This window comes from Hyla sarda, chromosome 3 (assembly GCF_029499605.1).
Source record: "Hyla sarda isolate aHylSar1 chromosome 3, aHylSar1.hap1, whole genome shotgun sequence".
NCBI lineage: Eukaryota > Metazoa > Chordata > Amphibia > Anura > Hylidae > Hyla > Hyla sarda.
This window is the reverse complement of record NC_079191.1, coordinates 160,527,141-160,671,319: the sequence shown is the minus strand read 5'-3', so window position 1 is coordinate 160,671,319 and position 144,179 is coordinate 160,527,141. Positions and strand designations below refer to the sequence as shown.

Sequence of the window (144,179 nt, the reverse complement as noted above, 5' to 3'; positions counted from 1 at the left end):
GAGAACGTCAGTTTTACATGAATTGTACGTAAAAACGAAAAGTTACAAAATTGCGGTTTTCTTTTGTAATTTTCCAACACAAATCATTTTTACCACACATTTACAATTAGCCACACAAAAAAAAAATCCCTTATGGATCTGTGGATGGTAAAATTAAAAAGTTATGAATCATAAAAATGAAATTGTCTGTGTTCATAAGGCCAAAATGGTTGCAGATTAACCAATAGAGGTTAAAGGGGTACTCCGGAACTAAACATCTTATCCCCTATCAAAAGGATAAGGGATAAGATGTTAAATTGCGGGAATCCCGGCGCTGACGTCACGATACTCCGGCCCCGTGATTGTGATTCATCAGACCCGGAGCGAAGTTTGCTCCGAAAGCTGATGATAGAGGGGCGCTGCATCGGCAGGATTCCCGCGATCTAACATCTTATCCCCTATCCTTTTGATAAGGGATAAGATATTTAGCGCCAGAGTACACCTTTAATCTGTAACAAGGAAATAAAATAAGTAGTCTGTGAAGGGGGATTGTACCTCCTCCCCCATTTATATACAATTGACTAAAATGTCATGTTTGTAATAGCAATATCATCATCCTTTACTGTACATAAGCAACCTAGATGAAATCCTGAAAAAACAGTCCCATACCATTATCCCTCCTAAATGAAATCTTACAGAAGGCAGTATGCATTTTGGTAGGTAGTGTTTTCCGTGTTGCAAAAGCCACTTACGTCTTCATGGTGGTCTTAGGCTTGTCTGCAGCTGCTAGACCATGAAAACCTACTTCAAGGAGCTCCTGACATAGACTTCTAGTGCTGCAGGTTAGAACCCCCATTCCCTCCTTAATGCTGTGTCTGCAATACACACTATTAGGATTACACCAGTTCAGCAATGGATGTAGCCATATTGTAGTGAATACTCTCCTCAGTGTAGCACCTTACCTGTGCATTGTACACACTTCTAGTGACATGTGATGTTTGTGTGCTCGGGTCACATGTGGCAGCCGTCAGATAGGGCTAGGACTGCACCTTTAAAGTACATATGGGTACTTGCCATATTTTCTGATAATCATTGGCCCATTGATGTCATACAGTCTGCTTGCCTCGCACACTATTAGTATCAACTTGCCAATTATTTTCATTTCTACCTTATCTAGGTTCAGGTTATCTCTCTTCACACCCACGTTGCAATGCAGGAACTGATTCATGCCTACTTCGGAAACATGGACTGCTGTTCACTACCAACCTTACAATGAGCTTTACTTTACAAGTGTGTATTATACGGAGTGAAAGAGGTCGGGACAGCAACTTATTGAAAAAAAGAACATAGACCACAAATTCACATTGTTACACTTATCTACTGCTGCAAAAGAAAATGTATACAAATCGTTTGAATTAAAATGTACATATCCACCGGCCTTTCATGGCTACCTCTTTTTATGTGTGGCAATTGTTGCAGTTTTAACCCAGCACCCTCATAGGGAGCTACCCAACAGCCCAACAATTCCTCATTGCCAATTGGTGCAGGCAAACCACAGTGCCCAGGTTACTGCAGCTCAGCAACCATTAAAGTAAATGGGAGATCAGCGACAGTAACCTGGCATGGCCACTACACAATGTATGAAACCTAAGCTCAATTTAGGTGCCACTGCTCTCCCAAACAGCTGCTCGGCAAGAATGTCAGGTGTCAGCACCCTTCTGATCAGCTGTTGGGATAGGTCACTGATTGATCTTGCCTAGAAAAACTTCATTAAGGGTGCGTTCACATGGGCGTATTTGTCAGCGGATCTGCAGCTGCGGATCCGCTGACAAAGGCCCCTAAAGTGCTGCCCTCTTTGTGCCTGCTAATAGCGGCAATCTGCCGCTGCCAGCAGCAGACACACTGTGAAGTGCGAGTCGCAGTGTATCCGCACATCCCGCACATCGCGGCCGCTCCCCCGGCTCCCTGAGCTACACAGAGTGCGGCCGCGATGTGTGCGAGTAAACTGCAGGGTAACTCACACATCCCAGTGTGTCTGCTGGTAGCGGCAGATTGCAGCACTTTAGGGGCCTTTGTCAGCGGATCCGCAGCTGCGGATCCGCTGACAAATACACCCGTGTGAACGCACCCTTAGGTAGCCATACACATTAGCAGTGCAACAAATTCCTTACAGGTCCTCTTTAACCCCTTTAGGACCACAGTTTTTTCCGTTTTTGCACTTTCATTTTTTCCTCCTCACCTTTTAAAAATCATAACCCTTTCAATTTTGCACCTAAAAATCCATATGATGGCTTATTTTTTGCGCCACCAATTCTACTTTGTAGTGACTACAGTCATTTTACCCAAAAATCTACGGCGAAACGGAAAAAAAATCATTGTGCGACGAAATTGAAGAAAAAACGCCATTTTGTAACTTTTGGGGGCTTCCGTTTCTGCGCAGTACATTTTTCGGTAAAAATGACACCTTATCTTTATTCTGTAGGTCCATATGATTAAAGTGATACCCTACTTGTATAGGTTTGATTTTGTCATACTTCTGGAAAAAATCATAACTTCATGCAGAAAAATGTATACGTTTAAAATTGTCCTCTTCTGACCCCTATAACTTTTTTATTTCTCCACATATAGGGCGGTTTGAGGGCTCATTTTTTGCTCCGTGATCTGAAGTTTTTAGCGGTACCATTTTTGTATTGATCGGACTTTTTTGATCGCTTTTATTCATTTTTTCATGATATAAAAAGCGACCAAAAATATGTTATACGTTATACGTCCTTGGTTGTTAAGGGGTTAAAGCCCCCAAAAGGGTGGTAATGTCACAGGTTAATATGTCATAGGATTGCGCACGGCAAGCAGTAGCGCTCCATTGTAGAAAATTATTATGAGACTATGAGATCACAAGGAGCCAAAGTTATTGCCTAAATGACATCACAAATGATAATGGCAAGTCCCCTGTAAGGTAACAGTACATGTAATTTTGTCGCAGAAGTAATGACATAACAGGATTGATGATATCATAACCGGCAATAACAGTGACTCTGATACGTCCTCTTTAAAGGGGTACTCCTGTGGAATTTATTTTTTATTTTTTTATCAACTGGTGCCAGAAAGTTAAACAGATTTGTAAATGATGTGTAGTATGTGTAGCTCACCTAGGATAGAGATAGTACTTGAGGTTAACGGTATAGCTAGAAAGTATATGTAATATAAATAAAAAATATTTATAAGTACCAGTCCTCTAAAGTACTGCAGATATAGGGTAGAAGAAAAGTAAATAGTAGAACAGATAGTATAGATGAATGTGAATGTACAGTTTATTATTAATTACAATTAATGTATGTCGTCACCTTTAGCAGGGCCCTTGCGTGGGGTGGACGGCAATACTAGTAGATAACAGTAGAATATAAAATAGTATTAAAATGTATTAAAAATGTTAAAAAATAATAAAGATAAAAATATCAATAATCAAAAAGTCCTCTATCTCATTTGCTTATTGCACTTAGTCCATTCAATGTATATAATGCATTGGACCCATAAATGATACAGTTCATATGATTGTATACTTTTGTATACTTCCTATGTTGAATTCATGAATGGTGCAGTTTATAGATACAGCTATTAGATGTTGGGGTATCTTAAAAGCGTAATAGTAGTAGTGGTAGATGCTGAGATGTCTTGGAAGCGTATTGTTAGTGTAACGCTTGTAATGAATATCGGTGCGCAGCACCACTCACCCTCCGCAGGATACACTTCTGCTTAGGCTGGCACGGCTGGTACGGCTGTCAGGACTGCGTCCTGTGCTGGGGACGGCTGCGTCCTGTGTGAGCGCGTCTGTATGATGGGTCAGTGGTTCTCCGACGGTTCGTGGGTCCCAGGCTGGCACGGCAGGCGTACGGCCTATGAAGATGATGTCCGAGACTCACGTAGGTAAGCCGGGGCTGTGAGGATGGGTCGGAGAGAGCGTTCCACGTGTGTGAACGCGGTACTAAGTGCGTGTGGGCTGCAGTGGTCTCCAAATAAAGGGCATCCAGCAGTTTCAAATGGTAAATCTCAAATGGCTATTTATAATAGTCTTTATGGTTGATGTGCAAAAGCGTATATATGGCAAGCTAAACGCGTTTCAATGTCACAGACATTTTCTTCAGTAGCTGTATGATATCTAATCTATAGGTTACGGTCTCGTTTTTTATAGTCTCTAGATGGTGATGTCACATTCATCTGAGATAGGGCAGAGGAAAAACATGGAAAAGAAAGCATGGAAAAGGGAAGACATAAAAGACATAGAAGAATATGAAGGGGTATAGATATTAGTATATTAATACATTGATTTGTTTTTATGATCTCAGCATTAGTAGATTTGTTGATAAATGTGTAGACACATTTGAATATAAATGTAAAAAATAAATGTGAATAAAAAACTGATGTTTTGAAATATAAACCAGTTTTCACATATCCATATATGTATATGTATGGTAAATATTAAATATATGGTATTTTTTTTTTTTTTCAACAGTATATTTTTATTAAGGTTTTCAAGATATGACATTGAAACAATGCATGAAACAAATATAAGCACATAGGACATCACATCTCAGGTGCAAAAATGCTACATCATAGAGTTTCCCAGCAGAGTATCATAGGTGAGGTAATATAAGAAAACACAGGGGTGAGAGTCATCAAGGTCGGACCCCAAACCCATCACAGGAAACAATCTCGAGAAGACTACTAGGGGTAGTACCATTAGGGAAACACTAGATAGGAGATGTGTCCTCGGCAACAAATGTATGACCATCTAAACTAATAATGGGGACTAGGAAGCTAAGGGGAGGGAGGGAAAAAGAGGAAATAGAATCTGTGTGTGGGATGAGGAAAAAGGGGGGGGGAGAGGGGAGAAGGAGAAGGGAAATAGATGGGAGGCGGGGGGGAAAGAGAACATACCTCGGCAGAGGGCGGGCACAGACGGACCCCAGGCGGCAGCTATTGGACATCTAATTTGTGAGCAACACGCCCGGGAAACGCGAAAGGGGAGTCTCCCGTGTTAGGAGTCAGTGTGAACAGACGCATATTCCGCAGAGGACAAGAAGGTGGTCCAGGGATTCCAGACTGCATAATGTTTCAATTGGAGTTGGCAGGAGTCAGCAATAAGCTCTTCCATAATATATGGTAAATTTATATGAAAAAATTAAATATAATAAAAAATATGGTAAATATACATAAATAAAATGATAGTGTATCTGTGCAAATCTCCTCCATAAAAACCTACATAAAAAATGTTTTGTGTACAAATTTTAGAAGTAATTTATGTAATTAAATACATATGTTTATGTGAAAAAATTAGTAATACCATTCAACAAAGATTACAAAAAAATAGAAACAATAATAAAAAATAACTGGCATTTCTTAAAAAATGATAAACTAATTGGCCGGGACATTCCTTTACACCTATCTATCGTATACAAGAAAGCTCCCAATTTAGGTATTCAAGTTGCCCTTACTATCAAAAAAATTATGCACTAACAATAAAAAAAAACTTCTACATGGCTACAAACAAAGGGGTTCTTTAGATGTGGATATTGTTCAGCATGTAAAATGACAAAATTCCCAAAAAAGATCACAGAAATAACATCAACGACTAACAAATATACACATCATATAACTGAATGCCTTACCTGCCACACCAAAGGAGTAATTTACTTGATCCAATGTACATGCGGCAAACAATACAATACAAAGAGACAATTAAAAATATGCATATCTGAACACATATACAACATCAAGAAAGGAATAAAAACACACCCCTTATTTTATATTTTATTGAGCACCATAAACAAAACCCATCTGAACTATTTTTTGCAGCCATCAAAATTATAAAGAAATGCTGGTGAGGAGGTGATTACATAACCAAAATGTCAAAAGCGGAATCGAGAAAGATTTTTGAATTTGACACCATCGCACCAAAAGGACTTAATTCAGACTTAATATCATCAATCAAGAACCTCAAAATAGCTCAAGACATCAGACACTCCTTGGCCTGCTTTATACTGCTTTTTATACTGATATTTTCATACTAACATTTTTTTATACCATCATATATGTGTATGCATATTTATGTGCACATACACATATGCATATCCGTATTCTTTCATAGTATATGTATTTTTTTCACATAAACATATGTATTTAATTATATAAATTACTTACCAGTATAAAATTTGTACACAAAAAATTTTTTATGGAGGTTTTTATGGAGGAGATTTGCACAGATACACTATCATTGTATTTATTTATATTTACCATATTTTTATTATATTTTATTTTTTCATATAAATTTACCATATATTCTATATTTACCATATATATACATATATGGATATGTGAAATCTGGTTTATATTTCACAACATCAGTTTTTTATTCACATTTATTTTTTACATTTATATTCAAATGTGTCCACACATTTATCAACAAATCTACTAATGCTGAGATCATAAAAACAAATCAATGTATTAATATACTAATATCTATACCCCTTCATATTCTTCTATGTCTTTTATGTCTTCCCTTTTCCATGCTTTCTTTTCCATGTTTTTCCTCTGCCCTATCTCAGATGAATGTGACATCACCATCTAGAGACTATAAAAAACAAGACCGTAACCTATAGATTAGATATCATACAGCTACTGAAGAAAATGTCCGTGACATTGAAACGCGTTTAGCTTGCCATATATACGCTTTTGCACATCAACCATAAAGACTATTATAAATAGCCATTTGAGATTTACCATTTGAAACAGCTGGATGCCCTTTATTTGGAGACCACTGCAGCCTGCACGCACTTAGTGCCGCGTTCACACACGTGGAACGCTCTCTCTGACCCATCCTCACAGCCCCGGCATACATACATGAGTCCCGGAAATCATCTTCATAGGCCGGACACCTGCCGTGCCAGCCTGGGACCCACGAACCGCCGGAGAACCACTAACCCATCATACAGACGCGCTCACACAGGACGCAGCCGTCCCCAGCACAGGACGCAGTCCTGACAGCCGTACCAGCCGTGCCAGCCTAAGCAGAAGTGTATCCTGCGGAGGGTGAGTGGTGCTGTGCACCGATCTTCATTACAAGCGTTACACTAACAATACGCTTCCAAGACATCCCAGCATCTACCACTACTACTATTACGCTTTTAAGATACCCCAACATCTAATAACTGTATCTATAAACTGCACCATTCATGAATTCAACATAGGAAGTATACAAAAGTATACAATCATATGAACTGTATCATTTATGGGTCCAATGCATTATATACACTGAATGGACTAAGTGCAATAAGCGAATGAGATAGAGGACTTTTTGATTATTGATATTTTTATCTTTATTATTTTTTTACATTTTTAATACATTTTAAATTCTACTGTTATCTACTAGTATTGCCGTCCACCCCACGCAAGGGCCCTGCTAAAGGTGACGACATACATTAATTGTAATTAATAATAAACTGTACATTCACATTCATCTATACTATCTGTTCTACTATTTACTTTTCTTCTACCCTATATCTGCAGTACTTTAGAGGACTGGTACTTATAAATATTTTTTATTTATATTACATATACTTTCTAGATTTGTAAATTACTTCTATTAAAAAAATCTTAATCCTACCAGTATTTATTAGCTGCTTATTACTTATTAGAGCAGGTGAAAATCCCCATAGCAAACATATGCTGCTCTGGACAGTTCCTAAAATGGACAGAGATGTCAGCAGAGAGCACTGTGTTCCAAAAGAAAACCATTTCCTCTGTAGCATACAGACCCTAAAAAGTACTGGAAAGATTAAGATTTTTTAATAGAAGTAATTTACAAATCTGTTAAAATTTCTGGCACCAGTTTATTTAAAAAAAAAAAAAAGAAAATGTTTTCCACGGGAGTACCCATTTAACCCCTTAAGGACGCAGGACGTAAATGTACGTCCTGGTGAGGTGGTACTTAACGCACCAGGACGTACATTTACGTCCTGTGCATAACCGCGGGCATCGGAGCGATGCCCGTGTCATGCGCTGCTGATCCCGGCTGCTGATCGCAGCCAGGGACCCGCCGGCAATGGCCGACGCCCGCGATCTCGCGGGCGTCCGCCATTAACCCCTCAGGTGCCGGGATCAATACAGATCCCGGCATCTGCGGCAGTGCGCGATTTCATTGAATGATCGGATCGCCCGCAGCGCTGTTGCGGGGATCCGATCATTCAGAGCGCCGCACGGAGGTCCCCTCTCCTTCCTCCGTCCGGCTCCCGGCTTCTCCTGCTCTGGTCTGTGATCGAGCAGACCAGAGCAGAAGATGACCGATAATACTGATCTGTTCTATGTCCTATACATAGAACAGATCAGTATTAGCAATCATGGTATTGCTATGAATAGTCCCCTATGGGGACTATTGAAGTGTAAAAAAAAATGTAAAAAATTTAAAAGTAAAAGTAAAAAAAAAGTGAAAAATCCCCTCCCCCAATAAAAAAGTAAAACGTCCGTTTTTTCCTATTTCACCCCCAAAAAGTGTAAAATATAGACATTTTTGGTATCGCCGCGTGCGTAAATGTCCGAACTATTAAAATAAAATGTTAATGATCCCGTACGGTGAACGGCGTGAACGAAAAAAAAAAAGTCCAAAATTTCTACTTTTTTAATACATTTTATAAAAAAAAAAAATTATAAAAAATGTATTAAACGTTTTTTATATGCAAATGTGGTATAAAAAAAAAGTACAGATCATGGCGCAAAAAATGAGCCCCCATACCGCCGCTTATACGGAAAAATAAAAAAGTTAGAGGTCATCAAATTAAAGGGATTATAAACGTACTAATTTGGTTAAAAAGTTTGTGATTTTTTTTAAGCGCAACAATAATATAAAAGTATATAATAATGGGTATCATTTTAATCGTATTGACCCTCAGAATAAAGAACACATGTCATTTTTACCATACATTGTACGGCGTGAAAACGAAACCTTCCAAAATTAGCAAAATTGCGTTTTTCGTTTTAATTTCCCCACAAAAATAGTGTTTTTTGGTTGCACCATACATTTTATGATATAATGAGTGATGTCATTACAAAGGACAACTGGTCGCGCAAAAAACAAGCCCTCATACTAGTCTGTGGATGAAAATATAAAAGAGTTATGATTTTTAGAAGGCGAGGAGGAAAAAATGAAAACGTAAAAATTAAATTGTCCTTAAGGCCAAAATGGGCTGAGTCCTTAAGGGGTTAAGGCCCAAGCATGTGTGGTGATGGCACAAATAATGACATCACAGGTCTGGGCATATAGGGTGACAATTTTATTAAGGAAAGCCAATGATAACTGGTAAACTCATCTACACCAAGAAAAATATTGTATGAAAAGAAGTCTGACTAGACAGGTAAGTGGGGGCACAAGTAGAAGGTAGGTAACAAAAGTATAAATAGATATATATATAAATAGATACATATATAGATAGATTCATAGATAGATGCTAGTTTGTTTTTTAAATGATATGAAATGCAATGCTGAACAATCAATTTAAAGAAGGTAAATATATAAGGCCTTGTAACACAGACTGTAAACATTTGCTGTACTTTTGTCACCTTGATAAATGAATGCTATTGTCCTTTAGACTCTAACACATATAGCTGATTTAACGCAAACTTCAAACCATAAAGATAGGGTTTATTTTGTTGGTTTCACAAAAAAGGTTTCGACTCAACCCACTTAATCTTAAAATAACAAAGGTGTGAGGACATACCTGCCAACCACAACAACTATACATTTCGCTTAACCCTTAATTCCCACGGTTGCTTTTTGCTGTCTTCTATGGATGCCATCAGTTGAAGGTTTTTTTTTTTCTTTGAAGAAAGCCAAACACATGGACCAGCATGTATCAATAGTGGCTTGTCAGGCTTATTTTGTCTTGCAGTTGTTATTTTGGAAATAATTATCTCATATAATGCCATTTTATATGTTGGTTCATTGCAACCAATCAGATCACTTCTTTCATTTTTCACAGTCCTCTTTAACCTCTTAAGGACCCATGACGTATGCATACGTCATGGTCTTTTCCTGGTCTCCGCCGCTCACCCGGCGGAGATCGGAAGCGGATCCCTGCTGAAATCCTTCAGCAGGGATCCAGGGCAAACGCCGAGGGGGGCCATGTAGGCCCCCCATGTCGGCAATCGCCGCAAATCGCAAGGGAAATCGCCCTTGCGATCTGCGGCGATACCCGGCTGATCGGGTCTCTGGGACCCGACGGCCCGGTAATTTTGCATGATCCCGGCTGTCACAGACAGCCAGGACCATGCTAAAGCATAGGAGCGAGGTGGCAAGCCTGCCACCTCCTCCAATCCCCTGCGATCCGTCGGTTAACTAACCGACCATTCGCAAGGGTGGGGGGGGCGGTTACTTCCTCCCGTCCTGCCCGGCCCCTGGAAGTCCGGAGAGGACGGGAGGAAGACCGGAGGATGCGGCGGGGGACGGGGGAGTGCTGGGGCCCGGCCCCGGTACTTACCTCGTCCCTGAAGACCCGGATCCCGGCGAGGAAAATGGCGGCGACAGGTGAGTAGATCTTCAGCCGCGGTCGGGCCCTTTACAGCAATGCACGTCGCTGTAAAGCGACATGCATTGCTGTATTGGGACCCTGTATACTACAACTCCCAGCATGCCCAGACAGCCTTTGGCATCTGGGCATGCTGGGAGTTGTAGTTTTGAAACATCTGGCCCTTCAGATGTTGCAGAACTACAACTCCCAGCATGCCTGGACAGTTTTGGCATACTGGGAGTTGTAGTTTTGCAACATCTGGAAGGGCACAGATTGGGAACCACTGTATTAGTGGTCTGCAAACTGTAGTCCTCCAGATGTTGCAAACTACAACTCCAAGCATGCTGGGAGTTGTAGTTCGGCAACATCTGGCTCTAAAGATGTTGCCGAACTACTACTTCCAGCATGCCTGAGAATGTTTGGGAGTTGTGGTTTTGCAACAACAGGAGGCACACTTGTTGGGAAACATTGTCTGTTTCCTAACTCAGTGTTTCCCAACCTGTGTGCCTCCAGCTGTTGCAAAACTATAACTACCAGCATGCACTGATACTGTGCATGCTGGGAGTTGTAGTTTTGCAACAGCTGGAGGTTCCCCCCCCCCTGTGAATGTACAGGGTACATTCACATGGGCAGGGGCTTACAGTGAGTATCAGGCTGCAAGTTTGCGATGCAGCAAATTTTGCGCGGCAGCTCAAACTCGCAGCAGGAAAATCGCTTTAACCCCCCGCCCGTGTGACTGTACCCTAAAAACACTACACTACACTAATACAAAATAAAATAAAAAGTAAAAAACACTACATATACACATACCCCTACACAGCCCCCTCCCCTCCCCAATAAAAATGAAAAACGTCTGGTACGCCACTGTTTTCAAAATGGAGCCTCCAGCTGTTGCAAAACAACAACTCCCAGTATTGCCGGACAGCCATCGACTGTCCAAGCATGCTGGGAGTTTTGCAACAGCTGGAGGCACCCTGTTTGGGAATCACTGGCGTAGAATACCCCTATGTCCACCCCTATGCAAATCCCTAATTCAGGCCTCAAATGCACATGGCGCTCTCACTTTGGAGCCCTGTCGTATTTCAAGGCAACAGTTTAGGGTCACATATGGGGTATCGCCATACTCGGGAGAAATTGCCTAACAAATTTTGGGGGGGCTTTTTCTCCTTTCACCCCTTATGAAAAGGTGAAGTTGGGGTCTACACCAGCATGTTAGTGTAAAAAAATTAATTTTTTACACTAACATGCTGGTGTTGCCCTATACTTTTCATTTTGACAAGAGGTAAAAGGGAAAAAAGCCCCCCAAAATTTGTAATGCAATTTCTACCGACTACGGAGATACCCCATAAGTGGGCATAAAGTCCTCTGGGGGCGCACAACAAGGCCCAGAAGGGAGAGTGCACCATGTACATTTGAGGTGATTTGCACAGGGGTGGCTGATTGTTACAGCGGTTTTGACAAACGCAAAAAAAAAAAAACCCACATGTGACCCCATTTCGGAAACTACACCCCTCACGGAATGTATTGAGGGGTGCAGTGAGAATTTACACCCCACTGGTGTCTGACAGATCTTTGGGACAGTGGGCTGCGCAAATTAAAAATTTTGTATAGCCCACTGTTCCAAAGATCTCACAGACACCAGTGGGGGGTAAATGCTCACTGTACCACTTGTTACGTTCCTCAAGGGGTCTAGTTTCCAAAATGGTATGGTATGTGGGTATTTTTTGCTGTCCTGGCACCATAGGGGCTTCCTAAATGCGATATGCCCCCGAGCAAAATTTGCTCTCAAAAAGCCTAATATGACTCCTTCTCTTCTGAGCATTGTAGTTCGCCCGTAGTGCGCTTCAGGTCAACTTATGGGGTACCTCCATACTCAGAAGAGATGGGGTTACAAATTTTTTGGGGGTATTTTCTGCTATTAACCCTTGCAAAAATGTGAAATTTGGGGGGGAAACACACATTTTATTGAAATATTTTTTACATTTTTTTACATATGCAAAAGTCGTGAAACACCTGTGGGGTATTAAGGCTCATTTTATTCCTTGTTAAATTCCTCAAGGGGTATAGTTTCCAAAATGGTATGCCATGTGGTTTTTTTTCCTGTTCTGGCACCATAGGGGCTTCCTAAAAGCAACATGCCCCCCAAAAACCATTTCAGAAAAACGTATGCTCCAAAATCCCCTTGTCGCTCCTTCCCTTCTGAGCCCTCTACTGCGCCCGCCGAACACTTTACATAGACATATGAGGTATGTGCTTACTCGAGAGCAATTGGGCTACAAATATCAGTATACATTTTCTCCTTTTACCCCTTGTAAAAATTCAAAAATTGGGTCTACAAGAACATGCGAGTGTAAAAAATGAAGATTGTGAATTTTCTCCTTCAATTTGCTGCTATTCCTGTGAAACACCTAAAGGGTTAAAATGCTGACTGAATGTCATTTTGAATACTTTGGGGGTGCAGTTTTTATAATGGGGTCATTTGTGGGGTATTTCTAAGATCAAGACCCTTCAAATTCACTTCAAACCTGAACTGGTCCCTGAAAAATTGTGATTTTGGAAATTTTGTGAAAAATTGGAAAATTGCTGCTGAACTTTGAAGCCCTCTGGTGTCTTCCAAAAGTAAAAACTCGTCAATTTTATGATGCAAATATAAAGTAGACATATTTTATATGTGAATAAAAAAAATTATATTTGGATTATCCATTTTCATTACAAGCAGAGAGCTTCAAAGTTAGAAAAATGCAACATTTTTCATCAAATTTTGGGATTTTTCACCAAGAAAGGATGCAAGTTACCAAAAAATTTTACCACTAAGTTAAAGTAGAATATGTCACGAAAAAACAATCTCGGAATCAGAATGATACCTATAAGCATTCCAGAGTTATTAATGTTTAAAGTGACAGTGGTCAGATGTGCAAAAAATGGCCGGGTCCTAAGGTGTAAAATGGCTGGGTCCTTAAGGGTTTAAAAATGAAAGAAGTGATCTGATTGGTTGCTTTGAGCAACTGCACCACTCTTCCTTTACGCAGGTTTTGATAAATCTCCCCAATAGTTTGTAAAGCTGTTCAGTTGATCCAGTTTTTTTCTACAGGTCTTGTTAGACATTTCTATTGATGAGGCCTAGTTTACATTAGCATTAAAATCCATAAAGTCAAAAATACGTAGCTAGTACTATTGAGTTTTATTCAAATACCTTGATTTCCTACACACAATCCAAACACAAAGTGCACGGTTCACTGGCTGCTATGGAACCGGCCCTATTATGTATGAATCTTGTAAGAAATCATAATCTCTGTACAGAGATACTTTACATGCTGGCAATATATAACAACAGGAAAGCAACCATATAATCAAATCATTTAAAGGGTTACTCCGCTCCCCAGTGTCTGGAATATTGAGTTCCTGAACGCTGTGTGTGGGCTTCCGTGTTACGTCACACTCCGTCATGTGACATCACATACCGCCCACTCAATGCAAGTCTATGGGACTTTCATTGATTGGGCAGGCCGTGACGTCACAAGGGGGTGGGCCTGAACACGGAAGCCCGCACACAGCGTCCAGGAACTCAATGTTCCGGTTTGAGGTGGAATTTTGCAGATGCTGGGAAGCGGAGTACCAGTCAGATCGAACAATTTTTTTTTTTATATATACATCACTCAGTACCTAATCCTGACCATGTAAATCTAATTTTTATATGTCTAGCACCTTTATTTTTTTTTTTTATTACACTTTTAATTTTGCTCACTAGTCTGAATTCCTCTCAATGGGAGGAGCGTGGCCTCACTGTGCAGGTCTCCGCCCCCTCCCTCAGTATGCTGTCTGCTCACATCTCCCCTAGCATTAGCAACTACAACTCCCAGCTTGTCCTCACTGACAGTAGCGGGACCCAAGCTGACAGTGGGAGGATTTTTCCTCCAGCTGTGAGCCCTGCGCTCATAGCTGTCAATCAAGGAAGTGTGTCCATGACATAGGTGATGACGCATGGACACACCAGGAATAGTATGTGTCCAATCGGTCTAGCTTCAAGGAGAACGCCGTCTCCACGTGGTGCAGAATACAAAAGGAAAATGGAGATCAGATAAAATCGAGGTAATATATTTCCCAAGATGCAACGCATTTCGCTGTGGGAAAGCAGCTTCATCAGGCAGGTATTTAATCGTTTCTAACGAAAGCAATTGCAAAACCTATTGGTTTTGCATGCTATACAACATATCAAAAGTTTTTGTATCTGACAGTGCCCATGTAAGTCTTTTAGGGGAAAAAATATAAAAACAAAAATAGAATAAAACGTTTGTGGTTTTATAATAATTATTATCACTGCAATATTATATTACTTAAAGAGTGCCTGTCATTAAGTGGTTCCCCTGTCCCTATTTATTTCCCCCACCCTGCTAACCACCCCCTGCCTTAATTTTTCTTGTTTTTTTAACCTTAATTTTCTCCCCAGTGTCAGCTCACTGTTAGTGTGCTCCAGCGGTCAGGAGGGGGCGTTCTCTGACGCACAACATCATTTGAAGCCATGTTGGGGAGAACATCCGCCCTCACTCTTTTATGCTTCGCTCGCATTATTAGAATGTTCTTGTTACATCGCTTCGGTGACAGGATATGTTTAAACTTCGTGTGCAATTTTGTCACGCAAAACTTGCCACATGACTCACATGATCAGATGGATTCCTGGAACTGCCATGCCGGAGGTCTCATAGACTTGCATGGGACCTCCAGCATGGATGTTCCACAAATCTGTTTGATCATGTGAGTCCTAGGGCAAGTCTTGGGTAATGAAATTGTCTGATAAGTTTAAACATATCCTATTGCCGAAATGTAACACTTTAAGCTGGCCATTCACATACTGCAAGACGTGTCAGCCCCACCGGCCTGCATCTAATGTGTATAGGAGCTTTCCAAATCTGGGAAATTGCTTCTTAATCTTTTGTGTTTAGAGAGATAAGTCTTACTTTACCTGTGCAAAGCCAACAGTAGCCAAGAAAACCACTTGGGTACAGCGACTTATTCACTTTCAATAAGGCTATGTTCACACGGTGGAATGTATGCATGGAAAATTTCTGTGTGGACATTCCACAGACGGTGGAGCACCGGCAAAACATACCAGCACTAGGACCGCTTGGTAATGTGCCGTCCCATAGACAGCAATGCATTTTCGAGTGGAATCCGCAAAAACGCTGAACAGATTCAATGTTTTTGCAAACGCCGGATTCAGGATTTCTGAGGCAGATGTTGCTGCCATGGAAATTCTGCCATGTGAACAGAGCAGCAGAATCCTATTGAAATCCATGGGACTCTACTGCTGCCTAATGTCCGTGTGATATATTCATGCGGAATTTCGCACAGACGTTCTGGCGTGTAAACATACCCTTAGGGTCCATTCACACGGCAGAATTTCCGCTGGTGGAATTCCACCCCAAAGTAAAGACCATAGACTTCTATGGGATTCCACACTCTCATTCACATTTCTGAATTTCCGATTGCGGAATTCCGCTAGTGAAATTCAGAAGTGTGAATGGGTGTGCGAAATCCCATAGAAGTCTATGGTCTTTAAAGGGGTATTCCAGGCAAAACCTTTTTTTATATATATCAACTGGCTCAGGAAAGTTAAACAGATTTGTTAATTACTTCTATTAAAAAATCTTAATCCTTCCAATAGTTATTAGCTTCTGAAATTTTCTGTCTAACTGCTCAATGATGATGTCAGAAAACAGCAACTGAACTTCAGAAGCTAATAACTATTGGAAGGATTAAGATTTTTTAATAGAAGTAATTTACAAATCAGATTAACTTTCCGGAGCCAGTTGATATATAAAAAAATGTTTTGGCCTGGAATACCCCTTTAATTTGAGGAGGAATTCCGCAAGCGGAAATTCTGCCGTGTGAATAGACCCTTAGGCACCCAGAACCTAACCAATACTAACAAATTTAAGAGTGACAACTAACATGGCTACAATTCCGCACTCTTATGAAGGAAACATGCTATAAGTTTGTTTTCTTCAGGTTTTCTTTTCATTTTGAGGGTCAGAAATCGAGAACACACTGCATTGTTTTATGAATTAAACATATGCGTCAATCAAATCATAATAGATTGCTAAATCTGATGCATAGAATAAATCGTAATTTGTGCATCAAGGAACATGGAAACATGGAAGCTATGATGCTAATGTGAACAGGACGGGTCAGTGCACTCTTGAACAGGACGGGTCAGTGCTGGTCGTGGATGCACCTATTATCTTAAAGGTATAGTAACAGGGTTATTTCCCAGTAGTCAGTGTTACCTAACCAGACTACAGCCTTTGTATTTAATCATGATTCGGACTTGTCGCACTCTGTATATAGTGTTGGAGTGCTCATGCATGTTGACCATTTCCTAGCAACAGCTACAACAATCTACTTGTTTGCACAAATAACAGTCACTATCAGTGAGTTGTGCAAAATGTGACAGAGCCTGTCAGAGAATTGGTTAAATAGGTAGACTGGAGTTTTCTGTTCTCAGTGAGCAGCTCCCATCCCTTGTGGTTTGGAAATCCAGAATTTGCTTCTTTTTGTGGCGCTGATGGATGGGGACACACGTGGCTATAGATAGGATGTCTTTGTGTTTTCTAAACACACCACAGTTCCTTTTCCCTGACTTTCCTTTTTTCTCACGGTCTCTGAAAAGGTGATATGTGTGGGACTGCCTGTGTACAGGTGCAGATCAGATACTGAGGAAGAAGAAAAAAACATTTCTTTCTTTCTTTCCTATTGTATCGTAAGTTTTTTTTTCTTCTCTTTTTTCAAAAGAGTTTGGAGTGTTTCTTAGTCAATGTTTCTTGAGTCAAATGACCAAGGCTTGCTGGCAGTCAGTGAGAACTAGAGTGTGAGAAAGTTAGTCATGCAGAGAATAAGAGAAATGATAAACACATAAGAAACATACTTGTTTGACAAAAGTAAGCTGGATTTCATGATCCGAATACATCCGGAGTGAAAAAAAATAAAAATAAAGCTAAATTAGGTTGCTAGAAAAAGCTGTAAACCAAGATGTAAAATCCACAAGAATGCCTAACAATGCAGTGAGGGTTTTAGAAAGAAAACAAGGTTGCAAATGGGATTGCAGTAGACTCTGTCCACAACATCTGGTCATACAGGTTTCATTAGATTGCTATACCCAAGCCTGTATTTGCTGCTTAGGCCCAAAAAAAAAAAAAAAACTAAGCATTAATCTTGTTTATGTAAAATCTTTATTAATTTCCTATTTTTAAAGTACAGTAATTATGCATAAAAGTCAAGGAGCAGAACACAGTGATAACAAAAAAGGGGAAAGGGCATGGTTAACAGCGCATGGCGGAGGTTGCATAGTATGAGAGGTCTGTATGCTACCCGCTTATTAAGCTGCACTAAACGACTGTTTTATTTTCAAACTCTGTCTACTTGTTTTCCTTAACCAGTCTACAACTGTATGGCACACGAGATGGCGAGGACAAAGAAAGCTAAAAGAAGAGTCCTCTCAAACTAACAGAGTTCTTCCATGTTGTGGAGTCGCAAGATGGTGTTGGTGGCATGCCTGCTGCTGGTACATACTACAGGAGTCTCATGGGAGTCACATTTGTTGAATCCCAGAGGCTGTTAAAGGGGTACTCCAGCCCTAGGACATCTTATCCCCTATCCAAAGGATAGGGGATAAGATGCCTGATCGCTGGGCTCCCACAGCTGGTGATGATAGCGGGGTGCTGCATGACAGATTGTGGGGGTCCCCTAGTGGCGTAACCCCCACCATCAGGCATCTTATCCCCTATCCTTTTGATAGGGGATAAGATGTCTTAGGGCCGGAGTACCCCTTTAATGCTGAGGATCTCAAGGACTTTCTTTTGGATCACTTTACCTTATTACTGGCAATTGCATGTCTAAAGTTTTTTCAAATGACAGTGGCCATTTAAGGGAATACTGTAGTGGAAAATAACTTATCTCCTATCCGAAGAATAGGGGATAAGTTATAGATCGCGGAGGGGTCCGACCACTGGGACCCCCCGCGATCTCCTGTATGGGGCCCCAACAGTCTGCAGGAAGGGGCATTTCCATCCCCAGCATGACGCAGCGGCCGAAACGCCACCCCCCCCCCCCATGTATCACATAGATACATTTATTTTCCACTACAGTATTCATTTAAACAAATTTTATCAAATGCATAAGGATGTTCTAGCCCCTCATCTTACTGACCTCATCAATGAAGTTGCTCAGACCATCGTTTTTCTCTGTGAAATGTTAGAGGCTGTGGTTGTCACTTTGCCTAAGCCTAATTAAATGTCTTAAAAGTATATATTTCAAAGATAGCATGTAAAACAGTATTGATGAAAGGTTGTCAATTGTTATCCTGCATATCACAAGATAAAGTTCTTTTCCTTTAGCAGATGGGTGAAGTTATCTCCATCAATTATTCCGGAGGGTTAAAACACACGTTCAGGTCTAGGCACAGTAAAAATCGGGATAAGACAGGAGACAGCCCCAGGTGATCTTTTTGCTCCACATCATTCTCTGTAGCAACATCACTAACACCAACGAACTCAACTTGTATACTCAAAGTGGGAAAAAGCACGCTAGAGACGCCACCGCCTGGGCTGTCTCCCGTCTTATCCCGATTTTTACTGCGCCTAGACCTGAACGTGTGTTTTAAACCTCCAAAATAAATGAAGGAGATAACTTTAACCATCAGCTAATGAAAAAGAACTTTGTCTTGGGATATGCAGGATTAACGACCTTTCATCAATACTGTTTTACATGCTACCTTTGCGATATGTACTAAATAATCATATACACTTACATATTAATGTAGAGTTGAAAACAGTATGATGGCGTAAAGTCTATGTAATCTTACAACACTCATTTTCTCAGACAGCAGACATAGCGTGCAGGCCGCAATATCATTGGCACTACACAGCATTGCACCGAGTTCAGGAAAACACATACAGTAAGGGCCTATAACTACTTGTTTAGAAGTTTGTAGTATCATTATCACATAGGTAGATTGCCTAGTATAAGTCCCATGTGGAGCTGAATTTAATAAAAACTTATACCATTTGCATAAAGGACACAACAAAAATTATAGTCATCAAACCCACATGTTTAAGAATGCTCAACTGTGTTTTGGAGAAACAATTACCACGGTAAACAAGTGGTTAAAAAGGAACAGTAAAAATCACATGAAAAATACTATTGGATGTATTTATGAAATTTTACATTTTGGCATAGATATGGAGTTTCAAATTTCTGTGCCAAAAAACTGTCAAAATAAAACCAAGCGGTATATGTAGAGAGTAGAGGAAGGAAAATAACTCGCGGCACTCGATGGTCATGCTTCTTTCTTTTATTCCACAGGAGGTAACTTCGCATGTCGGGAGGGGGTGAAAGTGAAACGGGACGACGAGCATTTGTTTCGCGGCTACAAGCCGCTTCTGCCGGTCCCTCCGGGACCGGCAGAAGCGGCTTGTAGCCGCGAAGCGAACGCTCGTCATCCCGTTTCACTTCCAACCCCTCCCGACATGTGAAGTTACCTCTTGTGGAATAAAAGAAAGAAGCATGACCATCGAGTGCCGCAAGTTATTTTCCTTCCTCTACTATCAAGTTTTAGCAGAACTTGTTTCTGCTCACTGAGCACCGTATTTGTCAAGCTCAGAGTGTGTTGTTACCATCATATCGAGGGTGGTTTCCAGCAAGGTGTGTGTGATTGTGATAGGTGCAGCAGTGCCGACTGCGCTTTCTTCTGACTTATAGGTATATGTAGAGAGACTTTTGCCATGTAAACCGATCGAATGAATGAAACAAAAAATGATCAGTTTGCATTGGTGAACACTATTCATATATGTCCTTATATGAAGTCATTATCATTGCTTCCTGCATTAAAACATGCACAGTTTGGTCCAGAAGTATTTGGCAAAGTTATCATTTGGCTTCTGTGCACCATCACAATGGCTTTCAAACAAAGCTGGCAATATATGACTGTAATAGAGACTTTCAGCTTACATAAAATTATTTAACAAAAATATAAATTATCCATATGGGAATTACAGGCATTTTGCATAGTCCCTCCATTTTCAGAGAAAAACTAATATAATTCTAAATATAAGGAATATTTGTAATACCTGAATAAAAATATGTTGAAATCCATGTCTGCCTGAAATATCTCATGGACATCACCAAAGCAGAGTTCCCTCCCTTGAGACACTTTGCCAGGACACTAATACAGTATCCTTCAGTTGCTGCTTCTTTGTGGGTTTGTTTTTATCATTTCTTCAGTAAGTGAAAAGCATGCTCAGGCTGCATTCACATCTCGTTTCCGTATCCGGTTTCAGTGTACAAACCGTATGGAACCGTATTGCAAACCGTTTGTACAGACATGTCATAGAAAACCGTATGCCAACAGTAGCATCCAGTTGTGTATGTTTTGCACCATTTACGGTTTTATATGTTTTTTTCCCGTACACAAAACCGTAGTCTACTACAGTTTTCTGTCCAGGTGAAAAACAGGATAAAACCCGTATACATGTTTTTTTTTTTTTAACCTCTTCAGGACATAGGGCGTATGGATACGCCCTGCATCCCGAGTCCTTAAGGACCGAGGGCGTATCCATACACCCGTGGGAATTCCGGCCCCCACCACTAGCCGGTTGGGGACCGGAGCTGGATGCCTGCTGAAATCGTTCAGCAGGCATCCCGGCATATCACCCAGGGGGGTCATTATGTCCCCCCATGTCGGCGATCGCCGCAGATCGCTGGACAATTCAATCCAGCGATCTGCGGCGATTCCGGGTCAATCGGGTCTCCAGTGACCCGATGACCCGGAATTACTGGCTGTTCGGGGCCGTCTCTGACGGCCCCGAACAGCCAGAGCCTGCAGGGGTGAGGTGGCACTGGTGCCACCTCACGATCGCCCTGATTCGTCGGCCGGATTACCGGCCGACCAATCAGGGCGCCTGCTGCGGGTGTCACTCCCGCACCCGCTCCGCCCCTCTTCCTGAGGACGTGAGCGGGTGCGGGATGTGCACCCCTGGTGCTGGGGACCCCGATCCCCGGCGTTAATGTTGGGATCGGGGCCCCAGGAGCAGCGGCGGCGGCGGGACTGACCTGCAGCGTCTGGATCGTTGGAGGTGAGTGACAGCCTCCTGCTGTTGCTTAGCAACAGCTCCCAGCATGCAAAAAGGGCATGCTGGGAGCTGTAGTTATGCAACAGCAGGAGGCAGACCACCACAACTCCCAGCATTCCCTTATGGGCATGCTGGGACTTATGGTTTTGCAACAGCTGGAGGCACATTCTTTCTATGGAAAAGTGTACCTTCAGCTGTTGTATAACTACAACTCCCAGCTTGCACAAACAGCTAAAGTGCATGCTGGGAGTTGTAGTGGTGCATCTGCTGGTTGCATAACTACAACTCCCAGCATGCCCGTTGGCTGTCGGTGACTGCTGAGAGTTGTAGTTTTGCAACAGCTGAAGGCACACTGGTTGTGAAACTCAGAGTTTTTTTTTTGTCTAACCCAGTGTTTCACGACCGGTGTGCCTCCAGCTGTTGCAAACTACAACTCTCAGCAGTCACCGTACACCATGCACCGTACATGCTGGGAGTTGTAGTTTTGCAACAGCTGGAGGCACACTGGTTGTGAAACACTGAGTTAGGTCACAAACTCAGTGATACATAACCAGTGTGCCTACAGTTGTTGCAAAACTGCAACTCTCAGCAGTCACCGACAGCCAACGGGCATGCTGGGAGTTGTAGTTATGCAACAGCTGGATGTTCCCCCCCCCCCCAATGTGAACGTACAGGGTACACTCACATGGGCGGAGGATTACAGTAAGTATCTGGCTGCAAATTTGAGCTGCCGCAAACTTTCTGCTGCAGCTCAAATTGCCAGCGAGAAACTACTGTGAACCCCCGCCCGTGCGACTGTACCCTAAAAAACATACTACACTTCACTAACACAAAAAATAAAATAAAAAGTAAAAAACACTACATATACACATACCCCTACACAGCCCCCCTCCCCTCCCCAATAAAAATGAAAAACGTCTGGTACGCCACTGTTTCCAGAACGGAGCCTCCAGCTGTTGCAAAACAACTCCCAGTATTGTCGGACAGCCGTTGACTGTCCAGGCATGCTGGGAGTTTTGCAACAGCTGGAGGCACCCTGTTTGGGAATCACTGGCGTAGAATTCCCCTATGTCCACCCCTATGCAAGTCCCTAATTTAGGCCTCAAATGCGCATGGTGCTCTCACTTTGGAGCCCTGTCGTATTTCAAGGCAACAGTTAAGGGTCACATATGGGGTATCACCGTACTCGGGAGAAATTGTGTTACAAATTTTGGGGGGTATTTTCTGCTTTTACCCTTTTTAAAAATGTAAAATTTTTGGGAAAACAAGCATTTTAGGTTAAAAAAAAAATTTTTTTTTACATATGCAAAAGTCGTCAAACACCTGTGGGGTATAAAGGTTCACTTAACCCCTTGTTACGTTCCCCGAGGGGTCTAGTTTCCAAAATGATATGCCATGTGTTTTTTTTTTTTGCTGTCCTGGCACCATAGGGGCTTCCTAAATGCGGCATGCCCCCAGAGCAAAATTTGCTTTCAAAAAGCCAAATGTGACTCTTCCGAGACCTGTAGTGCGCCAGCAGAGCACTTTTCACCCCCATATGGGGTGTTTTCTGAATCTGGAGAAATTGAGCTTCAAATTTTTAGGGGTATTTTCTGCTATTACCCTTTTTAAAAATAAAAAATTTTTGGGAAAACAAGCATTTTAGGTAAAAATTATTATTTTTTTTTTACATTTGCAAAAGTCGTGAAACACCTGTGGGGTATTAAGGTTCACTTTATCCCATGTTACATTCCCCGAGGGGTCTAGTTTCCAAAATGGTATGCCATGTGTTTTTTTTTTGCTGTTCTGGCACCATAAGGGCTTCCTAAAGGTAACATGCCCCCCAAAAACCATTTCAGAAAAACGTACTCTCCAAAATCCCCTTGTCGCTCCTTCCCTTCTGAGCCCTCTACTGCGCCCGCCGAACACTTTACATAGACATATGAGGTATGTGCTTACTCGAGAGAAATTGGGCTACAAATACAAGTAAAAATTTTGTCCTTTTACCCCTTGTAAAAATTAAAAAATTGGGTCTACAAGAACATGTAAGTGTAAAAAATTAAGATTGTGAATTTTCTCCTTCACTTTGCTGCTATTCGTGTGAAACACCTAAAGGGTTAAAACGCTGACTGAATGTCATTTTGAATACTTTGGGGGCTGTAGTTTTTATAATGGGGTCATTTATGGGGTATTTCTAATATGAAGACCCTTCAAATCCACTTCAAACCTGAACTGGTCCCTGAAAAATACTGAGTTTGAAAATTTTGTGAAAAATTGGAAAATTGCTGCAGAACTTTGAAGCCCTCTGGTGTCTTCCAAAAGTAAAAACTCATCAATTTTATGATGTAAACATAAAGTAGACATATTGTATATGTGAACCAAAAAAAATGTATTCGTAATATCCATTTTCCTTACAAGCAGAGAGCTTCAAAGTTAGAAAAATGCAAAATTTTCAAATTTTTCATCAAATTTACGGATTTTTCACCAAGAAAGGATGCAAGTATCAACCAAAATTTACCACTATGTTAAAGTAGAATATGTCACGAAAAAACAATCTCGGAATCAGAATGATAACTAAAAGCATTCCAGAGTTATTAATGTTTAAAGTGACAGTGGTCAGATGTGCAAAAAACGCTCCGGTCCTTAAGGCCAAAATGGGCTCCGTCCTGAAGGGGTTAAATGGTGGTCAATGGGAACCATACAGAACCATATGTATGTACGGTTCCATCCGGTTTGCAAAATACGGTTTTGCAGTTTGCACATGCGCAGTGCACGCCGAAAGTTATTCCCACAATTAGAACAAGAAGAACTTTATTTAATTAAGGACAAACATAAAACTGTATCCGGGGTTTTTTTTTTTTTCAAAAAAACGTATTAAACCAAATGCAACCGGACATCCGTTTTCAAACCGTATACGGTTTAAAACCGTACAGAGGTGTATATACATGGTTGCATACGGTTCGGTCCGGTTTTGAGACATACGTTTTTTTTACAAAAAACCTGATACGGGAACCATATTGCAAAAAAGAGATGTGAATGCAGCCTCAGTCAGGTTGAGGTCACATGACTGATGCAGCCTCTGGACAATATTCAATTTTTTGCTCTTAGGCTTCATTTGTAAAATGTTTTGGGTCATTGTCCATCTATAGCATGAAGCACCATCCTATATTGCTACATCATCGATAAACACCAGTGCTTCTGTTCCATCAGTAGCCAAACAAGCCCATGCTAAAACACTGCCTCTTTACCATAAGGAGAAAATTGCAGGTCCGGCTCCCAAAAAAAGTGGATAAAAACTTAAAACTTTAATAAATGTCCATATTAAAAACAAAAAGGCAGCAACATGTCACTGTAAAAAGTGAAAACGCTGATGCGTTTCGGACTGAAGAATTAGCCCTTAATCAAGGCATTGTCACCAGTCATTTCTGATCACCAGTAGCACTATTGTGCCCACTCTTGTCACAGCCCAACGCACACAACATCTACGGGTAGGGTCACACACAGTGTATACGCAGAGCATTTCACATTGTGCAAAATCTGGTGCGCAGCATATTTTGCACAGCGTAAAATACATTGCGTATACGCTGTCACAGTCACGTTGGTGCTTTGGCCTTATCTCCAAACCTCACTGCACATACAGTGCTGCCACCAGGTAGCTCTGTGTTTTTGCTTACAGGAGAATATGCAGCGTTTTTTCTGCTGCGCAGCTGATTTTGCACAGCTTGAAATACGCTGCATATACGCTGTGTGTGACCTTACCCTAATGATGTAAACCCCTTCGACATCTACATGCAGATATAGGAGTATGTTTTCCACTAGGGATGTCCCAATACCGATACTGGACATTTGCACGAGTGCAAATGTCCCTGATACCTAACCTGATACCTGCCAGCGGGACTCCCACTGGCAGGTATCACGGAGGTGCGGTAAGCCGCCTGCACTCTCTGCTCCCGAGCTATGCAGTGCACCCAGCAGCTGAGCGCTCATCATAGCCGGGACCCGCATTAACCCTTTGGGTGACGCAATCAAAGTTGATTTTGGCATCTAAAAATCCTGAGATGAACTGCCGGTTTGCTCCGGGATGCTCATCACGATCACCACAGTGAAATCGCGGTGTCCCGATCAGCTGGGAGGATGGCCGGAGGTCCCTTACCCTGCTCCGTGCATCCGATTGTGCATGCCATGGCAGGCAGTAGTAAAGGAGCGCCAATAACACTGATCAATGCTATGCTATGGCATAGCATTGATCAGTGTATGCAATCTACAGATTGCATGTAATAGTGCCCTATGGGGACTAAAAAAGTGGGGTGGAAATGTGTAAAAAATAATAATAAATGTGAATTAACCCCTTCCCAATAAAAAAATTGGAATCACCCCCATTTTCAAAAAGTTTAAATAAATTAAAAAATATACAGATTTTTTTATATATATAAAATGGCCCTTTCTCTTATAAAAACAAAAAAAAAAACACCCCTTTTTCCTATTAAGGGTACGTTCACGCGGGCGGATCTGCAGCATATTTTATGCTGCGAATCAGCCGCTGAAAAATAATAATAATTTATTTATATAGCGCCTACAGATTCCGCAGCGCTTACAATTATCGGGTACAAACAAAGTATCAGACCACTACATTCTGCCTTTAGATGTGCCACTACGAGTAGACACATTGAAGAGATAGTTACATAGTTAGTATGGTTGAAAAAAGACATATGTCCATCAAGTCCAACCAGGACTTGCGCAGTGTACTCGCACACATCGCGGCCGCTCCCCCTGCTCCATGAGCTAGGCCGAGAGTGGCCGCGATGTGCGAGTACACTGCACATGTGCGCTGCGACTCGCGCATCGCAGTGTGTCTGCTCGTAGCGGCTTATTGCCATTCCGAGCAGGCACATCTAAAGGCACCACGTAGCGGTCCTTCAGCGGCAGATCCGCAGTGTAAAATACACTGTGGATCCGCCTGTGTGAACGTACCCTTAAGGGAAAAAAAAACCCTGTCACATGACATTGAAAAAAGTATCGGTAATTGGTATCGGCGAGTACTGGTATTGGTATCGGCGAAAAAGGATCAGTACTCGTACACGGTCTTAAAAAAAATGGTGTTGGGTGTGGGACATCCCTAGTTTCCTCTTCCAATATGTAAAATATCCGTATAAAATCCACAAGAAATAGGGCGTAAATCTAATAAGCGTGAATCCATTTTGTTTTTTAAATGTCACTGTGGATAATAAAATATGTGTGAGAACCGCGGGTAGAGAAACTGATAACAATGGTGATTGCATTATAACAAGAACTGAGAACTGAGTATCACGCCCACTATCCAGACACACTTCTCACTTTGATGCCAACACCTCAGGACTCCTCACACATTACTCAGGTCATTACCTTTGATGCCATTTGAAACAATCCTCTCTGCATTTTATTGCCATGGATGACACCGCTGATGTGCCATCTTTCACACAATGTCCTGACACTAGATGTGTATCTATTGTATACTTTTCAAAAGGTTCTATTGTCCCAGAACAGTCATATTGTAATGAAACTTTTATCTCTTACCACACAAATAACACCAAAACTGATACAGACTGACCTGACTCAACATGTGGGAAATGGTCTGGGCCAGTGTTTCCCAACCAGGGTGCCTCCAGCTGTTGCAAAACTACAACTCCCAGCATGCCCGGACAGCCAACGGCTGTCCGGGCATGCTGGGACTTGTAGTTTTGCAACAGCTGGAGACACCCTGGTTGGGAAACACTGGTCTGGGCTATAGAAATACATTTTGACTAGAGATGAGCGAACTTACAGTAAATTCGATTCGTCACGAACTTCTCGGCTCGGCAGTTGATGACTTATCCTGCATAAATTACTTTAGCTTTCAGGTGCTCTGTGGGCTGGAAAAGGTGGATAAATTCCTAGGAGACTCTTTCCTAGGACTGTATCCACCTTTTCCAGCCCACCGGAGCAACTGAAAGCTGAACTAATTTACGCAGGATAAGTCATCAACTGCCGAGCCGAGAAGTTCGTGACAAATCAAATTTACTGTAAGTTCGCTCATCTCTAATTTTGACCATCCACTGTATGCAAAGTGTAAATCAATGTAAATATTTATAGACTAAATATTTGTATTTATATTTGTATGTATATTTTACATTTTACATGTGCTGCAGATTTTTACCCCCTACTCAGTCTTATATTTACCTAATTTCCCCCCCCATTTAATTAAATAGAAGAAATCCACATCCAAAGCTGAATGTATATCTACTATGGGCATATTGCTAAAGCAAACAGTTGGCTACAGCAGTAACATGTTAATGGGGTGCTCCGCTGGAAAAAAAAAAAGTATTTTTTTAAATCAACTAAATCAGTAAATTACTTCTATTAAAAAATCTTAATCCTTCTAGCACTTATCAGCTGCTGTATTCTCCACAGGAAGTTCTTTTCTCTTTGAATTTCCTTTTTCTGACCACAGTGCTCTCTGCCGACACCTCTGTCCATTTTAGGAGCAAATCCTCATAGCAAACCTATCCTGCTCTGGACAGTTCCTAAAATGGAGGTGTCAGCAGAGAGCACTGTGGTCAGACAGAAAAGAAATTCAAAGAGAAAAGAACTTCCTGTGGAGCATATAGAAGCTTATAAGTACTGGAAGGATTAAGATTTTCTAATAGAATTTATAAATCTGTTTAAATTTCTGTCATCAGTTGATTTAAAAAAAAAAAATAAAAAAAAATAAAACATGTTTTTCAGTGGAGTATGACCAAGCCCATTTTGACCTTAAGGACCAGGCCAATTTTAATTTAGCATTTTCGTTTCTTCCTCCTCGTCTTCTAAAAATCGTAACTCTTTTATATTTTTAATCCACAGACGAGTAAGAGGGCTTGGTTTTTGCGTGACCAGTTGTCCGGCGTAATAACATTCCTCATTTTACCATTATATTTTAATAGTTTGGACATTTACGCACGTGGCAATACCAAATATGTGTATTAATTTTCTTTTTTACACTTTATGGGGGTAAAATGGGATAAAAGGACATTTGACATTTTTATTGGGGGAGGGGATTTTTCAATTTTTTTTACCTTTTTTTATTTTTTTACTTTTTTTACTTTCATTTTTACACTTTAATAGTCCCCATAGGGGACTATTTATAGCAATCCTTTGATTGCTAATACTGTTCAGTGCTATGCATAGGGCATAGCACTGATCAGTATTATCGGTCATCTTCTGCTCTGGTCTGCTCGATCTCAGACCAGAGCAGAAGACCCCGGGAGACAGCCTGAGCCCGGTGAGGGGACCTCCGGCTGCCATGCTGGATGATCGGATCGCTACACACAAAATAGTAGGGGCACTATCACAGTAGTAGACCATGGGCTACTAATACATATACATCAAAAATTGAGGCCGAAAAAAATGGTCATAAAAGTATTAATCTTTATTCAACAATACTTAAAACAACTGAACAGGTTGTAACATGAACATACATAAAAAGACGGTTACACACACAGAAGAGGAGATGAGGATATCACATAAGGCGCCTGGTTAAAGTTATCAACCTACATAATAATAGGCGGTTTGAACAGAACCACAGATAAGTGATGTGTCCAGTATGGCAGGGAAGGCGCAACAACAACCAATAAAGATTGACGCCCCTTGACAAAGCCTTAGTGAAAACATGTTCGGCTTGATAACTTTAACCAGGCGCCTTATGTGATATCCTCATCTCCTCTTCTGTGTGTGTAACAATCTTTTTATGTATGTTCATGTTACAATCTGTTCAATTGTTTTAAGTATTGTGGAATAAAGATTAATACTTTTATGACCATTTTTTTCTGCCTCAATTTTTGTTGTATATGATCGGATCTCTGCGACAGCGCTGCAGGCGATCCGATCATCAATTTAAAGTACCGCACTGCCGCAGATGCCGTGATCTGTATTGATCACAGCATCTGAGGGGTTAATGTAGGACATCCACGTGATCGCGGATGTCTGCCATTACCGGCGGGTCCCTGGCTGCTGATAGCACCGGTCCAGTGCTCGCGGTCATGTCGGAGCGTAAATGTACGCCATGGTGTGTTAAGTAACACGGCTCCATGACGTACATTTACGTCAATTGTCGTTAAGGGGTTAATGCTCCACATAACTGGAACAGCGACCAGTTGGCCAGGAAAGGTGAGTATAGTCCATATAGTGTAAAAATATTATTTTACATTTTAGAACAGATCAGCTACATCTCTCATTCACTTGCCTGCCACTCTGTTCCGCTGTGGATTTTCCATGTGTAAATCTGCACATAACATCTTCAACATTTCTGTCCCTTGTGAATGTCCATGGGAGATACAGATAACCGGATGGGCATGCTCCAAAATTAGATAGCATCTAGAATAGATTTTTTTTTTGGGGGGGGGGGGGGGGGATTTATCATTGTCTGTGTAAATCAAGTTCTTTTTACTCTTATTTTCCTAGGAGTATGCCATGTGCACTTCCCCACATTTATCAAAGAGGTGCACGTTCTTTATAAATACAAAGTAGCTAAGATGTAGGCAAGTTTCTAAGTGTGGTTTGGGCTGGCGTGAGATTGCGCAAAAAATTTGTGTATTCACACAAAAAATGTGCAACATTTTCACTCATTGCATAAAAATTTTAAACAATTTACAACCAAAAAAAAAAACTGGGTAAAACCATTGATAAATCCCCTCATTGTCTTTTCACCTTCACATCTCCCACCACTGACGACCACAAGTTTTCAGGATGATCTCAGCACTGTCTGCCCTTAGAATAAATCCATTATGGGCTCATCTATTTCTATTTACATTCACACTGCCATTAACACCTTCCTGTCAGCATGACACACTTACAGCCTGACATTTCACCTCTTCCTGGACTCTTTTCGCGATCTATTGCTAGGTGTAGATTGTAGGGTGGGACATAACCTGTTTGTTGGGATACATGTAAGCACGCAGCCTAGTGAGCGGCTCATTTACATCACTAGGGCTAATACCCAGACTGTGTCCCGTATCACAAGTACTTGTCAGTGATAACAGGGACTCATTGCTTCTAGTTACCACTTGTGTGACAATGACAGGAGAGCTCAGCCCATCACTTCATTACCTTCATCTCATCGGCAAATACTCTCTGGTCTCCAGGATCTCTTCAAAGATTTCTGGTTTCCGTAAATCATTATGTTCCCAATTATTTGAGCTTTATTTTAGGCCTAAAAAAAATGAAAAAAGAAAAAAAAAAAGTTATGTTTAACTGTATTACTGTCACTTAAAAATAAAAATTAAAGTTTGACATGTCATCCAGACATATGAAATGTTTCTATCTCACCAGGTCTCAGTCTTGAGACCCACTCGATCACGAGTTACATGCTGGTGTTGCACGCTTCACTCCCCAGCTGTCAATCAAAACCAACTCTTGGTTGGAAGTGATTAAGTATGGCAGAGCACCCAGCCGGGGAGTGAAGATCACTGACGCACACTTCACCAGCTTATATTGCTTATATAGCTATCGCAGCAGGTCTCAGAACTTGTCCAGATACGTCAAGCATTTCCTTTTTTTCTTTCAAATAACAGACGGAAAAAAAAGATCCAAATTTTTGTCGTTTTTTGGGGGGGACTTTTTATTAACTTTTTTTTTTTTATTACCGTAAATACTCGAGTATAAGCCAAGCCGAATATAAGCCGAGGCCCCTAATTTCATGCCAAAAACCCAGGAAAAGTTATTGACTCGACTATAAGCCTAGGGTAGAAAATACATCATCCCCCCTTCATCATCACCCCCCTCATCATCATCCCCCCCCCCTTCATCATCACCGCCTGTCAATTCCTTCATCAGTGGTCTTAAACATGCGGACCTCCAGATGTTGCAAAACTACAACTCCCAGCATGCCCGGACAGCCATCAGCTGTCCGGGCATGCTAAGAGTTGTAGTTTTGAAACATCTGGAGGTCTGCAAGTTAAAGACCACTGCGGCCTTCATCATCATCCAGATCCCCCTTTAGTTTTCTACTCACCTCCCCTCGGTCGGAAGGAAGGGTGAGCTGGTCCGGGCCATCCATGCTGCAGGGACCATCTGGTGGGGAAGGTCTTATTAACACCCCCATCATCATCCCCTCGTCATCATCCCCCTCATCATCATTCCCCTCGTCATCATCCCCCTCGTCATCACATCCCCCCCCCCCTTCATCATCACCGCCTGTCAATCCCTTCATCAGTGGTCTTCAACCTGCAGACCTCCAGATGTTGCAAAACTAAAACTCCCAGCATGCCCGGACAGCCATCGGCTGTCCGCGCATGCTGGGAGTAGTAATTTTGAAACATCTGGAGGTCCACAGGTTTAAGACCACTGCGGCCTTCATCATCATCCAGACCCCCCTTTAGTTTTCATCTCATCTCCCCTTGGTGGGAAGGAAGGGTGAGCTGGCCCGGACCATCTATGATGCAGGGACCGTCCGGTGGGGAGGGTTAGTCGTTCCGGGCTGTCCATCTTCACCGGGAGGCCCTCTTCTCCGTTATGGGCCGGCCCCGGACTAGTGACGTTGCCTTGACGACGACGCACAGGGACGTTCATATGCAGGGACATGACGGACGTCTGCTGAACACGGACGTCCCTATGCATTGTCGTCAAGGCAACATCACTAGTCCGGGGCCGGCCCATAGCAGAGAAGAGGGCCTCCCGGTCAAGATGGACAGCTCGGAAAGACTAACCCTCCCCACCGGACGGTCCCTGCAGCATAGATGGCCCAGACCAGCTCACCCTTCCTTACCACCGATGGGAGGTGAGTAGAATACTAAAGGGGGGTCTGGATGATGACGATAGCCGCAGTGGTCTTAAACCTGCGGACCTCCAGATGTTTCAAAACTACAGCCGATGGCTGCCCGGGCATGCTGGGAGTTGTAGTTTTGCAACATCTGGAGGTCCGCAGGTTGAAGACCACTGAGAAGTGATTGACAGGCGGAGAGTTCACTCGAGTATAAGCCGAGGGGGGAGCGTTTTCAGCACGAAAAATCGTGCTGAAAACTCGGCTTATACACGAGTATATACGGTACATTTTTGTTCTTCCTCTTTTTTTTTCTACAGCAAATGCTATTAGGCAATTTGCTTACCATACATTTTTTTTTGTGATGCAAAAGGCACAAAACAAAATACTGTAATGTAAAAAGTACCTTGAAATTTTACTAAACCTGTTAAAAAAAAATGTCCCATAATGCATTGTGAATATAGTCGTCATATGTAACAACACTGCCTGGAATCACAGAGAGGAGTTTGAATGGTGAAGATGTTGATGAGTTTTCTTAGGACACTTATCCCAGCCATAGGAATACAGAGGAGGTGTTATGGACCTTCATCACAGAACCCTTCTAACCTGAGCCATAATATGTCCGTGTACATAAAGATTTACTCTCCATCCAACCAAATGAGTGTTATTTGTATGGGCTTTTATATCACTGTGAAGAATATTCATACCGAATACCGAAATTTTTGTGCTGCACGATATGAATTTTAACCCATACCGCAATACCGGTTTGGCCCCTCCCCCTCTGGAATGAATTAATTATCAGCCCAGCGCTGCGCTGTCCCCATCGGGGAACGAATCATATGTGACCCACGAGCGCTGTTCTGCACCCCCCCCCCCCCCCCAATTAATTATCAGCCCAGCGCTACGCTGTCCCCATCAGGGTAAATACTCACATATGTCACCCGCAAGCGCTGCCCTCCTCGTCCTCCTGTTTGTTGCGGCCGCCGGCGCTGACACTCTATACCAGTGGTCTTCAACCTCCAGATGTTGCAAAACTACAACTCCCAGCATGCCCGGACAGCCGTTGGCTGTCCGGGCATGCTGGGAGTTGTAGTTTTGCAACATCTGGAGGTCTGCAGATTGGAAACCACTGCTCTATACTGTATCCCTATGCCTGGGCTGCAAAAGGTAAACAAAATAAACTATAACTCACCTTCCCGTCAGTCCGGACCTGCTTCCTAGGGAATGGAACGTCGGAGAGCCGTCAGCCTATCACCGGCCGCAGCGATTAGAGATGGGCGAACTTACAGTAAATTCGATTCGTCACGAACTTCTCGGCTCGACAGTTGATGACTTATCCTGCATAAATTAGTTCAGCTTTCCTGTGCTCCGGTGGGCTGGAAAAGGTGGATACAGTCCTAGGAGACTCTTTCCTAGGAATGTATCCACCTTTTGCAGCCCACCGGAGCACATGAAGGCTGAACTAATTTACGCAGGATAAGTCATCAACTGCCGAGCCGAGAAGTTTGTGACGAATCGAATTTACTGTAAGTTCGCTCATCTCTAGCGGCGATGTTCCGCCTCGGCCGGTGATAGGTTGAGCCCACTGTCATGTAAGAAGGAACCGGCATAAGTTACAAAAATACCGCAATACACATATTTGGCCATACCGCCCAGCCCCAGTACATGTCTTGTATATTTACCCCACCAATCTGGCAGGAGGGTCGAGACCGCAAGGATATCCAAAAGTGCCATGGTGCAATCCAGTGAGGAATTATAGTCCAGCATGCTCAAGATATGGATACAACTTTTTGTTTCTTTTTAAAGGGGTACTCCAGTGGAAAACATTAGATTTTTTTACAGATCAACTGGTTCTAGAAAGTTAAACAGATTTGTGAATTACTTCTCTTAATCTTTCCAGTACTTATCAGCTGCTGTATGTTCCAGAGGATGTTGAGTTATTATTTCCAGTCTGACAACAGTGCTCTCTGCTGACACTTCTGTCTATGTCAGGAACTGTTCAGAATCCCCATAGCAAACCTATCCTGCTCTGAACAGTTCCTGATACGGACAGAGAACACTGTGGTCAGACAGAAAAGAAATTCAAAAAGAAAAGAACTTCCTCTGTAATATACAGCAGCTGATAAGTACTGGAAGGATTAAGATTTTTTTTAAATAGAAATAATTTACAAATCTGTTTAACTTTCTGGCACCAGTTGATTTAAAAAAAAAATTGCTTCCCACCGGAGTACCCCTTTAATCCGTTAATAGGCTACGCCAAGTCTCGGACCTATGGAACATTTATAACAGCTTGACACGTTTCGTGGTTGCCCGCTTAGGCTAATGATTAAGTGGGCAACAACGAAACGTGTCAAGCTGTTACTTGTTCCGTATGTCGGAGACTTGATGTAGCCTTCTATCGGATTACATAAAAGTAAGACGTTTTATCCAAATCTTGAGAACGCTGGACTACTTTTCTTCATTGTATATGTACTATTGACTATAAAAAATACAGCATAATCATTAATGCTAAATGCCATATCGCACTGCGCCATCTTATCAATGTAGATGCCAACTTGTGACATGATGCCGCCAAGACATCACCAATCGCAGAAAAATTTACGGTCCCAGGTCACAAGTTGCACGTGACTTTGCCAGCACTGACTTCAATGCACCTGCCTGCAAATTTTAGCTATTTTCTTTCCCAGTCAGATCACAACCCTAATAACTTATGATGTGACACATATGGCTGCACAGACTAACCTATACAACAGTGGTCGCCAAACTGCAGACCTCCAGATGTTACAAAACTACAATGCCCAGCATGCCCGTGTATATATATATATATATATATATATATATACATAGTAAAGATGAATGCTGGAAAACAATTTTTTTCACAATTTTCTAGCAGGGGTCCAGGAATTTGCAGACGGTTGGAAACCCTTGTGGAGGGACTTGAACTCCACATTTATCTTTCCACTTTGAAGTCGGGAGCACAAGCCCAGCGCTTAGGATTCCCATTGCCGCGCTGGAATTTTGAGAAAAAGGTCTTGAGCGCCACCTGCCGAGGGACACAGAGGCATGCCCGCGCTCCTCCAATGAGCCTGATCCATCGCGCAGGGGGAGTGGTTTTCCCAGGCTTCAGGGCAGCAGCTGCTATTTGCCTTCTCCCGGCATAATCTAAACCATGTCCCCCCTCCTCCTCCCCACACACATCCAGCCGCCCAGCCTCAGCCACAGCGGCAATAAAACATCCTGGCACGTGCTCCGGCCCCAGCCGCTCACCCCCCCCCCTCTCCTGAGACTGCAGGCAGCCTTAAAGGGATACACACCGTCTTGTGCCCGGCGAGCTGGGGTGATGCCTGCCACTAGACTGCCTGCACACCCAGCAGTACTGTGTCTACTACAACACCCAGCATGCAATACTATAGTGTGAGTACCTTTTTGAGGAGCTGATTGTGTAACAACTACAACTCCCATCATACCCTGACAACTGAATTCAGATTGGGAGTTGTAGTTTTGCAACAGAGAGCCTCAGGTTGGGAGACGGTGCTTTAGACAAGATATCAGTATAAAGGCTAAATGCTGTAGTGGCATGATGGGAGTTGTAGTGCTGCACAGCTAGAGAGACAAAGGTTAGGGAATACAGCTTTAGACTACTGTAGATATCAGGATGTATATAACCTGTGTCTCTCCAACTGTGCAACACTACACCCCCCATCTGACCCTGCAAAACTACAACTCCCATCATCCTCTGACAGTATTAGAAATCCTGATATCTACAGTAGTCTAAGGCTGTATTCCTCAACTTGTGGCTCCCCAACTGTACAAAACTACAACCCCCATCATGTCCTGTCTTGTAGATCCTGATATCCACAGTAGCCGCTGTATTCCCTAACCTGTCTCTCCTCAACTGTGCAAAACTACAACTCCCAGCATTCTCTGACAGTATTAGAAATCCTGATATCTACAGTAGTCTAAAGCTATATTCCCCTAACCTATGGCTCCCCAACTGTACAAAACTACAACCCCCATCATGCCCTGACAGTACTGGAAATACCTGATACCTACAGCTGTATTCCCTAACCCTATGTCTCTCCAACTGTGCAACACTACAACCCCCATCATGTCCTGTCTTGTAGATCCTGATATCTACAGTAGCCGCTCCATTCCCTAACCTGTCACTCGTCAACTGAGAAAAACTACAACTCCCAGCATGCTCTGACAGAATTAGAAATCCTGATATCTACAGTAGTCTAAAGCTGTATTCCCCTAACCTATGGCTCCCCAACTGTACAATACTACAACCCCCATCATGTCCTTGCAGACTTAAAAATCCTGATATTTACAGTAGTCTAAAGCTGTCAAAACATGATGGGAGTTGTAGTATTGTACAGTTGGAAAGCCACATGTTGAGGAATACAGCCTTAGACTACTGTAGATATCAGGATTTCTAAGGCTGTCAGGGCATGATGGGAGTTGTAGTGTTGTACATTGTAGAGCCACAGGTTGAGGAATACAGCCTTAGACTACTGTAGATATCAGGATTTCTAAACTGTTAGGGCATGATGGGGGTTGTAGTTTTGCATAGTTGGGGAGAGATAGGTGAATGCAGTGTTTCCCAACCAGGGTGCCTCCAGCTGTTGCAAAACTACAACTCCCAGCATGCCCGGACAGCCTTTGGCTGTCCGGGCATGCTGGGAGTTGTAGTTTTGCAACAGCTGGAGGCACCCTGGTTGGGAAACACTGGATTAATAAATACAGCTTTAGACTACTGTATATATGAGGACTAAATGCTATCAGGGCATGATGGGAGTTTTAGTTCTACAGGAGCCGGATCTTTACAGGTTGGGGAGCACCATGTAACATAATGAAGTCACGTGGGCAGTCATAGCTATTTCATATGTTTCACCACTATTATGGAATTACTACATTAGGATAATGGATTCTATTCTTATCATTACCAGCCAGAAGTGAACGCTGGCACCTATCAAGGGTTAACAGCGGTGCCGATGATTGACAGGCTGCCCTCCCGACCACGCCCCTTACCCTCTCCTTGACTCGTCATTGGTCTCAGGCGGTCACGCCCCGCAGCCAATGGCCTGGCGCAGCCCACGCGTGTGCCCCGCTGCCATTGGCTGAAAGTTACTGTGGGAAAGAAAGTTTGGGAAGTTTCACACGAGCCGTTCGCGTGCAGATAGCGCTATATAAAGCGGCGGCCAAAGAGAAGGCCAGTCACAGGCGCACAGGGCAGCGGGCCAGGCGGAGGACACACAGCCTGCACACTCTGCGGACGGGCTCTGGATAACCGCACAGTGTGCACGGAGGAAACCATTGGAAGATGCCAGCTGACATGATGGAGAAAAACTCCTCATCTCCTGTGGCCGCCACCCCGGCCAACATGAGCAGCACCCCGGATAAACCCAAAACTGCCTCGGAGCACAGAAAGGTAAATGGTGGTGGATCATACAATGCTAGTGGATGGAGATGGCCATAGCCTGGCAGCTGGAGGCTCACTGTATGTCTCTTATTTCTAGTCATCCAAACCCATCATGGAAAAGAGACGGAGGGCGAGGATCAACGAGAGCCTGAGCCAACTCAAGACCCTCATCCTGGACGCCCTGAAGAAAGATGTGAGTACATGCGATCGCTACTGGCACCTGCTCACTGGCCAGAATTGGGATACTAAGAGTTAATGAAATACTAACAAACAGTATAAATACTTATTCTGTGATGGCCTGGTATATAGCTCACTTATTGATGGACTGGTATATAGTTCACTTATTGATGGCCTGGTATGTGTGTGTGTGTGTGTGTGTATATATATATATATATATATATATATATATATATATATATATATATATATATATATATATATATATATATATATATTATATTCACTTACTGATGGCCTGAATATATAAATGTATATTAGTTCACTTACTGATGGCCTGAATATATATGTATATGTATGTGTGTCCACTCATTGATGGCCTGGTATATATATTCTCCACTCATTGATGGCCTGGTGTATATATATTCTCCACTCATTGATGGCCTGGTGTATATATATTCTCCACTCATTGATGGCCTGGTGTATATATATACTCCACTCATTGATGGCCTGGTATATATATTCTCCACTCATTGATGGCCTGGTATATATATTCTCCACTCATTGATGGCCTGGTATATATATTCTCCACTCATTGATGGCCTGGTATATATATTCTCCACTCATTGATGGCCTGGTATATATATTCTCCACTCATTGATGGCCTGGTGTGTATATAGTCCACTTATTGATGGCCTGGTGTATGTGTAATATATTATATAATTTATTAATTCACTTATTGACGGCCTGGTATATATAGTCCACTTATTGATGTCATGTCCTTGTCCTTACAGAGCTCCAGACACTCTAAGCTGGAGAAGGCAGACATCCTGGAGATGACCGTGAAGCACCTCCGGAACCTGCAGAGAGTTCAGATGACTGGTGAGTGTTCTCCCCTCCTGGGCTGATCTCTTCCAGACTTCCGCCTGCGGTTTGAATGGCATTCTCCTACATTCTACTGGGCTGGTGCTCTGCGTCTTTCCCACGGTCTGGGCTTATTTATAGTTCCTACTTGAAGCTCGTGTTACTGCATGGGGGGGGGGGGGGGAGGAGGGAGCTGCTCCGATGCCGTCTGCACTCTCAGATGCTGCCTACATGACCTGCGCTACGTGTACTGTATATAGGATTGTCCATGTAATGACTGTGCCTTCTTGCCTCTGCAGCTGCTCTCAGCACTGACCCTACAGTTCTTGGAAAATACAGAGCTGGATTCAGTGAGTGCATGAATGAAGTCACCCGCTTCTTGTCCACGTGTGAAGGGGTCAACACTGACGTGCGGACCAGGCTCCTGGGACATCTTGCCAACTGCATGAATCAGATCAATGCCATGAACTATCCGGCTCAGCCCCAGATTCCAGCAGCTGGCACCCCACACCCAGCTTTTGGACAGCCATTAGTTCAGCTTCCTTCCAGCGCACCGCAAGGAAGCCCAACTCCCATGGGTGGAGTTCCCTGCAAGATGGGTGGCCCACAAGTAGAAGCAGCCAAGGTCTACGGTGGCTTTCAGCTTGTGCCAGCATCGGATGGACAATTTGCCTTCTTGATCACCAATCCAGCCTTCCCACACAATGGATCTGTAATCCCAGTCTATACTAACTCCAATGTGCCCAACGGACTGCCTGCTGCAGTGTCCCCCTCTGTGATGCCATCAGTCACTGCAGACTCTGTGTGGAGACCCTGGTGAACGGACTAAAATGGACTTTGCAGCGCTTTCTTTTAGAAAGATTTAGTTACTACTAGTAATCCCTTCTTTGTGTAGCGAGAATGCACTATGTCTGTACATAGAAAAATGTTCATATTGAATGTGCCCTTGTATTATAAGATGGCAATTTATATTTCGTTTGTACACGAAATCTCGTATTTTTATTGAAATGCCAAAGACATTTGACTATGCTCTTAAGTTTCTTCCTATTGTGGAAGCATTACATGTAATAATAAATCTGCACAATGTATTTTAAAGCTACTTTGTTGGTGTTGGTTATCGGCTATTACATTCGGTGAGAAATATGATTAATTCAAATATATATATCATGTGTGTAAAACTTGGGTATGTGGTTGCCCTCAAACACCTAGAAATACAAAGATAGGAAAACAATGCCATACAATTCAATGTAATGGTTCTATATCTGATTTGCACAGACCTACAAACGGGGGGGGGGGGGGGGGGGGGTGTTGTATCATTGTATTTACAGTGTGTAGGTATCTTTTATTTAAATGTTTTTGTTATCCCAACCCCTTTTTAGGCTGAAGTCAAATGTGCTTTGACCTAGCAGTGAACTGATTTATCATGAGACAATATAACTATTTCACCAAAAAAATTGGTCCCTTATTCCAGCCAAGACCACATTCTATAGCTTTTATGGAGAGTGCACCTTTTTGCTAAATTTTAAGGAAATGACTTAAAATCCATACATTTAATTTCCCCTCCCCCAATGTCCTCAGTTCCACAATGTAAGTGTTTTTATGAAGTGTAAATTAATAGGGGACCTCTATAGTTCTCAAACATTTTTAGCTTCTGCTTTTTATATAAAGGATTTAGAGAACCATTTTTTAAGTCGAAAAAGCACTAAATATGTGTGTGTGGTCTCCTAGCTGCCGCTCAGTCCTCCCATATGTCATTTTACTTAATATATGCATGTGTTGCACTCAAAATATTTTTATTTTTCAATCCTGATCCTTTTCAATGTTTATGGAGCATAGTTTTCCAACCAGGGTGCCTCCAGCTGTTGCAAAACTACAACTCCCAGCATGCCCGGACAGCCGTTGGCTGTCCGGGCATGCTGGGAGTTGTAGTTTTGAAACAGCTGGAGGCACCCTGGTTAGAAAACACTGTTCCAGGCTGATAAGTGGTAGTAAAGGCCCCATACTACAGTTAGCCACTTCTCGGGTTTCAGCTCCCCTGGTAACGTGCCTGAACTTAGCAGGACAATTCCAGACAGTCCAGGGATCTGCAGGGAATTCCTTGGCAGATCCCAGCATCCAGACGTGTTGCGCTCTGTCGGCAGCAGCCAGGTGTCTATGAAATCCAGGTGTTTAGGAAGTAAAAGCCACAATGAAAACCAACTAGACAAGACAGATCCGACCTGGGAGACCCGGGCAGCCCCAGGCTGTGCTGTCTGTATCCTGTAACACTGAACGGCCTGGTAAGGAATGCTGTAAACTACATGTGGCTGACCCAACTATTCTAAGATTCTTCTTCTAAGCCTATGGGTTACAGGTAATTCTTCCAAAGCCGCAACTGTGCTACACTATAATAATCCAAGAAGTCTGTTACTTCACCGTACAGTTACTTGTATGGGTTTACGATGTGTCTACACTGCCCCCTGGAGGTCATGCATAAGTCTCACTAGTGCTGGCTCCTATTAAAAACAAAACCAAATTAAATTGATGTAATTAAATGTGCATTTGAACCCATTCTGTTCTAATACAGATGAGGAGCTTCCTCAATGCTTTAACTACATGTCACCACGTCTTGTGCAAACAACCATCGGGCCTGACTATAATCTTCTTAATGTTATAGTGGGCTGTCATATTGAGACATTGCTGATCCAAATGGAGTGGTCTTTGGAGGAGATTTATCAAAACCTGTGCAGAGAAAAAGTGGTGCAGTTGCCCATAGCAACCAATCGGATCGCTACTCATTTTCCACAGGTCTCTTTAATAATGAAAGAAGCAATCTGGTTGCTATGGGCAACTGCATCACTCTTCCTCTGCACCTATATTTATCTTCTTAGTGTAGGTATAAAAGAAATAAAACCAAGGTGGCAGCTTTGTTCGTATAACGTCCATAAAATTAACCCCCCCAAGCTGTGGATGCACTGTATAGTCCAGTTTATCCCAACCAGGGTGCCTGCAGATGTTACAAAACTACGACTCTACATTTTTGTACGGCTTTTGACACTGTCCCACATAGAAGACTTATCAATAAACTACAGTCATTGAGCTTGGACTCCAATATTGTTGAGTGGATTAGGCAGTGGCTGAGTAACAGACAACAGAGGGTTGTAGTCAATGGAGAATATTCAGAGCAAGGTCTTGTCACCAGTGGGGTACCTCAGGGATCTGTACTGGGACCAATATTGTTTAATATCTTCATTAGTGATATTACAGAAGGTCTCGATGGTAAGGTATGTCTTTTTGCTGATGACACAAAGATATGTAACAGGGTTGATGTTCCTGGAGGGATCCGCCAAATGGAAAAGGATTTAGGCAAACTAGGAGAATGGTCAGAACTCTGGCAACTGAAATTTAATGTGGATAAGGGCAAGATAATGCATCTGGGGCGTAAAAACCCTCAGGCAGAATATAGATTATTTGACACAGTCCTGACCTCAGTATCTGAGGAAAGAGATTTAGGAGTAATTATTTCAGAAGACTTAAAGGTAGGAAGACAATGTAATAGAGCAGCAGGAAATGCTAGCAGAATGCTTGGATGTATAGGGAGAGGTATAAGCAGTTGAAAGAGAGAAGTGCTCATGCCGCTGTACAGAACACTGGTGAGACCTCACTTGGAGTATTGTGCACAGTACTGGAGGCCGTATTTCCAAAAGGATATAGATACTCTAGAGAGAGTTCAAAGAAGAGCTACTAAAACTAGTACATGGATTGCAGGATAAAACGTACCAGGAAAGGTTAAAGGACCTTAACATGTATAGCTTGGAAGAAAGAAGAGACAGAGGGGATATGATAGAGACTTTTAAATACATAAAAGGAATCAACACGGTAAAGGAGGAGAGCATATTTAAAAGAACAAAAACTACCACAAGAGGACATAGTTTTAAATTAGAGGATGAAGGTTTATGAAGTAATATCAGGAAGTATTACTTTACTAAGAAAGTAGTGGATGCATGGAATAGCCTTCCTGCAGAAGTGGTAGTAAAAATACAGTGAAGGAGTTAAACATGCATGGGATAAGCATAAGGCTATCCTTCATATAAGATAGGGCCAGGGACTATTGATAGGATTCAGATTATTGGGCAGACTAGATGGGCCAAATGGTTCTTATCTGCCAACACATTCTATGTTTCTATGCCCAGACATGCTGGGAGTTGTGGTAATGCTTCTAGCAACTTTAAGGCTAGGTTTCCACTTGGTTTTTCTTCTGGCAGTTTTTGGAATACTGCCACTGCAGTTTTTGAGCCAAAGTCAGAAGTGGATCCATAAGGGAGGGGAAGTATAAGTCCTTCCTGTATGTGTCCTATTTCTTTTCAATACACTTCTGGCTTTGGCTCAAAAACTGCAGTGGCAGCTGTCCAAAAACTGCCAGAGAAAAAACCAAGTGGAAACCTAGTCTAAGAATTGACTGTTCACTTGCTGCCTAATATATTCCAGCACTTGAGAGGCATCATATATCTCACCTATAAATTAATTTTGCGACAGATCAGTGTATACTGTATTGTAAATTGTCAGATTTTTAGTGCGATACTTCACCAAATTTCTGTTACAATTCCATAGTTTCCTAAGGCAGAATTTCCAAGAGGGAATTTAACAGAAAATTCTATTGTTTTCAATGGGTTTCTACTGCACCGTCTACACAGTGGAATTTGGGTGGTGGAAACATCTGCAGTGGAAATTCTGATTTCAGCTTCTGGAGAAAAATTGTCATGTCAGTTTCTTCTGCGGAGTCCTCTATGAACTGTTTGCAGAATCTCCGGATGGAGATTTTCCGGGCGGACATTCTCTTCCATACTGTATACAGCATACTGTATACTGAATAAGTTCCCACAGTGCACTGCTGTCTGGTAACAGGAATCCAAGAGAATTCCGAATTTACCTCCCTGAAGAGTCAATAAAATATCATATAAATCAAAAGTGACGGATGGATGGGGCCTGTAAGGAAGCTCACTGAGCCCATACTGGTCTGATTTCCAGACCTCTAAGTATCCTGTATACTTCCATATGGTGTGCCTGTGAGGAATCATGCTGTCACTTATGAGCATTGCTAAGAGAATAATATGGCAGGCCATTTTTCTCACGTATTTCATTTGAATCCTTAAAGAAAAGAATTACAGTTTTGGCACACAGCAGTCTACAGTCACCATACACAGCGCTGGAATACATACATTTGTAAGATGCTGTAGATCAATGGTTCCCATTCTTCTAGGGTTACCTTGCAATTCTTTTACGGGTACTTAAAAAAATCTATAATGGTGGCTGCAGACACTGGTCACTGCTTCTATAGTTGCCGCCAAACATGATGCCTGATCTTAACGTGTGCAAGGGCCACTTTAAGATAAATGAGCAGTGGCTGCTAGGACTAGCTTATGGCGCTACTCCGAGGAGAGTAGTAGGAGGAGGCAGAGGAGAAGCACGGGCACCGGGCTGCAGTGGATGGTATCTACCACGTCAGCTTCGGTGCTCCACTGCCCCTCCAGACCTACTACTATGGACATAGCAATAGGTCCCCGGACCAGAGGAGAAGTGAAGCATCAAAGCAAGGCAGTATGGGGGCCTACAGTTATTTTGGGCAGTGTGGGAGCCTACATCTATATGGAAGGAGGGAATAAGCGCTCCATAGAATAGTATTGTTTGTACACCAGGGAATCAGTTAGATAAGCATTTGCTGCTCACCCTGGGTGGTTGTGTAAGCACATACACAACAATGGAAAAGGTATGTAAACTGGATCATCCGCTGCCCTCCAGAGTAGTATGGCAATGGGATATAATGGCTTCAGAAAGATCCGGCTCTCGGTGCTGAACGACCAGACAGGTGGATAGATTCGAGGTAAGTTTATTGACCAGAATGCAATGCATTTCGCTGTGCATGTGCAGCTTCCTCAGGCATCCGGATGCCTGAGGAAGCTGCGCATGCGCAGCAAAATGCGTTGCATTCTGGTCAATAAACTTACCTCGAATCTATCCACCTGTCTGGTTGTTCAGCACCGAGAGCCGGATCTTTCTGAAGCCATTACATCCCATTACATCTATATGGGGCAGTGCAGGGGCCTACAATTTTATGGAGAAAGTGTAGGGGTCTACAACTATATGGTCACAGGGGTATGTGGAAACAAAAAGACGGAAAAATGGTGGCGGTGCCTTGTGCCGTTACCGAAAGCAGGACAGGTACATGTAGTCACCATAATTGCTCACATAGTACCTGGTGATATTGGGCTTAGAGCTCCTCACCTATTATAGCATGAATTAGTCAGTTTCGTTGCATGGCTGCTCCCAGACCTGGATCCACCTGCAGGGAGATGGCTGAAGGGGGGCGCACACCGCTAGCAGTAAAATTCACCACGGGCACCGTGGATTAAAAAAGAAGATTCTTATTGTAAAAAAAAACAACGCGTTTCTAGAGTGCTCACTCTTTTTCAAGTCTCATCAAGAGACTTGAAAAAGAGTGCGGGCGCTCTCGAAATGCGTTGTCTGTTTTTACAATAAAAATCTCCTTTTTAATCCACGGTGCCCATGGTGGATTTTACTGCTAGCGGTGTGCGCCCCCGAACCAACCTGTTTTTTTCCCCTCCGTTTGGATTCTTCCAGCGGTAACCTAAGTACACAACTATATGGTTGCACAAAGGGGCATACAACTATATGGTGTGGGGGCCTGTAACTATATGGGGGTACAATTTTTGGAAATGGGATGCACATGATGACACAATTATTTCTTATGATTGAATATTCATTTTTTTATATTTTATACCATGTTTTTATAACCATTTTAACCTCTCTTTTACATCTGTTATCTACAATCATAACAAATGTAACCTGAATTGCATCTTCCCAGCATCTTCTTCATAGGTTGATTCAGTGTTTCCCAATCAGTGTGCCTCCAGCTGTTGCAAATCTACAACTCCCAGCATGTCCGGACAGCCTTTGGCTGTCCGGACATGCTGGGAGTTGTAGTTTTGCAACAGCTGGAGGCACACTGATTGGGAAACAGTGGGTTGATCACTATGGAAAATCTTCAACAGTAAAAGCTGCAGGAATTTGGTCCCGGTTACAAGGGAGGTCTTTGGTGTGTGTTGAGATATGCGACCAATAACATAGTCCAGCTGTTAACTGGCTCCAGAAAGTTAAACAGATTTGTAAATTAAAATGAATAATATATACATGTGTAAAATACACATTTATACCAGTACGTGCTTAATTAATGATATATGAGATAACACATACCTATGGTAGATGTGGTGTTAGGATATATGCAGGGTAAATTCAGCTATATATGATGGTAATGGTGAGTAGATGATCCTTGTAGATGCCCAATAGTGGTATTTGGTTGCTTGTCCTATATGTAGAGTTGAAGGGGCGGCACTGTGTTGGCCTGCAGTGAGGACTAATTGGATCTTGGCACTATTGGTAGAGTGGTATATGATTAACGGTAGCGGCAACGGCCCTTAACCTGCACAGTGTTGCCTATAGGTTGCTTCTTGTATTGTTTGTACTTGCGGTTTTGATGCGTTTCTGCAGCGTTTTTTTTGTTCATTCCTGAATGCTTCTTTTGAAAAGTCCAGTTGGGGATAACGGGAATACGCCTCAGCCGGTGGCGTCTCAACCGTACTCACCCTGCTTCGCGGTTAGCTTGATGGTTGCTAAGGTATCAGATCGTATCCTGTTAGTGACGTCACTACGGAGTGTGAGAAGACTCAAAGTTCCTTCCAACGCGTTTCAGAAGCAATAGGATATGTGACGGAGGAATGTATGTTCCCATATAATTTCCATACGGCTAGAGATATTTCAATAACTGGTACACATATTACGGGTCGGGATATGAGGACGGGATGGGAGGTCGAGATAGGAGGTCGAGATAGGAGGTCGGGATAGGAGGACGGGATATGAGGACGAGATAGTAGGTCGGGATAGGAGGTCGGGATAGGAGGACGGGATAGGAGGACGGGATAGGAGGACGGGATAGGAGGTCTGGATAGGAGGTTGGCATAGGAGGTCGAGATAGGAGGATGGCATAGGAGGTCGAAATAGGAGGTCGAGATATGAGGATGGGAAAGGAGGATGGGATAGGAGGACAGGATAGGAGGTTGGGGTAGGAGGTCAAGATAGGAGGATGGGATAGGAGGTCGAAATAGGAGGTCGAGATATGAGGACGGGAAAGGAGGATGGGATAGGAGGTCGGAATAGGAGGTCGGGATAGGAGGACGGGATAGGAGGCTGAGATAGGAGGTTGAGATAGGAGGTCGAGATAGGAGGACGAGAAAGGAGGATGGGATAGGAGGTCGAGATAGGAGGACAGGATAGGAGGACGGGATAGGAGGTCGAGATAGGAGGACGGGATAGGAGGACGGGATAGGAGATCGGCATAGGAGGTCGGGATAGGAGGATGGGATAGGAGGACGGGATAGGAGGACGGGATAGGAGGACGGGATAGGAGGTCGGGACTAGAGGTCGAGATAGGAGGACGGGATATGAGGACGGGATGTGGGGTTGGGATATGACAACAATATATGAGGACGGGATATAAAGTCAAAAGCTTCCTCCTTTGTTTATTTTCCTCCCCAACAAGGATTAGGAAGGAAAAACCGGGCAACGCCGGGTACGAAGCTATTAGATGGGTAGACGGTTTGTTTCAATATTTCAATGTGCCAGCTTCTAGAGGAGCAGTGCATATTTCTAATGCTCTATTCAGACTGTGTCTAGACCTAGACGCGTTTCAGGGCACTTAAATAGACCCCTTCTTCAGTAGGCAAAAGATATAAATGACAGCAGCAAAGACTCTTTTTATATAGTCAGTCCACATATGTTTTTCATTAGTGAGCCTAAACATCTTATTCCCTGTTCAAAGGATAGGGGATAAGATGTATGATCACGGGGGGTCTGGCCGCTAGGACCCACCCAATCTCCCAGCCCAGACTTCCGAACATGGAAGCCTGGGCAGGGAACATGGAAGATTGGCATGTTAAAGTGGCTTTAAAGGGTTACTCCAGTGGAAAAAAAAAATTCAAATAAACTGGTGCCAGAAAGTTATTCAGATTTGTAAATTACTTCTATTTTAAAAATCTTAAGTCTTCCAGTACTATCCAGCTGCTGTATGCTAAAGAGTAAGTTGTTTCGTTCATACCAGTCTGACCACAGTGCTCTCTGCTGCCACCTCTGTCCATGTCAGGAATTGTCCAGAGTAGGAGCAAATTCCTATAAAAAAAAACCTCTCCTCTTCTGGTAAGTTCCTGACACAGACAGAGGTATCAGCAGAGAGCAGAGAGAACTACACAACTTCCTCTGTCGCATACAGCAGCTGATACAGTACTGGAAGAATTAAGATTTATAAATAGTTGATTTGATTTTTATTTCTCGGGAGTACCCCTTTAAATGAGCGTCAAATTAAATTTTATACCTTCACTTGGTTCTCGTTATGCCCAATAATTGGTATATGGGCCTTTAGTTTAGATCTCAATTCACATTAATAAATGTTTACTCTTTGATTACCACTAAGCCCCAGTCACAGATCTTTTATCACTTGTTATATGCTATATACATAGTTTTAGGAGTGAAAAGACTTACCGTATATACTCGAGTATTAGCCTAGTTTTTCAGCATGATTTTTCGTGATGAAAATGCCCCCCTCGGCTTATACTCGAGTTAACTCTCCTCCTGTCAATTCCTTCTCAGTGGTCTTCAACCTGCGGACCTCCAGATGTTTCAAAACTACAACTCCCAGCATGCCCGGACAGCCGGAGGTCCGCAGGTTGAAGACCACTGATGAAGGGATTGACAGGCGGTGATGATGAAGGGGGGGGGGGATGATGACAGGGGGATGATGACGACGGGGGTGTTAATGAAGGGGGTCTGGATGATGACAGGGGGGATGAGGACATGGGGGGATGATGTATTTCCCACCCTAGACTTATAGTCGGGTCAATAACTTTTCCTGGGTTTTTGGGGTGAAATTAAGGGCCTCGGCTTATATTTGGGTCGGCTTATACTGGAGTATATACGGTAGTTTACATTTGACTGTCAGTTGAATGTCATAAAAGAAAAATGATGAATCAAACAAGTTTAAGATCTATGGTTGTAAAGGTCTAAATGTGAAGAGACAGCTTTTTGGAGCAGTTATATAATACTTGTAGAACATTTACCACATATTTTGGAGTCACTCTGACTGATAGACAGCTATGCAGCAAAAGTCAGATAAGCATGTCATAACCAGGTGAACATGTTCTCTACAGCTATAGCCCCTGGCAGAATAACAGTAATCTTACAAGACTGGAAGGTTGTAAATCATAAAAAACACAACGCCTACAGGCTACAGCTCGTGTGCTACATTCACTGTAAATTCAAAACACACCTACCCCTCTTCCCCTTCATTTAATAGAGCATTCATTTTTATTGAGGGTAACATGGTATCCTATAGGCAGTATATGTTCAATATTGAATGAGTACATTGATAATATTATACAGGTACATCTGTGGTGTCCCGGTACCGTATTGTATACGATACCTGTGTAAGAGGTCCCCATAGCCAGAGTCCCTAGGACGTCGGGGTCCCTCTTTTGTAGATCTCCCCTTGTCACCTCTCACTTAGTCAATAAGTATATAGCAGTTTTATTTAATATTTATATAATTATAAGTATACAAATGCATATATTTAGTTAGCTACCTGTTCGGAGCATGGCAGGACCTGCGGGTCACGTCATTAGGTAGAAACTCTATGGTTTTGCTACAGGACCTTTGGAGGTTCCCGTGACGTATGCACCCACAATGCACTGTAACGGTGAGTGACAGTCGTTACGGACCAATCCAAAACGGCCGTCCCCTGCCCATATAAGGGACCCGCGCCATCTTGATCCCTCTCTTGGGTTGCTGACTCTGGAAGAGGTAGGACCTCCGCAGCTTACAAGACTAATTACTAGGCCAAAACCTTGCGGCCTCGGCCTCTAACATAGCGGATAGACTAAGCAATTCCCCGCTACTCATCGCAGGATCACTGGACCTCAATATTCCCCTAAATCCAGCGGATCTCTGCTATACAATTCTCCACAAGCCAAATTGGGCTTATATGATCCCAACCGACTGTCAATCGTTGCTCAAGCCTAATGTAAAGAGACTTTGTTATCTGGACTGTTACTGTTACTTCATGCACAGAAACTTCTCAGTAAAAGTTCCTGCAGGTTTTCAGTTTACAGCTGTTGTGGACAATCCTTTATTTCTGCATCACCTATTGCTTTTGGGAAGGGTGGCAATAGGCCTATCAAGAAAACACAGTATTTAACCCTCACCCTGGCATCACGAGTGGCAAGGGTTAACGGCGCCCTTAAAGGGGTATTCCAGGCAAAACCTTTTTTATATATATATATCAACTGGCTCCGGAAAGTTAAACAGATTTGTAAATTACTTCTATTAAAAAATCTTAATCCTTCCAATAGTTATTAGCTTCTGAAGTTTTCTGTCTAACTGCTCAATGGTGATGTCACTTCCCGGGAGCTGTGCATGATGGGAGAATATCCCGATAGGAACTGCACAGCTCCCGGGACGTGAGTCATCAGAAAGCAGTTAGACAGAAAACAACAACTCAACTTCAGAAGCTAATAACTATTGGAAGGATTAAGATTTTTTAATAGAAGTAATTTACAAATCTGTTTAACTTTCCGGAGCCAGTTGATGTATAAAAAAAAGTTTGGGCCTGGAATATCCCTTTAATTATCCTGCACACCGACACCCTAGACACTCTACACCCCCACGGGGAAGTGTCCTCTCCTCCGCCACCACACATCAATAATATTTTATGAGTGCATCAATAAACAGGAACATTCCCCCAAAAAATACTAGTAGGTTTTCCTTATTTCCTGTAGACATACTGTACCAATACAAAATCCACAAGTGAATGGTCATAAAGTGATGTCACAATGATGTCATTACAGGGAAGGCGTCATTGCATGTGGGAGAAAGGAATACTGGGTTCACATTGTTTGGTCCAAAGATCATGAATAAAGTATATGTGCACTATGTGGTCAGCTTTTCTTTTTATTAGTTTATTTATAGAAGAGCAAATGATAGCGGTTATAGGAACTAGCAAGCAATACTGGCTTAGACTATGTTCAGACAGTCTTTTTGTAAAAAAAAAAAAAAAGACTATAATAGAAATAGGTTAAGAATGTAGGTGATTTTTTGTTGTTGTCATTTTTAGCATTTTACATGCTTTTTTACTTTTGGTCATTTTTGCCCACAAACCGCTAAAAATAATAAACATGCTCTTTAGTATAACGCCCGTTGGAAATAACATTTGTTGTTGTTGTTGTTGTATCAGCCACTTTTTCATAGACTTTATTATAAGACATTAGACAAAGAAAATTTAAAGTGAAAAGGGTCAATTTATGGCAGTTTGATGGATAAAAAAAAACACCGCTTATTTAAGCATGTGAGAATATAGACTTAGGGTACGTTCACACGAGCAGATTACCTGCGGAATTTCTGCAGCGTATTTGCCATGGATTTCAATGGGTCCAAAGAAAAAATTTCAAATCTGCCTCTATTGCGGATTTCCTTCTGACCCATTGAAGTCAATCGTAGCAAAATTTGCTAAATCTTCCACAGCAAATACGCTCCAGAAATTCTGCAGGTGACCCACCCATGTGATCGGACCCTTAGGTTAAGTTTCTACTTGTTTTTTTTTTTTTTTAACGCCATTTTTGCCGCATGGTGTTTTTTCGGCCAAAAAGAGCTTGCAGCCAGATGTTAGCTGTAAATCAAAGAGAAATTGCAAAATTCTTTTTCCACTTGGCGTTTTTTAGTTTGTTTTTATTTTTATATTTAATTTTTTTATCCTTTTGGAGTTTTTTCACTCTTTTTTTGGGGGCGTTTTTCAGCTCCTTGGTGGTTTTGCAAAATCGCAGCATGTTGAGCCACTGGTGTTTTTCTCCCACAGAACTCTATGGGAGTAAAAAAAAGGCCCAGAAAAACGCCATTTGGGTTTTAATTTTGGTGTTTTTTTAGGCGGTTTTTACTCTCTTTAGGACATTAGCGATCCAAAAAAGTGATGGAGATACCTTTTTTATTAAAATTTCGTAGAGTACCATTAAAAAATAATAAAAAAGATACAGTAGTGATGGACAAATTTTTATTTAACGAAATGTATCTTTTTTATAACAACATTTTTCTAAATTTTTAAACAGGGATCAATTTATGTGGGCGGGCAGGACACTAAAAATGTAGTCGCCAATAATACAAATGTAGTGTGTGTGTGTGTTTCACTTTTTATTCTTTATTTTATAGGTGATACTACTACTCGCAGCATGGAACACAGCATGATGGGAGTAGTAGTACCTGTACTAATTGACAGATCGCCCTGGGTTCCGTTGCAATCCTTCTGTATAATGTATAGATGCGGCTGGACGCTCCTCTATGGTCCCCTGCACTGCCGTATATATATATACCTATTCATATTTCCCTCTGAGAGCGGTGATTGGCTGAAACCATCAGGCCAATCCCCATTCTCGGCGGAAAATATGAATGAGTGATGTTCTATTCACATCACTGGCCGGAGTACAGAGCAGAGATGCGAGCGATGAATAGAGCCGCTCCGCATCTCTGCTATATTATGGACAATCGCATCAGGCGATCTGTCTAATAGTACAGGTACTACTACTCCCATCATGAAACAGTCTGTTCCATGCTGGGAGTAGTAGTACTACCTAAAAAATGTCAAAAAAGAGAGGAAAAAAAGGGAAACACACACTTTATTAAAAATTTATTAAAATTTCGTTATAAAAAATATAAATTTTGTTAAATACATTTTTTCCCATCACTACTGCATCCTTTTTTGAATTTTTTTTTGGTACCCAACAAATTTTGGGTCCCAAAAAAAAAAAAGAAAAAAAGAAAAACGCCAAATGGGGCCAAAAGGGCAATTTCCACACAAATGAAAAAATGCCAGAAAAAACAACAGACGCAGGAAAGTGCACTGGCGTTTTTTCAGGCGTTTTTTTTTTTTTAAACCAAAAAAGCAGGTCAAAAAACTAAGTAGAAACGTACACATGCAAGTCTGTTTTGTATGGACCTGTTACAGGCTGCAATTCAAGAGCATGGGGTCCCTACTGCACCTCAATTTCATCTTTGTGTATGGGGCCAAATATAGAACAAGGTTAGTGCTGCTTCACTGGAAACATCTTCTATATTACACAAAATAGCAAATTTGACAAGGCTCAGGCTGAACACTTATGTATTCTAGGGTATCTCCCCTAGATCAGTAATATTCATGAATATCAGACAACATGTCGCCTTTGACTGGTGCTGAAGTGTTGCTTGTTCCACTGTCTCTTTAATCTTAGTATTGATGAAGATTTAGCTCATCGATTTATATCTGGGTGACTTACTAAAGGTTGTAAAAAGGGGTATGCCAGTGTTTTGCAAGAAGGGGGCTGGTAAATAGAAAAAAAAAGATATTTTTATTAAAGACTATACCTATTTATTTATTTTATACCTATTTGAGCTGGAATAAAAGCATGAAAGAGCATGTAAGTACAAACCAAATATGTGATTTTGATAAAATACAACATAATCCAACAGAAGGTGGTAACATACACATTAGGGAGATTTATCAAAATCTGTCCAGAGGAAAAGTTGCTGAGTTGCCCATAGCAACCAATCAGATCACTTCTTTCATTTTTTTTTTTAAAGGGCCTCAAAAAAAAAAAAAAAAAAAAGGAGGCAATCTGATTTGTTGATATGAGAACCTGGTGAACATTTCCTCTACACAGGTTTTGATAAATCTCCCCCTATGTGTTCTGAATGTAGAACTGATCATTTTGTCAGAATGAAAAACCCCAAAACAGAACCTGACAGATACCATTATAAGTCATTGGGTACGCCAGACACGGTTGGTGTCCATCATGTGACGGATCATTGTTATCTATGTCCATGATGGCAGTATGAACATAAGCTAATGTAGTGATAAACTCATTGGCCCTCATTTACTATTGCAAACCCAACACATTATGTCGGGTTGTGCGCCAGATACTGGCGCATTGTGCCAGAAATTCTGTCTACGCCAGAATTAACCCCGTCCTGGTGAGGTGGTGCTTAACGCACCAGGACGTACATTTACGTCCTATACATAACCGCGAGCATCGGAGAGATGCTCAGGTCATGCACGGCAGGGACCCGCTGGTAATGGCTGACATCCGCGATCGCATGCCGTGATCAATACAGATACGGCATCTGCAGCAGTGCGGTCACTAAAATGGATGATCGGATCGCCAGCAGCGCTGCGGTGATCTGATCATCCAGAACGTCAGACGGAGGTCCCCTCACCTGCCTCCGCTGTCTTCCACGGGTCGTCTGCTCTGGTCTGAGAAAATAAATAAATAAGTAATAATAATAATAATAATAATAATAATAACAATAATAAATATATATATATATATGTTTATATATATATATATATATATATAGATATATATATATATATATATATATATATATATATCCAAAATTGCTGCTTTTTTTTTAAATAAAATTTTATTAACATTTTTATAAAAAAATTATAAAAAGTTTTATATATGCATATATGGTATCCATAAAAAGTACAGATCACGGCACAAAAAATGAGCCCTCATACCACCGCTTATACAGAAAAATGAAAAAGTTATAGGTCTTTAAAATAGGGGATTTTAAACGTACTAATTTGGTTAAAAAGTTTGCGATTTTCTTTTAAGCGCAACAATAATAGAAAAGTATATAATCATGAGTATCATCTTAATCGTATTGACCCAAAGAATAAAGAACACATGTCATTTTTACCATAAATTGTACGGCGTGAAAACTAAACCTTCCAAAATTAGCAAAATTGCATTTTTCTTATCAGTTTCCCCACTCAAATAGTATTTTTTTTATTGTGCCATACATTTTATGGTAAAGTGAGTGATGGATATCAACACACAACAAAAATCAGCCCTCATACTAGTCTGTGGATTAAAATATAAACGAGTAATGCTTAAGGCCAAAATGGGCTGAGTCCTTAAGGGGTTTAAAAAAACAAAACAACTAAGGGGCATGTCTGTCGGGGAAAGGGGGCATGGTCACCGAAAAGGGGTGTGTTCCCGACATTTTCACAAAAAAACTACATATTTACTAAGGTTTCCACAGGAAAGTGTAGGGAAAATGAAAAATGTAGGGAAACCTTAGTAAATACCATGGAATAAAAATTGGAGGAAATTAGGGCCATTCTGTACCTGTAAAAAGAGTAAGCAGGGACAAGTGAATGGAAATGAGAACCCGGAAGAGGCTTAAGTCAGGGATTAGGTGACAATGGTAGATAACAATAGACAGGAGGGTGAGGGAATGGGGTTAAGTGAATACAAGGGGAGAGGAGACTTGTTTGTAGTACACTTTCTGATGTATTTTCTATGGAAAATCCAGTAATTGAATCTTTTATGTCTTGTTTGCACAATAAATATTTTCCTCTCCAACAGTTATGTTCTTATCACTGATGCACTCAGACCTACCTAAGGTTAAACATGAACCAATCTTTCAAGTTAGGCTGGGTTCACATCATGTTTTGTGCGCATACGGCAGAAACCTCGCGCTCCCGTATGCCTTTGTATGCGCTCCCGTATGTAATTTATTTCAATGAGCCGACCGGAGTGAAATGTTTGGTCCGGTCGGCTCATTTTTGCACCGTAGGCGCTTTTCACCCGGACCTAAAACTGTGGTCGACCACGGTTTTAGCTCCTGTTGTAAAAGCGCATACGGCGCAAAAATGAGCCGACCGGACCGAACATTTCACTCCGGTTGGCTCATTGAAATGAATTACATATGGGAGCGCATACGAAAGCATATGGGAGCGCAAGGTTTTAGATCCCCCCTGTCGTATGCGCTCCCGTATGGGACAAAACATGATGTGAACCCACCCTAACCAGTCTTCCAGGAGTTATAATTTCATTTCTTTTTGTTCAGAACAAACTGAGAATAAAACGAGATGCATTTTACCAAAAGTTTAGAAGTTCTGTTTTGAGTACCAGCTGTATTTGACTTGGAACTGTACAAAAACAACATGGCATATGTAGAGGTCATTATTGGGACTTCACATCCTTGACTTAAAGGAATACTCCGCCGATCTCCGGGCCGGCGCTGCAGCGTTACAGTCACAGAAGCCTGTGGCTTTCATGATCGTAATGTTACACCCCCTCCATTCATGTCTATGGGAGCCATCACCCCGTACACAGCCGTCACATCTCCTCTCATAGACATGTATGGAGGGGGTGTTAGCGGCTATGTTTGCCAGTCATCCGGCACTGCACGGAGTTCGCTCTGTGTACTGGATAACTGGGGTGATGCAACAGCTGGTCCCCTGTGATCAGACATGTTATTCCCTATCTTTTGGATGTGGGATAACTAGGAAGATTTATCAAAACCTGTGCGGAAGAAAAGTTGACCAGTTGCCCATAGCAACCAATCAGATCACTTATTTTGAAAAAGGTTCTCTGAAAAATGAAAGAAGCGATCTGATTGGTTGCTATGGGCAACTGGTTAACTTTTCTTCTGCACAGGTTTTAATAAATCTCCTCTGCGTCATCGCTCTGCTCACTGAACAGACGGAGCAGAGCAATGACACAGCCTGTCAATCAAGACGAGGGGGCGTCACTGCCGGACGAAGTAACAGGACCTGGTAAGAGGAGATCCCTACCCAGGGGACTACTTGCGGGCCTGGTGGGGACTAGTTTATAAGTTCATATCCTCACCATCCCTGGGGGCAGGAGCGTCCCCTGGGGATGGTGAGGATAAAGATTTTACTCTATATAACGTATTGCCAAGCATTATATAGGGTAAAATCTGATGATTGGTTCCCTTTAATGTGAATATAAGCCTCAATTCCTTCCCTGCTCAACAAAGACCTCAAACAGCAACCTCAGCAACTGAAATACCAGGACCGGTTAATACCAGCAGAACACGCAGGTGTGTGCATTTGTTTGTATAGAAGGATTGCGTGTATTGTGCACTTCAAAGAACACAAAATACTTTTTTCACTTATCTTCTCTGAGCACTTGGCTTGACTTCAGGTCATGTTATCCTCCTTCATCTCCATGTGACCATGGTAATCTACTGAAGGTCCTGCAGGTGTGCATTCAGCGTATGTCGTGTAATATGAACATAGACCCTCATACTGCTAAGGTCTTTTTGCAGTGACCTTAAACTCTTCCTAGCCATTAGATCTGATGGTTGACAGTACATGGACATAGCGTTTATATCGCTACCACAAGGTTCCCTAATATTGTAAAGCGGTTGATCCTCCAGCCCAAATCCTTTAAAGGGGTACTCCACCCCTAGACATCTTATCCCCTATCCAAAGGATAGGGGATAAGATGTCTGATCGCAGGGGTCCCGCCACTGGGGACCCCCGCAATATAGCATGCGGCACCCACCTGGAGGGTCTGGGTCCTGACCAGCGGAACGGAAGTCTGTAACATCATGACTCCGCCCCCGTGTAACATCACGCCCCGTCCCCTTAATGCAAGTCTATGGGAGGGGGCGTGACGACTGTCACGCCCCCTCCCATAGACTTGCATTGAGGGGACGGGGCGTGACGTCACACGGGGCAGAGTCGTGACGTCACGGACCCAGACCCTCCAGCGCTTCCGGAGCAGAAACAGGTGGGTGCCGCATGCTATATTGCGTGGGTCCCCAGTGGCGGGACCCACGCGATCAGACATCTTATCCCCTATCCTTTGGATAGGGGATAAGATGTCTAGGGGGGGGGAGTACCCCTTTAACTTGTTACACATTCATTTATTAGAGAGAATGCAGATATCAAACTGCATGTGGACTGTATGTAGTTGATACAATCTACAACACAGTCTGTCGGCAGTCTCCTGCAAGGACCACCCACTCTTGTAATCCTTGCAGGTTGTCATTGTGTTGCAATAGTGAGGAGACAAACAGTGTAACAGTCTGTAGTATAACAGTCTCTAATGGCTCTCTAGTCACAGTTTTGGTGTGTTCGGGGCTCTTGTATGGGGGCGACAAGAGGAATAGTTGTCAACATTGAAGGTGTATGGACAATTGTGCACAATGATGCACAAACCTACTGCACATAGAATTTCCTACAAGCTGAACAGCATTTCAATATTTTTCAGGATTCCATTTATCAAAGGAACATACCGTATTTTTCGCCCTATAGGACGCACCGGCATATAAGACGCACCCAATTTTAAAGGTGCAAAATCTAGAAAAAAAAGCCTTTGGCTGTCCGGGCATGCTGGGAGTTGTAGTTTTGCAACATCTGGAGGTCCGCAGGTTGAAAACCACTGGACTATAGGAGGTAATACTCACGTGTCCCCGTCGCTCCGGACCCATCACCGCTCATCACCGCTGCCCTGGAGGTCGCTCCATCGATGTCGCCGCGTCCTCGTGGTGTCCCCGACGCTCCAGACGTCTTCTTCCCCGGGATCCACGCTCTCCGTCGTCGTCATCACGTCGCCGTCATCACGTCGCTACGCATGCCGCTCCTATTGGATGATGGGACGGCGTGCGCGACGACGTGATGACGGCGAAGGAGAGCGCTGGCCATGCAGGGGATCCCGGCGAGGAGGAAGGTAAGGTCCCTCCCTGTGTCCTCTAAGCTGTTCGGGACACCGCGATTTCATCGCTGCGGTCCCGAACAGCCACACTGAGCAGCCAGGTTAGTGTTATTTTCGCTTCAGACGCGGCGGTCAACTTTGATCGCCACGTCTGAAGGGTTAATACAGGGCATCACCGCGATCGGTGATGTCCTGTATTAGCCGCGGGTCCCGGCCGTTGATGGCCGCAGGGACCGCCGCGATAGGTGTGTATTCGCCGTATAAGACGCACCAACTTTTCCCCCCCAGTTTTGGGGAAGAAAAAGTGCGTCTTATACGGCGAAAAATACGGTATATTCCGAAATATCTGCACAAGAACTGAATAAATGCTATAACCCCCCACCATGTCCCCGAAGTTCTGCGACTCGTGGATGATATTTTCAGAATCAATCATAAAAACAACATAAACAATGCAATAATAAGAAACAATGATTGTATCCTGGATGTATCTAAACACTTATCATTGTGTGTATGGGCACCTTAAAGGGGTATTCCAGGCAAAACCTTTTTTTATATATATCAACTGGCTCCGGAAAGTTAAACAGATTTGTAAATGACTTCTATTAAAAAATCTTAATCCTTCCAATAGTTATTAGCTTCTGAAGTTTTCTGTCTAACTGCTCAATGATGATGTCACGGCCCGGGAGCTGTGCATGATGGGAGAATATCCCCATAGGAGCTGCACAGCTCCCGGGACGTGTCATCAGAGAGCAGTTAGACAGAAAACAACAACTCAACTTCAGAAGCTAATAACTATTGGAATGATTAAGATTTTTTAATAGAAGTCATTTACAAATCTGTTTAACTTTCCGGAGCCAGTTGATATATATATAAAAAAAAGTTTTGGCCTGGAATACCCCTTTAAGTGTATGTATTCTCCAGGAAATGGAGGTAACTTTTTTCCTGATAGTTTGCCCCAGGCATGCTGGGGGTAGGGCCGATCATTACAAACACTGCTCAGACTAAAAACAAAACAACGGAGTGGAGGGAAACACAGAAAAAAAGAGGCAAAGAAAGTAACTGTCAAACTGGGGATTATATATTATCAGTAGCCGACACCCACCCCAATACCCCCAGCTAAGCTGACACCTCAGGCCTGAACAGTCTAACATCATTTACACTTCAAATCTCCAAGTCACACACCGGGCACACTGCCATTTGCATATAAAAGGTAACGTTTCTATGTAAACTTCCTATGAATGTACGGTGATACACATGGTTCCCTAAATCATTTAGTGTCAATTATTTATTCAATACAAAATCTATTAACAAAAACACTTAAACATGAGGAAGCCATCATTTTAAATTACAATAATATATAAAAGTATCCCAGTCACTCGGAACTGCAGTGTATACGATTTTCTTTTCCATCTATTGTCATTTTCCTCTGTAGATTTTGTATTGTTATTGCATTTCTTATTGAGTATAAGGCAGGATTCCCACCGCGGAATCTCCGGGCAGAAAATTTCCGTTCTGAAATTCCGAGTGAATCAGTCGGCGCTAGGACCGTGCGGACACTGCAGTCTCCAATGAGCAACGCCATTCGTCAGGTGGAAATTTTCAAGTGGATTTTCCATTCACAAATTCCGCTTCACAAAGTGTGAATTTGTGAAAGGAAACTCATTCATTATACAATACATTTTAGTGAGCAGAATTTCTGCCTGCAATTTCAAAGCGGAATAGCAGGCGGAAATTCCGTAGTGTGAACCTAACCTAACTCTTTCATTTGGCTGCATGGTATATAGCCCTATGCTTATTGCTGCGTTCAGGAGGGTCTGATATAATTTATTTACTGCTATATTCAGATGTTGTTGTGTATCTTAATTGACGATATATATATATATATATATATATATATATATATATATATATATTTACACCGTATTTTTCGCCCTATAGGACGCACCGGCGGATAAGACGCACCCAATTTATAGGTGCAAAATCTAAAAAAATAAAGATTTTGAACCCAATAGTGGTCTTCAACCTGCGGACCTCCAGATGTTGCAAAACTACAACTCCCAGCATGCCCGGACAGCCGTTGGCTTGCCGGGCATGCTGGGAGTTGTAGTTTTGCAACATCTGGAGGTCCGCAGATTGAAGACCACTGCAGGAGATGGTAATACTCATGTGTCCCTGCCGCTCCGGACCCGGCACCGCTGCCCTGGATGTCGCTCCATCGTTGTCGCCGTGTCCCCTTCGCTCCGGAACGTCTCTGCTGCCGGCCGGGTATCCTCGCTCTCCGTCGCCGCCATCACGTCGTTACGCACGCCGACGCACATACGCGAGGACGTGATGACGAGGAAGGAGAGCGCCGGCCATACAGGGGATCCCTGAACGGAGAAGACACCAAGGAGGCAGGTAAGGTCCCTCCCGGTGTCCTGTAAGCACTAACCCGGCTATTCAGTCAGGCTGTTCGGGACCGCCGTGGTGAAATCGCGGCGGTCCCGAACAGCCCGAATGAACAGCCGGGTTAGTGTCACTTTCCGTTCAGACGCAGCGGTCAGCTTTGATCGCCGCGTCTGAAGGGTTAATACAGGGCATCACCGCGATCAGTGATGTCCTGTATTAGCCGTGGGTCCCGGCCGTTGATGGCCGCAGGGACCGCCGCGATAGGGGTGTATTTGCTGTATAAGACGCACCGACTTTCCCCCCCCAGTTTTGGGCAAGAAAAAGTGCGTCTTATACGGCAAAAAATACGGTACTTATTTACTGCTATATTCAGATCTTGTTCTGTATCTTATTTTTATATATATATATATATATATATATATATATATATATATACTTATTTACTGCTATATTCAGATCTTGTTATGTATCTTAATTTTATATATATATATATATATATATATATATACTTATTTACTGCTATATTCAGATGTCGTTGTGTATCCTAATCGATTTTATATCACTCCATAGAGTAAGAGCATGCCCCAAAGTTCTTGTATTGTGCCAAAAAGCAAACAGACTTTTTTTATATCCATTAGTACTGTACAGTATATTTTATCATATAAAATGTAAACTAAATTCATATACTGTGCGCAAACCATAGTTCTTACAATATGGCAAATAAAAGGCAACTGATCTGTAATTCATATACTGAACCTTGTCCTGAGCGAACAGGCTTTATTGTTCCACATAAAGCGGCATAGAAATCATAAATGATCTTTAATTCATATGTGATGATAAAAAAGTTGGAACCAATCATAAGGGGTATAGTCCCACCCCCCCTTATCATCCATAACTGGAATGCTCCCTACTAGGTAACTGACCATTAGCGATGAGCGTCAGGGGCCATATTCAAATTAGCGATATTTCGTAAATGTATGGACAGATATTCGTCCTATGTTCATAAAATTTGCATATTCACTATGTTCATTCTCTTTTTTCATGCGAAAACTCGTAATGAAATTTGCATAGTGCGCATGCGCAATTATATCTTTCACCTTAAAGAAGGGAGGGATCAGTGTCCAGTCTGGAAGTGTCGATATTCCCATAAATATTGGCATAAAAAAAAATATATATTCGTCATTATGGATAACTATCACTTTATTCTAAATATTCGTGAAATTGCGAAGTGCCGATATTCGTGGTAAAAAATCGCATTTCAAATATTCACGCTCAACACTACTGAGCATAATGCAGAGCTTCATACAGTATACCTTGTGCATCCAGACTACATAATACTAACATGTCAATATAGAAGGGTGGCGCACTACAATAAGGCCTATTAAGGCCAGTTAAGGGGGGAATCACATTTCTAATGTCTTCGTTTCCAAGCGTTGTGTATTAGAATTGTGGATTGTGTATACCGGTTGCACGTTTGACTTGACTCTTTCATCACTACAGTAGCAAAGTGCCTGTGGCTCCCTGCAGCGTGGGGGGTGGAGGTGATTTGCAGAATTAGCTGCTGGAAGTCACAATGGATAGGGATGGAGGGAAAATAAACAAAAAAAAAGAGGGAAGAAAATGCAAATTGGAGCCAACAAAAGGCGTGCTAATGTATAATAGAGGAAGGTACACACAGCTGATCCTAAAATCAACTCTAGAGAAAAGCCTGCTTTGCTATTCTTAAGTTTCACTTGAGAAATCTATGTGCTTGGAGTGCCCGGTGGAAGCTGCCACTACAAACCAGAGCCTTCTCTGCAACGTTCGTTATAGAAGTGGCAACACTACAGCAAGGGGGGCATTGTACCAGTTCTGACCGTTGTCCAATTCCCATGTACACAAAAGGTTCTGAATTACAAGCAAGGAGCACTCTGGTGACATCTACTACGTGTGCGCTCAATCCTCTGCAGTACCATGGCAAACATAGCGTTCAGTGTAATTGATAATACTAATCTAGTTTCTGCACTCAATCCTCTGCAGTACCATGGCCAGCATAGCGTTCAGTGTAATTGATACTACTAATCTAGTTTCTGCACTCAGTCCTCTGCAGTACCATGGCCAACATAGCGTTCAGTGTAATTGATAATACTAATCTAGTTTCTGCACTCAATCCTCTGCAGTACCATGGCCAACATAGCGTTCAGTGTAATTGATAATACTAATCTAGTTTCTGCACTCAATCCTCTGCAGTACCATGGCCAACATAGCGTTCAGTGTAATTGATAATACTAATCTAGTTTCTGCACTCAATCCTCTGCAGTACCATGGCCAACATAGCGTTCAGTGTAATTGATAATACTAATCTAGTTTCTGCACTCAGTCCTCTGCAGTACCATGGCCAACATAGCGTTCAGTGTAATTGATAATACTAATCTAGTTTCTGCACTCAGTCCTCTGCAGTACCATGGCCAACATAGCGTTCAGTGTAATTGATAATACTAATCTAGTTTCTGCACTCAATCCTCTGCAGTACCATGGCCAACATAGCGTTCAGTGTAATTGATAATACTAATCTAGTTTCTGCGCTCAGTCCTCTGCAGTACCATGGCCAACATAGCGTTCAGTGTAATTGATAATACTAATCTAGTTTCTGCGCTCAGTCCTCTGCAGTACCATGGCCAACATAGCGTTCAGTGTAATTGATACTACTAATCTAGTTTCTGCACTCAGTCCTCTGCAGTACCATGGCCAACATAGCGTTCAGTGTAATTGATAATACTAATCTAGTTTCTGCGCTCAGTCCTCTGCAGTACCATGGCCAACATAGCGTTCAGTGTAATTGATAATACTAATCTAGTTTCTGCACTCAGTCCTCTGCAGTACCATGGCCAACATAGCGTTCAGTGTAATTGATAATACTAATCTAGTTTCTGCGCTCAGTCCTCTGCAGTACCATGGCCAACATAGCGTTCAGTGTAATTGATAATACTAATCTAGTTTCTGCGCTCAGTCCTCTGCAGTACCATGGCCAACATAGCGTTCAGTGTAATTGATACTACTAATCTAGTTTCTGCGCTCAGTCCTCTGCAGTACCATGGCCAACATAGCGTTCAGTGTAATTGATAATACTAATCTAGTTTCTGCGCTCAGTCCTCTGCAGTACCATGGCCAACATAGCGTTCAGTGTAATTGATAATACTAATCTAGTTTCTGCACTCAATCCTCTGCAGTACCATGGCCAACATAGCGTTCAGTGTAATTGATAATACTAATCTAGTTTCTGCACTCAATCCTCTGCAGTACCATGGCCAACATAGCGTTCAGTGTAATTGATAATACTAATCTAGTTTCTGCACTCAGTCCTCTGCAGTACCATGGCCAACATAGCGTTCAGTGTAATTGATAATACTAATCTAGTTTCTGCACTCAATCCTCTGCAGTACCATGGCCAACATAGCGTTCAGTGTAATTGATAATACTAATCTAGTTTCTGCACTCAATCCTCTGCAGTACCATGGCCAACATAGCGTTCAGTGTAATTGATAATACTAATCTAGTTTCTGCACTCAGTCCTCTGCAGTACCATGGCCAACATAGCGTTCAGTGTAATTGATAATACTAATCTAGTTTCTGCGCTCAGTCCTCTGCAGTACCATGGCCAACATAGCGTTCAGTGTAATTGATAATACTAATCTAGTTTCTGCACTCAGTCCTCTGCAGTACCATGGCCAACATAGCGTTCAGTGTAATTGATAATACTAATCTAGTTTCTGCGCTCAGTCCTCTGCAGTACCATGGCCAACATAGCGTTCAGTGTAATTGATACTACTAATCTAGTTTCTGCACTCAGTCCTCTGCAGTACCATGGCCAACATAGCGTTCAGTGTAATTGATAATACTAATCTAGTTTCTGCACTCAGTCCTCTGCAGTACCATGGCCAACATAGCGTTCAGTGTAATTGATAATACTAATCTAGTTTCTGCACTCAGTCCTCTGCAGTACCATGGCCAACATAGCGTTCAGTGTAATTGATAATACTAATCTAGTTTCTGGGATCAGCTGCCTTCAGTATGAGCCATTCTTATCCAGAATCTAATGATCAGTGTAATTTATGACCAATGTGCTGCATAGAAAATAACAGAAATGAAAACTTTTTTGGGTCACAACATTTCCAGTGATGTTTTTGTTAGTGCATATGAGCTAGGAATATACACAGAATCTTATTAGTAGATGCTGTTGTGTGGCTGTTTAAGTCCATAGGAATATACAAAATTAAATATACAATTTTCATGAAATACCTATTCAGCTGTCCCCATGACAAACATAACAATTTAAAAAGGGGAGGGGGACAAAAAGTTTGTCACAATAGGTAGGGAACAGTGTCCCCCTGCTCTCACCCACACTTCGGTCCATACCTATTCGGTTGATCGGCTCAAAATGGTCCCTGCACTAGACTTAGTTCTACAGGGGAGGTCAGACAAGTCAGGTCAACTCCAAACACGTACCTAAAAGGCAAAATCAGAACGCTGAAAGGATAAACAAAAAATAGGCCAAAGGGTCATAACCAAGATAGCAATGCTGTACAGAATCAGAACCAGAGGAAGAACAAACACCCAGAGGTGACAGTTGAAAGAGACAACAGTTGAAATTGCGTGTCTGACATTAAACTGTGTGAATTTTGATGCTACAACTTTTTTTTTTGATAATTCATAGTTGCATAACAGTCTAATGCAGTGGTTCTTAACCTGGGTTCGATCGAACCCCAGGGGTTCGGTGAGTCAGTCCTGGGGGTTTCGACGGGGGAGGTCGCAACAGGGCAGGCAAACCAAGCAATGGCTTGGGGCCCTGAGCTGGCCCGGGGGCCCCGAGCAGAGCCGGTGTTTGCCCTTCCTGTAGCGACGGGGCAATTCCCCCCATCACTATTAACTCCCTGCGGCCCCGCGTTAAGTTTAAAAACGCAGGGCCGCTCGGGACACGTCACTGACGCGTCCCGTGCCTGCGCCCATGGAAACGAAGGCGCCAAAGACCGGAGGATAGAGAAGGAGGAAGACGCGCACTGGCCAGCTTGTTACGTGACCAGTGGAACGTCATCTTCGGTCCCGAGACCTACTGCTATAGCGGTGGTCGGAGCACTGAAGTGGGCAGTACACAGGCATACAGCCTCCAGCCATACACTGTATATGGCTGAAGGCTGTATGTCTGTGGGGGAACACTGCCTGCGCCTAATGTGTGAGGGAACACTGCCTACATCAGTGGTCTTCAACCTGTGGACCTCCAGATGTTGCAAAACTACAACTCCCAGCATGCCCGGACAGCCGTTGGCTGTCCGGGGATGCTGGGAGTTGTAGTTTTGCAACATCTGGAGGTCCGCAGGTTGAAGACCACTGGCCTACATAATGTGGGGGAACACTGCCTGCCTAATGTGGGGGAACACTGCCTGCCTAATGTGGGGGAAAACTGCCTGCCTAATCTGGGGGAACACTGGCTGCCTAATGTGGGGAATACTGCATGCCTAATGTGGGGGAACTCTGCCTACCTAATGTGGGGGAACACTGCCTGCCTAATGTGGGGGAACTCTGCCTGCCTAATGTGGGGGAACACTGCCTGCCTAATGTGGGGGAACACTGCCTGCCTAATGTGGGGGAACACTGCCTGCCTAATGTGGGGGAACTCTGCCTGCCTAATGTGGGGGAACACTGCCAGCCTAATGTGGGGGAACACTGCCTGCCTAATGTGGGGGAACACTGCCTGCCTAATGTGGGGGAACACTGCCTGCCTAATGTGGGGGAACACTGCCATTGTTACGAAAATGACATTAGAGTGACACTTGCCAAGGTAAAGCCGCACATTTCTGAACTGGTCTCTGAAAGACAACAGCAGAAGTCACACTGATTTGCAGTAAATATTCATTATGTTTTAGTTTTTGTGTGAAAATCATTTTTTCATGGTTTCGTTCTTTGTTCTTAATGGTTTTGTTCATTTTGTGCACCTATGTATAAATATATACCTCCTATGTTTTGAATTTGAAAAAATCATATTTTATCTTTCGAATTAAGAGGGGTTCGGTGAATGTGCATATGAAACTGGTGGGGTTCAGTACCTCCAACAAGGTTAAGAACCACTGCTCTAATGTATATATGTTTGTATGCACTGTAATACTGGCCATACATTCGAGAAGGTAGTGGTATCAGCCAGCCGGCCATCACAATCTTTTGTAGAAAACAATAAGACCTTCTTACTTTATTCTACTGAGCCAGTTTCAATCTCCCACCCTTCTCTGTCTCTGTGAGTTTCGGGTTTGTCACAGAACAGCAGGGAACAGCATAATAAGAAGAATCCCTAATAGTCCATAGGGGGAAAGAGAAAGACACGAGGGGGTGGAAAGAGAATGGAAGAAGTAACAATTACACAACAATAAGTGGATACCTTCATTGTTAGCTGAGTGATGCTGTAAATTCATGTATGTATGTGCCCATAAAGCTAAACAAATTAAAGCTTCCTCTCAAGGCACAAATGTCTTACTGATGCCATCTTGGACATATAAAAACCTTAAGGTACCCGTATACATTACTTTAAGGTTGAGAAAAATGGACGATTGTAGTTGACATATAACAATGGACAATTATACTAACCCAGCAACAACAGACTGGAAACGAGTTGGTCATGTTTACAGTTTTTGTTGGATAGCTGGGCAAAAAAATATTTCAGGAAAAATGTTTTTTTTTTTGTCCACAAATGATATTTTGAGAAAGAACATTCTAAGACAAGACAGTCACCATTTACACTGAATTCTGAATTGACTGGATGCGTGCAGTAGAGATGAGCGAACTTACAGTAAATTCGATTCGTCACGAACTTCTCAGCTCGGCAGTTGATGACTTATCCTGCATAAATTAGTTCAGCTTTCCGGTGCTCCGGTGGGCTGGAAAAGGTGGATACAGTCCTAGGAAAGAGTCTCCTAGGGCTGTATCCACCTTTTCCAGCTCACGGGAGTACCTGAAAGCTGAACTAATTTATGCAGGAAAATCCTCAACTGCCGAGCTGAGAAGTTCGTGACAAATCAAATTTACTGTAAGTTCGCTCATCTCTAGCGTGCAGCCCAATATGGGTTACACTTTCTCCATAACGTTTCATTCTAAAACATAAGATTTGGATACACGTTCTTAGTGTGCAGACTTCTCACGTTCATAGAATAGCACCACCCAGTGGCTACATAGTGAAATGGATTGACCAGCCTTCTGAAACTAGAAGACATTTTCAGTTGACTTTCTTTAACAATGCTCAGATATCACATAACAGTACACTACGGTAAATATATACTCGTGTTAGTAACTATGGGTCATGGCCAAAGACCTATGTACTATGATTTAATAAATAATTATGAAACAATATATGTTTATACAGTGGTCCCTCAAGTTACAATAGTAATTGGTTCCAGGACGACCATTGTATGTTGAAACCATTGTATGTTGAGACTATAACTCTATGGAAACCTGGAAATTGGTACTAAAGGCACCAAAATGTCATCCAAAAATAGGAAAAAGTGAGAGTTAAAGAAAAATAAGTAGATAACTAATATAGATAAAGCAAGTCCTTACATATAAAAGTAAGAAAGATCTGCTGGCAGCTGTAATCACTGTCTATGTCAGTGTTTCCCAAGCAGGGAGCCTACAACTGTTGCAAAACTACAACTCCCAGCATGCCTGGACAGCCTTTGGCTGTCCGGGCATGCTGGGAGTTGTAGTTTTGCAACAGCTGGGGGCACCCTGCTTGGGAAACACTGGTCTATGTAGATGACAGGAGCTTCTTCCGGGTCCTGTACAGAACACACAGTGTCCTAAAAAAAAAAGTAACATGGAGTCACTCTCACCTGGTGTCCAAAGGAGCAGGTATCCATGGTACAGGTAAAGTGTACAGAACATGTAATACCTTCCTGTACTGTAGGGGGCGCTACCAGACACCAGTCAGTGCATGTACTTCAGTAATACAGGTGTTTTACCAGTAAATTGCCCATTCTGATTGGTCAGTTCTTCCGGCCATTGACACGTTTCGCAGATCTGTACTGTCTGTACATTGTATGTTGAGTCTGGTTTCAAGTTACAATGGTTCAGAAAAGACCATTGTATGTTGAAACTATTGTATGTTGAGGCCATTGTAAGTTGAGGGATCACTGTATTACGAAGCTGATGTAGCGTAACAGTATATTGGTATATTCCAGGAAACATACTACGAAATGAGTATCGATAAGAAACAGCTAAGATCAGATGTTGTACACATATTGGGGGAGATTTATAAAGCTATTTAGAAGGGGTTTTTTTTGGCTTACATTTGGCACATAAAATGCTGCATGTACGTCTAAGCACTTTTCTGTGCAACCTTTATGTTGTTTACAAGTGTAGGGCAAATTGTGCAAACTCAATTTCTTAAGTCATTTTCATTATCCAATTTCATAACCCAATGATAAAACTTTATAATTTATTTTGATGTAGCTGGTGACTCCCCCCCCCTCCCCCCCAAAAAAAATCCAGTCACCAGCTAAATCAAAATAAATTATAAAGTTTTATCATTGGGTTTTTAAGATTAATATTTTTAAATAAAAGTAATTTACAAATATGTTTAACTTTCTGGCACCAGTTCATTTAAAAGACAAAAAAAAAATAAAAAAAACGTTTTCCACCCCTTTAATCAGTTTTTATGTTTTTTATATAATAAATTGCCCCACAGTGTTTGGCAATCCACAGTCCCATACATGTTCTTCATATTGTATTGGAAGCCATTTTCCCTGCATTCAATTCTAGAATATGCCGATATCCATCCCATGGATATTTCTGCACTCACACCGCTATATGTTCTCACTGCCTCTCTACAGCAGGGATGCACAGTCTTAGCTCATGTGCACACCTTGGAATTTCCATGCCCGATTCCGCATTGGCATTCGGCTAGGAGATTTCGCTGCAGCACAGAGTCCGGATGAATTCAACAGGATTCAGCTGCTCTGTGCACACCAGGGAATTTCTGTGCCAGATGTGTCCAGGTACTGATAGTAACCGACAGTCACTGCAATGAAGTGAGTGCACCTCCTGCACTCGCTTCAAAGACACTTAACACAGCAGGGCATACATTTACGCCCTGGTGCATTAAGTCCTTGATGTCAAGGTCATAAACTTACGCCCTGCCTCCTTAACAGGTTGAAGGAAATCTGTCAGTAGTATCACCTGTTACACAGGCTTGTAGTACGGGTGATGCTGATTAAAACGGTACTCACATTGTGTAAACTCGCCCAGCTGTTCTGCCACAGTATTTTTCTATATATTTGCTAATGAGGGCCTTGGGGCATGGGCGGAGCACCGATGCAAGCTTCGGGCACCCTGACGTCATCTTTGCCGTCATTTTCAAAAACTAAATAATGAAACTGGCCTGGACAAAAATGATGGTCCCCTAAACTTAAAGGGGTACGAACAATAAGGTGATTTTAGTACTTACCTGCCAGACAGTAATGGACATGCTTAGGAAAGATCTGTGCTTGCCTTGGGGCTAAAAGGCTATATTATGATTCCACTATAATGCTGCTGATTTCTTTTTGTGAAATGGCTATTTCCTGTCTGAGTTCCCTCCCTCCAACTACAATTCCCAGGCTTACTTGTTTGTAAGTGTGAGGTCACTTTACTCCCTCCTACACATCAGCCAGCCCACCCTTTGAAGCAAAGGTATGCTGCCTTTCATGCTTTGTTGTGAATAACAGACCAGTGTTTTTTTAACCAGGGTGCCTCCACTCCAAAATGATTGTTACGCCAAGCGCTCCGGGTCCCCGCTCCTCCCCGGAGCGCTCGCTACACTCTCCTCACTGCAGCGCTCCGGTCAGATCCACTGACCCGGGGCGCTGCGATACCGCCTCCAGCCGGGATGCGATTCGCGATGCGGGTAGCGCCCGCTCGCGATGCGCACCCCGGCTCCCGTACCTGACTCGCTCTCCGTCAGTCCTGTCCCGGCGCGCGCGGCCCCGCTCCCTAGGGCGCGCGCGCGCCGGGTCTTTGCGATTTAAAGGGCCACTGCGCCACTGATTGGCGCAGTGGTTCCAATTAGTGTTATCACCTGTGCACTTCCCTATATCACCTCACTTCCCCTGCACTTCCTTGCCGGATCTTGTTGCCATTGTGCCAGTGAAAGCGTTTCCTTGTATGTTCCTAGCCTGTGTTCCAGACCTCCTGCCGTTGCCCCTGACTACGATCCTTGCTGCCTGCCCCGACCTTCTGCTACGTCCGACCTTGCTTCTGTCTACTCCCTTGTACCGCGCCTATCTTCAGCAGCCAGAGAGGTTGAGCCGTTGCTAGTGGATACGACCTGGTCACTACCGCCGCAGCAAGACCATCCCGCTTTGCGGCGGGCTCTGGTGAAAACCAGTAGTGACTTAGAACCGATCCACTAGCACGGTCCACGCCAATCCCTCTCTGGCACAGAGGATCCACTACCTGCCAGCCGGCATCGTGACAGTAGATCCGGCCATGGATCCCGCTGAAGTTCCTCTGCCAGTTGTCGCCGACCTCACCACGGTGGTCGCCCAGCAGTCGCAACAGATAGCGCAACAAGGCCAACAGCTGTCTCAACTGACCGTTATGCTTCAGCAGTTACTACCACAGCTTCAGCAATCATCTCCTCCGCCAGCTCCTGCATCTCCTCCGCAGCGAGTGGCCGCTTCTGGTCTACGACTATCCTTGCCGGATAAATTTGATGGGGACTCTAAGTTTTGCCGTGGCTTTCTTTCCCAATGTTCCCTGCACCTGGAGATGATGTCGGACCAGTTTCCCACTGAAAGGTCTAAGGTGGCTTTCGTAGTCAGCCTTCTGTCTGGAAAAGCCCTGTCTTGGGCCACACCGCTCTGGGACCGCAATGACCCCGTCACTGCCTCTGTACACTCCTTCTTCTCGGAAATTCGAAGTGTCTTTGAGGAACCTGCCCGAGCCTCTTCTGCTGAGACTGCCCTGTTGAACCTGGTCCAGGGTAATTCTTCCGTTGGCGAGTATGCCGTACAATTCCGTACTCTTGCTTCAGAATTATCCTGGAATAATGAGGCCCTCTGCGCGACCTTTAAAAAAGGCCTATCCAGCAACATTAAAGATGTTCTGGCCGCACGAGAAATCCCTGCTAATCTACATGAACTCATTCACCTAGCCACTCGCATTGACATGCGTTTTTCCGAAAGGCGTCAGGAGCTCCGCCAGGATATGGACTCTGTTCGCACGAGGCGTTTCTTCTCCCCGGCTCCTCTCTCCTCTGGTCCCCTGCAATCTGTTCCTGTGCCTCCCGCCGTGGAGGCTATGCAAGTTGACCGGTCTCGCCTGACACCTCAAGAGAGGACACGACGCCGCATGGAGAATCTCTGCCTGTACTGTGCTAGTACCGAACACTTCTTGAAGGATTGTCCTATCCGTCCTCCCCGCCTGGAAAGACGTACGCTGACTCCGCACAAAGGTGAGACAGTCCTTGATGTCTACTCTGCTTCTCCACGTCTTACTGTGCCTGTGCGGATGTCTGCATCTGCCTTCTCCTTCTCTGCTGTGGCCTTCTTGGACTCCGGATCTGCAGGAAATTTTATTTTGGCCTCTCTCGTCAACAGGTTCAACATCCCGGTGACCAGTCTCGCCAGACCCCTCTACATCAATTGTGTAAACAATGAAAGATTGGACTGTACCATACGTTTCCGCACGGAGCCCCTTCTAATGCACATCGGACCTCATCACGAGAGGATTGAACTTTTGGTCCTTCCCAATTGCACTTCTGAAATTCTCCTTGGACTTCCCTGGCTTCAACTTCACTCCCCAACCCTGGATTGGTCCACTGGGGAGATCAAGAGTTGGGGGCCCTCTTGTTCCAAGGACTGCCTAAAACCGGTTCCCAGTAACCCTTGCCGTGACTCTGTGGTTCCTCCCGTAACCGGTCTCCCTAAGGCCTATATGGACTTTGCGGATGTTTTTTGCAAAAAACAAGCTGAGACTCTACCTCCTCACAGGCCTTATGATTGTCCTATCGACCTCCTCCCGGGCACTATTCCACCCCGGGGCAGAATTTATCCTCTGTCCGCCCCAGAGACTCTTGCCATGTCTGAATACGTCCAGGAAAATTTAAAAAAGGGCTTTATCCGTAAATCCTCCTCTCCTGCCGGAGCCGGATTTTTCTTTGTGTCCAAAAAAGATGGCTCTCTACGCCCTTGCATTGACTACCGCGGTCTTAATAAAATCACGGTTAAGAACCGCTACCCCCTACCTCTCATCTCTGAACTCTTTGATCGCCTCCAAGGTGCCCACATCTTTACCAAACTGGACTTAAGAGGTGCTTATAATCTCATCCGCATCAGAGAGGGGGATGAATGGAAAACGGCATTTAACACCAGAGATGGACACTTTGAGTATCTGGTCATGCCCTTTGGCCTGTGCAACGCCCCTGCCGTCTTCCAAGACTTTGTTAATGAAATTTTTCGTGATCTTTTATACTCCTGTGTTGTTGTATATCTGGACGATATCCTGATTTTTTCTGCCAATCTAGAAGAACACCGCCAGCATGTCCGTATGGTTCTTCAGAGACTTCGTGACAATCAACTCTATGCCAAAATAGAGAAATGTCTGTTTGAATGCCAATCTCTTCCTTTCCTAGGATACTTGGTCTCTGGCCAGGGACTACAAATGGATCCAGACAAACTCTCTGCCGTCTTAGATTGGCCACGCCCCTCCGGACTCCGTGCTATCCAACGTTTTTTGGGGTTCGCCAATTATTACAGACAATTTATTCCACATTTTTCTACCGTTGTGGCTCCTATCGTGGCTTTAACCAAAAAAAATGCCGATCCCAAGTCTTGGCCTCCTCAAGCGGAAGACGCCTTTAAACGGCTCAAGTCTGCCTTTTCTTCGGCTCCCGTGCTCTCCAGACCTGACCCATCTAAACCCTTCCTATTGGAGGTTGATGCCTCCTCTGTGGGAGCTGGAGCTGTCCTTCTACAAAAAAATTCTTCCGGGCATGCTGTTACTTGTGGTTTTTTTTCTAGGACCTTCTCTCCGGCGGAGAGAAACTACTCCATCGGGGATCGGGAGCTTCTAGCCATTAAATTAGCACTTGAGGAATGGAGGCATCTGCTGGAGGGATCAAGATTTCCAGTTATTATTTACACCGATCACAAGAACCTCTCCTACCTCCAGTCTGCCCAACGGCTGAATCCTCGCCAGGCCAGGTGGTCTCTGTTCTTTGCCCGATTTAATTTTGAAATTCACTTTCGGCCTGCCGATAAGAACATTAGGGCCGATGCTCTCTCTCGTTCCTCGGATGCTTCTGAAGTTGAACTCTCTCCGCAACACATCATTCCTCCTGACTGCCTGATTTCCACTTCTCCAGCCTCCATCAGGCAAACTCCTCCAGGAAAGACCTTTGTTTCTCCACGCCAACGCCTCGGAATCCTCAAATGGGGCCACTCTTCCCATCTCGCAGGTCATGCGGGCATCAAGAAATCTGTGCAACTCATCTCTTGGTACTATTGGTGGCCGACTCTGGAGACGGATGTTGTGGACTTTGTGCGAGCCTGCACTATCTGTGCCCGGGATAAGACTCCTCGCCAGAAGCCCGCTGGTTTTCTTCATCCTCTGCCTGTCCCCGAACAGCCTTGGTCTCTGATTGGTATGGATTTTATTACTGACTTACCCCCATCCCATGGCAACACTGTTATTTGGGTGGTCGTTGATCGATTCTCCAAAATGGCACATTTCATCCCTCTTCCTGGTCTTCCTTCAGCGCCTCAGTTGGCTAAACAATTTTTTGTACACATTTTTCGTCTTCACGGGTTGCCCACGCAGATCGTCTCGGATAGAGGCGTCCAATTCGTGTCTAAATTCTGGAGGGCTCTCTGTAAACAACTCAAGATTAAATTAAATTTTTCTTCTGCATATCATCCTCAATCCAATGGACAAGTAGAAAGAATTAACCAGGTCTTGGGTGATTATTTACGACATTTTGTTTCCTCCCGCCAGGATGACTGGGCAGATCTTCTACCATGGGCCGAATTCTCGTATAACTTCAGAGTCTCTGAATCTTCCTCCAAATCCCCATTTTTCGTGGTGTACGGCCGTCACCCTCTTCCCCCCCTCCCTACCCCCTTGCCCTCTGGTCTGCCCGCTGTGGATGAAATTTCTCGTGATCTTTCCATCATATGGAGAGAGACCCAAAATTCTCTCTTACAGGCTTCATCACGCATGAAGAAGTTCGCGGATAAGAAAAGAAGAGCTCCTCCCATTTTTTCCCCTGGAGACAAGGTATGGCTCTCCGCTAAATATGTCCGCTTCCGTGTCCCTAGCTATAAGTTGGGACCACGCTATCTTGGTCCTTTCAAAATTTTGTGCCAGATTAATCCTGTCTCTTACAAACTTCTTCTTCCTCCTTCTCTTCGTATTCCTAATGCCTTTCACGTTTCTCTTCTTAAACCACTTATCATTAACCGTTTCTCTCCCAAATCTGTTCCTCCCACTCCTGTTTCCGGCTCCTCGGACATCTTCTCCGTCAAAGAGATTCTGGCATCTAAAAAGGTCAGAGGGAAAACCTTTTTTTTAGTGGATTGGGAGGGTTGTGGTCCAGAAGAGAGATCCTGGGAACCTGAGGACAACATCCTAGACAAAAGTCTGCTCCTCAGGTTCTCAGGCTCTAAGAAGAGGGGGAGACCCAAGGGGGGGGGGGTACTGTTACGCCAAGCGCTCCGGGTCCCCGCTCCTCCCCGGAGCGCTCGCTACACTCTCCTCACTGCAGCGCTCCGGTCAGATCCACTGACCCGGGGCGCTGCGATACCGCCTCCAGCCAGGATGCGATTCGCGATGCGGGTAGCGCCCGCTCGCGATGCGCACCCCGGCTCCCGTACCTGACTCGCTCTCCGTCAGTCCTGTCCCGGCGCGCGCGGCCCCGCTCCCTAGGGCGCGCGCGCGCCGGGTCTTTGCGATTTAAAGGGCCACTGCGCCGCTGATTGGCGCAGTGGTTCCAATTAGTGTTATCACCTGTGCACTTCCCTATATCACCTCACTTCCCCTGCACTTCCTTGCCGGATCTTGTTGCCATTGTGCCAGTGAAAGCGTTTCCTTGTATGTTCCTAGCCTGTGTTCCAGACCTCCTGCCGTTGCCCCTGACTACGATCCTTGCTGCCTGCCCCGACCTTCTGCTACGTCCGACCTTGCTTCTGTCTACTCCCTTGTACCGCGCCTATCTTCAGCAGCCAGAGAGGTTGAGCCGTTGCTAGTGGATACGACCTGGTCACTACCGCCGCAGCAAGACCATCCCGCTTTGCGGCGGGCTCTGGTGAAAACCAGTAGTGACTTAGAACCGATCCACTAGCACGGTCCACGCCAATCCCTCTCTGGCACAGAGGATCCACTACCTGCCAGCCGGCATCGTGACAATGATCTCCTTCCCACCCAGCGGTCCCACCACCTATTAAAGCACACAGGCTCGGCAGCACTGCAACCTGGTAAAACCTGAGACAACACTAATTTTGTATGCTGTTAAAAATGCATATTGGGGAAAATCACATAAAAATTGCGAGACCACCACCAAACACAGGTACAGACACTATATTATGAATTACACTAACTTTACAACCCCTGTAGCATAGTCAAATAAAAAAAATCCTGGAATACCTCTTTAACCCCTTAACGACGAAGGACGTATATTTACGCCCTCCGCCGGCTCCCGCGATATGCCGCGGGGTCACGCAGGTCGGTCCCAGCGGCCATCAACGGCCAGGACCCGCGGCTAATACAGGACATCACCGATCGTGGTGATGCCCTGTATTAACCCTTCAGACGCGGCGATCAAAGCTGACCGCCGCGTCTGAAAAAAAAGTGAAAGTATCCCGGCTACTCAGTCGGGCTGTTCGGGACAACCGCGGTGAAATTGCGGCGTCCCGAACAGCTTACAGGACATCGGGAGGGCCCTTACCTGCCTCCTCGGTGTCTGATCGGTGAATGACTGCTCCGTGCCTGAGATTCAGGCAGGAGCAGTCAAGCGCCGATAACACTGATCACAGGCGTGTTAATACACGCCAGTGATCTGTGTAAAAGATCAGTGAGTGCAGTGTTATAGGTCCCTATGGTACCTATGACACTGCAAAAATAAAGTACAAAAAAAGTGTTAATAAAGGTCATTTAACCCCTTCCCTAATAAAAGTTTGAATCACCCCCCTTTTCCCATAAAAAAAAATAAAACAGTGTAAATAAAAATAAAAATAAACATATGTGGTATCGCCCTGTGTAAATGTAAATGTCTGAACTATCAAAATAATTTGTTAATTAAACCGCACGGTCAATGGCGTACACATAAACAAAGTCCAAAAAAGCGTATTTTTGGTCTCTTTTTATACCACAAAAAAATGAATAAAAAGTGATCAAAAAGTCTGATCAAAACAAAAATGGTACCTATAAAAACTTCAGATCATGGCGCAAAAAATAAGCCCTCATAGCACACTGTATGTGGAAAAATAAAAAAGTTATAGGGGTCAAAATAGGACATTTTTAAATGTATACATTTTTCTGCATGTAGTTATGATTTTTTCCAGAAGTACAACAAAATTAAACCTATATAAGTAGGGTATCATTTTAACCGTATGGACCTACAGAATAATGATAAGGTGTAATTTTTACCGAAATATGCACTGCGTAGAAACGGAAGCCCCCAAAAGTTACAAAATGTCGTTTTTTCTTCGATTTTATCACACAATGTTTTTTTTCCGTTTCGCCGTGCATTTTTGGGTAAAATGACTAATGTCACTGCAAAGTAGAATTGGTGAAGCAAAAAATAAGCCATAATATGGATTTTTAGGTGGAAAATTGAAAGGGTTATGATTTTTAAAAGGTAAGGTGGAAAAAATGAAAATGCAAAAACTGAAAAACCCTGCGTCCTTAAGGGGTTAAAGAGGACCTGTGGCCTTCACAGACATTAAAACTTTTTAGTACCCCCTAAAAGCTTAGGGTGCCCTAAGAGGAGGGGTGTTGTTATTTACTCCTTAAAGGGGTAAAATCATGTCTATGGGAGGGGGCCATCACGTCCCCTCCCATAGACAAAAATGGAGGAGATGTGGTGTGACATCACAACCACTGCCGCCAGAACCCGGTGTTCCTTCACGGAGATCACGTGGGTCCCAGTGGCAGGACCCTCGCGATCAGACATCCTATCCCCTATCCATTGGATAGGGGATAAGGTGCCTAGCAGTGGAGTACCCCTTTAAGGACACAGCCCATTTTGGCCTTAAGGACACAAACAATTTTATTATTGTACTTTAGTTTTTTCCTTCTCACCTTCTAAAAATTATAATTCTTTTATATTTCCATCCACAGTCCCATATGAGGGCTTATTTTTTGCACGACCAATTGCACTTTGTAATGATATTGCTAATTTTACCATAAAATGTATTGCAAAACCCTAAAAATATTATTTTCGTGGAGAAATACAAAAGAAAACCGCAATTTAGCAAATTCTGGAAGGTATTTTTTTCACGTTATACACTTTCCGGTATTTATTTATTCTGTGGGTCAATATGATTAAAATGATACCTATGTTTAGATACTTTTCTACACCCTGTTCCAAATTATTATGCAAATGATATTTAAGTGTTACAAAGATTAAATATTTTGTTTTTCAGTTTAACTCATGGATGGCATTGTGTCTCAGGGCTCTTTTGATCACTGAAAACATATTAGATTGTCAGGTGAGCCCAATTTAAGGAAACACTACTAAAGATTGGTGTTCCACATTATTAAGCAGAGCACCATTTTCAAGCAATATGGGGAAGAAAAAGGATCTCTCTTCTGCCGAAAAGAGTGAAATAGTTTAATGCCTTGGACGAGGTATGTAAACATTAGATATTTGACGAAAACTTAAGCGTGATCATCGCACTATTAAAATATTAGTGGCTGATTCAGAGCACAGACGGGTTTGTGCAAATAAAGGCACATTGAGGAAGATTTCTGCCAGATCCATGCATCGGATCAAGAGAGCAGCCACTAAAATACCGTTACATAGCAGCAAACAGATATTTGAAGCTGCTGGTGCCTCTGGAGTCCCAAGGACATCAAGGTGTAGAGTCCTCCAGAGAGTCTTGCACAAATAAAACTTCTATTTGGCCACCACTAACCAGTGCTCACAAGCAGAAATGGCTGCATTTGGCAGAAAAATACATGAAGACTAATTTTCAGACAGTCCTGTTCACTGATGAGTGCCGGGCAAACCTGGATGGTCCAGATGGATGGAGTAGTGCATGGTTGGTGGACGGCCACCGTGTTCCAACAAGGCTGCGATGTCAGCATGGTGGTGGTGGAGTCATGTTTTGGGCCACAATCATGGGAAGTGAGCTGGTCGGCCCCTTTAGGGTCCCCAAAAGGTGTAAAGATGACCTCTGCAAAGTATGTGAAAGTTCTAAATGACCATAATCTCAATGACCATAATAAATGACCATAATAATGCATAATCTCATGCTGCAAAGAATACTTCTGCATCAATAGCTGTTATGGGGGTAAAAGGAGAGAAAGTCATGGTGTGGCCTCCATCCACCCCTGACCTCACTCCTATTGCGAACCTTTGGAGCATCCTCAAGCAAAAGATCTATGAGGGTGGGAGGCAGTTTACATCCAAACAGCAGCTCTGGGAAGCCATTCTGACATCTTGCAAACTAATTCAAGCAGAAACTGTCAAAAACTCACAAGTTCAATGGATGCAACTTGTGAAGCTGCTATCAAATAAGGGGTCCTATGTTAAAATGTAACCTGACCTATTAAAATGTTTAGAAAGTTACAATTTAAAAATTTTTTTGATTGAAATAGCTTTTGATTTTAGTAAATATGCTGCAAACACAACAAATGCCAATTTTCAGTTCTTTACAACCTATAAAGTGTTTTGAAATTTACTGTGCGTAATAATTTAGAACAGTGCATTGTAAGTTTTTTATGTTAAAAAAATACAGTTATCATTAGGAGGTTTGTTCAATAAAATTTGAATTGTACAATTAATTGTTGATAACATGAGAATTATGCTGACTGTTATTTACATCAATTATTCAGGTAAATGAGAAAAATATCATTTGCATAATAATTTGGAACAGGGTGTATTATTGTACTGCTTTTTACAAAATAAGTATGTTTAAAATTGCCCTATTTTGACCACCTAAAATTTTCTTATCTTTCTGTATATGGGCTGTTTTTTGGAACGTGATGTGAAGAAAAAGCAGCAATTTTGGCCTTTTTTTTTTATTGTTTACACCATTTACTGTACAGGATCATTAACATTATATTTTGATAGGTTGGATATTAACGCATAGGCCGATAACAAATATGTTTACTAAGTTTTTTTCCCCCGCTTTTTGAAGTAAAATGGGAAAAAGGGGACATTTTTACTTTTATTGGGGGAGAGGCTTTTTAGTTTTTTTTTAACTTTTTTCTTACTATTTTTTTTTTTTTACACTTTTTATGTCCCCATAGGGGACTATTTATATGCATATGTGTCACGATCACACCGTATCGGTCCAGCTAAGATGCTAGATAGAGTGTGATGTGCAAGGGTTAAAGCCACAAGACCTCTGGGTATCCACTACTAGTCCAAGCAAGCAGGACCGGACTGGGGATAAAAACCAGCCCTGGAAATGATTGCATACCAGCCCCACAACACATTGTGCCAGCCATCCGCCACCGTGTGCGCAGGCGTATTACTTTACATGGATATAAATAAATATATATATATATATATATATATATATATATATATATATATATATACACACACACACATATATGTCACAGTATAGTTCAGTATAGTATAGTATAGTTCCCCACATTAGGTGCAGTATAGTTCTCCACATTAGGTGCAGTATATAGTCCCCCACACTAGGCACAGTACAGTTCCCCCACATTAGGTGCAGTACAGTTCCCCCACATTAGGTGCAGTACAGTTCCCCCACATTAGGTGCAGTATATAGTCCCCCACATTAGGTGCAGAATAGCTCCCACACAGTAGGTGCAGTATAGCCCCCCACATTAGGTGCAGAATAGCTCCCACACAGTAGGTGCAGTATAGTCCCCCACATTAGGTGCAGTATATAGTCCCCCATATTAGGGGCAGAATAGCTCCCACACATTAGGTGCAGTATAGCTCCCCCACATTAGGTGTAGTATAGCTTCCCCACATTACGTGCAGTATAGTTCCCCCCACATTAGGTGCAGTATAGCTCCCCCACATTAGGTGCAATATAGTTCCCCACAATAGGTGCAGTATAACTCCCCCACATTACGTGCCATATAGTTGCCCACGTTATGTGGAGTATAGTTCCCCACATTAGGTGCAGTATAGTTCCCCCACATTAGGTGCAGTATAGTTCCCCACATTATGTGCAGTACATTTCCTCCACATCAGGTGCAGTACAGTTCCCCCACATTAGGTGCACTACAGTTCCCCCACATTAGGTGCAGTAGAGTTCTCCACATTAGGTGCACTATATAGTCCCCCACATTAGGCACAGTATAGCTCCCCCACATTAGGCACAGTACAATTCCCCCACATTAGGTGCAGTACAGTTCCCCCACATTAGGTGTAGTATAGTTCCCCCACATTAGGTACAGTATAGTTCCCCACATTAGGTGCAGTATAGTTCTACACATTAGGTGCAGTATATAGTCCCCCACATTAGGTGCAGAATAGCTCCCACACAGTAGGTGCAGTATAGTCCCCCACATTAGGTGCAGTATATAGTCCCCCACATAAGGGGCAGAATAGCTCCCACACATTAGGTGCAGTATAGCTCCCCTATATTAGGTGCAGTATAGCTCCCCCTCATTATGTGCAGTATAGTTCCCCCCACATTGGGTGCAGTATAGTTCCCCCCACATTAGGTGCAGTGTAGTTCTCCCCACATTAGGTGCAGTATAGTTCCCCTCACATTAGGTGCAGTATAGCTCCCCCACATTAGGTGCAGTATAGTTCCCCACAATAGGTGCAGTATAGCTCCCCCACATTAGGTGCAGTATAGTTCCCCCACATTAGGTGCAGTATATAGTCCCCCACATTAGGTGCAGAATAGCTCCCACACAGTAGGTGCAGTATAGTCCCCCACATTAGGTGCAGTATAGTTCCCCACAATAGGTGCAGTATAGCTCCCCCACATTACGTGCCATATAGTTGCCCACGTTATGTGCAGTATAGTTCCCCACATTAGTTGCAGTATAGTTCCCCCACATTAGGTGCAGTATAGTTCCCCACATTATGTGCAGTACAGTTCCTCCACATCAGGTGCAGTACAGTTCCCCCACATTAGGCACAGTATAGCTCCCCCACATTAGGCACAGTACAATTCCCCCACATTAGGTGCAGTACAGTTCCCCCACATTAGGTGTAGTATAGTTCCCCCACATTAGGTACAGTATAGTTCCCCACATTAGGTGCAGTATAGTTCTACACATTAGGTGCAGTATATAGTCCCCCACATTAGGTGCAGAATAGCTCCCACACAGTAGGTGCAGTATAGTCCCCCACATTAGGTGCAGTATATAGTCCCCCACATCAGGGGCAGAATAGCTCCCACACATTAGGTGGAGTATAGCTCCCCCACATTAGGTGCAGTATAGCTCCCCTATATTAGGTGCAGTATAGCTCCCCCGCATTATGTGCAGTATAGTTCCCCCCACATTGGGTGCAGTATAGTTCCCCCCACATTAGGTGCAGTGTAGTTCTCCCCACATTAGGTGCAGTATAGTTCCCCTCACATTAGGTGCAGTATAGCTCCCCCACATTAGGTGCAGTATAGTTCCCCACAATAGGTGCAGTATAGCTCCCCCACATTAGGTGCCATATAGTTCCCCACGTTGTGTGCAGTATAGTTCCCCACATTAGGTCCAGTATAGTTCCCCCACATTAGGTGCAGTATAGTTCCCCACATTATGTGCAGTATAGTTCCCCACATTAGGTGCAGTACAGTTCCCCCACATTAGGTGCAGTAGAGTTCTCCACATTAGGTGCAATATATAGTCCTCCACATTAGGCATAGTATAGCTCCCCACATTGGGCACAGTACAGTTCCCCCACATTAGGTGCAGTATAGTTCTCCACATTTGGTGCAGTATATTGTCCCCCACATTAGGTGCAGAATAGCTCCCCCACATTAGGTGCAGTATAGCTCCCCCACATTTGGTGCAGCAGGGCCAAACTGGGGATAAAAACCAGCCCTGGAAATTATTGCTCCCCACATTACGTGCAGTATAGTTCCCCCCACATTAGGTGCAGTATAGTTTCCCCACATTAGGTGCAGTATAGTTCCCCCACATTAGGTGCAGTATAGCTCCCCCACATTAGGTGCAGTATAGTTCCCCCCACATTAGGTGCAGTGTAGCTCTCCCCACATTAGGTGCAGTATAGTTCCCCTCACATTAGGTGCAGTATAGCTCCCCCACATTAGGTGCAGTATAGTTCCCCCCACATTAGGTGCAGTGTAGTTCTCCCCACATTAGGTGCAGTATAGTTCCCCTCACATTAGGTGCAGTATTGCTCCCCCACATTAGGTGCAGTATAGTTCCCCACAATAGGTGCAGTATAGCTCCCCCACTTTAGGTGCCATATAGTTCCCCAAGTTATGTGCAGTATAGTTCCCCACATAAGGTGCAGTAAAGCTCCCCCACATTAGGTGCAGTATAGTTCCCCACATTATGTGCAGTATAATTCCCCACATTAGGTGCAGTACAGTTCCCCCACATTATGTGCAGTACAGTTCCCCCACATTTGGTGCAGCAGGGCCAGACTGGGGATAAAAACCAGCCCTGGAAATTATTGCTCCCCCACATTACGTGCAGTATAGTTCCCCCCACATTAGGTGCAGTATATTTACCCCACATTAGGTGCAGTATAGTTCCCCCCACATTAGGTGCAGTATAGCTCCCCCACATTAGGTGCAGTATAGTTCCCCCCACATTAGGTGCAGAGTAGTTCTCCCCACATTAGGTGCAGTATAGTTCCCCTCACATTAGGTGCAGTATAGCTCCCCCACATTAGGTGCAGTAAAGTTCCCCACAATAGGTGCAGTATAGCTCCCCCACATTAGGTGCCATATAGTTCCCCAAGTTATGTGCAGTATAGTTCCCCACATTAGGTGCAGTATAGTTCCCCACATTATGTGCAGTATAGTTCCCCACATTAGGTGCAGTACAGTTCCCCCACATTAGGTCCAGTACAGTTCCCCCACATTAGGTGCAGTAGAGTTCTCCACATTAGGTGCAGTATATAGTCCCCCACATTAGGCACAGTATAGCTCCCCCACATTAGGCACAGTACAGTTCCCCCACATTAGGTGCAGTATAGTTCCCCCACATTAGGTGCAGTATAGTTCTCCACATTAGGTGCAGTATATTGTCCCCCACATTAGGTGCAGTATATAGTCCCCCACATTAGGTGCAGAATAGCTCCCCCACATTAGGTGCAGTATAGCTCCCCCACATTTGGTGCAGCAGGGCCAGACTGGGGATAAAAACCAGCCCTGGAAATTATTGCTCCCCCATATTACATGCAGTATAGTTCCCCCCACATTACGTGCAGTATAGTTCCCCCCACATTAGGTGCAGTATAGTTCCCCCACATTAGGTGCAATATATAGTCCCCCACATTAGGTGCAGTGTAGCTCCCCCACATTAGGTGCAGTACAGTTCCCCCACATTAGGCGCAGTACAGTTCCCCCACATTAGGCGCAGTACAGTTCCCCCACATTAGGTGCAGTATATAGTCCCCCACATTAGGTGCAGTACAGTTCCCCCACATTAGGTGCAGTATAGTTCCCCTCACATTAGGTGCAGTATAGCTCCCCCACATTAGGTGCAGTATAGTTCCAAACATTATGTGCAGTGTAGTTCCCCACATTAGGTGCAGTACAGTTCCCCCACATTAGGTGCAGTATAGTATCTCCACACTAGGTGCAGTATAGTTCCCCCACATTAGGTGCAGTATAGTCCCCCACATTAGGTGCAGTATAGTCCCCCACATTAGGTGCAGTATAGTTCCCCCACATTAGGTGCAGTATATAGTCCCCCACATTAGGTGCCGTATATAGTCCCCCACATTAGGTGCAGAATAGCTCCCCCACATTAGGTGCTGTATAGCTCCCCTACATTTGGTGCAGTATAGCTCCCCCACATTAAGCACAATACAGTTCCCCCACATTAGGTGCAGTATAGTTCCCCCACATTAGGTGCAGTATAGTTCGCCACATTAGGTGCAATATATAGTCCCCCACATTAGGTGCAGTATAGTTCCCCACATTAGGCGCAGTATAGCTACCCCACATTAGGCACAGTACAGTTCCCCCACATTAGGTGCAGTATAGTTCCCCCACATCAGGTGCAGTATTGTTCTCCACATTAGGTGCAATATATAGTCCCCCACATTAGGTGCAGTATAGTTCCCCACATTAGGTGCAATATATAGTCCCCCACATTAGGTGCAGTACAGTTCTCCCACATTAGGTGCAGTATAGTATCTCCACATTAGGTGCAGTATAGTTCCCCCACATTAGGTGCAGTATAGTCCCCCACATTAGGTGCAGTATAGTCCCCCACATTAGGTGCAGTATAGTTCCCCCACATTAGGTGCAGTATAGTTCTCCACATTAGGTGCAATGTATAGTCCCCCACATTAGGTGCAGTATATTGTCCCCCACATTAGGTGCCGTATATAGTCCCCCACATTAGGTGCAGAATAGCTCCCCCACATTAGGTGCAGTATAGCTCCCCCACATTTGGTGCAGCATAGCTCCCCCACATTAGGTGCAGTGTAGCTCTCCCACATTAGGTGCAGTACAGTTCCCCCACATTAGGTGCAGTACAGTTCCCCCACATTAGGTGCAATATATAGTCCCCCACCTTAGGTGGAGTATATAGTCCCCCACATTAGGTGCAGTACAGTTCCCTCACATTAGGTGCAGTCTAGCTCCCCACATTAGGTGCAGTATGTTTACCCCACAGACATACAGCCTTCAGCCATATACAGTGTATGGCTGGAGGCTGTATGCCTGTTTACTGCTCCACTTCAGTATTCCGACCACCGCTCCGGGGTCACGATCTACTGCTATGGCTCATAGCCCATGATCGTGACCCCGGAGTGGTGGTCGGAATACTGAAGATGTACTCTCCGCTCTGCTCTATTACTATGGGCGCACACACAGGACGTCAGTGATGTCCCTGCGCGCACTACTTCCCGGCGGCCCCTGTGTTTTTAAAGTTAATGCGGGGCCGGGGCATCCTTGTGTCCCGAAATGAGCCTGCCCTGCCAATGAGCCTGCCCTGGCGGCCACTGAAGGGGAAAAAATGCGCAGACACATTTCAAAGCGGCCCCAGGGCCGCGGCCCACCGGGAAATTTCCCGGTATCCCGGTAGGCCAGTCCGGGCCTGCCAGCAAGTCATTAAATGAACCCTTTGATAAACATGTTTCACCAGAGCTTCCTTCAGAAATAAGTATGTTTTGATCTAGAGATCAGAGCTGGTTAATTAAACATTTAATCTGAAAAAAGTGCTACGTATAAAATACAGAAACAAATGACATACAGGTACAAAAATATATAAAAGGTTCGGCAAGACAAGTTCATAAAACAAAAATTAAGTTCTTACAGCATAATGGCATAGCAGTCCATGTGAGTGAGTCTCCAGCTGTTGCTTAGGGTCTTTGTCCAGCTTTGTGCCACAGGCTTGTAATCCAAGGCGACTGAAGAATTTGTTTTATAGTGGCTTTTTAGGAGGGAAAAGTGAATACATCTGACCCCACAAGGTGGGGGGAAACTGCTATTCCTTATCTCAGTTTGTTTTATGATGGCCAGAGTGCCTAGCTTTAAAGGAGGTATAACACAGACAGACAGCCCCCCCCCCCCCCCCCAATATAACTGGAATACACAAACACGGCGGATACACAGGCTGAGTGAACCTTCACCCAGGTCTTGGATTTATACATTATACATAAATACAATTATATCGCACATGTATGATTCCATAATCAGGCCCTGGGCCTGACAATAATGCATAGCACTGATCAGGAGAGCAGAGGAGGCAGGTGTGGGGACCTCTGTCTGCCATCTTGGCCGTGCTGCAGGCAACCCGATCATCCATTACAAGTGCCACATTGCAGATCAGTATTGAACACAGCATCTGAGGGGTTAATGGCAGACAACAGAGCGATCGCTGTATAGAATGTATATGTACATCCTGGTGTGTTAAGTACCAGAACACCAGGATGTACATTTATGTCCTATTTAGTTAAGGGGTTAAGGACACAGACTATTTTGGTCTTAAAGGGGTATTCTGTCGCTAGACATGTTATCCCCTAGCCAGAGGATAGGGGATAACGTGTCTGATTGTGGGGTCCGGCTGCTGGGGACCCTCGCGATCTCTGCAGCAGCACCCCAGTCATCCGGTGCGCGGAGTAAACTCTGCTTCATGCCAGATGACTGGCGACCACTGCTGCCACGCTTCCTCCACTCATGTCTATGGGAGGAGGCGTGACGGCTGTGTACTAGCCGTCACGCCCCCCCCCCCTCCCATAGACATGAGGGGGTATGGTGTGACATCACTCCTTGACCATAGCGGCGCAGTGCTGGCCCCGCTATCAGACATGTCATCCCTTATATTTTGGATAGGGGATAACATGTAGAGCGGCGGAGTACCCCTTTAAGCACACATCCAGCTTTACTTTTGCATGTTCATCTTTTATTTTTCCATCTTTAAAACAATGTTCTCTTTATTCTGTGTGTCAAAATGATTAAACAATATGCATGTTTACATGCTTTTCTATTACTGCACTACTTTTAAATAAACTCACTTTTATTTTAATAAAATTAGTATGTTTAAAATCAGCCTATTCTGACCACTATAACTCAGTTTTTTTTTCTTATACGGTGCTGTATTTTTTGCGCCTTGATCTATGGTTTTTATTTGTGACTTTTATTTGTGAAGAATTTATGACTTTTTGATCACTTTTTATTTCATTTTCTGGGATGTTATGTGACCAAAAAGCAGCAATTTTGTTTTATTTTTTTACTTTTAAGTCGTTCACCGCATGGGATAATTTATATTATATTTTAATAGTTTTAACATTTCCACATGTAGCGATACCAAAATATGTTTGTTTGTTTTTACACTTTTTTTTCTGCAAAATGGTAAAGGAAGGGGATTTATATATATATATATATATATATATATATATATATATATATATATCTGCACCACCTAGTGAGATCTCGCTGAGTATACATAGGAATGCACTGCATTCTGGGGGAAGCTGCTGCGAGGTAAGATGATGGGACTGTCTAGCTCCACACAAATACATAGCGCGAGACAGTACAATTATACAGACGTAGCCCACTTCAACTTGGCATAGGTTACATCTGTATAATAATACTACAGTAGTTTTTGTAGTTTCCATGGCACTCTACTCTAATAGCATAAGGTGCTAAGGTGCCTTGGAAACTACAATGGGGACCGACCACTGGGGGCAGCATTCTGTGGATAAGGGAATAAGGGACAAGTGTTATATCACTGCAGATGTCCTTTAAGGGCAGACAATGCTCCCTGAGAAAAAGATATGTGAGCCTCCTCCACTTCTCCTGCACTCATTGGGCACAGTGTACTGCTTGAAATCAGAGTGATGCGGATGACAGGAGGAAGCTGTCTGGCCGCACACAGGGGGCATCAGGGAGGGAAGCTTTAAACCACCTAATTAGAGAGAAAGGGCCCACAGTAGAGTACCACTATATGTGCAAGTCACTCACTGTAATTATTAGAATGCTTTGCCATAACATTTCTAAAAGGGGACCAACCCCTTTTAGAGGCCATGAAACATGACTAGGGTTATCAGTCAAACCAGAATCTACTCCAAAAGAAAGAGGATCCATCTGTGGTGAACTGACAATAATTATAGCACCTGAGCTATACTGAGGAAATACTAAAAACTTGACCTGTTGAGGAGACTTGAGGTACGTGGTAAGAGCTTTAATAATAAAGGCTGAATATGGTGGATCAATAAAGTTTCTTCAGTTCTGGTGATTTGTATCCACCTTCTACTTTTTAGTCTTGGGTGTCTGGAGCACCTGCACTGCTTGAGCATTTCTCTGGTTAAAGGAGAATTCCAGCAACAGGAAAAAAAATTGCAGAAGATGTCTGCCCCTGTTCTGAAACCACCAAAAAAGAATATTTTTTTTTGTGTTGTTGGGTCTTTTCCTATGTTAGATAATCACTGTGCTCCCAGGTTAAGCTGTTGCTTTGTACTACAATTCCCAGAATGCAATGATTTTCATCAGCTTTCCCACCTGGCTTTCTCCCCTCACACAGCAATCCTGCCAGTTCCCTGCTTTAAGCAGCTCACTATTTCTCCAGCAATCTGCGGAATCTGCTATAATCATTGCCTGCCTGTTCCTCTTCATGTGGTTTTGTTTAGCACAAAGCAGCATGGTATAAACACACCTCATTCTGTGCCATTAAATATATACATGTATATGTGCATATGACAGGCAGATGGGGATCAATCCTGTCGGCCTTCCTAGCAGAATTCCGCAATGTATTTGAAGAACCCGCACGAGCCTCCTCAGCCGAGACGGCTCTTCTGAACCTCTGCCAAGGGAACTCCTCTGTTGGCGACTATGTGGTTCAATTCCGCACTCTTGCCTCTGAACTGGCTTGGAACGACAAGGCCTTGTGTGCTATATTTAAAAAAGGATTGTCCAGTAGAATTAAGGATGCTCTCGCTGCATGTGACCAACCCTGAGTGAACTTATTAATTTAGCCACTCGAATTGATGTGCGTTTTGCCGAGAGGCAGAAAGAACTTAGTCTGGAAAAAGTACCTGCCGGAACTCGGCGATTTTCTCGTCTGGCTCCCATGTTCCAACGTCCACCTCTTCAGTTTTCTTTGCCTTCTGCCGAAGAGGCTATGCCAAAGATCCCATCAACGCAATGAGAATTTGCGTCTATATTGTGCCAGTCCAGAGCACTTTCTCAAAGACTGTACTATATGTCCTCAGCATCCGGGAAACTGAGTCCGGGAAACAGCGTTCTCTGTTAATGGAAAAAAGCTGAGCAGTAAGGTACTTTTCCGCACAGAACCTCTCATCATGCAATTAGGCTCCTTGCATAAGGAAAAAATAGAGTTCTATGTGCTTTCATATTGTACTTGAGCTTCTTCTCGGTCTTCCTTGGCTTCAACGACACTCTCCCCAACTCGACGGGAAATCTGGTGAAGTCACAAGTTGGGGACTGTTTTACCAAAATCACTGTCTTGTGCCAATCCAGTGTAAGGCTGTCTCTTCGCCTCCTCCTATGCCAGGCCTTCCTCTTCTATCAAGACTTTTCTGACGTATTCTGCAAATAGCAGGCTAAGACCCTTCTACCACATCATCCCTACGACTATCCTATTGATTTACAGTGGAACCATGCCTCCCCAAGGAAGAATCTATCCATTATCGCTTCCTGAGACACAAGCCATAGCAAAATATATCCAAGAGAATCTCCAAAAGGGCTTTATCCGAAAGTCTTCCTCTCCAGCCGGAGCTGGTTTCTTCTTTGTAGGGAAGAAGGATGGTTCTCTCTGTCCTTGAATTGACTATAGGGGAATAAACAAGATCACGATCAAAAATCGCTATCCTCTTCCTCTAATTTCTGAGCTTTTTGATTGTCTATGAGGTGCCAAGGTCTTCTCCAAATTGGATTTGCAGGGAGCAGATAATCTAATTCTGCTATCTCCTGCAGAGAGGAACTACTCTATTGGAGAACGGGAATTGCAATTAAACTTGCCTTGGAAGAGTGGCAACATTTATTAACATGTTCTTCTCACCCAGTCAGCACCTATTCAGACCATAAGAATCTCCCATATCTTCAGTCTGCTCAGCGACTGAACCCTCGACAGGCTAGATGGCCTCTTTTCTTTTCCACTTTTAATTTCTTTATTCATTTCCGCCCTGCGAACAAGAACGTCAGATCCAATGCTCTTTCTAGGTCCTCGGATGTGGTAGGATTAAACTCCACGCCAAGGTATATTATTCCTCCTGATTGATTGATTTCTGCTGCTCCTGCCAATCTTCAGCAAGTCCCACCCGGGAAATCTTTTGTGCCTGCTAAACTGAGACGTAGAGTCTTGATTTGGGGACATTCTTCTTTGCTGGCTGGTCACCCTGGCGTACGAAAGCCCATTTAACTTATCTCTCGGCATTACTGGTGGCCTTACAGACAGATTTTGTCCGTTCCTGTGTTACCTGTGCCAGCGACAAAACTCCACTACAGAAACCTGCGGGTCTCTTACAGCATTTGCCCATTCCGAAGACTCCCTGCCACGATCTGCCACCTTCTTGTTATAATACGGTCATCCTGGTGGTAGTCGATCGACTCTCCAAGATGGCTCATTGTGTTCCTTTACCAGGTCTTCCATCTGCTCCACAGCTGGTGAAACATTTTCTTCAACATATTTTTCAACTTCATGGCCTTTTGAATCACATTGTTTCGGATCGTGGAGTGCAGCTCGTTTCCAATTTATGGCGTGCTCTCTGTTCCCGTCTTACCATCAATCTGGACTTTACCTCTGTCTACCACCCTCAGACCAACTGTCAGAGGGAAAGAGTGAATCAAATCCTGGGAAACTATCTCCGTCATTTTGTCTCAGCTCGACAGGACTATTGGGTCAACCTCCTACCTTGGGCAGAGTTCTCTTACAATCATAAAGATTCTGACTCTACGAGGACTTCACCATTCTTTATTGTCTATGGTCATCATCTTCATTCTCCTCTTCCTCTTCCAGTCTCCTCTGGCGTTCCAGCTGTTGATGAACTAGTTTGGGACTTTACCTCCATTTGGCTACAGACTCGGCATTCTCTGTTCCCTGGTACGTCACACGTCATCTTCCACACAGGTACAGGGGATCCACCACTACAGTGAGTGTTACAGTAAGGATGAATACCTGCAAATAATTGTGGAGTGTAACTGAAGAAGTAAAGAGGCGTGGAAACACGCAGAGCTAGCATAACATATATGAGAAAGCCAGTAGCATAAGTGGTGAAAGATTTCCATAATCAAAACACAGGTCAATTTGCAAATAAATAATTAAATATATGTAAAACTGGTTGTTGATGGGGTGTTGCAATGTAAGATGATGATATATAAAATTTACCAAAATGTTTGTGGTGTGTGGTTTGAGAAGTAATACATAGATACGTGACTGAGGATGATACCAGAGATAATAGATGGGGTAGTGGTAAGTGTAAGGGGGGAAAAATAGGAGAAAAGGAAAAAGACCTCACGATCGCCCTGATCAGGGCACCTGCTGCGGGTGTCACTCCCGCAACCCGCTCCGCCCCTCTTCCGGAGGACGTGATCGGGTGCGGGAAGAGGACCCCGATCCCCGGCGTCCCTGTTGGGATCGGGGCCCCAGGAGCGTCGGCGGCGGCATCGTGGTGCAGCAATTGGTGCTGAGTGACAGCCTCCTGCTGTTGCTTAGCAACAGCTCCCAGCATGCAAAAAGGGCATGCTGGGAGCTGTAGTTAGTTATGCAACAGCAGGAGGCAGACCACCACAACTCCCAGCATTCCCTTATGGGCATGCTGGGACTTATAGTTTTGCAACAGCTGGAGGCACATTTTTTCTATGGAAAAGTGTACCTTCAACTGTTGTATAACTACAACTCCCAGCTTGCACAAACAGCTAAGGTGCATGCTGGGAGTTGTAGTGGTGCATCTGCTGGTTGCATAACTACAACTCCCAGCATGCCCGTTGGCTGTCGGTGACTGCTGAGAGTTGTAGTTTTGCAACAGCTGAAGGCACACTGGTTGTGAAACTCAGTTTTTTTTTTTTACCTAACTCAGTGTTTCACGACCGGTGTGCATCCAGCTGTTGCAAACTACAACTCCAGCATGCACCGTACATGCTGGGAGTTGTAGTTTTGCAACAGCTGGAGGCACACTGGTTGTGAAACACTGAGTTAGGTCACAAACTCAGTGATACATTACCAGTGAGCCTAGAGCTGTTGCAAAACTAAAACTCTCAGCATGTACAGTCTGTCAGCGCATGCTGGGAGTTGTAGTTTTTCAACAGCTGGATGTCCCCCCCCCCCCCCCCAATGCCCAATGTGAACGTACAGGGTACACTCACATGGGCGGAGGTTTACAGTAAGTATCCGGCTGCAAGTTTGAGCTGTGGCAAATTTTCTGCCGCAGCTCAAACTGCCAGCGAGAAACTACTGTGAACCCCTGCCTGTGCGACTGTACCCTAAAAACACTACACTACACTAACACAAAATAAAATAAAAGTAAAAAACACTACATATACACATACCCCTACACAGCCCCCCTCCCCTCCCCAATAAAAATAAAAAACGCCTGGTTTGACACTGTTTCCAAAACGGAGCCTCCAGCTGTTGCAAAACAACTACTCCCAGTATTACCAGACAGCCACTGACTGTCCAGGCATGATGGGAGTTTTACAACAGCTGGAGGCACCCTGTTTGGGAATCACTGGCGTAAAATACCCCTATGTCCACCCCTATGCAAGTCCCTAATTTAGGCCTCAAATGCACATGGCGCTCTCACTTTGGAGCCCTGTCGTATTTCAAGGCAACAGTTTAGGGTCACATATGGGGTATCGCCGTACTCGTGAGAAATTGTGTTACAAATTTTGGGGGGTATTTTCTGCTTTTACTCTTTTTAAAAATGTAAAATTTTTGGGAAAACAAGCATTTTAGGTAAAACATTTTTTTTTTTTTACATATGCAAAAGTCGTGAAACACCTGTGGGGTATAAAGGTTCACTTAACCCCTTGTTACGTTCCCCGAGGGGTCTAGTTTCCAAAATGGTAGGCCATGTTTTTTTTTTTGCTGTTTTGACACCCTAGGGTCTTCCTAAACCTGATGCCCCCCAAAAACCATTTCAGAAAAATGTTCTCTCCAAAATCCCCTTGTTGCTCCTTCCCTTCTGAGCCCTCTACTGCGCCCGCCGAACACTTTACATAGACATATGAGGTATGTGCTTACTCGAGAGAAATTGGGCTACAAATACAAGTAAAAATTTTCTCCTTTTACCACTTGCAAAAATTCAACAATTGGGTCTACAAGAACATGCGAGTGTAAAAAATGAAGATTTTGAATTTTCTCCTTCACTTTGCTGCTATTCCTGTGAAACACCTAAAGGGTTAAAACACTGACTGAATGTCATTTTGAATACTTTGGGGGTGTAGTTTTTATAATGGGGTCATTTATGGGGTATTTCTAATATAAAGACCCTTCAAATCCACTTCAAACCTGAACTGGTCCCTGAAAAATATCGAGTTTGAAAATTTTGTGAAAAATTGGAAAATTGCTGCTGAACTTTGAAGCCCTCTGGTGTCTTCCAAAAGTAAAAACTCATAAAGTTTATGATGCAAACATAAAGTAGACATATTGTATATGTGAACCAAAAAAAAATGTATTTTAAATATCCATTTTCCTTACAAGCAGAGAGCTACAAAGTTCAAAAAATGCAAAATTTTCATTTTTTTCATCAAATTTGGGGATTTTTCACCAAGAAAGGATGCAAGTTACCACAACATTTTACCACTATGTTAAAAAAGAATATGTCACGAAAAAACTATCTCGGAATCAGAATGATAAGTAAAAGCATCCCAGAGTTATTAATGTTTAAAGTGACAGTGGTCAGAATTGCAAAAAACGGCCGAGTCCTTAAGGTGAAAAAGGGCTAAGTCCTTAAGTGGTTAATGTTAATATCTTTAGCCATTTGGACATGATGCTGGAACATACACACACATACACACATTGAGTTTTATATATATAGATAGATGTAGATCGGTTTTTACAACCTTATGTCAAAAAGATTCCATCATACCTAAAAGACACTACTGAAACAATTAAAATAATCAAAAATTTGGAGTGGCAGGAAAATTGGATCATAGGAACTCTGGATGTGAGTTCCTTTTATACGTGTATTAATCGCAAACAAGGCGTACAAGCTGCATACCACTTTTTATCCAAAGACCTTTACCCCTTACAGATTGGATTTTTAACTAACAGCATCAATTTTATCCTATCTCACAATTAATTAAATTTTGCCAAAAATTTTTATAAACAGAACATCGGAGACGCCATGGGGTCCAGATCCGTGCCAAGTTACGCAAATCTTTTTATGGGACATTGGGAAGAACTATACATCATCCCACTATTAGGCGCAAAGCTGGTCCTATGGCGAAGATACATCGACAATGTTTTAATGATTTGGAGAGGCTCAAGAGAACAACTGGATACGTTTTTAGAATCACTAAATATTAATAATTTTTATCTAATTTTTACACCGCAAATTAGTACCTCAAAAGTGGAATTTTTTGACCTTTTAATAACTACAAAATAAAATAAAATTGAATGCCAGACTTACAAGAAACCTACGGCAAGGAATTCCTATATCCTTTTTAACAGCTGTTACCTTCCATGATGGTTGATCAATGTACCACAAGGACAGTTCAGACAACTGAAGCGTAACTGTACCAAACAAGAACAATTCGAAGAAGAAGCAACCCAGATGGTACAAGATTTTAATAGCAGAAACTACCCAGATAAGATTTTACAGAAAGATTTGATAAAAACCAGAAGCCAGGATCAAAAAGAATATTTTGAACAAGAAAAGAAAACCATAGAAGAACATAATTTGAAGATTATAATTCCGTACAACAATCAACATAAAAAGATAGAGAAGATTATTAATCAACATTGGCCTTTGCTGAAACAAGACAAATTATTAGCCCCAATCCTACCAGAAAAACCAAAACTGATATACACCAAAGCCCCAAATTTGAGGATAAAAATAGCCCAGACAACCAAACCAACCAGCGCCAAACAAAAATAAGACTACTTCGGAGACATGGCTGGCACTAAAAGGCTTTTTTAGATGCGGAAAATGTTCAAATTGCAAGATCACAAATTTCACAAAGAAAACAGAAAAAGTAACATCAATAATTAACTCACAATCACATAAAATTACAGAATTACTTACTTGTGACAGCACTTCGGTCATCTATCTATCACATGTCCATGTAGTAAACAGTATATAGGAAGAACAAAAAGAAGTCTGAAAAAAAGAATCAGTTAACACATCTACAACATAAAAATAGGGCTTGAAACTCATTCCCTATCTATGCACTTTAAAACTCGTCACAATCAGGACCCGTCTGGACTGACATTTACAGCATTACAACAAGTGAAGAAGGATTGGAGAGGGGGCAATCATATCAACTAAATGTCTAGAATGGAAAGTAAAGCGATTTATGACTTTCAAACGTTGGCTCCTTTTGGACTAAAGTCAGACTTGGAAATCTTTGGCTTTCTGACAATTTTTATTCGAATACATTTTTTAAAACTTTTTATTTGGATATATTTTTTATTTATATTTTTTTTTTATTTGGACTTACTTTTTATTGCTGATTCCACTATTTCATTTTTTATCATTTTTATCATTTTACGTCTAATATATCAAATTTTTAGTACACTTATTTATACAATTAATCATGTATTTATATTCTCCTATTTGTTCATTCACTACATTTATTAAGAGCGTTGTTACGCCGAGCGCTCCGGGTCCCCGCTCCTCCCCGGAGCGCTCGCTTCTCTCTCGCTACCGCAGCGCTCCGGGCAGCTCCACTGACCCGGTGCGCTGCGATACCGTCTCCAGCCGGGATGCGATTCGCGATGCGGGTAGCGCCCGCTCGCGATGCGCATCCCGGCTCCCGTACCTGACTCGCTCTCCGTCTGTCCTGTCCCGGCGCGCGCGGCCCCGCTCCCTAGGGCGCGCGCGCGCCGGGTCTCTGCGATTTAAAGGGCCACTGCGCCGCTGATTGGCGCAGTGGTTCCAATTAGTGTGTTCACCTGTGCACTCCCTATTTATACCTCACTTCCCCTTCACTCCCTCGCCGGATCTTGTTGCCATTGTGCCAGTGAAAGCGTTTCCTTGTGTGTTCCTAGCCTGTGTTCCAGACCTCCTGCCGTTGCCCCCGACTACGATCCTTGCTGCCTGCCCCGACCTTCTGCTACGTCCGACCTTGCTTCTGTCTACTCCCTTGTACCGCGCCTATCTTCAGCAGTCAGAGAGGTTGAGCCGTTGCTAGTGGATACGACCTGGTCACTACCGCCGCAGCAAGACCATCCCGCTTTGCGGCGGGCTCTGGTGAAAACCAGTAGTGACTTAGAACCGATCCACTAGCACGGTCCACGCCAATCCCTCTCTGGCACAGAGGATCCACTACCTGCCAGCCGGCATCGTGACAGTAGATCCGGCCATGGATCCCGCTGAAGTTCCTCTGCCAGTTGTCGCCGACCTCACCACGGTGGTCGCCCAGCAGTCACAACAGATAGCGCAACAAGGCCAACAGCTGTCTCAACTGACCGTGATGCTACAGCAGCTACTACCACAGCTTCAGCAATCATCTCCTCCGCCAGCTCCTGCACCTCCTCCGCAGCGAGTGGCCGCTTCTGGTCTACGACTATCCTTGCCGGATAAATTTGATGGGGACTCTAAATTCTGCCGTGGCTTTCTTTCCCAATGTTCCCTGCACTTGGATATGATGTCGGACCAGTTCCCTACTGAAAGGTCTAAGGCGGCTTTCGTAGTCAGCCTTCTGTCTGGAAAAGCTCTGTCATGGGCCACACCGCTCTGGGACCGCAATGACCCCGTCACTGCCTCTATACACTCCTTCTTCTCAGAAATTCAAAGTGTCTTTGAGGAACCTGCCCGAGCCTCTTCTGCTGAGACTGCCCTGTTGAACCTGGTCCAGGGTAATTCTTCCGTTGGCGAGTACGCCGTACAATTCCGTACTCTTGCTTCAGAATTATCCTGGAATAATGAGGCCCTCTGCGCGACCTTTAAAAAAGGCCTATCCAGCAACATTAAAGATGTTCTGGCCGCACGAGAAATCCCTGCTAACCTACATGAACTCATCCATCTTGCCACTCGCATTGACATGCGTTTTTCCGAAAGGCGTCAGGAGCTCCGCCAGGATATGGACTTTGTTCGCACAAGACGTTTTTTCTCCCCGGCTCCTCTCTCCTCTGGTCCCCTGCAATCCGTTTCTGTGCCTCCCGCCGTGGAGGCTATGCAGGTCGACCGGTCTCGCCTGACACCTCAAGAGAGGACACGACGCCGCATGGAGAATCTCTGTCTGTACTGTGCCAGTACCGAACACTTCCTGAAAGATTGTCCTATCCGTCCTCCCCGCCTGGAAAGACGTACGCTGACTCCGCACAAAGGTGAGACAGTCCTTGATGTCTACTCTGCTTCTCCACGTCTTACTGTGCCTGTGCGGATATCTGCCTCTGCCTTCTCCTTCTCTACTATGGCCTTCTTGGATTCCGGATCTGCAGGAAATTTTATTTTGGCCTCTCTCGTCAGCAGGTTCAACATCCCAGTGACCAGTCTTGCCAGACCCCTCTACATCAATTGTGTAAACAATGAAAGATTGGATTGTACCATACGTTTCCGCACGGAGCCCCTTCTAATGTGCATCGGACCTCATCACGAGAAGATTGAATTTTTGGTCCTCCCCAATTGCACTTCCGAAATCCTCCTTGGACTACCCTGGCTTCAACTCCATTCCCCAACCCTGGATTGGTCCACTGGGGAGATCAAGAGTTGGGGGCCCTCTTGTTTCAAGGACTGCCTAAAACCGGTTCCCAGTACCCCTTGCCGTGACTCTGTGGTTCCCCCTGTAACCGGTCTCCCTAAGGCCTATATGGACTTTGCGGATGTTTTTTGCAAAAAACAAGCTGAGACTCTACCTCCTCACAGGCCTTATGATTGTCCTATTGACCTCCTCCCGGGCACTACTCCACCCCGGGGCAGAATCTATCCTCTGTCCGCCCCAGAGACTCTTGCTATGTCGGAGTACATCCAGGAAAATTTAAAAAAAGGCTTTATCCGTAAATCCTCCTCTCCTGCCGGAGCCGGATTTTTCTTTGTGTCCAAAAAAGATGGCTCTCTACGCCCTTGCATTGACTACCGCGGTCTTAATAAAATCACGATAAAGAACCGCTACCCTCTACCCCTCATCTCTGAACTCTTTGATCGCCTCCAAGGTGCCCACATCTTTACCAAACTGGACTTAAGAGGTGCTTATAATCTCATCCGCATCAGAGAGGGGGATGAATGGAAAACGGCATTTAACACTAGAGATGGACACTTTGAGTATCTGGTCATGCCCTTTGGCCTGTGCAACGCCCCTGCCGTCTTCCAAGACTTTGTTAATGAAATTTTTCGTGATCTCTTATACTCCTGTGTTGTTGTATATCTGGACGATATCCTGATTTTTTCTGCCAATCTAGAAGAACACCGCCAGCATGTCCGTATGGTTCTTCAGAGACTTCGTGACAATCAACTTTATGCCAAGATAGAGAAATGTCTGTTTGAATGCCAATCTCTTCCTTTCCTAGGATACTTGGTCTCTGGCCAGGGACTACAAATGGATCCAGACAAACTCTCTGCCGTCTTAGATTGGCCACGCCCCTCCGGACTCCGTGCTATCCAACGTTTTTTGGGGTTCGCCAATTATTACAGGCAATTTATTCCACATTTTTCTACCGTTGTGGCCCCTATCGTGGCTTTAACCAAAAAAAATGCCAATCCCAAGTCTTGGCCTCCTCAAGCGGAAGACGCCTTTAAACGGCTCAAGTCTGCCTTTTCTTCGGCTCCCGTGCTCTCCAGACCTGACCCATCTAAACCCTTCCTATTGGAGGTTGATGCCTCCTCTGTAGGAGCTGGAGCGGTCCTTCTACAAAAAAATTCTTCCGGGCATGCTGTTACTTGTGGTTTTTTTTCTAGGACCTTCTCTCCGGCGGAGAGGAACTACTCCATCGGGGATCGAGAGCTTCTAGCCATTAAATTAGCACTTGAGGAATGGAGGCATCTGCTGGAGGGATCAAGATTTCCTGTTATTATTTACACCGATCACAAGAACCTCTCCTATCTCCAGTCTGCCCAACGGCTGAATCCTCGCCAGGCCAGGTGGTCTCTGTTCTTTGCCCGATTTAATTTTGAAATTCACTTTCGGCCTGCCGATAAGAACATTAGGGCCGATGCTCTCTCTCGTTCCTCGGATGCCTCGGAAGTTGAACTCTCTCCGCAACACATCATTCCTCCTGACTGCCTGATCTCCACTTCTCCAGCCTCCATCAGGCAAACTCCTCCAGGAAAGACCTTCGTCTCTCCACGCCAACGCCTCGGAATCCTCAAATGGGGTCACTCCTCCCATCTCGCAGGTCATACAGGCATCAAGAAATCTGTGCAACTCATCTCTCGCTTCTATTGGTGGCCGACTCTGGAGACGGATGTCGTGGACTTTGTGCGAGCCTGCACTGTCTGTGCTCGGGATAAGACTCCTCGCCAGAAGCCCGCTGGTTTTCTTCATCCTCTGCCTGTCCCCGAACAGCCTTGGTCTCTGATTGGTATGGATTTTATTACAGACCTACCCCCATCCCGTGGCAACACTGTTGTTTGGGTGGTCGTTGATCGATTCTCCAAGATGGCACATTTCATCCCTCTTCCTGGTCTTCCTTCAGCGCCTCAGTTGGCTAAACAATTTTTTGTACACATTTTTCGTCTTCACGGGTTGCCCACACAAATAGTCTCGGATAGAGGCGTCCAATTCGTGTCAAAATTCTGGAGGGCTCTCTGTAAACAACTCAAGATTAAATTAAATTTTTCTTCTGCATATCATCCTCAATCCAATGGACAAGTAGAAAGAATTAACCAGGTCTTGGGTGATTATTTACGACATTTTGTTTCCTCCCGCCAGGATGATTGGGCAGATCTTCTACCATGGGCCGAATTCTCGTATAACTTTAGAGTTTCTGAATCTTCCTCCAAATCCCCATTTTTCGCGGTGTACGGCCGTCACCCTCTTCCCCCCCTCCCTACTCCCTTGCCCTCTGGTTTGCCCGCGGTAGATGAAGTGACTCGTGATCTTTCCACCATATGGAAAGAGACCCAAGTTTCTCTTTTACAGGCTTCATCTCGCATGAAAAAGTTTGCCGATAAGAAAAGAAGAGCTCCCCCCATTTTTGCTCCCGGAGACAAGGTATGGCTCTCCGCTAAATATGTCCGCTTTCGTGTCCCCAGTTACAAACTGGGTCCACGCTATCTTGGTCCCTTCAAAGTCTTGTGCCAAATTAATCCTGTCTCTTACAAACTTCTTCTTCCTCCTTCTCTCCGTATTCCTAATGCCTTTCATGTCTCTCTTCTTAAACCACTCATCATCAACCGTTTCTCTCCCAAATTAGTTTCTCCCACTCCTGTCTCCGGTTCTTCTGACGTCTTCTCAGTGAAAGAGATACTGGCCTCCAAGACGGTCAGAGGAAAAAAGTTCTTTTTGGTGGATTGGGAGGGCTGTGGACCTGAAGAGAGATCCTGGGAACCTGAGGACAACATCCTAGACAAAAGTCTGCTCCTCAGGTTCTCAGGCTCTAAGAAGAGGGGGAGACCCAAGGGGGGGGGTACTGTTACGCCGAGCGCTCCGGGTCCCCGCTCCTCCCCGGAGCGCTCGCTTCTCTCTCGCTACCGCAGCGCTCCGGGCAGCTCCACTGACCCGGTGCGCTGCGATACCGTCTCCAGCCGGGATGCGATTCGCGATGCGGGTAGCGCCCGCTCGCGATGCGCATCCCGGCTCCCGTACCTGACTCGCTCTCCGTCTGTCCTGTCCCGGCGCGCGCGGCCCCGCTCCCTAGGGCGCGCGCGCGCCGGGTCTCTGCGATTTAAAGGGCCACTGCGCCGCTGATTGGCGCAGTGGTTCCAATTAGTGTGTTCACCTGTGCACTCCCTATTTATACCTCACTTCCCCTTCACTCCCTCGCCGGATCTTGTTGCCATTGTGCCAGTGAAAGCGTTTCCTTGTGTGTTCCTAGCCTGTGTTCCAGACCTCCTGCCGTTGCCCCCGACTACGATCCTTGCTGCCTGCCCCGACCTTCTGCTACGTCCGACCTTGCTTCTGTCTACTCCCTTGTACCGCGCCTATCTTCAGCAGTCAGAGAGGTTGAGCCGTTGCTAGCGGATACGACCTGGTCACTACCGCCGCAGCAAGACCATCCCGCTTTGCGGCGGGCTCTGGTGAAAACCAGTAGTGACTTAGAACCGATCCACTAGCACGGTCCACGCCAATCCCTCTCTGGCACAGAGGATCCACTACCTGCCAGCCGGCATCGTGACCAGCGTCTATCCTCCATATCATTTATTTACCAAATTACGGTAAGTTATACAGTTATTTTTATCATTTTTATCATATTTTATCAAATTTTAGCACACTTATTTATACAGATAATCATGTGTATTTATTCACTTATTTATTTACTACATGTATTAAGTGTGTCTTTCATCCACACTATGTATCTATCACATTCAGTTATACATTATATTTATGAATTCTTGCACCATAGACTTCATTTTTATTAGGGATGTCCCGATACCGATACTAGTATCGGTACTGGGGCCGATACCAGATATTTGCATGGTATCGGGGACTCGTCTAATGTCCCCGATACCAAATCCGATACCTGGGGGAGTGCTCCTCTCTGCCGCCCTATTCTGCCGTCCGCATCACTGCCGCTGCCCCGTTCTGCCGTCCGCATCATGGCATCTTATGGAGGAGCATGTGACACACACCTCACTACATTGCGCCCAGTGTAACGCTACAGAGGAAGCAGAGTGACGTGTATGTCACATACTCCTCCATAAGATGCCATGATGCGGACAGCAGAACGGGGCAGCGGCAGTGATGAGTACGGGGCTGCAGAGCGGTGACACCGGACAGGTGCAAGTGAGAAACTACAAAGGGGGCCCTGCTGGCTACAAGGGAGAGGCCTGCTATCTACAAAGGGTGGGAGTTTCTGCTATCTACAAGGGGTGGGGGTGTCTGCTATCTACAAGGGGGGTCCTGCTATCTACAAAGGGGATCCTGCTGGCTACAAGGGGGGCCTGCTATCTACAAGGGGAGTCCTGCTATCTACAAGGGGGGTCCTGCTGGCTACAAGGGGGTCCTGCTATCTACAAGGGGAGGCCTGCTATCTACAAGGGGGAGGCCTGCTATCTACAAGGGGGAGGCCTGCTATCTACAAGGGGGGTCTGCTGGCTACAATGGGGGGGGCTGCGGTCTACAGGGGGGCTGCTACTAATGTCTGCATCTATCTATACTCCCTATTATTATAGGCAATCTTACAGCAGAGTCACCTGCACTAACTTGAATTTATGTAGATAGTGCAGGTGACCTGGTTTCTATCGCTGCTCACCATGTGATCATCAGCACAATCGCTCCGGAGACATCAGTTTCGGCGCCAATGCAAATTCCCTGTTTTGCTTAAAGGGGTATTCCGGGCAAAAACATTTTATCCCCTATCCAAAGGATAGGGGATAAGATGTCTGATCGTGGGGGCCCCGCTGCTGAGACCTCCGCGATCTCCCTGCAGCACCCGCATTCTATACGGGTGCTGAATCTCCAGTTTCGGAAACCTCCGGGTATTCGGGACTGGGGACGTGATGTCACGCCACGCCCCCTCCATTCATGTCTATGGGAGGGGGCGTGAGGGCCATCACGCCCCCTCCCATAGACATGAATGGAGGGGGCATGGCGTGACGTCACATCCCCAGTTTCGGAAACCCAGAGGTTTCCGAGACTGGAGATTCAGCACCCGCATAGAATGTTTTTGCCCGGAATACCCCTTTAATGGAGAAGAGAGAAATCTTGCCTCATACTACAGCAGCCGCCTCCATTGCACACAACAAGGAACCCACATATCATATGGTAAGCAGCGCCAGAAACCGTGTCACCTTGGTGTCAGATTCCCTTTAAAATAAAAGCACTCATACTTGGTATCGGCGAGTACAAGAAATAAAGTATCGGTACTCATACTTGGTCTTGAAAAATGGTATCGGGACATCCCTAATTTTTATCCTAAATAACAAAAACATATCCTCTCCTCCATACCCATTCTACACAGAGTATATACCATCACGAATGATCCATCATCTTATTCATTCTATTTATTTATTATTCTTATTTTTTTTCACCCAAACATATTACATTCATTTAATCATATATATATTTCCTAAGACTACCTTACAGGAAGATTACATATTACATATTTCTTTATTTCATCTTTACTTCTCTCCTTCACTTTCAATGTCCCAACTTTCCCTATCTCCCTTTCTTCTAAATCTGGAATCTACTCCATGTTTTTTCCATATTCCTTTAGGTATCCCAATCCACAGACTTTGGTCCGACTTTTGGGACCAACTGAACTAGTATAAATTCTTGTCAAACACAAATCTGAACCATTATGACTACTGAAGAAGGACTGAGAAGTCCAAAACGCATTTAGTCTGCACACCTGACTACACACAGACAAAGCCTGTACAAGGAGACCATTTTCAACATTTTGGGCACGAAGAACCATCCGTGTTTTCCCAAACCAAAAGGAGATCAGCATCATCACAGTGTGGCGCAGAGCCACACGCCCCCACATCTATAGTGCATCAACAGCCCACTGCCTGGGACAGATCGTGGTCCTGCCAGAGACCTTGTCCACAGCTGAAGCTGCAATGCCAACGGGAATACAGTTACAGACATCAGACAGAAGGGTAAGAGGTACGCTGTACAGCTTATATCACATACCTTCCTACTGCTGTATTCAGGACTAAACAGTGCAGCACACTTGTGTAACCAAGGGATCATTGCTGCACTATTTGCCCTATGCACGCCGCAGACTGCACCCTTTCCCCGTAGCCTGGCAAACACATGCTACTAGACATACTAGCGCAGGATCGCATGCAGCTTCTAGCTAAGGGGATCTTTGCGCATGTGCGCTGCGTTTACTTAAGGACTCTGCGACCTAGAACAATCTACCTTAGTTTGATACAGACTTTGCTGCTAACCTTTAGCCAATATACTGTGTATTCTATGTTTGATATTAATACATAAATTGTTGTTTAATAACGGAGAAGCAAAGCACTATGGCCCAGCTCTGTCCCCACAGTGTATACCAAACCTTTTAACAGAACAGAATAAACACTTCCTTTTACCTGATTTTTCTTATTCCCTTTTTCCATTTCTCTTTTTTTCCACTCACACTTACCACTACCCCATCTATTAACTCTGGTATCATCCTCGGTCACGTATCTATGTATAACTAATCAAACCACACACCACGAACATTTTGCAAAATTTTATATAACATCATCTTACATTGCAACACCCCATCAACAACCAGTTTTACACATTTTATTTATTGTATATCTTATTTGGGTGGTCTGGGGATCACACCCTGATTGGAGTATCTTGGTCACAAGTATACAGTCAGCACACATCAACCAATTTCTGATATCCATATAAAACACAAGTTAAGTTGATTTTGATTTACCATTACTATATACCATGATGGAGAAACCTACATAGACATGCATTCAAACACAGTATTAAAATCAAAATTTACCTAAATAGATTCAAATTGATATGGCTTCTCGTTGAATATTTGGAGAGAATAAAGAGAAAAATTTTTACTTTTCACTTATTGGGCTCCTTTCTTCCCCCACACCAGTCTTCTTAAATACATCAATAAAGGGAATCCATACAGAAGTGAGGATTAATTTGGGGTTTACACGGCCTATAAAAGTCTATAGAAAGGGGAGGACAGTGAAAGAAAGACACTGCTGGGCTTACTGTCACATCCAGTGCTGGATTCAAAGCTTACACTGCTCAGTACTGCTCTGCAATGTCTTCCATGCTGCTGATACTTTTTGGGCTTGCTACAGGAAGGTAGAGATGTAGCATTTCTTCTTATCTGTGTGAAAAGATCTTAGGAACTAATCTCTATCCAATTTGAAGTAGAGCTCAGTGAATGCTGACTTTTAAAGAATTGCTGTTACTTAAAACAAAAACTTTTGATATATAAACAGTTTTGATCAGTTGGGGTCTTAGTGCTGTAACCCATATGGTGCTTATATGTAGCCAGGAGAAACTCATGTCAGTGTGCTTCACTCCCTTCACTCATTACACGTCTATGGAGCCTGCCTGCCAATGAGAGGGTTTGAGCACCCAGTATATCTACAGATTGATGGGGGTCTCTGCACTGAGACCCTGACCAATCAAAATATTTAAAATGTCTGCGCAACATGTCAAAAGTTTTTTTTTTAAATGACAGTAGTGCCTTAAGGTTCCCCCAATGTTGGTGGGTTCGACAAACTCTCTAATGTGAATGGGGACCTCCCGACAATAATGACATTGGGAAGAGAAAAGTTGGGCTTAAACTGCCTGACTTTTGTTTTCCAGGAGATAAGCTGCCACCAGTTGAGTCCAACAGTGGTTTACATGCACTCTCCCCATTTACAATACATGAGCATTCGGTACAACTTAACGTGTATGGAGGGAACATAAGAGATGTCTGTCAAACAAATGAATAGCCTTTAGAGATTAAGCCTAGTGAGGGGTAAAACTGGTAAAAAATTCCATATGCAAGTAATATAAAGGTCAAAAATAGTGCTGCCCCTTATGTACCCTTTAGCTTATCCTGAAAAGTCATTTGAAATGACAAGTACACTACCCAGCCACAAAGAGAACCGAAACCATAGGAATTTATCTAACGGCAGACAATACTTGATTTTCCATAGAAACCTGTGGGATATAGAAATAACAAAAATGATTTAATTAACCTCTCCTATTAATTGTTCTGTCACCAGATGCCACCACTCACTTTTGGTCTCATATATGTACCAGCCCTTAGTGACTAGTCATAAAACATGACATGGCTATGTCTTCCAATGGCTGCTGCATGACTATTTCACCAAATAAAACTTCACAGTGGTCTACAGCCTTGGAAAAACAAGATACTGTGACATTACAGTACATTATGAATTGACGGTTATATAAAGTAATAATTTTGGGTTTTACAGATTCCCAGAAGGGCAAAACCTAAAAAACCCTAGAACTCTTTTATACAAGTAAGGCTAAAATTCCAAGTGTCATAACGTGTAACTTACTGATCTCCTTCATGCTCAACAAAGCCTTTGAGCATGAATGGAATCAGTCTTTGCTTAGGTCCTAAACCTTCCATAATAAATGTAACCACGCTCACTATAATCCTTGCAGAAGAAGCAACATGTGTCTGCTTAATCTCGAAAAATCACTTTGTTTATGAAAGTCTAATTTTGTTACATCTTTCAGCTGTCCTTGGATTATCTCAACATGGCTTTTTCTGTGGGTAGACTCAAAATAAAATCTGGCTTTTCATATATATCAATGACTATTTTCCTGTATTTATTATACTACCTAATACAAGAAGGTCAAATGCATTGACTTGAAAATCGGTAGATTACTTCTTATGTTTTGTCTTCTCTGACGCTTCCATGTCTGACGGAAAGAACACCTGCTTATTACTTTAGTTCTATTGTTATAATGTGGTTTTTCTGATCTGTAATACAGTAGAAAATACAATGATTATAATGAATGTTTTCACTTTCTGGCAGATTAACTCAGCGATTAAATATAATCCAGTTTATTCATGAAGTAGACATATGCACACAGATCTTCTTACTAAAGCTGGTCACCTTACTTATCATCTTGTTCTTAACAGATACATCTAAAATTTCAACTGCATTTTTAACTGCCCCTCTTTGTAGACCCCTTCTTATCTTTCATAGGAGGCTTATCATGCTCCATACAATGGTTCTGTTGAGAAGTTTCCCAGGTGTTGTGGTTTTCTCCAGGATGGAACTATTGCTTTGTGCTGCAAATTAAAGCGGTACTCCGCCCCTAGACATCTTATCCCCTATCCAGAGAATAGGGGAGAAGATGTCTGATCTCGGGGGTCCCGCAGCTAGGACCCCTGCCATCTCTGTGTTCCTTTAGAATGCTGGGTGTGGGCATTGGAGGTTGTGACATCATGGCCACACCCCTTGTGATGTCACACCATGCCCCCTCAATGCAAGTCTATGGGAGGGGGCGTGGCAGCTGCCACTCCCCCTCCTATAGACTTGTATTTAGGGGGCATGGCGTGACGTCACGAGGGGCGTGGCTGTGATGTCACGACCCCCACCTTCCGCTCCAAGTGTTCGGAATAAAAATGTTCCAAAAGCTGGGGCAGCAGAGTACCCCTTTAAGACGTAATATTACATTTATTTACACAAGGCTCCACTCTCTGAAACAATGAAGTCGAGCTGCAGTCACAGTAACCAGGCTTAATGTTTCCCTATGGAAGAAAAAACTTGCACGAGAATTCTGATCTTATACTTTTGGGGCCTCAATGTTTATGTGTCAGTAGAAGTCACATACATTGTGTAAAATAGCCATTGCAGCTGTTTTTCAGGCTGGAGGGTAAAAAGATAGGAATACCCCTTTAAGGGCAGACGTATTTGTGGCCTTAAAGGGATATTCCCATATAAAGAAACTAATAAAAAAGTTTCTAGCATTCCAGTGAAGGTGTTTTATCCTAGTGTTCTATATTCTGACTTTAGCCCCATCTTGTTTCTTTGACTTTATTTCTGCCAGGTACCTTGTACAACATTTGCTTCTCCTCCCACGACAGTGGTTCTGAAGTCCAACTGCCATTACCTCCACACACTGTCATGGTGATCCAGAGACTTTATAAGGTTTTTGAACCTCATGAACATGTTTCCTTCCGAGCATGCTAAGGTAGCTTTCACCATCTCGCTATTATATAGTAAACCTCTTTCTTGGCCCAATCCTCTCTGGGAATGTGGTGACCCTAAAATTGCTAATCTACTAATTGCTAAGACTACTTTCTGGCTACTTTTTTCCCTGTCTTTAATGAACCAGGTCATTATCATTTACATAATCTTTTCTGGTCCACCTTTGTCAAGATGCTCAGATTGTGCAGCAGTATCACAGCACTATGCTGTGCAGTTCCTTACCTTTGTCACAAAACTGGCAGAAAGTGCAGGTGACACTGATAAAAACAAAACTTACCTAACCATGATCCATCGATCATGATCGTTCAGCTGTTATCTGACCTAACCGGGGACATCATTGTTTTCCTACCGTGCTCCAAGCCTGTTACCGAATTAAAAAAGATAATAGCCGAACAGGACCACGGATTGGAGATAAGTAAGTATTGTTTTAATTGGTGTCACCTGTAATACCTGCCTGTACCAAAAGGTTTGTGTTGATGACACTGATGACAGCTTCCCTTTAAGCACCCAGACCACGAGCGCCAACTTTGAAATACATGACATTATTTATGTAATTGTCTCCAAATGCCATAAAACTCGCATAGGTTTAGTAGGACCTTAAAATTATCTATTCCAGTGATTCTTACCTGGTGGACAAACCACATTTCTGTCTGTAAATTTGTGGGTTTTGGCTCTGTGGGCAACTTCATACACTTAGTCCTAGTTGTCCAGCATCGACTCCCTACATTTTGTCTGGAGAACCCATTGCTAGTGGCATCTGTTAGTGCTCAAGCACTCCATTAGCCTATCCACTATTCTATTGTTCCTTTGAGTTTACAAGCGGGAATAATACCAACTATGGACCTCATTCACTAAGCTGAAACCAGTTTTTGTCCGGTTATTTTGGCGCAGAGTGTCTGCGACATGTGTGCGCCAGTCTGCGACCAGTGTGCGAAAGTGTGCGCCGGAAAAATCCGACAAACCTGACATTGCACTGTGAAAAGCCAAATGGAGGTGTGGTCTGTCACAAAGGGGGGCGTGGTCAGCCCAATAGGTGCGTGGTTTCACAACCTGACAGATTTACTGTTGAATTCACAGAAAATCCTGTGGATAGATGGCTGGAAATTTCCACCTAGAAAAAGCTGGTCAGAAAATGTTCCCGACTTTTCCCAATAGTAAATAGAGAGGAAGCCTGCAAGTCTGAAACAACATTTCCCTCTAGTGAAAACCAGACACTGTTAGTAAATAAGATCCAATGTGTTGTCTATGTGCTGTGGTGGCTATGGGAATTGTAGCGGGCTGGAATGATGAGATAAGTAGTCCCTAATGTGTCTGGCTAAGTGGTATCAACCCAATTTTCCTCTGTAAACCCTAAAATATCTTTTTCCACTGTAAAGCTGTTCCCGCACACAAATCCCTGGATTCCTGAAGCCAGGGTTCTGTGAAACAATTTGAACTTTACTAAACTTCAGATGCAATCCAGTACAATACAAAACTTGACTATAGCTTAAAAAGCACAGCTTGAAGCAGTATAACTTCAGGAGAAGAAGAATCTTGTCCTTGTCGCTTTTTACTGAATGCTTCTTACACAGATTACGCAGATGATTTTGAGGAAATAAACCTTTGGTGTTTTGGCACGTGTTTGTAAATATGTCTGATCAGGGTCAGCCCAAGACATTGTGCTGCTTGAGTCCAGGAGTGAAATGCTGCACCCCCCTCCACCAGTATGCCCGTGGGTACTTCAGTCCCCGCCGCGCGCTGGGCGGGGACCGGGATGACTGCTGATATTTATCAGCAGGCATCCCGTGCCAATGACCAGGGGGGTCCTGAGACCCCACCATGTCGGCGATCACCGCAAATCGCCAGTGAATTCACACCGGCGATTTGCAGCGATTCCGGGTCATACAGGTCTCCGGTGACCTGGAAAATAAGGGGGATCGGGGTTTCCCAAGACACCCCCGATCCCCCTGAAGGGATAGGAGTGAGGTGGCAGGGGTGCCACCCCTCCTACCCCTGCTATTGGTTGGTCATAAGTGACCGATCAATAGCAGATAGGGGCGGGGGGGGATAAAGTTTGGTTCCCCCGTTCTGCCCACCCACAGTAGTCCGGGCAGAACCGATGGTGACCGGTGCTGGAGGTCCACTTACCCATCGGCGATTGGCGGCGGGCGGCAGTGGATGGCAATGCGGCTCCCTGGTGCGGCGATCCTACGGAAGCAGGTGAATAGTTGCCTAGCAACATCTTGAGGGCTACAGTTTTGAGACCCCTATACAGTGGTCTCTAAACTGTAGCCCTCCAGATGTTGGAAAACTACAACTTCTAGCATGATGGGATTTGCAGTTTTGCAACAGCTGTAGAGCTACAGTTTGGAGATCACTGTGCAGTGGTCTCTAAACTCTGGCCCTCTAAATCTTGCGAAACTACAATTTCCAGCATGCCGACACAGCAATTTGCTGTCTGGGATGCTGAGATTTGTAGTTTTGCAACTTCTGGAGGGCCACAGTTTGGAGATCACTGTGCAGTGGTCTCTAAACTCTGGCCCTCCAGTTGTTGAATAACTACATCTCCCAGCATGCCCTTCGGCGATCAGTACATGCTGGGAGTTATAGTTTTGCAACAGCTGAAGGCACACTGGTTGGAAAATACTGAGTTAGGTAACATGGGCGGGTTTACAGCGAGTTTCCTGCTTCAAGTTTGAACTGCTACATGTTTTCCGCCGCAGCGCAAACTCCTAGCGGGAAACTCACAGTACACCCCCGCCAGTGTGAATGTACCCTAAAAACACTACACTAACACAAAATAAAGGGTGAAACACTACATATACGCCCCTTTACACTGTCCCCCCCCCCCCCAATAAAAATGAAAACGTATCGTATGGCAGTGTTTCCAAAACGGAGCCTCCAGCTGTTGCAAGACAACAATTCCCAGCATTTCCGGACAGCCACTGATGGTCCAGGCATGCTGGGAGTTTAGCAACAGCTGGAGGCACCCTGTTTGGGAATTACTGGCGTAGAATCCCCCTATGTCCACCCCTATGCAAACCGAATTTAGTCCTCAAATGCTCACGGCACTCTCTCACTTCAGAGCCCTGTCGTATTTCAAGGAAACAGTTTAGGGCCACATATGGGGTATTTCCGTACTCCGGAGCAATTATTTTACAAATTTTGGGGGCTTCTTCTCCTTTTACCCCCTTATGAAAAGGAAAAGTTGGGGTCTACATCAGCCTGTTAGTGTAAAAAATATTTAAAAATTACACTGACATGCTGGTGTTGTTGCCCCATACTTTTTATTTTCACAAGAGGTAAAAGGAAAAAAAGACTCCCAAAATTTGTAACGCAATTTCTCCTGAGTACGGAAATACCCCATATGTGGGCCTAAAATGCTCTGCCGGCGCACAACAAGGCTCAGGAGTGAGAGCGCACTATGTACATTTGAGGCCTAAATTGGTGATTTGCACAGGGGTGGCTGATTTTACAGCGGTTCAGACATAAACGGAAAAAATACCACGTGTGACCCCATTTTGGAAACTAGACCTCTCATGGAACATAACAAGGGGTATAGTGAGCCTTAACACCCCACAGGTGTTTGATGAATTTTCGTTAAAGTTGGATGGGAACATTTTCATAAGGGAAAATAGGAAAAAAGCCCCCCAAAATGTGTAACCTTATTTCTAAGAACATACCCCATATGTGGATGTAAAGTGCTCTTCTGGCGAACTACAATGCTCAGAAGAGAAGGAGCGCCATTGGGCTTCTGGAGAGAAAATTTGGAATTGAAGGCCATGTGTGTTTACAAAGCCCCCATAGTGCCAGAACAATGGACCCCCCCCCCCCACATGTGACCCCATTTTGGAAACTACACCCCCCACGTAATGTAATGGGCGTTTACAAAGCCCCCGTAGTCCAAGAACAGTGGACCCCCCCCCCACATGTGACCCCATTTTGGAAATTACACCCCTCACAGAATTTAATAAGGGGTGCAGTGAGCATTTACAGGTGTCTGACAGATTTTTGGAACAGTGGTCCGTGAAAATGAAAAATTAAATTTTTCATTTGCACAGCCCACTGTTCCAAAGATCTGTTAAACGTCAGTGGGGTGTAACTGCTCACTGCACCCCTTATTAAATTCTGTGAGGGGTGTAATTTCCAAAATGGGATCACATGTGGGGGGGGGGGTCCACTGTCCTGGGACCATGGGGGCTTTGAAAACGCACATGGCCCCTGACTTCCGTTCCAAACAAATTCTCTCCCCAAAAGCTCAATAGCGCTCCTCCTCTTCTGAGCATTGTAGTGCGCCAGCAGAGCACTTTACATCCACATATGGGGTATTTCCATACTCAGAAGAAATGGGGTTACACATTTTGGGGGGCACTTTCTCCTACTACCCCTTGTAAAAATGTAAAATTTGGGGAAAACCCACCATTTTAGTGAAGAAAAAAATGTTTTTTTCATTTACACATCTGATTTTAACAAAAAGTCGTCAAACACCTGTAGGGTGTTAAGGCTCACTGGACCCCTTGTTACGTTCCTTGAGGAGTGTAGCATCCAAAATAGTAGGCCATGTTTTCTTTTTTTTTTTTCTGTTCTGGCACCTTCCTAAATGCGACATTCCCCCCAAAAACCATTTCAGCAAAATTTGCTTTCCAAAAGCCAAATGTGACTCCTTCCCTTCTGAGCCCTCTACTATGCCCGTTGAACACTTCACATACACATATGAGGTATTTCCTTACTCGAGAGAAATTGGGGTACAAATGAAGATTTAGAATTTTCTCCTTCACCTGAATTTTCTCCTTTGCTGCTATTCCTGTGAAACACCTAAAGGGATAACAAACTTTCTGAATGTCATTTTGAATACTTTGAGGGGTGGAGGTTCTACAATGGGGTCATTTGTGGGGTATTTCTAATATGAAGGTCCTTCAAATCCACTTCAAAACTGAACTGGTCCCTGAAAAATTGGAAAATTGCTGCTGAACTTTGAAGCCCTCTGATGTCTTCCAAAAGTAAAAACATGTCAACTTTATGATGCCAACATAAAGTAGACATATTGTATATGACGAAAGTTTGCCACTAACATAAACTAGAACATGTCACGAAAAAACTATCTTGGAATCAGAATGAAAAGTAAAAACATCCCAGAATTATTAATGCTTAAAGTGACAGTGGTCAGATGTGCAAAAAACGCTCTGGTCCTTAAGGTGATATTGGGCTTGGTCCTTAACCTTTTCCAACTATATGACGTATGCATACGTCATGAGCGGGCTCCCACTATAGAACGCGGGGTCACGCGCTGACCCCGCGTCATATAGCGCCGGTCCCGGCGGCTATCAATGAAATTGCGGCGTCCCGAACAGCTTGCTGAACAGCTGGAGGATCCCTACCTGCCTCCTCGCTGTCCGTTGGCCGAATGACTGCTCCGTGCCTGAGATCCAGGCAGGAGCAGTCGAGCAGCGATAACACTGATCAATATCCGGCTATTGCCAGGCAGTGATCTGTGTAGAAGATCAGTGTGTGCAGTGTTATAGCCCCTTATCGGAGCTAAAAAAGTGAAAATAAAGTGTTAATAAAGATCATTTAACCCCTTCCATAATTAAAGTCAGAATCACTCCCCCTTTTCCCAATAAAAAAAATAAAACAGTGTAAATAAAAATAAAAATAAACACATGTGGTATCGCCATGTGCGTAAATGTCCGAACTATAAAAATAATAGTAATTAAACCGCGCGGTCTATGGCGAACACGTAAAAAAATTCCAAAGTCCAAAATAGCATATTTGTGGTCACTTAATAAAAAGCGATCAAAAGGTCTGATCAATACAAAAATGATACCAATAAAAACTACAGATCACGGTGCAAAAAATGAGCCCTCATACTTCCACATATGTGGAAAAATAAAAACGTTATAGGGGTCAGAAAAGGACATTTTTAAACATATACATTTTCCTGCATGTAGTTATGATTTTTTCCAGAAGTACGACAAAATCAAACCTCTGTAAGTAGGGTATCATTTTATCCATAAGGTCCTACAGAATAAAGAGAAGGTGGAATTTTTACCGGAAAATGCACTGCGTAGAAACGGAAGCCCCCAAAAGTTACAAAATGGCATTTTTTCTTCAGTTTTGTCGCACAATGATTTTTTTTCCCATTTCACTTTGAATTTTTGGGTAAAATGACTAATGTCACTGCAAAGTAGAATTGGTAGCACAAAAAATAAGCCATAATATGGATTTTTAGGTGCAAAATGTAAAATGTTATGATTTTTAGAAGGTGATGAGGAAAAAACGAAAATGCAAAAGCGGAAAATACCCTGCGTCATTAAAGGAAAACCCCGGAATAGGAAAATTATCCTCCATACTGCCCGCAGTAAAAAAAATCAAACAGCTACAAACCTTCCTTCGCTCCCCCGATGCCTCCGGTAACCATCTTCCTGGTTGCTGGTGGTCGGCGAGTCATACTGCACTCAGCCAATCCCTGGCCGCAGTGAAGTCTTGACTCGGCCGGCGATAGGCTGAGCGGCAGTGTGAGAACGCTTCAAGACACACAATTCTTCACTACACCGGCACCTGCTGCCGGGGCCGAAAACGTCACACTGCCGCTCAGCCTATCGCCGGCCGAGTCGGGACTTCACTGCAGCCGGTGATTGGCTGAGCGCAGTATGACTCGCCAACCACCGGCAAACGGGAAGAGGATCGCGGCGGAGGCCGGAGCCAGATACCGGAGGCACCGGGGGAGTGAAGGAAGGTATGTACCTATTTATTTTTTTACTGCCGGCAGTATGGACGATAATTTTCCTATTCCAGAGTTGTCCTTTATGGGGTTAAGGGGTTAAAGGGGTATCCCCTTGAAAAACTTTTTTTTTTAAAGGGTACCTCTCATCGAAAAAACTTTTGATATATTATAGATTAATGTATGCAGAATAACTTTACAATTGCATGTTATTAAAAAATATACTTCTTTCTATTTAATTTTCCACTTTGAAGAAATGACCACTAGGGGTCTCCCTACCAGTCCTGGCAGCAAGCATTTCAGACTCATGCTGGAGTCCTAAACACTACAAGCTGCCAGTCTGCTTTGTTCACAAAGGAGAACACTCAGAGCTGCCAGCCTGCTTTGTTCACAGCCTGTTTGGCTGTGAACAAAGCAGGCTGGCAGCTCTGAGTGTTTAGGACTCCAGCATGAGTCAGAAATGCTTGCTGACAGGACTGATCGGGAAAAATACAATAGATAGAAGCATATTTTTCATTAACATGCTATTGGAAAGTTATTCAACATTCATTAATCTAAAATATATCAAAAGTTTATTTGATGAGAGGTACCATTTAAATGAACTGGTGCCAGAAAGTTAAACAGATTTGTAAATTACTTCTATTAAAAAAATCTTAATCCTTCCTGTACTTTTTATGGGCTTTATACTACAGAAGAAATGCTATACTTTTTGAATTTCTCTGATGTCAGGACCACAGTGCTCTCTGCTGACCTCTGCTGTTCATTTTAGGAACTGTCCAGAGCAGGAGAAAATCCCCATAGCTAACATATGCTGCTCTGGACAGTTCCTAAAATGGACAGCAGAAGTCAGCAGAGAGCACTGTGGTCATGACATCAGAGAAATCCAAAAATAAAAGCATTTCCTCTGTAGTATACAGCCCATAAAATGTATTGGAAGGATTAAGATTTTTGAATAGAAGTAATTTACTTTCTGGCACAGGTTGATTTAAAAAAAAAAAAAAAGTTTTCCACGGGAGTACCCCTATTATATGGAAGGTAAATCCAATAGCAGAAAAAAAAATTAATTGCACTCACCGCTCCAGTAGTGACATAAAGCTGGTTTAATTAAACTTCAGCAGACAAGGCGCATGGTACTGTACAGAGACGAGACGGGGCTCTTACAAGTGAATGGGTGACAGCTGTTGCGCGTGCGCACAGGCACACTTCCTCAGACCCTATCCTCTGACACACCGGCATCACCTTAAGAAATCTAACGGGATAACGTGCATCAGAGGAGGTGATAACAAAAGTAAGTGCAAATTAAAAACAAGCAAAAACTTTAAAATATGCAACCTTCATACAAAAACGATGTAATCCAGCCTTTCATTCAATCCAAGGTTACCATGGGCCTTAGATTTAATAATCCATTTTGATACCCGCTGTATCATTAACTCATTTGATTCCATGAAAGGCTAGATCACCGAGAGAATCATGATGATATTCTTTAACATGCTGAATAAATCTCTTTTTGTGACTTGATTGAGTAAAGATATTCCCTAAACCATGTGCGTATGGACAGGGCCGGTTTTAGACAAAGTGTGGCCCTGGGCAAACCTAAAAAGGGGGCCCCAAATTTTTTAATATTCTACCAAAAATATAGGCGCATTTAATGTTGAAACCGATCAGCTGTTTTGCGGAGCTGCCGCAGCTGTTTCGACACTGTGAATGGGGCCGTAAACAAATGGCCCCATTCACTGTGTAGTGCCCGTGCTGAATTACTGCAGCTCTGCTCCCATTCACTGTATACAGAGCAGAGCTGCAGTAACTCAGCACGGCCACTACACAGTGAATGGGGCCATTTGTTTCCGGCCCCATTCACAGCGTTGATACAGCTGCGGCAGCTCCGCAGAACAGCTTTTCGGTTTCAGCACCCCACCAATCAGATATTGATGGCCTATCCTGGCGATAGGCCATTAATATATGGAACTGGAACTACTATCAGGGGTAATAAAAACATTTTATTACATGTATCAGGGTGCGTTCACATGCTGGTAACTAGCAGCGGGTTTCCTGCTGTGGGAAATCTACTGCGTGTTACACTACCTTTCATTTTGTGGTAGCCCTTGGGGGGTGTATAGTAGTGGGGATGTTGTATCGGTATATGAGGGGTTAATGTTAACCCTATAATTCGTGACGCCAGGCTGAGGGCTAGTATGCTAAGGTAATTCTCCGGCCTATCGCCGCCCTTCACAGTAACGATAGGTGCATGAAATGACTGAAGGTCCACAAGGAGATTTAACTTGAACTTGAACAACTTTACTTAAGTGCTTACGGTACATCCAAGGCACAGTAACAGTCTAATATAACAGTCCTTATATTGCTCAGTAACTGACAGTTGTTGCGGACCTTGAGGTATTTAGAAAGTCTCTGAATTTAGGGTAGATATTGCAGATCTGTCCGGATTTAGGGGTTAGATTAGGTCCGGTGATGCTGCAGAGTGTCTGGGGATTGATACACTCTCGATTTAGCATTAATCAGCTTGAGAAGGGGTTATAGGCTTACTAGCCGGTATCACAGAGGGGCAATAGGGCTTGAGCACCATCTTCAAATTAGGAGCAACCCATGACCCTTTCGTTGGTACCTCAGGAACTGGCAAACTCTCACTGCTCCGAGAGGGCCTTGGTACATCAGTAGGTACCCCAGAGCTGGACAAACTCTCACTGCTCCGAGAGGGTCTAGGTACCGACTTGGGTGGCCGCAACTTTGGCCTGTTTTCTTCACCCTGTGCAGAACTTGACTCTCGACGGTATGAAGAAGATGAAGAACTTGACTCTTTACTGTACATAGAAGATGGTGGATTTGACTCTTTAGGCTCCTCCTCCTTGGGTATGCTGGTGGAGGCTTTAGGAGCAGACCTTGTCGGCCTCAAGTTGAAGGGATCGGACTTCCAATCCGTTGACGGGAAATATTTGAAAGGAAGCTGTAATGGGGCTGTTGGTCTGGTGACCGCTGCAGCCCATTCTCCATGAAGGCTCTGGACGGGGGTGTACTCCACAATTTCACCCACCTCCAAGGTGTAGAATTTCTTATGGATATATGGCCTTTGCACTGCTTGCCGGTTTACGAGGATGGTCTGCCCAGTGTGGCAGTCAAGGAGTGTCCCATAACCTCTGACCTTGTCGAACTTGGCCACAGTTGCTCTTCTTCTTTCTAATGGCTCCTCCCCTTCTCGGGGGTGATCCCATTTACGGATGTACAATGCCTCCATTTCTTTGGTATTTTCTTGATACCGTACTCTTTCTTCATAAGGCAAATGCACGTGCTTGGGAGCATAGAGTTCTTTGTATCGGGCCTTTAGCTTTTCCATCAATTCGGCCAGCTCGGCTTCTTGACGGGCCCTTTCCCTTTCTTGAGTTGGGATTGGTGGGAGTGGCTTCCCAGGTAATGGTTGAAGTACTCTGTGCATGTACTCGATCAGCTCCGGCTCATCTCCGAACACCCATTGTGGCAACTTTGGTGAGAACGGTCGTGCACTTGGCAAGCTTGATAGAGGAATGACCTCAGGGCTGGAGGAGGAAGAATAGGCCGCCTCTGGCGGGGTACTCCCAGCAGACTCCTCCGACAGGATTTCGGCCCACGAGCCCCAGGTTCTGGTCAATCTCACCGGTGACGCACCCTGCACTGTTCGCTGGAGGTGTCTCTGGCCAATCGTCGTCATCATCAGGCAGTGGGGGAAGATTGCAGGCCCCCTCTTCGTCTAATGACAACCGCTGCAGATGGTCAGCCAGCTCTTGAAAAAGTTGGGCTGCGACTGCCACAACTTTCCGTGTTTCCGGCGCCATTTTGCCAACTTGACCACGTGGAACGCTGCTCTCCGCCATGTCTGTACTCTCTGCCTCTCTCTGCAGACTGAAGAGGTTGCTCTGCATGATGTCTTTTATAGTGGGCTTCTCCAAAATGGCGCTGGGCAGGAAGGACGCTATCATTGCGCAGTTTACACATTTCAACTGTAGACAAATCTTCGCCTCCCCCCTTACTTTTCTCTTGGCCCCCTTGCATGATGCCCCACAAGCACTGTTCCTGTACACAGCAACACGGTTTGCAAAACATGAATAAAATTCGCTTTCTGGGGGGGAGTACACTTTCACTAATGGCGACTGTAGTAGGCACACACCCTTATCCTGTTCATGCAACGCCAAAAAGGCTTTGTGGTTGCCCTTGGGGGGGTGTATAGTAGTGGGGATGTTGTATCGGTATATGAGGGGTTAATGTTAACCCTATAGTTCGTGACGCCAGGCTGGGGTCTAGTATGCTGAGGTAATTCTCCGGCCTTTTGCCGCCCTTCCCAGTAACGATAGGTGCATGAAATGACTGAAGGTCCACAAGGAGATTTAACTTGAACTTGAACAACTTTACTTAAGTGCTTGCGATACATCCAAGGCACAGTAACAGTCTAATATAACAGTCCTTATATTGCTCAGTGACTGACAGTTGTTGCAGACCTTGAGGTATTTAGAAGGTCTCTGAATTTAGGGTAGAAATTGCAGATCCGTCCGGATTTAGGGGTTAGATTAGGTCCGGTGATGCTGCAGAGTGTCTGGGGATTGATACACTCTCGATTTAGCATTAATCAGCCGTCGCCGCAAGGCTCAGGCCTAACTCACTGCAAGAATAGCTGCGCAGATCCTTCTCGGTTGACAGCCCAGGAACAAGAGAGAGAATAATGGCCGCCGCTCCCTTATATGGGCAGGGGTGGGTGAATCTGATTGGTCCGAATACCTGTCATTCGCTCGTGCACAGAATGATGGGATTGCATACGTCATAGGGACCTCCACAGGTCCTCAAGCAGAAATACCATAGAGTTCACCTAGTCATGTGACCCGCAGGTCCTGGTACGCTACGCGCAGGTAATTAACTATTCATTTACATTTATATAACTATATTTACATAAACCTTGCATAAGTTACTGGTTTACTAGATGGAATAGAGGTGACAAGGGGTAGACTATACAACATGGACCCCTACGTCCTAGGGACTCTGGCTATGGGGACCCATACACATAAAGGGACCGCATAGGATGCGGTACGGGACACCACAATTTCAATAGGTCTGCAGTCAGTCTGCAATAGTGGCAGATTTGCAGACTGCTGGCAGACCCGTTGAAATGAATGGTAGCGTAACTCCCAGCGGATTTCCCACAGCAGGAAACCTGCTGCTAGTTACCAGCATGTGAATGCACCCTTACATCCAAGGTGACCAGTCTGCGTCCCTCCAGCTATTGCAAGACTACAACTCCCAGCATGCCCAGACAGCCAAGGACTGTTTGGACATGCTGGTAATTGTAGTTTTGCAAACAGCTGGAGGGACACAGATTGGACACCTAGGTTATAGTGTGTCTATGTATTAGTGTATGTATTGTAATGTTTTTTTTACTGTAACACTTACCCTGTAATGTCCCTGAACTGACTCTGGCTGCCACTGGCTTCCTGGTACTGCTGGACCCCCAGCCTGACCTTGCTCTACTGACTGCTCTTAAGACGCTCCTTGAGGCTGCACTGCATCTGCTTTACACCACTAAGTCTTTGCTGTGGTGACAGGACGCACGCAGCTCAGGGAACATCATAATCTGGAAGAGGAGGGGCCTTGCTGGCTGTCGCTGAGCTAGAACATCGGCAGACTCAGCAGACAGCAGAGCAATTAAGAACTGACAGGGGAGGGGAGAGAGAGGACGGGGCGGGGTATCTGCCCCCTGCTCTTGTTGTTTCTGTACTGCACAGTGAATAGAAGGAGCGGCTTTTGCCTCTGCCTCCTATCACTGCTGCTGTGCTTGCCCATCCGCCCAGTAGCTATCAATGAGGACCGTCGGAGGCGGCGTGACACTGTCAGGACTCCTGACAGTGTCACGCCGCCTCCGCTGCTCGTCCTCATTGAGCGGACTCCATCTTCCAAAGGGCCCCTGTCACAGTGACTGGAGCCCTTTGGAAGATGAAGTCCGCTCCTGACGCCGGGCCCCTTTGGAGATGGGGGCCCCAGGCAATTGCCTAGGTTGCCCCGCCCTAACGCCGGCCCTGCGTATGGATCTCTTGGTGCTCCCTATATAAAAACATATAATATGGAAGGGGTTAATTAAAAAAAAATGTAAACCTTTATACAACATTTTTTTTTTACACTTTATTTGTCCCTAAGAGGCAGCTGCAGCCGCATGCCGGTTATTAGCGGCGGACCCCAGCTACTGAAAACACTGGGCTCGAGTCATGAGCATGCTCCATACACCCTGAGTGGCACCATGACAGACTAGGTTCGCAATGGGTCACGATGGAAGGGGTGCAAAGTGCCGCCCCTGTGAAGGTGCCGCCTGGGTCCAATGTACACACCAGAACCCATTGAAAGGCCGGCCCTGTGTCTGATGCAGTTGTACAACAAAATACAAAGTAGGGATGCTGATACAAGGCTACCCTATATACAGTCATGGCTGTAAATGTTTGCACCCCTGAAATTTTTCAACAAAATGTTGTATTTCTCACAGAAAAGGATTGCAGTAACAGATGTTTTTTTTGCTATACACACATTTATTCCCTTTGTGTGTATTGGAACTAAACCAAAAAAGGGAGGGAAAAAAGCAAATTGGACATAATGTCACATCAAACTCCAAAAATCGGCTGGACAAAATTATTGGCACCCTTAATTTAATATTTGGTTGCACACCCTTTGGAAAAAATAACTGAAATCAGTTGCTCCCTATAACCATCAATAAGCTTCTTACACCACTCAGCCGGAATGTTGGATCACTCTGCCTTTGCAAACTGCTCCAGGTCTCTCTTATTGGAAGGGCCTTTCCCCAACAGCAATTTTAAGATCTCTCCACAGGTGTTCAATGGGATTTAGATCTGGACTCATTGCTGGCCACTTCAGAACTCTCCAGTGCTTTGTTGCCATCCTTTTCTGGGTGATTTTTGATGTATGTTTGGGGTCATTGTCCTGCTGGACGAACCAAGATGCAAACCCAGTTTTCTGACAAAGAACTGTACAGTGCGACCCCAAATCCATTGGTAATCCTCAGATTTCATGATGCCTTGCACACATTCAAGGCACCCAGTGCCAGAGGCAGCAAAACAGGCCTAAAACATCATTGAACCTCCAACATATTTCACTGTAAGTACTGTGTTCTTTTCTTTGTAGGCCTCATTTCATTTTTGGTAAACAGTAGAATGATGTGGGGAATGATGGGGGGAACATACTGCCAACCTAAGGGGGGAGAACTGCAACCTAATGTGGGGGAACATACTGCCTACCTAATGTGGGGGAACATACTTCCTACCTAATGTGGGGGAACACATTGCCAACCTAATGTGGGGGAACATACTGCCAATCTAATGTGGGGGATCTATACTGTCAACCTAATGTGGGGAAGCCATACTGTCTACCTAATGTGGGGGAACATACTGCCAACCTAATGTGGGGATAACTATACTGCCAACCTAATGTGGGGGAACTATACTGCCAACCTAATGTGGGGGAACTATACTGCCAACCTAATGTGGGGGAACTATACTGCCAACCTAATGTGGGGGAACTATACAAAAATATAAAATTGTACTATTCTGATCCCTATAACTCTTTTATTTTTCTGTATATGGGGATGTGAGGGTCTTTTTTCGCTTACTTTTCAATTGCTTTTTTAGATATTTTTTATGGTATTTGAAGTGACCAAAAATGTGCAAATCTGGTTAGTGCACTATTACGACTTTTGGGGCCCCTCTTTTGATTTTGCCTAGGGCCACGCTAAGCCTAAAACCGGCCCTGCTGCTTGATAATGTTGTGCACTGTAGACAAAGGAAAATCTAGATCTCTGGAGATGGACTTGTAACCTTGAGATTGTTGATATTTTTTCACAATTTTGGTTCTCAAGTCCTGAGACAGTTCTGTTCTCCTCTTTCTGTTGTCCATGCTTAGTGTGGCACACACAGACACACAATGAAAAAACTAAGTGAACTTCTCTCCTTTTTTATCTGCTTTGAGGTGTGATTTTTATATTGCCCACACCTGTTACTTTCCCCAGGTGAGTTTAAAGGAGCATCCCATGCTTAAACAATGTTATTTTTGCACAATTTTGAAAGAATGCCAATAATTTTGTCCAGCCCATTTTTGGAGTTTGGTGTGACATTATGTCCAATTTGCTTTTTTTCCTCAGTTTTTTGGTTTAGTTCCAATACACACAAAGGGAATAAACGTGTATAGCAAAACATGTGTTACTGCAATCCTTTTTTGTGAAAGATTTCAGAGGTGCCAACATTTTCGGCCATGACTGTAACCATAGATAAAAAAATACCCTTGAGAGAATACTGAAAACTATCATACCAAAAAAAATCCACCAATTAGGCCCTCTGATATTCTAAAACATAATTTTTACTGGTGCTTAATTAAAAAAGTACACACATAATAAATATATAATTAACATACAATGAAAATACACAATAAGTCCATACAAAAAGTGAGATGCTATTTGCTGCACTCTTCAACGTCATTCTGCATTTCTGGCTTATGGACTAGAACATCAAAGAGCACAAAGTGCACACTCTATCCCACTCTTTTGATTCTTCAAATTAAGCAGAAGACCCCAACACATCATTGACGCTGCTTTCTCTGTTCATGCCTTCCCATTTTGCTGAAAGATTTTTCCCTTGGATAGACTATTGTCCCACTTGCCAAGAGATGATGCCTACTTGCCTTGGGGCAAGACTCTAAAAAGCAGGTCATCTGGAAATCTATAGATATTTCATCTGTTATCATTTCTGGTGACCAAAGATGTCCATGACTATTTTTCTGCCGGTACCATTTATGCTCAAAACAAGGTCTGCAAATTCAATCCCGCCAGTCTATTGCGTCCACTAACAGTTCCTGTCACCCACTAGAAACGTGTTGCTATGGACCTTCTTACTTATCTCCCAACTTTATTAGGTCCCTGGCTGTCTGGATTAGGCTGGGTTCACACTACGGTTTGTAATTATGGTTCCCATATATGGTTCCCATATACGTTTTTGCTTGCGGTCGGGAAACCGCATACGGCCGAGAAAAGCAGCTGACCGGAGGCTGCGGTTCACTCCGGTCGGCTCATAGACATACATTAACTACGGTTCCCTATACGGCTGAGTGCGGGCGCCGTGATTAAGCCCCGCCCACCCCTCCTCCCAGCCGTATACGGGAACCGTAATTACAAACCGTAGTGTGAATCCAGCCTTACTTAGTTATCCTTAGTGATCACAATGCCAGGAATATCTGTGACAAGACAAGTCCTCTTCCTTTGTCTTCACCGTAATTGGCATTTTCTTTAATCCCAGGGTGGAATTGGATGAAAATAAGCAGAGATCTTGAAAACAGTAAGGAACTGAAAGTATGTTGGAAAAATTGAATATTGGAAATTTGTTGCTGATAGTTATTTTTTTTTTCTTCTAAATTTCTTTCCTGAAACCGGAATACTTCTGTAATATATTCAAAATGGATCCCCCTATGACATGTGATACTACTAAACTTATCCCTGTGTACAGTGGTCCCTCAACATACGATGGTAATCCGTTCCAAATGGACCATCGTTTGTTGAAACCATCGCATATTGAGGGATCCGTGCAATGTAAAGTATAGGACAGTGGTCCACAACCCGCGGACCTCCAGATGTTGCAAAACTACAACACCCAGCATGCCCGGACAGCCGTTGGCTGTCCGGGCATGCTGGGTGTTGTAGTTTTGCAACATTTGGAGGTCCGCAGGTTGTAGACCACTGTTAGACGAAGTTGTACTCACCTGTCTCCGCCACTCTGGACCGTCACCGCTCATCACCGCTGCCCGGGATGTTGCCGTCCATCGCTGTTGCCACGTCCCCGAGGTGTCCCCGATGCTCCGGTAAGGCCTCTGCTTCCCCGGCATCCGCGCTCTCCGTCGCCGCCATCACGTCGCTACGCACGCCGCTCCAATTGGATGATGTGATGACGACGATGGAGAGCACCGACGATGCAGAGGATCCCGAAGAGGACATGCCGGAGCCCCGAGGACAGATAAGAGACATCACCGAAGCTCACGGGGCACCGTAAACGGCTATCCGGTGGCAGCTGAAGCAGTCTGCACTGCCGGATAGCCGTTTATGCGATGGCCCCGATATACAAAAGCATCGTATGTTGATGCTGCCTTCAACATTCGAAGGGCTCTGAGAGGCCATCGTATGTTGAAATTATCGTATGTCGGGGCCATCGTAGGTCAGGGAGTCACTGTATATTATATTCTTTAAAAGAAAGACTGTTAAATGCTGTATGTGTGGGCAAGGATATGAAAATGAACTGCGACAGGTTTTCTATATCTGCTAACTTAATATATAAATCAAAGATTTTATAATGCAGCCAAATAAAAAATTGTGAACACAGCTCAGGATAATATAATTCAAAAATAAATAAATATAATACTGTACTTTATATTTCGTTTACAAAGAAAATTGCGCAGATGTTTATTCTTTCCTTATTTTACTATAACTGATCACAGAGAGAAGACAAATGATGGATCAGCATACCTCTTATTGTATCTAGAAGGACTTTAGTAACTAGTGCATACTGAAGCTGGCCCTGCCTTTTACTCGTAAAGTATTAACTTTTTGGTAAGTATTCTCTATTTCATTTGCTACTTTGCATACATCTGCCTTTTATATTTGAGAGCCATCTTTGTTCTCCTATGTCGGCAATTAAGTCATGATTCTCATTCTTTTCCTTTTTTAGGATTACTGCTTAGCTTGGCATTTGGAGAGAAAGGAGAGGTCCTTGGGGAGCTGGGTATAATCAGTTAGTTATGCCTAAGAAGCATTGCTAACACCCTTCAAAATGTGCCAGGACAACATCAGTCAAAAGCCATTGCGAAATGTTTAGGAAATAAAGGCTTTGCAGGTCTATCTTGCATTCATTGAGAATAAAATGGCCACCAAGAGGCCTTTGGAAGACGAGCTGCCTCGTTGCTATTGTGGCTCTTTATAGCTTCCACAGAAGGGAGGCTCTGAGCTCCGTCTCATTGTAGCTAGCAGCATGTCCCCATTGCAGACTAGGTCACTGTTCAGACCAGCACCAAGCCTTATTGTGCTGGAAGCGGAGAACATGTTCTCTTGTTGATGTGAAAGGTCATTCTCCCACAGAGACTCCATACCTGAGCTTTTGTTAAGAGGCATCAAAAGACCTACAAAATTTAATTTATTTTCCAATGGTGGCTGAAAGCTGTTTGGGGCATATCAGGGGATCTTTAACCTGTAAAATTCCATTAAACGTTTGTTCTTTGAATATTGATGCAGAGGATATCTGGAACTGCTGGGAAAAAGACCCTTGTTAGTGTTGCAGTTTATATTGTTTTTTTTATTTATTTTACATCTATTATAGTAACTACAAACATGATTTAACATGACTTTCTATGTAATTGCCACTTCAGTCGTTTTATGTGTAAAGAATATGCATATTTTGGTCAAGACAGAAATAATTAGTAAAATCCATACATCAGTAACTTTCCTTATTTACAATACATAGTGACTTTTCTTACATACAAAGATTTGCATTTTCATGAATTAGCCTTTATATATGCTGTGGAGGTCATCAAATATAGAATTGCGTATATTCTATCCATCTTTATTGACCAAACTAGCTGAGTACCCAGTGTTTCCCGTTTTTTCCTTCCTAATCATTGTTGGGGAGGAAAATAAATAAAGGAGGAAGCTTTTGACTTCATATCCCGCCCGCATATATTGTTGCCATATCCCGACCTCCTATCCTGACCTCCTATCCCGACCTCCTATCCAGTCCTCCTATCCCATCCTCCTATCCTGACCTCCTATCCCGACCTATTATCCCGTCCTCCTATCCCGACCTCCCATCCCGTCCTCCTATCCTGTCCTCCTTTCCCGTCTTAATGTCCCGTCCTCCTATCTCAACCTCCTATCTCGACATCCCATCCCAACCTCCTATCCCGACCCGTAATATGTGTACCAGGTATTGAAATATCTCCAGCCGTACGGAAGTTATGTGGGAACATACATTTCCCATTGATTTGCATGGGACTTTAAACAAAAACCCCGACCCTCACAAATGGGGGTAGTTAAGGGTTAAATTAACTATCCTATATTTTAAGTGGACATATAAGTAACATGTGACCAAGTATTATCGAAATATCTCCAGCCGTTTGGAAGTTATGCTTAACATGTATTTCCCATTGACTTGTATGGGACTTTAAACATAAACCCCGCCCCTGGCAAATGGGGGGGGGGTAAGGGTTAAATCACCTATCCTATGTTTGTTGTTGACATATAAGTAACATGTGTGCCAAGTTTCATGTTAATATCTTTAGCCGTTTGGATGTGATGCTGGAACATACACACACGCACACATACATACACACACACATACATACACACATACATACACACACACATACATACACACATACATACACACACACATACATACACACATACATACACACATACATACACACACACATACATACACACACACATACATACACACATACATACACACACACATACATACGCACATACACACATAGAGGGACATTTATCAATATTTGCTTATGTATTCCTTTTTTTAGTAATTTTTCCTTACTTTTTTTTTTGCTTATGTGTGACTAATTTATCAACTGCTTTCAGCCTGTTGATAATTTTCTTTCACGAAAGCAATTTTTCCTTTTTTTACTTTGGTAGTAGCTTTTTCTGCTCCATGTTTGAGCTGGAGTAAATTTAGTCAATTTTTAACCTTGTTGCGACTTTTTTTTGCGCAGTTGCGACTGTTGCAGTTGATAAATACCCGACTAAAGCAAATCCATTTAGAAAAATTTAAGTTTGAATTTTCTTGCTTTTCTTGTTCTTCATGCAAATTGTCGCACGAAAACACACGTTGTCGCAGTTGAGACAATTTAGCGACAATTATAGTAAAGAAAACCTGACTAAACCCGTTGATAAATGTCCATCATTGAGTTTTATATATATATAGATGTAATTGATCTGCAGTGATGTTATTATTTTTTATACAGAGGTAATAATTAAACACAGTTTCGCATTTTTTATTAACGTAATGACTTTTCAATCGAAAACCTTCCAAATAAAGCAGCCCCATGTAAATGTATTTTACCTTCCATACACACAAATGATATAACTATTGTTTCTACATCTGCCTAAAGTTTTACGTTATTTTCACCACTTAATATAAATTGTGAACAGTATAAAAAGCATTTTCATCCTTCATGAAAGGCAGCTTCTTTAGTGCTTGTACTGTCTGTGAATAGGTGTTTTGTATGGAGGAAGCCTGTGAATAAGAGGCGTAATCTAATAAAAGAAGCAGCATGGTGCAGGACTGCAGTGATCTCCCAGCATGAGAGAGATGGGAGGTTGGAGAGAGGTTACAGGTATCCTTTATCCAGCATCGCAGGAAAGCTCCAATGTCCTGCTGCTCGAAATTTGTCTGCAAATTTTCCTCATTGAAGAAGCTGACTGAACCACTGAGAGATGGGTTGATATGATAACCTGATTAGTGCAAGGGACAGAATAGTTGGCGGCATAGTGCCAGCTCAAAGGGCCCTGTGCTCCAAGTCCTTAACCTCTCCTCAGGAGACCACAGTTTATGTCTACTAATGTATCAGCCCCCTGGAATCTTACAAATAAGTTGTCTAGTTAGAGGGACACTAAGTGATATTAACAACTCTACCACTTAGGAAGACAGGAAGCATTGGATGCTGTCAGATAAGGCAGTGTGCGCAACAAATACTACAGTGTACTACTGCAAATAGAGATTTTTATGTATTCTTTATAACCAGTTTTACTATAGAAAGCCTTTCGTAGTGCCCTGCAGAATATGTTGACACTATATAAATAAACATGTTGAGGATTATTATGTTAAAGGGGTATTCCAGGCCAAAACTTTTTTTTTACATATCAACTGGCTCCGCAAAGTTAAACAGATTTGTAAATTAGAAAAAAGTAGAAAAAGGCCAGCACGGCTGAATGAAATCTTCAAAACTTTATTCACGAATCCTCGTTAAAAACCTTCATGGTGGCAGAAAGACACGGACATATACAAAAGTCGAAAAATTGCACATGGAAAAACAGTCCCAAACAAGGCTGACGCGTTTCAGGTTGCTATACCCTTACGCATAGCTAGATTTGTAAATTACTTCTATTAAAAAATCTTAATCATTCCAATAGTTATTTGCTTCTGAAGTTGAGTTGTTGTTTTCTGTCTAACTGCTTTCTGATGACTCACGTCCCAGGAGCTGTACAGTCCCTATGTGCACAGCTCCCGGGACGTGACATCATCATTGAGCAGTTAGACAGAAAACTTCAGAAGCTAATAACTATTGGAAGGATTAAGATTTTTTAATAGAAGTAATTTACAAATCTAAGTATACAAGGTACAGAGTCCGGCACTGCAACGGTGATCACTGCGGTAAACCACGAGGACACAGGTGGATACTGACACAAGCCAATCCAACTAGGTGCTCAGTCCAAAAACACAATAGTTGTAAGCAAAAAGATGTGAAAAGTATAAGACGGCACTCACCGGGATTTTCAGGCTTGCAAAAGCTTTCTTTATTGCATAAGCAAAAGGTGCATAGCAGTGCGGTGTGAAGGCAGGTATCCGGCCAGGACGCGTGAATGCTGCATTCGTTCCCCGGCTTCCTGGCCGGATACCTGCCTTCACACCACACCGCTATGCACCTTTTGCTTATGCAATAAAGAAAGCTTTTGCAAGCCTGAAAATCCCGGTGAGTGCCGTCTTATACTTTTCACATCTAATTTACAAATCTGTTTAACTTTCCGGAGCCAGTTGATATATAAATTTTTTTTTTTGCCTGGAATACCCCTTTAAATATCTGTTACATAGGAGGGGAACTGAAATGAAAATAAATACATTAGTGGCGCTTGTTGGAATTTCCCTTATAAAACTTTCAATACAAATGTAACAAAAATAAAGTACTGGAGAAAAATGCTCATCATGAGCAATGTTAATAGTTAAAGCAAAGTACAGTGATCCCTCAAATTACAATGGCCTCAACATACAATAGTTTCAACATACAATGATCTTTTCTGGACCATTGTAACTTGAAACCAGACTCAACATACAATGTACAGACAGTCCAGATCTGTGAAACATGTCACAACTGGAGGAACTGACCAATCAGAATGGGCATTTTACTGGTAAATCACCTCTATTACTGAAGTACATGCACTGACTGGTGTCTGGTAGCGCCCCCTACAGTACAGGGAGGAACTACAAGTTCCGTACTACTCCTTACCTGTGCCAGGGTTAGCTACTCCTTTGGACACCAAGTAAGGGCGGCTCCATTTGGGACACTGTGTGTACTGTATAGGACTGTCCAGAAATAAAGGTAAAGGTTCAGCTCACCATTAGCAGCATGCAGACCCAGATCACAATGAACTCAGCACACCCTCCAGCGGAAGCCACGGATTAAGCAAGGGCCGTGTTCCCAGGTACATCAGATGAGCTCAAGAGAAAGGAAGATCCGGCTCCCAAAACTGGATAAAAGTTCGTAGCTTTAATGTATCATATTAAAATCCAACATAGAAAGGAAAATGGTGGCTAAAAACACAAACGAAACGCACCAACGCGTTTCGACTTGTTAACAAGTCTTAATCATGGTCCTGTATAGGACACCTGAAAAAGCTCCTGTCCTCTACATAAACCATTGTTTCCCAACCAGGGTGCCTCCAGCTGTTGCAAAACTACAACTCCCAGCATGCCCGGACAGCCAACGGCTGTCCGTGCAAGCTGGGAGTTGTAGTTTTGCAACAGCTGGAGGCATCCTGGTTGGGAAACACTGACATAGACAATGATTACAGCTTCCAGCAGATCTTTCTTTTATATGTAAGGATTTGCTTTATCTGTATTAGTTACCTACTTATTTTTCTTTAATCCTCACCTTTTCCTATTTTTGGATGACATTTTGTTGGCTTTAGAACCAATTACCAGGTTTCCATAGAGTTATAGGCCCACATTTATCATTGTCTTTAGACTGTTTTTTGTGTCTAAAAAAGGGGCAAAAAAGGTGCAAGCAGGGTTTTTTGCGCCTTTTTTTGCCCCTTTTTGTTTACACATTTCTGCTGATTTTGAGTTGCAATCCACTGATTTTGGCAATAGACATGATATGGAAGGGATTTATCATTGCCCCTTTTTGTAAAAAGGAGCAAAAAAAAGGCGCAAAGCCACTGAAAAGTCTCTAAAACTACATCAGCCCAGACATGGTGTAGCTTTTTGGTGTATGTGTAGACAGAAATTTCAGAAAATGTGGACCTGCACAAAATTTATCAAATGCTCTTTTACCTTTTAATAAATTTGGTTCTCCTACACATTATCAGCACACAAAAAAAGGTGTAAAAAAATGCTTCACTTGCACTGCAATGATAAATGTGGGCCATAGTCTCAACATATAATGGTCTCAACATACAATGGTCGTCCTGGAACCAATTAATATTGTAACTTGAGGGACCACTGTATACACTAAATGCTGGAATAGTGACATGCATTACATTATGATTTCTACCCCGCCATTGGTGCTTGTCCCCAGCAGTTTATGTAGAGCTGGAGGTTTCCAAGGAAGGGAACCGTCTCCAAAAACAAGACCTCTCATGGAAGGATCTCTTAGTTGACTGCCTGGTTTAGGGCCCCGATTAGTTTGAGGTATCTGCTGAAGCGACACTAATTTATCGATTTATTTAGGGTTTTTCTCTCTGCCCAGGCTCAGTATTCTAATGGCACTTACAGCTGACAGCGATCTCTCTCTTCACGGACTAGGACAGGAGTCTAGCAGGCCTCTTATGCACTCTTTCCTGAAACTGTATCTGCTATTACACTGTACTTCTGCTATCACTCTATACTCGCTGCTTCCTTGATATGGTGCCAAAAGAAGGCATAATTATGCCTCTCTTATTGCACCCAGTGGGGGAAATAGAGAGAAACAAAAAGGCTTGCGCCCCTTGTAAAGAACACTACAAGAGTTGACAGTGTGTTGTGGAATCGCACTCATCGGACAGTGCATCATGCACTATACCCGACAAAGGGTTTCAGTCCGGAAACATGTTATTTTGTGCTTAATAAATTCAATTTTAACATCCATCCATGTCTAAGAAGTTACATCGGAACTAGCGCCCATTGAGATCCTGCTTTTCCTCCCGCACTTGTGCATCTCTTGTCTGACGATGTTCCCTATGACATGGCCAGGGCTCCCAGGCTAACAGCTCTCTCCACTGAAAAAGTATACTACAGTATATATACCTGGCAAACAGGAGCAGTACTCCGTCCACCATTGCAAAGAAGGGTCTACAAGCCACAAGGCTAAACAAAACCAAACAAATTTTAAAACATTAAAAAAGTCAAACAAATTTAACAATACTAAAACAATAGACAAGCTGTTTATAAAAAAAATTTTAAATTAAAACTACCGTATATACTCGAGTATAAGCCGACCCGAGTATAAGCCGAGACCCCTAATTTCAACCCAAAATCCCAGGAAAAGTTATTGACTCGAGTATAAGCCTAGGGTGGGAAATACATCATCCCCCCCTGTCATCATCCAGACCCATCATTAACATCCTCATCATCATCACCGCCTGTCATCATCCAGACCCTCATCATCATCATCACCTGTCATCATCCCCTTGTCATCATCCCACACATCCCCCTTCATCATCCCCTTGTCATCATCCCCACCCCCCTTCATCATCCCCTTGTCATCATCCCCACCCCCCTTCATCATCCCCTTTTCATCATCCCCACCCCCCTTCATCATCCCCTTGTAATCATCCCACACCCCCCTTCATCATCCCCTTGTCATCATCCCCACCCCCCTTCATCATCCCACACCCCCCTTCATCATCCTCTTGTCATCATCCCACACCCCCCCTTCATCATCCTCTTCTCATCATCCGCCCTCAGTGGTCTTCAACCTGCGGACCTCCAGAGGTTTCAAAACTACAACTCCCAGCAAGCCCGGGCAGCCATCGGCTCTCCGAGCTTGCTGGGAGTTGTAGTTTTGAAACCTCCGGAGGTCCGCAGGTTGAAGACCACTGCAGCCTTCGACATCATCCAGCCCCCTCTCACTCCCCTTAAGTTCTGTACAGTACTCACCTCCGCTCGGCGCTGGTCCGGTGCTGCAGGACTGTCCGGAGAGGAGGTGGTCCGGTTGGATAGTGGTTCCGGGCTGCTATCTTCACCGGGGGCGCCTCTTCTCCGCGCTTCCGGCCCGGAATAGAGGCGTTGCCTTGACAATGACGCAGAAGTACGTTGGCAATGAACGTACCTCTGCGTCGTTATCAAGGCAACGTGACTGTTCTGGGGCCGGGCCCAAAGCGCTTAGAAGAGGCCTCCCCGGTGAAGATAGCAGCCCGGAACCACTATCCCACCGGACCACCTCCTCTCCGGACAGTCCTGCAGCACCGGACCAGCGCCGAGCGGAGATGAGTACTGTACAGAACTAAAGGGGGGTGAGAGGGGGCTGGATGATGTCGAAGGCCGCAGTGGTCTTCAACCTGCGGACCTCCGGAGGTTTCAAAACTACAACTCCCAGCAAGCCCGGACAGCCGATGGCTGCCCGGGCTTGCTGGGAGTTGTAGTTTTGAAACCTCTGGAGGTCCGCAGGTTGAAGACCACTGCGGGTGGAGAGTTCACTCGAGTATAAGCCGAGGGGGGTGTTTTCAGCACGAAAAATCGTGCTGAAAAACTCGGCTTATACTCGAGTATATACGGTATATAATTTTGCAAAAGGGAAAGGTTAATCCCTCACAAATCGTGCTGAAAAACTCGGCTTATACTCGAGAATATACGGTATATAATTTTGCAAAAGGGAAAGGTTAATCCCTCACTCCTCCATAAGACCATGTTGGCATGGGTGTAAAATGATTTAGGGAGTTCCCTGAAGAGGACAGTCAATTAAGTTCACATTTCTATGTTGCTAAACAACAGGCAATCTTAGGTTCAGTAACGCTGAGAAGAAGACTAAGACTACCCCCTTGAAATGGTCCTTTGAGAAGTACAAAGAATCACTAAACAAAAGGCGGTTCTGGTAGTGTTTTCACTCTCTTTCTATTGTCCCCGCTACAGCATCTAAGAGTCTTCATGTAAAAAGAGAGGTTGTTAATATGGAAAGTGGGAGTTTTAGTTGTTCTAAGCCAACAATACTGCTTCATTTTGGTCAGCCTCATTACAGAATAATCCGAAATGCTTCAGAAACGTTTCCATTGATTATCACAAATAGCTGAAACATTCCTCCACAAACAAAGCAGGTTCCATCTGCCCATTGCATGTCTTCACCTTGACTTTAAATGCAAAGTCACTCCCCCTGCACAATAAGGCATCTTGGGTATGAAAACATCAATACACTTGGTTTCTGTGTGCAATATCACCATATGGACCACAGTGTTTATTCATTGCTCATCTTTTTACCAGTGTTCTGCTTCTTTTAGCTTGATTAATGCCACCACATTCTTAAAGTGGAAGGAATGCTAGTATATACGGTGCCAATTTTGATCACTCCAAAACTTGAAAATCTGCAGATCCCACTAATACTGTTTGTTCTGCCTCAGAAGCCTTTATATGTGTACTAAATTGAATTAACAGGCAATTTATCATGGGCATCTGACAGATAGAAATACATTGGACTCCATCTGTCCATTTTAATCATTGGACACCAATTGTCCAAAATTGAGTGATGTTGACACATTGGTAGATTTAAACTCCTGAGCACTCATCCATGTGACAGTGGGTGACAGCAGATTTCTCTTTTACCTTGCAGTTCTTTATAGTGCATTAACCTGAGCATAACATCAGGGCAGCAGGTGCCATAGGGTCCAACAACTAAGGGGGTCCCATTTCAACCACTATGAACAACTGGGAAAACGGAATGTAACCCATGCAAATGTGGTGGCCCAGTACAGGAGTTGCACCCCTGTATCCTTGCTGTCTTGTCAGGCAGACTCTATTGCGATGTCCCCTGAGTCCCTCTTTAATCTATGTAATGTAAATGGTTAATTATACCTTGTGTTATCTATTATAATGTCTTTATACTGTTATGTGTCTTTAAATACTGTTACCAAGTGTTGTAACCAAGGAAAGTACCAGTGATCATGTAACAAATAGGGTGACCTATGGGACCCCTGCAGAGTCTCCCCTATATAAACCATGGGAGGAGCTAACTAGTCAGTCTAGAGTTAGTTCTATGCATGCTGAGGATCAGTCAAGACCTGAGAGTGTCTGGTGTCCAGAGGAGGCCCAAGGCCTACCATGCAGTCACGCTTCTACCAATCCAGTGGCCTACAGGTGAAAGTCAAAGCCTGGTAAGCTATATACGGGGTGAAGTCTGTCTAGTTAGTCCTAGTCAAGGCAGTCAAGATCAGTTTGTATACAGTCAGCGTTGGCTTGCAGCAAATTGTCCAAATCCCCTACAAGTCCCAGCGAGCCCGCAAGTCTCTAAAGTCACTGGTCACTTTCTTGGGCCTAACTGAGCTGTAAAGATTATTTCCTCTGTCTACCTCAGTAAAGCTGCCGTTGTTCCGTAACTTGGTGTCGGAGTCATTATTTGCCCTGTGCATAGCCCAGGATCCAGCGGTCATACCGTTGGGTGGTGTAGAGGTTAAACCACACCCTGGTGTCATGAGCACAAGGGGTTAATGCCATCTGCCCCTAGGGTAATAACATGTGCCCTCATCCCACCCTCACCACAACTTTTGGCGTGCTAGGAACAGGATACAGGTCTGAGCCTTGTGCAAAGAGTACCCCCCCCCCCCAGTCCGAACTGTGTCCAGTATTGCAGAGTAAAACGCACTCATGCGACAAAAATTGTGCCAGAAAGTGTACAGGACTTTGTCAGTGAAATCTGTTTATTGCGAGGCACTTGTGAAATAGAGGGGGAGGTGAAGAAAAGTCTGCTATCTGCCATTGTGAACTGTAAAAGAATTGTGCCTGCCATGTGGAAAATACAGGCCGAAGTTATGTTGCGTAACAAAGTGCTGGTTGTAGCTGAAAGAGTTAAAGATGTGCAGGAGAAGCGCGCAAAAATGTCCTTCGCTGGTCAGACTCCCGCCCCTGGGGGTGGAAACCATGTTGCCGTCCCAAGTCCTAAGTGGTACTTGAAAGATCTGCCCCTTGTTGCTGGGGGAGCGGAAGTCAGTGCTGCACCGCTTACGTACTTCCGGCCGGCGGCCATTTTCCCGAAGTCCACTATAAAAGAAGCAGCGTTGCTGGACCTCATCAGTTTGCCGGAAGTCTGCAAAAAGGGAAACATGGAGGAAATGCATGCAAGCACGAGGTCTGAGAGTCCTAAGATGGCGCCCAGCGCCCGAAAGGTTACAGCGGCCGTGGCACAGATGTTTCAGGAGTTGGCGGACCAGCTGCAGAGGATCTCTATTGGGGCCAAAGACGCCTGCCTAAAAGTTCCACTGCCCGATGATGACGTAGAGTATCCAGTGACTACAGTAGGCGGAATGCCTTCATTATCCAGAGGAGTGTTGCCAGTGAGGCTGTCCCCACACCACCCAACCTAGGGATCCTGGGTGGAGATCCATACGGAGGAGTCGAAAGTGAGTACCCCGGCTGAGACCGCTTTCTCTACCCCTCCATCTACCTCAGCCAAAAGCATACCCCCCCCCCAGGTCCAGAAGCCCACAGCACGCTCCTGGTCACCCCCGCTGCCCCGGTGGCTATTTGGCGATGAGCCGAAACTTATCCAGTACATGAGAGAGTACCTGTTACCCCTGCCAGGAAAGTCCCATCCCTCAGTTCCGACAGCCCAGTCCGAGAGGGCTAAGCAAGATGCCTAAATGGCTGCATTGGTGGAGGAGATGAGGGCACAAAGAAGGAAGGAGCATGGGCCAAAACCAATGCCACATAAAGTGCGCCAAGCGCAACAACACAACACGAGAACCCTTGAGGCCCTGTACATTTGTATGCTAGGCCACCCCCAAGAGGGAGAGCCACCCCTAGAGAGGCGCAGAGCCACAGTCATTGAGTTTGATTCAGTGCGGGGGTTTGGCACCCTCATGTACTGCCGCCACGGTGGAATTATCCTAGTAAATAGAAGAGCAGTCAAGAGAGACTATCTCCCCCCCCCCCACATCTGTATTCTCTGGAGAGCGGGGAGATAGTGGAATATACTCCAGTCAACAGCGTGAGAGAAGAGTGGGCGGCAGCGGTGACCCGTCCAAAGAATCCCACACAGCTCCCTTTTGCCTACTTCCAATCGGACAACTGGGATGCGGACCCTTTTGGCTTGCTGTCTCCTAAAGCCAGGGGAACCTGTCAAGAACAGGAAGCAACATATCTGCCCGAGGTGCCTGTGATGGCACCGAAGTACCAACTCAAGTCATCTTTAGATGTGCCCAGGCCTGCTCCTGTCGCTGAGGAGGTTTGGCCTGCTCAACGGGCACGAACTAAATTGCTTTGGCCTACTTCTGCTGAGGAGTAGGTTTGGCCAGCCCAACGGGCACCGACACCATGTCCCCCACTGGCGCAAGCTGCTGCTGTGCAAATGGTTGTCACTGTGAGTCCTACCATAACCGAGTCCACGTTGTCCTGAGTGAATTGGAACACTCATGTCAGTCCTTTGGAGGAGACACAGACCCTGGCCCCCGTTACATGTCCCAGCCTAGGAAGCAGTCCGTCAGGCGAGGCTGGGATGGGAAATTTCCAGGCTGACTTTCATGTGTAATCCTTTTGTTTTGTACTATTTTGTCGAGAGACTGACTTTGTTTCTGTGGGAGTACCACTATCATTTTTCAGGTTATGCAACATTCAAGAAAAGTGCATGGTGGACTAACCCAAGAACTCTTTGCAACCATTTTGTGCACGTTTGTGTGCCCGGCTTACAGCTGTGATTATTTACTACAGACTCCTATGTACCAGAACTGTGGAGCGGTACTCCAAAACTATTTGCAGAGAAATATAGTGTTTATTCTTTTGCACAAGTGAATGCAATTATCATTATTGTTGTGAAACTATATTATTTGGGTCACCATGTAATAAAGTGTATCTAAAGTGTTTTATACAAAATGTCTTAAGTGTCTAATGTCTTTCCTACCCATGGCAATTGTATAGGAGGTATCCTGACATTGTCAGGAGAAGCTTACCCACTTATCTCACTGCCATGGTAATACCGGCAAGGTATAGAGAGTAAAAGTACCTTTATGTATAAAAGTTATCCGTCTACAGTATAGTAATGTGTAGTCACTATAGAATGATTATGGTAATTCTATTTCATTTCGTGTACAGATAGTCAGTAATGTACATAGTATATCTTATGTAACTAATATAGTCAAAGGTCATATAATTAGTCAGGACTGTAGCTAACTAGTCTATATACTCAGTCCATATCAGTCAACAAATGTCAAATGTCTATTGTTTCCTGTTCAACGTATACAGGGTTCTCTTGTGGCCAGAGAGTTCTCCTGGAGGTGTAAGTAACACGTACAGTGCCAGAGCTACTGTGTAGATAGGTAACTTTTTCAAGTGTTGTCAATATAGAAAAAAAAAAGTATAACTGCTAATCTAATGTTATGGAGAGAAGTAGATAAAAGCCAAAGGGCCCCATTAGCACAGGCATCAAGGTAGGAAGCCTGAGGCAGCGCGATCCGAACTCATCTTTATTCACCAAAAAGCAGTTACAAGACTAAAAGGATCTCATATATTTTTATCTCAGTTGTCCCAGTTGTCAAACCCTCAAAGATGGAGCATGTACTGTAAGGACGTTAATTGTTATATGGATTTTATCGGTGACCTAGTAAATATCTTACTCCCGACCAAATTCGTTATTAGAATGTATACACCAAAGTAAATCAAACTGAGTCATGTCAGTTTCAAATACTTCATACTTCTAACTTTATTAGGCTGTCGTCTGGGCTATATAGCCATTGCAATTAGCATAAGTTCCCACCATCACTAGGGAGGTAAGTATAGCTTTGGCATGCCATATAAGGTATGCTTTTTGTTAGATTTTTGGAGGGATTCAAGGCGTTGTCCAGGACAGGAAATCTTCTTACACGGTGGGGGGGGGGGGGGGGGGGGGTGGCGAGTGAAAGAAGCAGAGTAGCATGGGGGATGGGCTTTGTCCAATACACATACATGCATCCACTACAATTGTAATGCCACATGGACTCTTCCCCAGTTCATCAGCCCTGTGAAGGACATTGGCCCAAGAACTGTCTCGATTCATGTTACATGGCCTCAGTGGCCACCTTATTTTCATTCGCCCTCTAGGACTGGGCCCCAAGGACGGCTGTTGTTAAGAGGGGGAGTTTGTGGTGGCTCAGTACAGGAGTTGCACCCCTGTACCCTTGCTGTCCTGTCAGGCGGACTCTATTGCGGTGTCCCCCGAGTCCCTCTTTAATCTATGTAATGTAAATGGTTAATTATACTTTGTGTTATCTATTATAATGTATTTATACTGTTATGTACCTTTAAATACTGTTACCAAGTGTTGTAACCAAGAAGGTACCAGTGATCACGTGACAAATAGGGTGACCTATGGGGCCCCTCCAGAGTCTCCCCCATATAAGTCCTGGGAGGAGCTAGCTAGTCAGTCTACAATTAGTTCTATGCATGCTGAGGATCAGTGAAGACCTGAGAGAGTGTCTGGTGTCCTGAGGAGCCAAGGCCTACCACGCAGCCACGCTGCTACCAATCCAGTGCCCCACAGGTGAAAGTCAAAACCTGGTAAGCTATATAGGAGGTGAAGTCTGTCTAGTCAGTCCTAGTTAAGTCAGTCAAGATCAGTCTGTAAAAAGCCAGCGCGGGCCTGCAGCAAATTGTCCAAATCCACTATAAGTCCTAGCAAGCCCGCAAGTCTCTAAAGTCACTGGTCACTTCCTTGGGCCTAACTGAGCTGTAAAGACTATTCCATCTGTCTACCTCAGTAAAGCTGCCGTTGTTCGGTAACTTGGCATCGGAGTCATTATTTGCCCCTTGCCTAGCCCAGGATCCAGCGACCATACCTTCGGGTGGTGTAGAGGTTAAACCACACCCTGGCATCACGAACACAAGGGGTTAATGCCATCTGCCCTTAGGGTAATAACATCTGCCCTCATCACACCCTCACCACAATAAGATGCTTTATTGGATAAACAAGAGGTATAAAGGAAAAACAGCACTGGATTTCTCTGTTGGGCCTGCGGCGATCTGGAAACACCAGTCCAGATACACATACAAAACATTCCAGATCACAGCACCAAGACTGGATTCTCAGATTCTTGGATAGTACTGCTGTTAATTTAGCTCCCTATAGTGCAACGTTTTGGCATAAAACTGCCGAAAGCATTGTTAAAGGCAGTTTAATGCTGAAACGTTGCACTATGGGGAACTAAATAAACAGCAGTCTGATCCAAGAATCTACAGTCTCGGTGCTCAGATCGCTTCTCTGTAACATTACTTTTCGCATTATCTCTGTCCTGGGATATTATTATGCCTGCATGTGACATCATTATCTGTTATGGTATTTTACTGTGTAATTTTTAGTAGTGATGAGCGGCAGGGGCCATATTCGTCCTAAGTTCGCGAAATTCACATATTCGCTATTTTTGTTCCCTTTTTTCTCCCTGCAAATTTTTTTTATGAAATTTGCCTAGTGCGCATGCACAATTATGTATTTCACCCCAAAGAAGGGAGGGATCAGGGTCCTCTTGAAGTGCTGATATTTGCAAATATTTGCATATTTGCATATACAAAATATTCGCGCTCCTCTCCAACTCACACAGTAAATAATATTGGAGCCTTTTTTGGACCACAAGCTGGAAGCAGGTAGGGATGATCACTTTTTTTTTATTTTTTATACACAGTACACATATTGTTGTGATTTGTACTGTAAAGAAAAAAAACCTGAATATTCATCATTACAAATATATATTTCTATATTCTAAACATTTGCGAAATCGCTAAGTGACGATATTCGCGGTAAACATTCTTTAAACACTAATTGTTAGAGAGGGAACTGAAATAGTGTAAGTTGCCCTCTGGCTTGTGTGTATTCATGTATACTACGTAGGCTTTTTTTGCACCATGTTTTTGGATCATAAGATCTACAAAAGCATATGGCAAACATGTCCATGGACTGCCAATACCCAATGGAGGCCAAAAAAAATTCATCATAGCCTACATTTTGGTGGCTTCCGTTTATGTGCTGGAAGAAATAGCGCAGACCTCTGTGTAGCAGGACCAAGTAAAAGAACATATAACGTGTGTTATCATTTTTATTTAAAAGGAGCCTGTCCCTTCGATTTAGGCTACATACAAAAATCAGCAACACGTCATAGACCTTAACCACTTGGGGACGGAGCCCATTATGACCCTAAGGACGGAAGCATTTTTTGCAAATCTGACCACTGTCACTTTAGGCATTAAAAACTCTGGGATGCTTTTAGTTATAAATTTGATTCCGAGATTGTTTTTTCATGACATATTCTAATTTATGGTAGTGGTAAATTTTCCTCGATACTTGCATAATTTCTTGGTGAAAAATTAAAAAATTTGATGAAAAATTAGAAAATTTTGCATTTTTCTAACTTTGAAGCTCTCTGCTTGTAAGGAAAATAGACATTCCAAATAAATTATATCTTGATTCACAAATACAATATGTCTACTTTATGTTTGCATTATAAAGGTGACATGTTTTTACTTTTGGAAGACATCAGAGGGTTTCAAAGTTCAGCAGCAATTTTCCAATTTTTCACCAAATTTTCTAAATCTGAATTTTTCAGGGACCAGTTCAGATTTGAAGTTGATTTGAAGGGCCTTCAAATTAGAAATACCCCACAAATGACCCCATTATAAAAACTGCACCCCTCAAAGTATCCAAAATGACATTCAGTAAGTTTGTTAACCCTTTAGGTGTTTCACAGGAATAGCAGCAAAGTGAAGAAGAAAATTCAAAATCGTCATTTTTTTACACTCGCATGTTCTTGTAGACCCAGCTTTTAAATTTTTACAAGTGGTAATAGGAGAAAAAGACCCCCAAAATTTGTAACCCAATTTCTCTTGATTAAGGAAATACCTCACATATGTATGTAAAGTGTTCGGCAGGCGCAGTAGAGGGCTCAGGAGGGAACAGCGACAATGGGATTTTGGAGAGTGAATTTTGCCCCTATGGTGCCAGAACAGCAGAAAAAAACCCACATGGCATACCATTTTGTAAACTACACCCCTCAAGGCACGTAACATGGGGTCCAGTGAGCCTTAACACCTCACAGGTGTTTGACGACTTTTCGTTAAAATCGGATGTGTAAATGTAAAAAAAAAAATTTTCACTAAAGTGCAGTTTTTTCCCCAAATTTACCATTTTTACAAAAGGTGATGGGAGAAAATGCCCCCCAAAATTTATAACCCCATCTCTTCTGAGTATGGAAATACCCCATGTTAGGATGTAAAATGCTCTGCTGGCACAATACAATGCTCAGAAGAGAAGGCGTGCCATTGGGCTTTTGGAAAGCGAATTCGTTTGGAATGGTAGTCAGTGGCCATGTGCGTTTACAAAGCCCCCCGTGGTGCCAGAACAGTGGACCCCCCCACATGTGACCCCATTTTGGAAACTACACCCCTCACAGAATTTAATAAGGGGTGCAGTGAGTATTTACACCCCACTGGTTTGACAGATCTTTGGAACAGTGGGCTGTGCAAATAAAATTTTTCATTTTCATGGACCACAGTTCCAAACATCTGTCAGACACCTGTGGGGCGTAAATGCTCACTGTACCCCTTATTACATTACATGAGGGGTCTAGTTTCCAAAATGGGGTCACATGTTGGTATTTATGTTTTTGCGTTTATTTCAGAACCGCTGTAAAATCGGCCACCCCTGTGCAAATCACCAATTTAGGCCTCAAATGTACATGGTGCGCTCTCACTTCTGAGCCTTGTTGTGCGCCCACAGAGCATTTTAAGCCCACATATGGGGTATTTCCGTACTCAGGAGATATTGCCTTACAAATTTTGGGGGTCTTTTTTTTCCTTTTACAGCTTGTGAAAATAAAATGTATGGGGCACCACCAGGGGTGGACATAGGGGTATTCTACGCCAGTGATTCCCAAACAGGGTGCCTGCAGCTGTTGCTAAACTCCCAGCATTCCTGGATGGTCAGTGGCTGTCCAGAAATGCTGGGAGTTGTTGTTTTGCAACAGCTGGAGGCTCCATTTTGGAAACACTGCCGCACGATACGTTTTTCATTTTTATTGGGGGGGGACAGTGTAAGGGGGTGTATATGTAGTGTTTTACTCTTTATTATATGTAAGTGTAGTGTAGTGTTTTTAGGGTAAATTCGCACTGGCGGGTTACGGTGAGTTTCCCGCTAGGAGTTTGCGCTGCGGCGAAAAATTTAAAGCAGCCCAAACTTGAAGCAGGAAACTTACTGTAAACCTGCCCGTGTGAATGTACTCTGTACGTTCACATGGGGGGGGGGGGGGGGGGGGCATTCCTCCAGCTGTTTCAAAACTGCAACTCCCAGCATGTACTGACTGAGGAGTTGTACTTTTGCAACAGCTGGAGGCACACTGGTTGGAAAATACTGAGTTAGGTAACAGAACCTAACTGAAGGTTTTCCAACCAGTGTGCCTCCAGCTGTTGCAAAAGTACAACTCCTCAGTCAGTACATGCAGGGAGTTGTAGTTTTGCAACAGATGGAGGCACACTGGTTGGAAAACCTTCAGTTAGGTTCTGTTACCTAACTCAGTATTTTCCAACCAGTGTGCCTCCAGCTGTTGCAAAACTACAACTCCCAGCATGTACTGACTGAGGAGTTGTACTTTTGCAACAGCTGGAGGCATACTGGTTGGAAAACCTTCAGTTAGGTTCTGTTACCTAACTCAGTATTTTCCAACCAGTGTGCCTCCAGCTGTTGCAAAACTACAACTCCCAGCATGTACTGATGGCCGAAGGGCATGCTGGGAGATGTAGTTATGCAA

The 144,179-nt window shown here is 43.8% G+C and overlaps 1 protein-coding gene and 1 long non-coding RNA gene across 2 annotated transcripts; both read left to right on the top strand.

Annotated features, from left to right (window-relative positions):
• Positions 1 to 35,663: 35,663 nt before the first annotated feature.
• On the top strand, positions 35,664 to 39,943 carry HES1 (hes family bHLH transcription factor 1). Its single transcript, XM_056565392.1, has 5 exons — positions 35,664 to 35,801; positions 37,337 to 37,818; positions 37,907 to 38,002; positions 38,781 to 38,868; positions 39,150 to 39,943. The coding sequence occupies exons 2-5, from the start codon at positions 37,711 to 37,713 to the stop codon at positions 39,668 to 39,670; spliced, it is 813 nt and encodes a 270-aa protein (XP_056421367.1). The 5' UTR covers positions 35,664 to 35,801; positions 37,337 to 37,710; the 3' UTR covers positions 39,671 to 39,943.
• A 16,466-nt stretch (positions 39,944 to 56,409) lies between these two features.
• Positions 56,410 to 126,560, top strand: LOC130361834 (uncharacterized). Its single transcript, XR_008891168.1, has 4 exons — positions 56,410 to 56,539; positions 108,365 to 108,508; positions 125,732 to 125,843; positions 125,962 to 126,560. It is a non-coding gene; the product is annotated as an uncharacterized LOC130361834 (long non-coding RNA).
• Positions 126,561 to 144,179: the final 17,619 nt, after the last annotated feature.

Coding starts and splice junctions, on each gene's coding strand:
- HES1 (XM_056565392.1), top strand. CDS start 37,711: ATGCCAGCTGACATGATGGAGAAAAACTCCTCATCTCCTGTGGCCGCC. Junction 37,819..37,906: donor CTGCCTCGGAGCACAGAAAG/GTAAATGGTGGT, acceptor TCTTATTTCTAG/TCATCCAAACCCATCATGGA. Junction 38,003..38,780: donor TGGACGCCCTGAAGAAAGAT/GTGAGTACATGC, acceptor TTGTCCTTACAG/AGCTCCAGACACTCTAAGCT.